The 144,179-nt window shown below is 47.5% G+C and overlaps 1 protein-coding gene across 1 annotated transcript; it reads left to right on the top strand.

Moving 5' to 3' along the window:
• The first annotated feature begins 47,858 nt into the window (after positions 1-47,858).
• Positions 47,859-141,048, top strand: LOC138294054 (uncharacterized). Its single transcript, XM_069233301.1, has 4 exons — positions 47,859-48,259; positions 50,767-52,550; positions 54,635-54,730; positions 138,691-141,048. Exons 1-4 carry the CDS (start codon positions 47,859-47,861, stop codon positions 140,259-140,261), a joined length of 3,852 nt encoding a protein of 1,283 aa, XP_069089402.1. The 3' UTR covers positions 140,262-141,048.
• Positions 141,049-144,179: the final 3,131 nt, after the last annotated feature.

Here is a 144,179-nt window from a genome sequence, read left to right as displayed (position 1 = left end):
TATAAGTAATGTTGCCCATTTAAAAGGATTTGTTTTTGTTTTTGTTTTCTGTTTTTTATTTATTGACTAGTCTCCTCAAAATGTTAATTTTTAGTAAGAATGTACTTATTTCTGTTCCATATCACTTTTTGATGGCTGTATTACTTCCTTTACCAATACGGCGTCCAGCTGTTAATGCTATGCAGCACCCGATTTTGACTTCTGTCCTCTGCTTATTTCTATGCTTTTAACTATAACTGGCTTTGATTTTTTACTCCGACTCTTTCTCTTTCTCTTTAGTCTCTTTCATCCATGTTTGTTCAAGGTGACCTACAATAATAAAACCACAACATATGAAGATCCAGTATTGCTTCAGCGATTTATTGAGTCTTGTGGGGGCGACACAGTGGACACTTCCAAAATATCAGAGGCTTGAATACTGTATTATTTTGTTTCTTTGTTTTACTATTATCCTCTTGTTTAATGGATATGCCCATTTTTGGTTTTTGAAATCTTAAATTGGTTCAATTATCCATGGTTTTCATTGTTTCATATGTTTCTCTCTTTTTAGATTTTCATGCATTTACATACATGTCTTTTGTGGTAGCAACCTATGTGACCGGGCCCCTCTTCCCTTCGTGTCTGCGGTCGTGGAGTGAAGGTTACGTCGTCTTCCATTGTGGTTTCACCACCCTCACATTGTTTTTTTGTCTTATAGGTATGTTTTTATTACTCATTATGGCCCTCATTCTGACCCTGGCGGTCGGTGATAAAGCGGCGGCCAAGCCGCCAACAGGCCGGCGGTCTAAAATATGCAATTCTGACCCTGGCGGGAACCGCCAACACAGCCCGCCAACTTAACACTCCGACCGCCACAGCGGTACAAACAAACAGCGCGGCGGTTCCCGCCAACAGCCCGGCAGCAGACAAAGTACCGCCCACCCTATTACGACCCACCAATCTGCCACCTTTTCCGGGGCGGGAGCACCGCCGATAAGAACACGGCGGAAACAGACTACGAACGGGAAAACGCTCACCTCTACGCACTCCACGCGAGATTCCGGCAGTATGGAGCCAGAGTTGCAGGTCATCCCCGCACTCCTATTCCTGCTCATATACCAGGAGCACGCCCGGCGGCGCGGAAGACATCGGTGAGTACGGCACCTACGACACAGGGGAGGGAAAAGATTACCGGCACACACCCACCCACCCACACCCACTACAACACACACATCAATGCATTCCCACAGATCACTGTCACAACCCACAAACCACCCCCCTCCGAAATAATGCAAAGACCAAAAGAAGAGATCATAAACGGGCAGATATATTGAAATATGTACACCATTAATCCCAATAAATAAATAAACTATGTACAAAATATATACAGCTACTAAATGTAGTCCAACCACTGTCCGTGGATCACAGGGGTCCTGTGCAAAGGGGCAAGGCCCAGTCCCACGACAAGAACTCCACGGAGAGAACACTGCAGGGGCATCAGAAAGAAAATAGGACAGGCACCTCAGGGGGAAGGGAAGGGGGGGCACCTCAGCCACTTGAGTACACGACGCCAGATCCACGAGGGGACTCCATGACCACTGGCCCATCCTGGGGAGAGCAAAGCCACAGTCCAAACAGTCCATACAGTGGGTGGCCTGCCCACTGGGCCATCCTGGGGAGAGCAAAGCCACAGTCCATACAGTCCATACAGTGGGTGGCCTGCCCACTGGGCCATCCTGGGGAGAGCAAAGCCACAGTCCATACAGTCCATACAGTGGGTGGCCTGCCCACTGGGCCATCCTGGGGAGAGCAAAGCCACAGTCCATACAGTCCATACAGTGGGTGGCCTGCCCACTGGGCCATCCTGGGGAGAGCAAAGCCACAGTCCATACAGTCCATAACAGACCCCACTGCCACTGGAGGAGGCAAGTTGGCCAGAGGACATCCTGCAGCCCTGCCCGAGATAGATCCTGCCCTGCCACGTCTGCCAAAGGGCCAGCGGTTCTTGCCCTGAAGGGCCCAGTTCAGCGGTTCTTGAGACGGCGGGGCCCAGTTCAGCGGTTCTTGAGACGGCGGGGCCCAGTTCAGCGGTTCTTGAGACGGCGGGGCCCAGTTCAGCGGTTCTTGCCCTGAAGGGCCCAGTTCAGCGGTTCTTGAGACGGCGGGGCCCAGTTCAGCGGTTCTGGAGACGGCGGGGCCCAGTTCAGCGCTCCTTGCCCTGAAGGGCCCAGTTCAGCGGTTCTTGAGACGGCGGGGCCCAGTTCAGCGGTTCTTGAGACGGCGGGGCCCAGTTCAGCGGTTCTTGAGACGGCGGGGCCCAGTTCAGCGCTCCTTGCCTTGAAGGGCCCAGTTCAGCGGTTCTTGAGACGGCGGGGCCCAGTTCAGCGCTCCTTGCCCTGAAGGGCCCAGTTCAGCGGTTCTTGAGACAGCGGGGCCCAGTTCAGCGGTTCTTGAGACGGCGGGGCCCAGTTCAGCGGTTCTTGAGACGGCGGGGCCCAGTTCAGCGGTTCTTGCCCTGAAGGGCCCAGTTCAGCGGTTCTTGAGACGGCGGGGCCCAGTTCAGCGCTCCTTGCCTTGAAGGGCCCAGTTCAGCGGTTCTTGAGACGGCGGGGCCCAGTTCAGCGCTCCTTGCCTTGAAGGGCCCAGTTCAGCGGTTCTTGAGACGGCGGGGCCCAGTTCAGCGCTCCTTGCCCTGAAGGGCCCAGTTCAGCGGTTCTTGAGACGGCGGGGCCCAGTTCAGCGGTTATTGAGACGGCGGGGCCCAGTTCAGCGGTTCTGGAGACGGCGGGGCCCAGTTCAGCGGTTCTGGAGACGGCGGCTGGTCTATGGCCAACTGCTAATTGCCTGGTGGTGCCCTCCTGGGCAGCGGGGATGGTGCTCCTTCACTGCCCACCTGGGCTGTGGGTGGTGGGGCCCTCCTGGCCAGCTGGGCTGGGTCCTCCCTGGGCAGCGGCTATGGGGGTGGTGGGCTCTCCCGGGGCAGCTGTGCCGGTTCCTCCCGGGGCAGCGGCTATGGGGGTTGTGGGCTCCTCCTGGGCAGCAGGCCTGCTGCCTGACCTCTCCGACTTGCTGCCCTTGCCCTCCTTAGTCGTGGGCCTGTGGCCCTTTCCTCCCTTTGGAGCTGTGGCTGGTGACTGTCTCTGGGTGGTGTCCGGGGGGGATGTAGAAGGCGGGCTCCTGCGGCGACCCTTCCGCCTTCTGCTCCTCTTCCCAGGGGGTGGGCTGGCTGTCCCCTTGCTGCTGGGCGAAGATCCAGACATGCGGGCTGGCGGGCTCCAATACCCCTGCACCCTTGTCAAGGGGGCTGCAGGGCTGGTGGTGGCTGAGGTGCTCTTCTTACCCCGACGAGAAGGAGGGGGGGGCTCAGGGTCAGGAAAGAAGTTAGTAGTGGCGAGGAAGAGCTTCTTGGGACAATGGAGAGTGGTAGGTACAGTGGGAATGGGAGTGGAGGGAGAGGATGTGGTTGTAGGTGAGTCACGTTTGCTGTCTTTGGGTGCAGGTGCAGGAGGGATAGGCTGTCGTGAGGTGGATGGCTGTTGGGTGGGTGGGTGGCTGCGTTTGTGTGGTGTGGAAGAGGGGGTGACAGACACAGTGGGAGAGGACACAGGGGACGTGTAAATGGCAGTGGGGGTGGTGACTGCACGTGTGCGGACTGGAGTGGAGGGTGTGCTGGTGATGGAAACATTGGCTGATGGTGAGGTGAATGGAGGTGTGAGTGTAGACGTCACAGGGAGGGAGGAGGGAGACGAGGAGGTGGGGGTCACAGAGGTGGTAGTGACTGTTGGCATGTCTGCATCGGAATGTTGCGTGTGTGAATGTCTGCGTGATCTGTGGTGCTTATGTTTGGATGAGCTTCTCTTGGGTGTTGAGGTGTGTGCAGGCTGGTCTGATGGTGTGGGTGGGACAGGCAGAGGAACAGGAGACTGGGAGGAGGGAGTTAGTAGAGGCAGGCAGGAGACAGGGACAATGGCTGCCGTCAGTGCTGAGGCCAGAGCCTGGAACGATCGCTGATGGGCAGCCTGACCCGAATGAATGCCCTCCAGGTACGCATTGCTGCGATGAACCTCCCTCTCCACCCCCTGGATGGCATTCAAAAGGGTAGTCTGCCCAACAATGAGCGTTCGGAGGAGGTCAATGACCTCCTCACTGAGGGCAGCGGGGGTAACAGGGGCAGGGCCTGAGGTGCCTGGGGCGAAGGAGATGCCCGGCTTCCTGGCAGAGCGGGCACGGGGCGAACGCTGAGGGGCTGCTGGGAGGGCGGAGATGGTGCGCTGGGTGGCGGCTGTACCTGTAATGGCGGGGGGCACGGATGGTGCCACCCCCGCAAGGGAGCCCCCTTCCGAGGACGTGTCCGTGTCGCTGCAGGGTCCAGTCTTCCCCGTCGTGGAGCTCCCCTCGTCCTCCGTCTCACTGGTCCAGTCTGACTCTGTGGCATGGCCCTCCTGGGCCATGTGAGATGCAGCTCCCTCCTGCCCCGATGCCACTTCTCCTCCGCCTGATGATGCTGATGCACACAAGCACAGAAAGACAAACAAAAAGGGGGGGGGAGAGAGAAATAAAGGGATATTGAGTACATGGATCTCCGGTACAGTTAGCGGACATGACAGACACAGATGCCCCCTGCACTAACTTGCGCACTTGGGGTACGCTACGCATTCCGTGGAACATGCCCTACACGCCTAGAGTTGACAACTGCACCCATGGATGACACGGCCCAGGGATGGCTGTACTGACAAACTACTGAGGGTGGTGGCTGGGGACACAGGGGCTTACGGGGGTGCCCAGCCTACAGATATCGCCCTGGCCTAGGGGGACCCCCAGCCCTCCTCCCCCACCCAGACACCTCCACTGCGCGACAACAGAGTAGATAATGCTTGTACTCACCCCCTTGTGTCTGCTGTGCTGCCCTCACGCGCCCATCCAATTCAGGGTAGGCCACCGCCAGGATCCGGAACATCAGGGGGCTCAGTTGACGGCAGGCACCCCGCCTACGTTGGGAGGCCATCCCCAGCAGAGACTCGGCGGTCTTCTTGGTCCCGCGGCGGATGTCCTCCCACCTCTTGCGGCAGTGGGTGCCCCGTCGATGGTGGACCCCCAGGGCCCGGACTTCCTTGGCGATGGCACGCCAAATCCCGATCTTCTCATGGGCGCGGACCTATGTGACACGTACAGGGAGGGAGAAATACCACGTTCAAGTTTCTCAGCATTTTCCTTTCCAGTGGCCCAACGCCCCCCATCCCCGCCAGGCCCCCCGCCATGCCCCCCGCCATGCCCAACATGCCCCCCATCCCCGCCAGGCCCCCCGCCATGCCCAACATGCCCCCCATCCCCGCCAGGCCCCCCGCCATGCCCAACATGCCCCCCATCCCCGCCAGGCCCCCCGCCATGCCCAACATGCCCCCCATCCCCGCCAGGCCCCCCGCCATGCCCAACATGCCCCCCATCCCCGCCATGCCCCCCGCCATGCCCAACATGCCCCCCATCCCCGCCAGGCCCCCAAGCCAGCCAGTGGCCCCAAATCCATATTGAATTAAACTCACTTGTTGGTCTGGAGGACCGTAGAGTAGCGCATACTGGGGGAGGACCCCATCCACAAGTTTCTCCAACTCCTCTCCAGTGAAGGCAGGGGCCCTTTCCCCAGTCGCAGCAGCCATTGTCCCTTCCAGACCGAGGTCACAGCAACACTTGCAGTATAGGTCCTCTCCTGTGAAAGTTCAAGTCGCAAGTGGATAAGTAGATAGAAAATGGCGGTCACGTCCGCGGCGGTGCGTACCGCGGCGGTGCGTCCCGCCACCGCCGGCGCCCTTCGCCATTGGCTCCTGAAACCCATAGGCTTCAATGTTAACCAATGCGGCTTCGCGCCGCGGTCTTCGCCCGCCGCCCGCCGCGGTGTGCCACGCCAGTGCATTGACCTCACATCCCATTGTCACACTTCACAGGTCAGGCAGCCGCCATTTCCAGGGCCCACATGGCTCAATTTCAACTGCGTCACACAGGCCTAGGCCTTGCATAGCCACTCAGACACGCCATTCACTGCATAGAGAATCGTATACTGTGCTAGCTGTGAGTACGTACCTGTGGGTTGCTTGACTGTGTGCTCCATGTTGTCCTTCCTAGGCACCGTCCGCTGGGTTGGGCGAGGAGACGGATGAATCCTCCCGTGTACCGACCGCTGGTGGACCTGTCGACAATGGAAGAACGCCACATTATCCTGACCTACCGTCTTAACCGTGCCACTATCCATGAACTGTGTGCCCAGCTGGAGCCCGACCTGATGTCCCCCATCCGCCAACCCACAGGAATTCCCCCTCTGGTGCAGGTCATGTCAGTACTACATTTCTTGGCAAGTGGGTCATTTCAGACAACCGTGGGAATTGCTTCCGGGATGTCTCAGCCCATGTTTTCGAAGGTGTTATCCAGAGTGTTGTCTGCCCTGATGAAATCCGTGAGGAACTACATCATTTTCCCTGAGGTGGGCGAATTGGCTACAGTGAAGGGTGATTTCTACGCCCTTGGACATATTCCCAACGTAATTGGTGCCATTGATGGGACCCATGTGGCTTTGGTTCCCCCAAGAGACAGGGAGCAGGTGTACAGGAACAGAAAAAATTACCATTCAATGAACATCCAGGTGGTGTGTTTGGCTGACCAGTACATCTCGCATGTAAATGCCAAATTCCCAGGGTCAGTGCATGACGCCTACATCCTCAGGAATAGCAGCATCCCTTACGTGATGGAACAGCTACAGAGACACCGTGTATGGCTAGTGGGGGACTCTGGGTACCCCAACCTGTCGTGGCTACTGACCCCAGTAAGGAATCCCCGGACCAGGGCAGAGGAACGGTACAATGAGGCCCATGGGCGTACTAGGAGGGTGATCGAACGCACCTTTGGCCTCCTAAAGGCCAGGTTTCGCTGCCTGCGTATGACAGGTGGATCCCTAATGTACTCACCTAAGAAGGTGTGTCACATCATCGTGGCCTGCTGCATGCTTCACAACCTGGCTTTGCGCCGCCAGGTGCCTTTCCTGCAGGAGGATGGTCGAGACGGTGGTGTTGTGGCAGCGGTGGAACCTGAGGAGAGTGACGAGGAGGAAGACGACGGGGCTGAAACAGACAACAGGGACAGAATCATTGAACAGTACTTCCAATAGGACACAGGTAACATTTCAAAGATAATTTAGTAAATGTTAACTACTCTCCAGCATCTCTGCTGCCTGTCTATTTGCCCCAGTGTATGATGACTGAGTTTTGGCTTTTCCCTCCCTATTTCAGATCTGGGGTCCCCACTACGAGTCCTGTGCTTCGTTTCCCCATGGACTACAGCTTTGTGGCAGCTGTTTGTTGACTTCACCATGTACAAGGACATATTTGCACTGTCATGTCAATTACAATCTATTGAAATCACAGCCAGACTCCTGATATTTTGGTGCAAAATAGGTGTTTATTGAAGTGCTCAAAATGGGATGGGTGGTTTCAAGTGGGTGGGGGCTATGGTGAAGGAATGTCCATGGCAGAGTCCAGAGTAACAGTCACACAGGTGCATTGTCCAGAGGCCTGTGGAGAGATGGAGCATGGGCAGTTCAAGGATGGACAGGGTGACAATGTGGGACAGTGGGATGACATCAGGTGGTATCCTTTGCTGGCGGGGGTCTTGACATCCTACTCTGTCTTCTTGCGAGATCTCAGGGCCCTCTTGCGGGGTGGTTCTTCTCCTGCAGGAGGTGGGGGTCTGGTGGGCTGCTGCTGTGCGGGGGCCTCCTGTCCACTAGCGCCGGCGGAGGTGGATGGCTGTTCTTGGTCCAGGCTAGTGGCAGGGGCCCTTGGGTGTTGTTCAGTGTCCGCCCTGCTGTTTACGAGGTCCTGCAGCAGCCCTACCATGGTAACCAGGGTGGTGTTGATGGCTCTGATGTCCTCCCTGTACCCCCGATAGTGTTCCTCCTGCAGCACCTGGATCTCCTGGAACCGGGCCAGTACCGTCGCCATCGTCTCCTGGGAGCGGTTGTATGCTCCCATGATGGTGGTGAGGACCTCGTGGAGAGTGGGTTCCCTGGGCCTCTCCTCCCCCCCCTGTCGCACAGCTGCCCGCCGAGTTGCCCTGTTTCCCTGGGCCTCTGCCCCCTGGCCGGTGTGCCCACTACCACTGCCCCCAGGTCCCTGTTGTTGTTGGGGTGGTGGGTTATCCTGGGTGCCCTGTAGTGGTAGACACACCGCAGATTGACGCGCCCTGGAGACAGAGGCATGGGCCCGCTGGGTGGGAGCTGTGCTGGTGTTCCCAGAGGGGTTTGGGTCTGTAGTGGCCTGGGCCTGTGTGAGGGGAACCGACTGTCCAGAGGTCCCCGATGGTCCGGGCTGGTCATCGGTGTCCAGGTCGACAGAGCTGCTGTCATCGCTGACGGCCTCTTGGGTGGGGGGTGTGGAGAATTCTGGCCCCTCCGCCGCGGTGTGTTGACGGTCGGGTCCTGCAGGGGTATAGAGGTATGGTTATAGTTTCAATGTGTCGCATATGGGTGTATCTGTGGGTTCTCGTGTCCCCAAGTGCTGGCATTCGTGTGTGGGGGCTTTGGTGAGGGTGGCTTGTGGGGGGGATGTGTATATGCATTGGGCATGCTTTGGTGATGGGTGTCCATGCTTAGTGGACGCATGCAGCCCTAGGTTTTGGGATGTGTGGGTTGTGATGGTGAGACATTGGCGGGGAATAGGTGTGCTGGGGGTGGGGGTGAGGATGGTGGTGGGGGTGAGGATGGTGGTGGGGGTGAGGGTGGGGGTGAGGATGGGGGTGGGGGTGAGGGTGGGGTTCGAGGATGGGGGTGAGGGTTGGGGTCTGATTTGGCATGCAGGTGGGGGGGAAGCAGTATTGAAGCTTCAACTTACCAGTATCCATTCCTCCGCCGACTCCTGCGAGGCCGTCAGGATGCAGGATGTTCAAGACTTCCTCCTCCCATGATGTGAATTGTGGGGGTTGAGGTGGGGGTCCTCCGCCAGTCTTCTGCACGGCGATGTTGTGCCTGGATACCATGGAACGCACCTTCCCCCGTAGGTCGTTCCATCGCTTCCTGATGTCTTCCCGATTTCTGGGGTGCTGTCCCACTGCGTTCACCCTGTCGACAATCCTCTGCCATAGCTCCGTCCTCCGGGCAATGCTGGTGTATTGTATCTGTGTGCCGAACAGCTGGGGCTCTACCCGAACGATTTCCTCCACCATGACCCTGAGTTCTTCGTCTGTGAAGCGGGGTTGTCTTTGGGGTGCCATGGGGTGGTGTGTATGATGTGTGGGGTGGAGTATGTGTATTTAAGTGAGTTGAGTGTGGTGGTGTGTGTTGTTTTGTGTGTGGATAGTGTGTGGGTGATGGTGTTGAGTGGCTGTGGCTGTTATTTTTTGGATGCTGGTGTCTCGCTCTTGCCTTCTTTCCGAATTTTTTAGCGTAGGGGTTTGTGGGTGATGTGGGTGTGTGTTTTATATTGTATTGTGTGTGTGGGAGTGGTGTGTGTATGTGTATCAGGTGTGTGGGATTCAAATCGTCCAATGTGGCTGAGTTTTGTTCGTTTGTGTGTATTCTGACCGCGGCGGTGTGTCCCGCCAATGGAATACCGCGTTTGAATGACCGCCGCGTGGATTCGTGGGTCGTAATGGGATGGGCGTATTTCTGTTGGCGTGGCGGTGGAGGTTTGGTCACCTCCACCTTTCCGCCGACCGCTGGTCTGGCGGTCTGTTGTGGCGGTCGGATTTTCGGAGGTTTGCCTTCTGCGGGTCAGAATGACCGTGGCGGGTTTCCGCGACCGCGGCGGGATTATGGAGGATTTCTGACCGGCGGTAGGCGCCTTTTACCGCCGAGGTCAGAATGACCACCTATGTGTTTTTTCTGTAGGTTTCATGTTTTCTTCTTTATTTTGTTCTGTTTGTTCTCTCTCACTTCACCTCTTCTGCTCTTAATTTTTCCTCCTTTTCTGTTCTTCTTTCTATTTTCTCATGCTCATAGTTATACTTTTCTTTTTCTGTATAACAAATGTTTTCTTTTGGTTCAATTTCTTCATATTGATAAGTGGTTTATATGTATTAATTTCATAGTCATATTACATTTTCTATATATTAAATGACAATTAGATTTCCTTCATGGAATGCTAAAGGTTTGGAATCCCCAATAAAGCGTCAGAGAGTTTTGACACATATTTTAAAATTGAAAGCTGATATTGCTCTGTTGCAAGAGACTCACCTAACAGGCGATGAGGTAGCTAAACTTAAAAGACAATGGGTATGTTATGTTTTTGCATCTCCGGGTACCGGGAAAAGAAATGTGGTTACTATACTGTGTCATAAGGCTTTGAACATTACTGATGTTTCTCAAGATTCTGATGAGCAGGGTAGGTGGGTTATAGTTTAAATGAATATTATTAAAGTACCTCTCACTATATTTAATGGTTATGTGCCAACCCAACCTGATAAATCCTTTTGGAATGAAATATTAGTTAAGTAAATGATTCTTTCAGATTAATATTTGATTTTTGGAGGTGATTGTAACATGGTTATGGACCCCTTTCTTGATTGCAAATCCAATTCTCGATTTGTTCCATCCACCATCTTTTTCCAGTTTACCTCCATGATTTAACAAAGAGCATTAACAGATGTTTGGAGATTGTGTAATCCCAAATTACAGGAATTTTCCTTTTTTTCCCCAGTACATTTTTCCCAATCAAGGATTGATTATCTGTTTGTCTCACAACCTCTTGTACTACATGTTTTGGGTTCGGAGATTGGCTCATTATTAATCTCGGATCATGCTCCTATGAGCATGGACCTTGATCTTATCGTACACAGCCAAGTAACAGATGGAGATTTAATAATTCACTACTTCTCAATAATAATTTTACTCAGCTGTTTGAGAAATTTGTCACACAGTTCTTTGTAGATAATGATACCCCTCAGATATCAGTTCAGATTATCTCAGATACATTTAAAGCGGCCTCTAGGGATTTTATAATATTTTATGTTGCCAACAAAAAGAAAACGGCTAATAAAAAAATGCTTAATTTCATGAATCGCATCAAACAATTAGAGAATCTTTATTATTCCTCCAAATTTACAAAGTTGTCTTAATGACTTACTTCAAGCTAAATTCACTTTCAATAAAAATTCGACTGATATCGCTAATTCTTATCTTCTTAAGTCTTGTGCTAAGTATTATGGGGGCCAAAATAAATCAGGAAAACTTTTAGCAAATTATCTTAAAATCAAAAAAGATAGAACAAAGATAGAATCTATTTATAACTCCTCCCATCTTTTATTACATAAGAATGAAGAAATTTTTGATAATTTGTTCATTTCTACACACAATTGTATACTCCTGATTCTGTTGCAGTTTAGGATCTTATCGATCAATACTTGCTTACCATTAACCCATCTGTACTTCACTCTTCTGATTTTTCTGAGCTTAATAATGATATTTCTATTGATGACATTCGTAGTGCACTAAACTTATTAAAAAAGGTAAAGCCCCAGGCCATGATGGCTTTACTATTGAATTCTATTTACGGTTTTCTAAATTATTGGTTCCAAGATTATTTGAGCTTTTTACCCATTTTGTTGTAGCACAATCCTCTGGAAGGTATTTTCTGGAAGCTTTAATAGTTCTTGTACCAAAAGATAATAAAGATCCAAAGCTTTGTAAGAATTATAGACCTAAATCTCTAGTAAATCGGGACTATATCGTTTTTGCTAAAATTATTGCTATGCATTTGGAAATGCTCCTACCTAAGTTAATTGGTAAAGAGCAGTCTGGTTTATTAAAGGACGCCTATTAACGGACAACACATGCCTATTTTTTAATATCTTAAGTAAGTCTGTGGCATATAAAGACTCTAGCTGCAATAGCTCTAGATGCTGAAAAAGCTTTTGATCGGGTTAATTGGTCTTTTATTTTTTCAACACTTTCCTGGTTTGGCTTTGGAGCTAAATTCATAAATTTAATTTTGTTCTTGTATTCCTTTCCTAAAGCAGCTATTTTTCTAAATGGCCTTATTTCTCCATCGTTGTCACTCCATAAAGGAGTTCGTCAGGGTTGTCCCCTGTCACCGCTTTTGTTTGTTCTTGTCTTGGAACTTTTTTTTATTGAAACTTAGAACTAATCCAAATTTGCATGGTTTCTATTATCGGGAAAGACAGATACATTTTTCGGCTTATGCATATGACATCTTACTTTTTATATCAAATCTGAAATCTTCAGTTCCTTCTTTTCTGTCCGAAGTACAGCTTTTTGCTTCTATTTCAGGGTATAAGTTAAACGAAGACAAGTGTGAAATACTCCAGCTAAATAAATGTTGTTTTCCTGAAGATTTTCAATCCTTAAATTTTCATTGGAATAATGATAAAATTAAATATCTAGGTTTGTGGTTCAAACCCTCTTTTAAAGATACAATTTCTTGTAAGTTTTTGCAATTATTTTCTGATCTTGATTTTCTTGTTTCTAAATGTAACCCTTTATTTTTATCCTGGTGGGGTAGATTGGATTCTCACAAAATGATGTTACTCCCTGTTATCCTCTTTTATTTATCAAACATTCCAATAAATATTCCAAATCTTTATTTTAAGAAGTTGAATTCCCTCTTAATGAAATTCTTATGGAATAATAAGAAACCCAGAATGTCTCTTCAAAAGTAAATGAGACCTAAATACAATGGAGGGGTTAATTTTCCGAATCTCTGCTCTTATCATATGGCTTTTTCTCTTAAGCAAGCTTCTTGTTTATTGAAGGATGATGATTCTATTTTTTTACCCTTGTAGGTTGACGTTGAAAAGTCTTTCGTTGTTCCCTTTACATTTCCGGAGATATTGACTCTATCAAATAAACCAGCTTCTATCTCCCTTCCGATTTTGAATAATTCTTGTTGAAGTTTTCAGCCTGTTTTTGCTACACACAATGATGATAAAGCGAGGTTTCTAAATTCGTCAATTTGGTACAATAAGCTCATTAAGTTGAATAATAGAACCATCTATTGGAAATCGTGGTATTTGAAGGGGCTAAGATGGGTATATCAATTATTTGAAAATGATTCCCCGCTTTCTTTTATACAGGCACAATCTTTTTTTCACTTCCATCCTCTTTTAATAAAAAATATGATGCTCTAATACACGTTATAAATACTTTATATCAATCTTTTCCAGTTCAGCAAACACCTTCAGTCCGTCCTCTTTCAATTAAGAATTTGTTATTAAAATCCACATCAGCTTCTTGTCTTTATCAAACTCTTACAGCTCTTCCTGAAGATAGACCTAAGTCGGTAAAAGAAATGCCGTGGGAAACAGATCTGGATATTTCACTTTCACCTTCTTTGTGGAATAGAGTGTAGATTAAAATACGGAAGTCTTCTAGAGCAGCTAATGCAATTCAAACTTTGTTCTTTATATATAATAGGTTATTAATTACACCTTCTTTTTTACATAAAATTAATTCTAACCTCCCGTCCTCCTTCTGGTCATGTAGTACACCGATCTCTGAACTTAAACACATGCTTTTTGAATGTCCCTATACATTTCAATCTTGAGTTAAAGTATGGAGTCAAATGAATACTATTTTTAGAATTCCCGTGAGTTTTGCCAACATATTTCTAGGTAGACTTGCAGCTGACTCGTTTTCCAAAAACTTCTATTGCAATATTGGTTTTATTGCTGGCTGTTGCTTTTCAGCAGATTACGAAAAACTGGAAGGATTCGTCTCAATTATCCTTTCAAGTTTGTTGGTATGTGTGTGCTACAATCATAGGCTGGATAGAGCTTATGTTTCCCCCGTATCCCTCGCTATTAAGAGAGACATGCTATGGTTACCTATTACAAATTACTTAAACTCTTTGACTTATTCTGCATGTAATAATTTTCCTAGAAATGAGGAGGTCTTTAAACCACAATTAATTTTTGTTTTGTTCTCCCTATCTTAATGTACATACTTATATTTAACTATCTCTTATAATATTTTTAATACATGCATATATACTTTGGTTTTAGAGTATTAATCTATTTAAAGTGTTTTCTTCTACTACGTGTTTTCTCAGAAATTGAACTGTTGTATTAATTTCATTTCTATTATCAAATGTATGTGCCTATATATATATATATTTTATTTTTTTTATTTATTTTTTGTATACTGTATGATTTTTCAATAAACTTTCTTCTTAAAACTTTAAAAAAAACTACTGATGCGATGGTTGTTCTATTGTGGAAACCCCACCTACACGTACATTCCTGCCAATATAACTGGCTTCCCATGTGCTTTTACGCGGATGGGAATTATGATGTTTCCATTTTACTCTGTGTCACATGAGCGACTTACAAGAGAAGCTGTTCAATTAAGTGAAGAATGTGACTCTGAAATTCAGTTATTTTCTAAATCGGAGTATGTAAGCTTAAGTATTTCTATAGTAGGAGTTTCAGGATTAGCTGTTTATAATACTTGAGCTATTAACAAGTTAGCATGTTTAATGGCCAAGAGTATCAATTATACTTCCACTGCTTTGACTGAATTATTGTACGAGGCACTAGAAAGGGACCATTGCAAAACAGGGCAGCCATTGACTACTTGCTCTTGAAGCATGATCATGGCTGCCCAGAATTTGAGGATATGTGTTGTTCTAATTTGTCAGACCACTCAACCTCTATTCAGTCCCACATTGACGTTTTACTTGAATTGGTGAAGGGAGTAAAACAAGATATAGATAAAGGGTGGTGGGACTGGCTGTTTAGCTGGTTGCCTGATTTAGGGGAATTACGCACTATTCTAGGTGGAGTGCTTGTAGTGATTTGTATTATAATAATGCTATGTTGCTTTATACAGTGCATAGCTAATATGTCTCCATTTTGTGTTTAGCTTAGCATCAGATGCCGTCACAATGGTGGTGCAGGTATTTTTCTACAAAGCTTGTTTTCTACACTGAACGTGTTTTAGCTTCTTTTCACCAACACTAGGTTGCACCGTGCAGGATCAAAACATGGGGGTTGTGGACGGTACACATGATAAGAGTCCCAGCCTGGGAATAGTTTCAATGTTTTCACTACGGAAAAGTACTTCTCCTCTGCCCCTGTAATGCGCATCGGGGCAGGGCCTGTTCCTTTGCATGTTTTCGGCGCAGACCGACTACAGCCAGCGCTTGAATTTCATAACTTACACGAAAGAGGGGGAGCTTGCCAGAACCTTCCTCTTGGGTTTGTTTAAGGTATATAAGGTGGGGAAGCTTGGCACTGAGGTAGAAGGAACTCATTTTGGGGGTGGATGTACTGCCCAGAACAAAGGTTTCTCCTGTCCCAGCTGTCCAGGGTTCCGCAGCATGAAGTTGACGCAGGATGATGTTAGATTGGATCCCCATGGTGATGCATTTTTATTCTTAATTATCTAGCTTTGCTGTGTACATACATATATATATATGTATATATATATATATGTATGTATATATATATATACATATATATATATATATTCACTGCATACATATTAATTGTTGAATCATTGTACTTTGACGTTTACTGCTGTCAGTATTTTACATTTACACGTGTTTTACTGCATTCAAGTTAAATGCTTATATTCAGTTTTTCATGCGCTGTGTTTTGATATCTGGGAAGTTCCTTAATAAATTCATTACTCAAACTAGGAATGCTGCATTCCTTGGCATCATGTTCTTCTTAGTTTGAAGCAAAGCAGAACAAGCCCCCATTTGTAGCATCTGATATATCTCTATTAGTGCCTCAGGTAGTCCAGCTATCTGCTCTGAAGAGATTAATTGGATACAGAAAAGTCTAGACCATCTTAATCCAGGTGCAGTTGTAATGTGTGAGATTTCTAGTCCGGGGTGGAATGATTAATGTCCTGTTTGGGTAATCGCCTTTTGTATAACTGGAAGATCTCTAGATCTGAATTTGAGAGTTTTTTTTTATTGACAATCAGCTATGTTGTCAGTTGACAAAGTACAGCTGGACCTTCGACAAAGAAATCAAGACCTTCTGGCGCATTTCACCTAATTCAGGTGGCTGGTGGCAGAGACCGTGTGACTAGAAGAAACAAGGGCAGCTGTGCTTTTTTTTTTAATCAGCTCTTAAGGACGAACTGAAAGATGTTCTCTGTCAGATTGACCCATAGCTAACAAAATGCACATATCTTATAAATCTCACTTTATGATTACACCAGAGGCCTCATAACAGAAAAGGAGACTGAAGAAAATTTAAGAGGAATTCAGGGTACATAGAAAGAGATCGCGCTTGTAAAAACATGATTTCAGGTGACAGCAGCTCTGACCCCATTGAAGTGAAGCTTTCAATCTTTTTCTAAGGAAGAAAAAGATGCAAAGCATTGAAATAGACAGTGCCTAGATTGTGTTAGGAAATAATACTTTGTAAAAGAGTGTCAGTAAAACCAAAAGGTGAAATCATTGGAAGTGACAGAAGGTCAGTGGTCATAGACAATCCTGATGTTTTGACAGAAAACTAAGAACCTTGATGCAAGATGAATGGGTTCCCTCAGGGAAGTCCCTTGTCCTTGTCCAGGTAGAGCACAAGACATGAAGACACACTCATTTCTCTCTCAATGCTTCAGTCCCCTGTCCTGATTTGTACTATGATAGATTCGGGGACTACTGGTCATTTCTTTGATTTACAGATGGTGAAGGGTCCGGCCAGACCAGTAGTGACCAAAGAAACTTCTGAACAAGTAACTGCTAATGATGATACGTAATTAATTTCATACATGTCGAAACATTCCACCCCCCCAAAAACAAATTACAGAGCAAATTAAAATTAAACCAGAACATAAAAATAACAGAAATATTATACAAAGGGAGAATATTAAAACACCATCAAATACATCAGAGCAACGGTACTGGACTGTTTTCATATTCTGCCGGATACAAGATGTAATACACAGATAACATTCAATAGTATCGAGATATCTTAACAGATTCAGATTAAATAATGTGTCAACACGTTTCAGTGGTTTTGCTGATGTTCTACCACCTTCCTCTAGATGAAACAAACATACACTCTGCCATATTATCTCACAAAAAAAATCTACATTTCCTGGATCATGTTTCTATACTCACTTCATCACAAAAGGCCTGTAATGAATTACCTTTCTATACACAGAATGTTAACATTTTCCTAATCTCAGTTACACCCCCCAAAGATTCAATTCAATCACAACCCACAATAAGGAACCCCGATCATCTGGTTATTGTGTCTCCCATATTATGCTGGCAACGCTCACATAAAACCCACAGTGTATCTCCATCTTACATGTCACCATACTTTCCACCGTTCTAAATCCTCCATATTTACCAGCCATTCTTCCACCATACCGTCACTCAGTATCACTATCTCTTGACACACTCACCGCTGTAGTCCACTTCAGAGGGATTTCACAAGAACAACCTCTTAGAAATACACATTGCATCCGAGTCACGTATGAAAATCTGAGAAATTGTTAAAAGAAAGAGACCTTATTTTCTCTTTGTCACTGTCAGCAATTCTGAGGGTGATGCCTGATCCACGTCACTTACCTGTCTCGTATCTGTGTACCAATCAGAAAGGGGAATTATATCCTCCTCATTTACCCAGACGTTAGACTGGACCCGCAAGATTTTTTATAAGCAGTACCCCTGCGCGTCGTTGGGTTGCTTTGATTAGTTCCGCCTGGCGGTTTACGTGCCATAGTGACATCACGGTTACCTATATAGGCACCACCTCGGCACGCAGGCATCAGTTCTTTTCTTTCCAAGCCCGTTAGCACAGATTCTAATTGTGTGGCTGGGGATTTGTGTGAATTTGTAGAAGACCAGTCATTTAAATTCCTGCCTTTGATTTCTTCTCCACAAGATCAGGTTAACAGCACTACTATTTGTACTCAACTTGATATAAGGGGAGCTATTCATTGGTCATGCGAAGTAGGGGGACAAGTGGATGACAGAGTTTAAATGTGTTACGAAAACTAAATTCTGTTGAAATAAGTTATACCATGGCTGACAAAGATTCAGTGGCCATCGGACAGGCTTTGTGTGAATGGCGACATTATCTTCTTGACACACACACATGACCAGTTTTACTGATCATCACAATTTGCAGTTCATTCACTCTGCCTGATTAGTTGCTCCATGTCAATTGTGATGGATGTTATTTGTTTCCTAGATTTCATCGTGTTGTCGGGACACAGAACAGAATGGCTGAGTTTTATCAGATGAGGAACAGTCATGTCCCCTACGTCTCTTGAATTTGTCACCTCTTCAGCTGCATCACCCATGAAAAATAGAGTTCTGTACAATTAAAAGACATTTGAGAAAACATGGACTGAAATCAAAAGAAAAGTACAAATTACAAGCAGAGAAGAAACAACAAGCTGGCCTCATACACATGTAGGTTTCATCCTAGATGAATCGGACCGTGCTTGGTGGAGATACAAGTGGACCCAGGAACTTACTAATTAGCCTCCCACCTCAGAGAGCATAGATCCGGTGTTTGACGCATCACTTCTGAAACCCACTCAGTCTTGTCATCAGAATCGACAAGTGCCCATAATAATGCAAGGACAACCAGAGTCTGTAGTAAAATAGATTTTGGACTCCCAGAAAGGATATGAACCTCAGAATGATTAAGGAGAAACGTCCTCAGCTTTGTATTTTCAAGATTGAGAAGAAAGTCCTGTAGTCAACGCCCAAGCAATCCTAGTACAAGAAAGATCTAGAGGCGGGAGCACCGTCATGATGTCCTACCAGATGATTCCTGACTCATGGACCAAAGGGCATCATCACCCAGGGCCTCATCTAGGGCCAGATGTATCAAAGTCCCGGTTTGCATTTCCTAAATAGGGATTTTTAAGAAATGGCTATTTAAGAAATGCAAAATGGGATGCATGAAAATTGCGATTCGGTAATATCGATTTCTTAAAAATCGCAATCACTATTACCAAATCGCAATTAGGGAATGGAACTCCATTCATCCCTATGGGCCTGTAGGCCGATAAGTGCGAATGGGTTTGCATTTCTGAATTTGCAAATTAGGTAATGCAAATCCCAGGGTGTTGGGGGCCTAACTCCCCTTTGATGTACCCCCAAAAAGATATCTGTGGACATGTAAAGCGCACACATGCCATAGGGGAATCTGTGCACTACATGTCATTTTTAAAAATGCATCTTTAATGCATTTTTAAATTTGCACATGGTTACCACCAAATTGGATTTGGTGGTAATTGCATTTTCTAAATGCCCAGTTTGCATTTAGGAAATGCATGATATATGTTCTTTGGTAATTGCAAATATGAATTCCCTATTTGCGATTACCTATTTAGGGAATCACAATTTGCGATTCCCTAAATCGGGACGCAATTTCAGGGAATCGCTATTTTAGTGATTCCTTGAGATTGCACTGTGAATGCCTTTCATACATTCTGAAAGGCATGTTTGCATTCGCAAATGGTGGAATTTTGCGATTCGCACCATTTGCGAATGCTAAAAGCTTTGATACATCTAGGCCCCCAGTACAGTTTGTAATGCAGACATTAAATACTAACCCAGTACGTGCTGCTCCAGTGCAACCACACCCAGTCACAGGCATAAACCCTCCAAATGTACATTCAGTTATGGGTAAGGTATCCATGAAATGAGAAGAAATTCGGGTTTGGTTAGCTCACAAAATAAACGGGCTGGAGGCAGTATTCCCCAGACAGGACCTCAAGATGAACAGAATTCCCACTATGTGCTTGCCATTTGGGATGGTTCCCCCAGTAGATAACTGCACCACTAGGGGCATGGTATCTGCCACGCTCTGTACTACCGCACACAGTACACCAACACTTGCCAATCTTCTGAAAGTGTTAAAACAAATTCAGGATGAATATGGTGATGCCCTTGATTTGGGGATGCAATTAATAGGCAATTTTGCCACAGCGTCTTCACTAATATTAAGCAATCTTGAAGGGAAATCCGTAGCACTAGCAGTGCGCATGCGGCTCCAAGACGTTCCTGTACAGGATGAAGAACGTGAGCTGCCAAAGATTATCGCCAAGACCTACTCTAGTGTTGGTCGGAATAGTCTGGCAGCCAGACCTAGTAAACCACAATTACAGGGTAAATCCAATCCAGATTCTACCACACAAGCAGCCAAGGGTTCTAAAAAACGCTGGGATACCCAAAGGCAAACACCTAAAAAAGAAAGGTGATATTCTCCACTTTCGGAGACCACTTAAAACCCCTATAGTCTTAAAAATAGATATAAGATTTAAAAAAAACCCTGAGAGATATTAATATAATGATACACACTAATATTGTTCCTTTCAGGACTCACCAGATAAACGCAGTAAGAGAGGTGGGCGGTCAGAGAAGCAATCTGAGTATTTGAAACCAAAAATGAAGTCACAATGCTCATCAGAAGTTTCTGTTAGTAAAGAGAAACTTCTCTAACAAAAACCTCAATTCAAAAAGAAAAAAGGGCAGCAATTTCTGTACAAAATGTCATTGAGGACGAGAGCTTTACTGAAGAACAAGTGGGCACTGGCCCTGTTAGACAGAGCAGCAGAGCTCACAATTGACAGAATCTTCAAGAACATCTGGAGGTGAAAGCAACTAGCGACTTTTTACAAGTCAAGACTGTGGACATGTGTGTCGCCACAACCAGTAGGGTGTATAAACTGAAAATACAATTAGAAGGAGAGATTGACAGCACAATTGATGCTATCTTTTGGGATCGCGTAAATACCATTTTTGATATTTTATTGGCCAAAAAAGAATGGCCACCAGAATTTTTCCCTAATCTCCCATATGGGGAAGAGGTAATTGAACCATGTTTCTCGTCACTAGTTCCAGTAAAACTCAGGGAGGCTTGCACTATTGATTAGGCATTGGCGCAGGCACCTGTGCTGTATCACAACCATGCAGGGTGGGATAATGATTCCCCATACCATATAATACCAATTAGGTCCCAACCCCAACCTCAACAGCCCCAGGATTGTTTTCAGCTCGTGTTACTTCAATTTTACATGACATCGACCATCAGGCATTGTCACACGTAGATGATATCTACCTTACAGATGATGATCTCGTGCAACATATAAGATGAGTGAGCTGCATTGTTGTGGAATTTGCTGAATTAGGCTTCAAATTTAATTTTTTTTTAAATAGCCTTCCTTAGTGTCCTATTTTTGAGATACAAATTATCAGAGGAAGGCAAGAGCGTAGCTCCCCACTTTCCAGAAAAGTGCACAGAATTGCAACCACCGAGCACCATAAAAAGCTCCAATCATTGGTGGGCTTTTTAGACTTTGGCAGAATTTACATTCCAGATTATGCACAACGGATTAAACCATTATATGATTTAATACGTTCTGCCTTTTCAAGCAAATATTGGACAGTTGAACACACGCATTTTTAGAGCATTGCAAAAAGACATGCTTGCAGCTAAACACACACAAGGGACAACAAAACACCTTTGGTCATCAGAGTTATTGCTGGTGCCATTGGCTTCAACTATGTAACGTTCAATGAGGGTGATACAGTCCCCATAGCATACAAATCACATCTGTATTCCACAGCTGAACAAAGATTTGATCCCACAGAAAAAATTCTGACTGCTGTTTAGATGACTGTTATTAAAGGGAGACCTGTGGCCCAGGGAAAACGCATTATTGTCGTATGTCCGATCCCAGCCCTTAAGGCTGTCACCAAAACCAGCGTTCCTAACGCCAATGTAGTACATCCACATTGGATTCAATGGGTATCGCCTCTGACAGCCAGTGATGTTGATTACGTTTTCGACCCTAAATTACAAACTCAAGAATTTCTCCAATATGAACTAGCATACCCAGATCCAGCAAACACTTTGCCTATTGAACAATATCATACAATCATTTACACTGATGGTTCAGCCCAGCCAGCAATAGGCACGAAACATCAATACTGTGCAGCCTGTGCGGTTGTGAGTGGCTACATGAAGGATGGTGAATTCCATCCACAACTCACTTAGACGCAGACCTTAGGGGACTGTACTGCACAATTAGCAGAGCTCAAGGCTCTGTTGAGGCACTGAAAAACACCGATCTAGGACTATTAACATTAATAGTCTGTGATTCGTATTATTGGGTCCAGTCCTTCAGTGAATACCTGTATTACTGGCTCCAGAATGGGTTCAGAGATCCAAAAGGCTACACCATCAAACACAGATTACTGTTGGGGAAAGTAACCGATCTGAAAGAAACGCTGCCCAATGTCCATGTAGTTCACACATTGGGACATCAATGTATGGGAATACACATTATTGGCAATACCTTGGCTGATGAAGTGGCCAAATCAGCAATAGCTAAAGCTTCTTTGCTGCAGTAACTCGTTCACAGGTGAGGCTGGATGATGAAACATCGGCTGCTGTGAAAGCTCCGGCTGAGAGCAAGCCCATCCCAAAGGCATATCCTGCCAAATCATGCTACCGCATATCTAGCCTAAATATTGCCCTATTAACAATAGCAGCGCATGAGGGAGTTGCTTCTGCCCATTCTGGTGTGGCAGCTACTATTTCTTTACTACAGTGACGTTTCTGGTGGCCAGGTCTATACAAGCAGAACAAACAGTATGTCTTTTGTTGTGACTTCTGTCAGCAAATAAAAGGGTCCACCGTCAAATGTCCACTGCAGACACCCCTCCTAATTAAAAAAAAAACACCTCTACAATGTGTGTACCTGGACCATTGTGATCCCTTGACACCTGACTGTGCATACAAATAAATATTACTTGCTGTCAACTCATGCTCTAGATTTCTATTGGTGTGGCCACAACGCTCAACTGACACTCAAACTGTTATTACAGATTTGCAAGTCTTCATCGGCACACATGTGGTTGTGGCTTTCCAGTCGGACCAAGGCCCTGCTTTCGGCTCAAGAGCATTCAGGGACACCATGGCTTTGTTAGGGGTCCAATTGTATTATTTGTCTCCATATTATCCAGAGGGAAGTAGTGTTGTGGAGCAAACAAATCGAGACTTATAGCAATCCTTAACAGCAAGAGTATTAGGCACAGGTCGTAGTTGGCTGTATGGAGTCCAGAGGGTACTTAATAATCTGCCCCAGAGGTCCCTGGGAGGGCGTACTCCATATGAAGTCTTGTTTGGAACACAAATGTGTGTTCTAGATCTTGATGGTCTAGGCGTGGAGGCAGCAGATTCACCTTTTGACATAAATGAATGTGTCACTATCTTGCAGGACTTACAACAGTTCTATGATGACAACCCATCCTCTAGTATCGCCTCCTTAGGAATAGGGGATGCACCAGTAACATCTACCGGCTGGATTCCAAAAGTTGGGGAGCCAGTGTGTGAAAAGATTGCTGTGAAAAAGGAGCTTGGTCTTTCTTATTTTGCACCTGTCCCAGTCCTGGGAATACAGGGTACCAGGACTGTTAATCTTCCACCGTTGCCTGGTTCTAAAGAAAAACGCTCTGTCTCCATCGACAATGTCAAGCTACCCCATATGGCCGATTCTGCACAGCAGACCTAGAGGACTTCTGGGTAGTACCCGAGTCCCTCTCACTATAGGCGCGGATGTTCCTCTAGAGGTTTTCAGCAGCAACGCTGATACTTCCCCGAGCTTGGGGAGGGTGGAAGATGATCTTTCACTAGTACCATTAACTTCCTCTGCGACAATATCAGTTGTTCTCAAACGCAACTCGAACAGATGGAATCATTTACTATGAATCACCAAGGGTGACGTCTGCCAGCTCTCCTCTTCCAAACATGGCTCCAGTTTTTGCATACGCTGCTTCTGTGTATTTTGCCGACATCACCAACTCTTTCAATGACTCATCTGCCTCCTCTGCAGCAAGACTGTCAAAAGCGCGTAAACTGGTAAACTGACTCAAAATTAACTATTTCTTTTGTCCATGGAACTATCTGTGGCTCTTATTAACTGTACTTGCCTTCCTTCTTTGGATTGGTTTTGTCATAGTCTTTTTCTTATTGATACATGGTCATTACCTTCCTGAATGCTCTGCAGTTGAACTGGTGGATGATGTCCTAAAACCACATTTTGTCTCCCGTGAGGTCCATCGTGATTTGTCCCTAGTGAACATTTCAGCTATACCAGTTCCTGATGGGATTGTTTTGGATAAAGTATCTTTTGATATATATGGCCCGACGGAGCCATTCCATATGTATTCAGACTTTAAATGAATGATGTAACAACACCTGGAGTTGTTTCTGATGTTTGCAATGTAAAAACTGTTGATTCTATGTTATCTGAACCAGAATATTTTACTGTATTTGAAAGTGAAGATATTTACCAATCAAATGAAAATTATAGCGATATGTTCTGTTCCAATAATAATGGATATCATTTCATTCATAGAGCAAATACCACAAAGACTATTTTTAATTACACACAGTGAGAACATTGTCCAACTAATTGTTCTAAAACATACTCTGAAAAGTTTGCATATTTTTCTGTGCACAGTCTTAAAAATGCTGAGTCATAAGTTTTGAAATTGCCTACAATGGAAATGCACAAGGTATTTTTGACTGATACAAAATTTGTTTATTCTGATTCCTTTGTTTCCCGGCTGGCTATAGCTATTAACAACTGTACAAATTATATTTTTAAATGAAACTGTACAACAGACAGGTTGTTTAGGCTTGGCAAAAATTAAGGAATTGAGTGCTGCCAGTATGCCTGCTCCTGCGAAATTCTATAAATGGCAAAAATACAATAATGCAAATGAGGATCAGCCTGATGAGTGGGTCCAAAATGGAACTTTTAACACATCACTGTCACGTCCTGGTGGGTAGCTATTAAGAGCAGGGGACACAAATGGTCGTCATGCACGTTTCGTAAACTCCACATTGGGTTTTAGCTCAAGTAGAGCAGACCCTCGCTATGTGTCATCAGAACATTCTGGTATAGTAACAACATATATTGTAGAGAAATTATGTCAGAAATGGTTAAAGAGTTCCTCGCTAGATGCTGTTACAGAACACCTCAGTCTCCTGTTAAACAATACAGACGTGCAGGGTTTCCTGCTAGGCCACAGAAGACAACGTAAAAAGCGCTTCTTATATGAAATTTACAATGAAATTTGGAAACTTTCCCAACAAGAAGCCAATGTCCGGTTAAGGCAAATAGATCAGAAATATTTACAGAAAGCATTAGCCTTTGTAGATAATGGGATTAACACTTTGTCCAACCGCATATACACTTTAAAAAATATTGTTAAATCTGCAATAGACGTTGTACACAGTGACATTTCATTTTTACAACATGGACAGAGCCAGCATAGGTTTATTATGCAGCTAGGACGGACACTACAAACATCGAAATCTGGTCACATTCCCTGCAACACATTAGTGCAAGGGACATCTTTTACTTGACGTGACAGCAACAAATAATGGCTAAGAAGGAAGCAACTTATGTTATGCTAAATATCAAAAAGTTAGAAAAGTCTTTTACTATGTCTGAAATGTCAACTGCTAAATGGTTAATACATGGGTTTATCAATCTGCCTATTGCAACATCGCAATTCACATCCTGCTTAAAACACATTCCAGTGGGCAGGTATAAAAAGGCTTGGAGATATCGCCATACAAGAGGTGTTGGAGCTTCACTTTTCGCACAAATGTCTCAGTGGCGTGAAAGAGGTCTTGCAGCAGTGGATAAAAGACTGCAGTGAGCTGCCCTTGCATTGGGCGTGTAATGCTTTGGCGGCAAAGTTAGCTTGCTATCTGAAGGGAGTTCCCGTCCCCTTGATTAGACCTGCGTTCGAGGTGCTCTAGAATGGAAGCTATGTGCTCCTTAACAGTGAGAGCTGTTGCGGAATGCCAGCCTGAATTGCTTATGCAGTTTTGGTCTCCCAAATTGTCACCTATTGTGGTAACCTTCTCTTACCCCCCACGCAACAGACAAAAGTAGCAGATATTTGGACTCACATTGCTACTTCAAATGTGAATTTTGACAAGTTGAGCAGACTAAAAGCTCTACTGTTCCAAAAAATGTGGCGCTGACATCTGCACGCAAGACCTATGCACTCCAAGTGCCGAGGTCATCTGCAGAGATACAGTCCCTTTTAAATACAAACTTTCCGAGACACTTTGGTAAACTCGTGGGACGGATTTTTAACGCATCCAGTACTACAGGGATTGTGCATTTCTTTATGGCTGCTGGTTCTGGTTTCATCAGCCCCTTCTCTTCTATATTTGGCTTCATACCTTCAGCCATATACTTGATATTCTTGAGTATTTTGGGGGGTATTTCCAATTACTTTGACTATAGTAGATGACATCTTTTTTATTTCGCAATGGCTATCTCAGCGCAGCAAGGAGGGCTCATGGCACTTCCATCAGTGCAACTGTGTCGTGAACACGATGCAGTATTTTGAAGCACCACTCCTGGAAGAACTGGAGTGTAACTTGTCTCTGTCATTTAAACCGGTTTTATTTTGGATTGAGTGCAGCCTTTGTTTCGGTGCAGTTGGCGCTTTCTCAAATGTGCGCTGGAACTTTGACTTTGACTTTCTATGTGGTGCTTACATTAATTGGACTCTGTTCTGTTGATGTTCTCGCTGGAAGCTCATTTCCAGATATGTGCATAGAGGGTGCATTTGCTACGGGAAGCCATTTATGAGTTGCCCTTTCTGGGTCATGCTTCTCTTGCTTCAACATCTGGCACACCACAAATGCTGCTGCCTCAGCTGGAGCTTAGGCTTTGGAACATGAGTGCTCTTTGGTTTTCCTTGGCACCGATTTGATCTACTTATCACCTGCCAAAGTAGAATATTTCCTTGATTCAGTTGTCCCGGCTGTGATTGATGATTTTCAAAATCACACTTACTTTTAAAATTCAGCTTTATTGATACCTTTCCTAAAATTTTAAAATTGTCCATTTATTTATTTTTTATTTACCTGCTTGCGTATTTTTTGACTTGTCTCAATTGACCTATGTATATATGTTTTAGAGCAGTGGTTCCCTATTTTTTGACTTCTCTGGACCCACTTTATCATTACTGGAACCCCGGGACCTGCCACTGAGTCATCACTGAAAGCTGGAACCTAATCTGTTAATAATATTTAATTTTCTAAGCAGTCGCGGACCCCTTGAGGAGGCTTTGCTGACCCCCAGGGGTCCCCGGACCACAGGTTGGGAACCACTGTAGAAACGAAGACTTTAGTTGGCATTCGGTTTGCACCCTGTGCAAGTAGGGACCCTCACTCTGGTCAGGATAAGGGAAATACCTGCTCAGATAACCCCTGCTCACCCCCTTGGTAGCTTGGCACAAGCAGTCAGGCTTATCTCAGAAGCGATGTGTAAAACATTTGCACATAGCACACAGTAATAAATGAAAACACTACAAAAGGACACCACACCAGGTTTAGACAAATAGCCAATATTTATCTGTGCAAAACAAGACCAAAACGATAACAGTCTGACATACAGTAATAAAGATATGAATTTTTAAATATTTAACTAAAAAATACAGTTCCTTGAAGTCAATAGCTCCACCTGGGGCTATCACTGCATCATGATCAACAAAACCAACAGTTCAGGCCGGCCATGGCGTCGAGGACCAGCTACGGTGTTGGGAAGACCCAGAAAAAGTACCTTTCGAAAGGCAGGGTGTTGTGATCCTCGTGGTGAGCTCTGGAGAGTGGTGTCGTGGCGCTGCGGTGTCGATTCTGGAGTCAGTGCAGGAGTCATCGGGCCCTTAAAGTCACACACCTCGTGGATTGAACTCTGGGCTGATGAAGTCAGCAGCACTGGTTTGGATGGTGTTGGTGCTGCGGTGCAAAGTGGGACAATGCGACGTGTGGTGCCCACAGGTAACGGTGCAGGCAGCGGCTCGGTGACGGCATCCAGCGGCGTCAGTGAGACCAGGACCTGTTAGCAGGCTTTTTCATTATAAAAGGTGTCCCTGGGCAGTAGCGAGGGAAATTTTCCGAGACTTCAGTCAGGAGCGGACGTCAGCTGCCTGACCTCCAGTACGGGTGGAAAATCTCTTTCTCGCAGTTGAACAGGAGTCATCAGCTTGCAAGCATGAGAAAGATGAAGAGAAGTGATAGGCTTTACAGTGATGAATTTTGACTTTTAGTCTTTGCTTTGAAGTTATGCTATAATATAATCACATATATTTGCTGTGCACATTGCAATTGAGAATCACTTTGATATATTTTCCTTTCATTGCTGTGACTAATTTTAAACGTGTGCCTCCAACCTACTAATCTCTTCTCTCAGGAACCTCGTAGTGAAGTAATAATAAATGTCTTCTTTAAACTAAGAAGTCCATTCCAGAGATTGTTTTCAGCTCGGTCATTAGAAAAGCAAAACAGGTGTTTTTCCTTCTTTTACAGCATAAAACACATATTTCCCAGTGCTGCAGGTTGAGGAAACTGAAGTCTTTGGTGTTCCTGAGACTTCCAGCAGGAAGCAAGCTCTACTCCAAGTCCTTGGAGAACTCTCTCAAGCAGGACACACAGCAAACTTCACCCTTTGCACTCTTTTCAGGCAGAAGCAGCAACAGGCAGACCGGTCCAGCAAAGCAACACAGCAAAGGGACAGTACTCCTCCTTCAGCTCTTCTCCTGGGCAGAGGGTCCTCTTGATTCCAAAAAGGTTCTAAAAGTCTGTGGTTTTGAGTCTTGTTCTTATACCTCTTTCTGCCTTTGAAGTTGGCAAACTTCAAAGCAAAGTCTCACGTGTTTGCCAGATCCTTCCTTGTCCAGGCCAGGCCCCAGACATACACCAGAGGGTTGGAGACTGCATTGTGTGAGATCAGGCATAGTCCTTTCAGGTGTAAGCAACCACTCCTCCCTCCCCTCTAGCTCAGATGACCCAGGATATGCAGGCTACACCCCAGCCCCTTTGTGTCACTGTCTAGAGAGAATTTACAACAGCCCAACTGTCATTCTGACCCAGGCAGAGAATCCACAAACAGGCAGAGTCACAGAACAGTTTAAGCAAGAAAATGCCCACTTTCCAAAAGTAGCATTTTCAATCTCACAATCCAAAAACCAACTTCACTAAAAGATATATTTTTAAATTGTGAGTTCAGAGACCCTAAACTCCATATTTCTATCTGCCCTTAAAGGGAATCTGCACTTTAAAGTTATTTAAAGGCAGTCCCCATGTTAACCCATGACAGAGATAGGCCTTGCAACAGTGAAAATCTAATATGGCAGTATTTCACTGTTAGAACATGTAAGACACACTAGTAAATGTCCTACCATGGGGCTACCTAGGGCCTACCTTAGGGGTGCCTTACGTGTACCAAAAGGGAAGGTTTGGGCTTGGCACGTGGGTACACTTGCCAGGTCGAATTGCCAGTTTAAAACTGCACACAGGCACTGCAGTTCCAGGTCTGAGCCATGGTTACAGTGCTTCTAATGTGGGTGGCACAACCAGTGCTGAGGGCCGACTAGTAGCGTTTGATTTACAGACCCTGGGCACCTCCAGTGCACTTTACTAGGGACTTACCAGTAAATCAAATATGCCAACCATGGAAAAGCCAATTACACATGCAATTTACGCAGGGAGCACTTGCAATTTAGCACTGGCCAGCAGTGGTAAAGTGCCCAGAGACAAACCAGCAAAATCAGAGTCCAGTAAACCATAAAAACTGGAGGTAAGAAGGCAAAAAGACAGGGGAGACATGCCAAAAAGCTGCCAGGTCTAACAACTGTTGTAGAGTCTTGCGTTTTAGCTGCTTTTAACTTAGGGACTAGGCTGCTTTACCACTTCTGAACCGACAAAGGGAGGGCAGAGTGAAACCCTTTTAGTGATATTTGTAGGCACGTTATATTAGTAACTAGGCCTGCTGTCTGTGCCGTTTAGCGTAGTAACGTTGCATTTTATTAAATTTTATTTTTTTAGAAACAATCACATTTGTGGTTTTGTTTTATTTTTCTTTATCTTGGTGTCCTTTCGCTTAGGAGAGCATTTACATTTCTTAGCACAACATTCTTTCACTCTGTACTTTATTCAAGGCTGCAACAAGATAGGGTTGCCGGCACAAAGTGGTACACCGTGTCTCAAACATTTCACAGAAACATACGTATGTTTACATGGGGACACTTTTCTCAGAACACCAGCTCTGCCCCTGCATGTTAGAGGGAGGTTCCAGACGGATGACCGCTATTGCATGCTGTCTAACTTTGCTACAGCTGCTTGCTGAGAACACTAGTTCCCTGGCCTATAAGGGGACGGTGTCTCAGACATGGCTGTATGGTACAGATATTTGTTTTCATCCTCTCACAGGTTTTCTTTCTCTTCTATTAAACTTCCCTACCTTCTGTTCCTTCCCATCACTCCTGCCCGCTCTCCTGAACCTCAGATACTCTGTCTCTGGAACTGGTGGTACCTGGAGGTGGCACTGGCAAGCATCATGCCACCTCAGGGTACAGTGACCATTCATGGCACTTTTGTCCTAATTCGCCCCATAAATCGTTGCACCTCTCTTTCGTCCTGTAGATTATTTGGAAGAAAAACGGTCTTCCTATCCCAGTAAACGTCAAGAGCCATCTGGTATCAGCATGAAATATATAATTAATAGCAGCATTGATCACTGAGGAACGATCTGGCAAGTATCGCACAAAGAGCTCTCCAAACACTGCACATAGCGCTATGATGCCCAGTCTCTCACTGCAAACTGTGTCATTCATCACTGCACATAGTGCTATGATGTCCAGTCTCTCAGTGCAAAATGTGTCATTCATCCCTGCAGGTAGCTCTATGCTGCCCAGTCTCTCACTGCAAACTGTGTCATTCATCTCTGCACATAGCGATATGATGTCCAGTCTCTCACTGCAAACTGTGTCATTCATCTCTGCACATAGTGCTATGATGTCCAGTCTCTCACTACAAACCGTATCATTCATCTCTGCAGATAGCGCTATGATGTCCAGCATTTTTAACATAATATAACCTGGGGGTCCGCGAAGCCTCCTCAGAGGGTCCACGACTGCTTAGAAAATGAATAACATGATCAAACTATTAAAGTGTATAAAAATAAAGGGGCTAAATGTACAATTAAACATTTTGAAACATACTGCAAATGTCAAGAGATTTGAAATTGGAGCTAAAATTTAAATGAGTCTCCTCAGATTGACTCGTGGGAGCAGTGCTGGTGCCTCAAACAGAACATAGTGTGAACCATGTGTGGCTTCAACTGTCCTATTAAAAAAATGTTTTATATTTTTTTATTTATAATTGCAAATTATATAAAATGTGTTTTCACTTGTGTATGTGTTTGATGAATGCTTGTTCTGTATTTGTTGTGTATTGCTTTGTGGTTCAAATCATGGACAGTGTTTAGACCGGGGTCCCGCGGCTTTCAGTAATGATTCAGTGGGGGGTGGGTCCCCCGGCTTCCAGTAATGACTCAGTGAGGGGTTCCCGGGTTCCATTAATGATAAAGTGGAGGTCCACAGAGTCCAAAGGTAGAGAACCACTGCCTTAGTGGATTGAACCCATTAATGACAGACACACTGCCTTTTGCCCTATTAATCTCATAATTCAGTGTAACTCTTATCTTTTGGTCTTTTGACCCCAGGTGTCACTGTAACAATCTTTTAGCTTGTTGGCCCGACACCTGTTTTCACTCCTTTCCGCCCTCTCCCTGGTTCTTTAGAAATACCCCCCTGCTTCTCTGTAAACTGAGCTCTCCCCTGTTGTCCCTTGCTATGTCCCTCCGCGTCTTAACATTCCAGATAATTTATCATTCATTAGACTCAAATATTTATGCCCTGAAAGTGATGCAGCTCAATAAATTCTACCCACTTGGCTCTTAAATAATGATGATTCCACTAATTATCCCCTTCTGTTTTATACCTCTGAATCCTTGTACCCATGGTTATGTTTACCCTTTCGATATAATGCTTCAATACCAACACCGGCTTTGAGGAGCTAAGGTGGCCTCAGCATCACCATCTGCTGCCAGTGGAATAGGAACTTCTATGAAAGCCTTTGATGCGGCTCCCAGGATAGCTGCTGTGATCGAGTTTATTCTCCTTTCTCGAAGAATTGAAAGATAAAACTGGATCTTCAAGACTTGGGAATTACATAGTCAAGAACTAGATTTTGTAGCTGCCGTTAAGTCACCACTTGAACGAATGGGGTCCAGTATTTCCAGACCCATTCGTAGCTGGCAAGGAAGCTGTGACCTGAGGTTTCATTGGCCGTAGGAGGGTAGCGGTGTGATATGGCCAATACACTGGCCCCCGCGTACTTCTGAGACATCATCTGGTTCAGCAGAGCTCCCTGAGTCTGTTGCTGCTGCTACCAAGCTTTTGAAGGAAGGAATGTCCATCCTTATAATAGGACATTTTATTGGTTCCTAGTCAAGGAGCAACATTTGATATTTTTACAAATGCTTCCAATTTTAACACAATCCTTGCTAAAAGCTTAACTTTATCTATAAACAACTGGGGTGAGTGTCCTTGAGTTTGACTGATTTAAGATTCAGAGTGAAGTGGCCACAATAATTCAGCAGTGCTTCTGTCCTGCCAAGCTCACAGGTAACCCTGCTCTCTTGAGGGTAGAGGCATGTCAGGTCATAGTGCCTGAGTCCTGTCCTGTTTGGGGTGGGGGGGGGCACCCCAATAGTTCTCCTTGGCTGGCACTGCCATGCCTGTCAGTCTCAGATAGGTGAAACCACCCTCACACGCAGGATGAAAACTCCCTGCATGTTGGGGCTTGCAGGAAGGCATCCTCTGGGTCAGCCAAGAAGGTGTCAGTGGGGTTTGGAAGCCATCAAAACCTGAAAGGATGAGTTTGATATTTTCATACAGAAAGAGTAAATGTTCGATCTGTCAGCCTTTGGTATGGTTTTTCCCAAAGCGGTTTGCCTTCTCCCCTCCTGTGTGCTGACATTTGTTTTTGTTGGCCTTAGGACTCTGTGCACGTCCCACTTCTGCCAAGTGGTGAAGTGCTTGTGCTCTTTCTAAATGACAAACATTAGCTTACATTCAGTGCAATTTTAAACTGCCTATTCGACCTAGCAAAATAAACCTTTTGCCAGGCCTTAAATTTCCACAACCCCTTGGTTGGGGTACAGTGTGTTTATAAAGTTGGGCAGGTAGTTTTAACTTTTAGATGTTCTGGTAGTGAGAAACATTTAAATTAGTGTTTCACTGCTCCAACGCTTACCTCTCCCGTAGGATAACATAGGGTTACCTGTTAGAAACAGGATCCCTAGCTGGTAGTGGGTTTGCACCCTGTCCAAGTAGGGACCCTCACTCTAGTCAGGATAAGGTAGATACCCGCTCAGTTAACTACTGCTCACCCCATTGGTAGCTTGGTGTGAGCAGCTTATCTCAGAAGCAATGTGTAAGGCATTTATACATAACACACAGTAATACAGTAAAAACACTATAAAAGGACACCACACCAGTTTTAGAAAAATACCCAATATTTATCTGTATAAAACAAGACCAAAATGATAAAAATCCAACATACAGTGCAAAAGGTATGAATTTTGTAAGATTGTTGTTAAAATTACAGTTCCTTGAAGTTGATAGCTCTACCTGGGACTATCACGGCATCGTGATCAAAAAACTAATAGTTCAGGCCAGCCGCAACATTGCGGGCCAGCTACGGTGTTGGGAAGACCCGCAAACAGTACCTTGGATTTGCAGGGCGTCTTGATCCTCGCGGTGTGGGAGTCGTCAGGCCCTTGATGTCACACGCGTTGCGGATCAAACTCCGGGCTGATGAAGTCAGGAGCTCTAATGTGAATGGCGTCGGGTTTGCGGTGCAATGTGCGATGCCCACAGGTCGTGGTGCAGGTAGCGGCTCGGTGACGACGTCCAGCTGCGTTGGTGAGACCAGAGCTGCGGTGTGAAGCAGGGCAGTGCGACGTGCGGTGTCCACAGGTCATGATGCAGGCAGCAGCATCGTCGTTGCTGAAGCGCTGTCATCGGTAGGCCCAAGCCAGCGGTGCAGGACGGGACGGTGCTTCGTGACCCTCATGAGCGGTGTCCACAGGCCATGGTGCAGGCAGGGATGTCTGGTGACAACACTGGAGTCGATGGTGCTGGCGTCGGTGGACCTGGGCTGCGGAGCGGGACGGAAGGATGCTTTGTGTACCTCACGAGCGGTGTCCACAGGCCACGGTGCAGGCAGCGGCGCCGGTGTCAGCAGGAGCGGTGGCGTTGGGAGGCCCAGGCTGCGGTGTGAGCAGGCGACGCCGGAGTGCGGGCGGACAGGTCACGGTGCGAGCAGCGGCTCGGTGAAGTCGTCTGATGACAGCGTCGGTGAGGCCCGGGTCACAGTGCGAAGCGGGGCAATGCGACTCCGTGTACCTTCGGCAGGACACGTGCAGGCCAGTGGCGTCGTTGACAGCGTTAACAGGGGGAAGATTCCTGCGACCCCTTCCACGCTAGTGACTAAATTTACCAATTCTCATTGGCACACTGGTACACCCATATAATTCCCTTATATATGGTACTTAGGTACCCAGGGAATTGGGGTTCCAGGAGATCCCTATGGGCTGCAGCATTTCTTTTGCCACCTATAGGGAGCTCAGACAATTTGTACACAGGCCTGCCACTGCAGCCTGAGTGAAATAGCGTCCACCTTATTTCACAGCCATTTTTCACTGCACATAAGTAACTTATAAGTCACCTATATGTCTAACCCTCACTTGGTGAAGGTTGGGTGCCAAGTTACTTAGGGGGTCATTCCAACCCTGGCGGTCGGTGTTAAAGCGGCGGCCAACCCGCCAACAGGCAGGCAGTCAAAAAAATGGAATTCTGACCCTGGCGGAAACCGCCAACAGAGACCGCCACTTTAACACTCCGACCGCCACGGCTGAACAAACAAACAGCGCGGCGGTCACCGCCAACAGACAGGCGGGAGACAATGTACCGCCCACACTATCACAACTCACCAATCCGCCACCTTTTCCGGGGCAGGAGCCCCGCCGATAAAAACACGGCGGAAACAGACTACGAACGGGAAAACGCTCACCTCTACACACTCCACGAGGAATCTGGACAGCATGGAACCAGAACTACAAATCCTACCAGCTATTGTCTACCTGCTCCTCTACCAGGAGCACGAACGCCGGCGCAGAAGACAACGGTGAGTACTGCACCTACGACACAGGGGAGGGGGGAGGGAAAAAATTACGGGCACACACATACGCGACACACCCACCCTCACCCACAACTACCTACACATCAATGCAGAGCAACAACTCAGAGTGACACCCCCCAAACCCCCCAGAAGAATGCAAAGACAAAATAAAATGATCATGAAATTTAAATATATTGTACGGCTAAGTAAAAAATTATTTCGAACATCTATAACTATAAACACATATGTAAATTGTCCTGTCCAAATTGGGTTTCAGTCATTGTACGTGGGCCAATGGGCCTCAACACATGGGCAAAGCCCACACAGGAGACCCGAATCCATTGGAGAGAACACTGCAGGGGCATCAGATAGCAAAACTACAGGCACCTCAGGGGGAAGGGAAGGGGGGGCACCTCAGCCACATGAGTCCACGACGCCAGATCCACGAGGGGCCTCCATGGCCACTGTCCCATCCTGGGGAGTGCAAAGCCACAGTCTCTCAAGTCTCTACAGTGGGTGGGTTGCCCACTGCCATATCTTAGCCACAGTCTCTCAAGTCTCTACAGTGGGTGGGTTGCCCACTGACATATCCTGGGGAGTGCAAAGCCACAGTCTCTCAAGTCTCTACAGTGGGTGGCTTGCCCACTGCCATATCCAAGCCACAGTCTCTCAAGTCTCTACAGTGGGTGGGTTGCCCACTGACATATCCTGGGGAGTGCAAAGCCACAGTCTCTCAAGTCTCTACAGTGGGTGGCTTGCCCACTGACATATCCTGGGGAGTGCAAAGCCACAGTCTCTCAAGTCTCTACAGTGGGTGGCTTGCCCACTGACATATCCTGGGGAGTGCAAAGTCACAGTCTTTCAAGTGGATTACAGATTCCACTGGTACTGGAGGAGGCATGGTGCCCAGAGTGCATCGTGCAACCCTGCCCGACACAGATCCGGGCCTGCCCCTTCTGCCAATGGGCCAGCGGTGCTTGAGATGAAGGGCCCAGCGGAGCGGTGCTTGAGATGAAGGGCCCAGCGGAGCGGTGCAGAGACGGCGGTGCCCAGCGGAGCGGTGCTTGAGATGAAGGGCCCAGCGGAGCGGTGCTTGAGATGAAGGGCCCAGCGGAGCGGTGCTTGAGATGAAGGGCCCAGCGGAGCGGTGCAGAGACGGCGGTGCCCAGCGGAGCGGTGCTTGAGATGAAGGGCCCAGCGGAGCGGTGCAGAGACGGCGGTGCCCAGCGGAGCGGTGCCCAGCGGAGCGGTGCTTGAGATGAAGGGCCCAGCGGAGCGGTGCTTGAGATGAAGGGCCCAGCGGAGCGGTGCTTGAGATGAAGGGCCCAGCGGAGCGGTGCTTGAGATGAAGGGCCCAGCGGAGCGGTGCAGAGACGGCGGTGCCCAGCGGAGCGGTGCTTGAGATGAAGGGCCCAGCGGAGCGGTGCAGAGACGGCGGTGCCCAGCGGAGCGGTGCTTGAGATGAAGGGCCCAGCGGAGCGGTGCTTGAGATGAAGGGCCCAGCGGAGCGGTGCTTGAGATGAAGGGCCCTGTTCAGCGGTTCTTGAGACGGCGGTGCCATGTTCAGCGGTTCTTGAGACGGCGGTGCCCTGTTCAGCGGTTCTTGACTTGAAGGGCCCTGTTCAGCGGTGCTTGTCTTGAAGGGCCCTGTTCAGCGGTGCTTGTCTTGAAGGGCCCTGTTCAGCGGTTCTTTAGACGGCGGTGCCCTGTTCAGCGGTGCTTGTCTTGAAGGGCCCTGTTCAGCGGTTCTTGACTTGAAGGGCCCTGTTCAGCGGTGCTTGTCTTGAAGGGCCCTGTTCAGCGGTTCTTGAGACGGCGGTGCCCTGTTCAGCGGTGCTTGACTTGAAGGGCCCTGTTCAGCGGTTCTTGAGACGGCGGTGCCCTGTTCAGCGGTTCTTGACTTGAAGGGCCCTGTTCAGCGGTGCTTGACTTGAAGGGCCCTGTTCAGCGGTGCTTGAGACGGTGGTGTCCTGTTCAGCGGTGCTTGTCTTGAAGGGCCCTGTTTAGCGGTGCTTGTCTTGAAGGGCCCTGTTCAGCGGTGCTTGTCTTGAAGGGCCCTGTTCAGCGGTGCTTTTCTTGAAGGGCCCTGTTCAGTGGTGCTTGTCTTGAAGGGCCCTGTTCAGCGGTGCTTGTCTTGAAGGGCCCTGTTCAGTGGTGCTTGTCTTGAAGGGCCCTGTTCAGCGGTGCTTGTCTTGAAGGGCCCTGTTCAGCGGTTCTTGACATGTGTCTCCAGGGCACCAGATCCGGCCAATATATGGAGTTCACTCGCCATCCGACTTGTCGCTTGCGGGGCCCTCCTGTGCTGGAGTCCCGGGCCCGTGGGTGTCCTCCTTCACACCCGGAATGGGGCTGGTGGGGCCCTCCTGGGCAGCTCGCCTGCTGCCGGACTTGTCAGCCGTGCTGCCCTTGCCATCCTTCTGTGATTCTCTGTGGCCCTTGCCTCCCTTTGTCGATGTGCCAGGTGGCACCCCACTTCCTGACGGTGCCAGGGTAGTGCCTTTGGAGGCTGCCGTCTCTGGCCTCTCGCGCCGGGCCTTGCCTTTCTTTGTTTTTTTCCCAGGGGGTGGGCTGGCTGTCCCTTTACTGCTAGCCGATGTAGCTGCCCTTGAAGGTGGTGGATTCCAATATCCTTGTACTATGGTCCTTGTAGGTCCAGGGGTTGTGGTGGCTGAGGTGCTGATTGGACTCTTATGAGATGGAGGGGGTGGGTCAGGTGATGGAAAGAGGTTAATTTTGGACAGGAAAAACTTTTTAGGAGCAGTGGGAAGGGTAGGTGCAGTGGGTATGGGAGTGGAGGAAGAGGATGTGGTTGTAGGAGAGTCAAGTCTGGTGTCTTTGGGTGCAGGTGCTTGTGATGGAGGCTGTCGTGAGGTGGATGGCTGTTGGGTGGGTGGCTGCCTGCGTTTGTGTGGTTTGGAAGAGGGGGTGACAGACACACTGGGAGAGGACACAGGGGACGTGTAAATGGCAGTGGGGGTGGTGACTGCATGTGTGCGGAGTGTTCTGGTGGGTGTGCTGGTGCTGGACGTAGTGGCTGATGATGTTGTGCATGCAAGTGTGAGTGGAGACGTCACAGGGAGGGAGGAGGGAGACGAGGAGGAGGGGGACACAGAGGAGGCAGTGGCTGTTGGCATGTCTGCATGTGGCTGTTGCTTGGGTGAATGCTTGTGTGATGTGTGGTGCTTATATCTGGATGAGCTGCCCTTGGGTGTTGAGGTGTGTGCAGGCTGGTCTGTAGGTGTGTCTGGGATAGGCAGAGGAACAGGGGAGTGAGACTGGGTTGAGGAAGTTGGAGGAGGGAGGCAGGAGACAGGGACCATGGCTGCCGTCAGTGCTGAGGCCAGAGCGTTGAACGATCGCTGATGGGCAGCCTGACCCGAATGAATGCCCTCCAGGTATGCATTGCTCTGGTGCACCTCTCTTTCTACACCCTGGATGGCATTCAAAAGGGTAGACTGCCCAACAATGAGCGTCCTGAGGAGGTCAATGACCTCCTCACTGAGGGCAGCAGGGGTAACTGGGGCAGGGCCTGAGGTGCCTGGGGCGAAGGAGATGCCCGCCTTCGTGTGCGAGCGGGCACGGGGCGAACGCTGAGGGGCTGCTTGGAGGGCGGAGCTGGTGCGCTGGGTGGCGGCTGTACCTGGTGTTGCGGTGGGCACGGATGTTGCCGCCACCACAAGGGAGCTCCCCGTTGTGGAGCTCCCCTCACCCTCCGTCTCACTGGTGAACTCCGAGTCGGTTGCATGGCCCTCCAGGGCCATGTGAGATGCAGCTCCCTCGTGCTCCGATGCCACTTCTCCTCCGCCTGATGATGCTAATGCACACATGAACAGGAAGAGCAGCAAAAAAGGGGGGGGGGAATAAAGACATGTTGAGTGCATGCATTGGCAACACAGTTGCCGGAGAGGACAGACACAGAAGCCCCCTGCACTACGCTGCGCACTTGGGGTACACTACTCAATCATTGGGACTTGGCCTACAAGCCTATGGACGACAACTGCACACATAGGTGACACAGGGACATGGATAGCTGTACTTGGCACCCTACAGAGGTGGGGGGCGGGGGCACAGGGCCATGCCTTACGGAGGGGCCTAGCCTACAGAAATCGCCCTGGCCTAGGGATACCCACAGCCCTCCTCCCCCACCCAGACACCTCCACTGCGCGCTAAGATAGCAGAATGTGCTTGTACTTACCCCCTTGTGTCTGCTGTGATGTCCTCACGCGCCCATCCAAATCTGGGTAGGCCACCACCAGGATCCGGGACATCAGGGGGGTCAATTGACGAGTGGCACCCCTCCTACGTTGGGAGGCCATCCCCAGCAGAGCCTCCGCGGTCTTCCTGCTCCCGTGGCGGATGTCCTCCCACCTCTTGCGGCAGTGGGTGCCCCATCTGTTGTGGACCCCCAGGGTCTGGACGTCCTTGGCGATGGCACGCCAAATGTCGATTTTCTGATGGGCGCTAACCTATGTGACATGTACAGGGGGAGAAAATAAAATATCATCATTTTCTGCATGCTCGATGTGAGTGCCCCCCCTCCCCACCCTTGCCATATGGCACATGCTCTCATCTGTCGTTTGATGCATGCCTCATTCGCTCCCCTCCCCACCATCGTTCATTCACCCCACTCAGCCCAGGCATTGGCCAGAAAGCATGGTCCCAGTGTACTTACCTGTTGGTCTGGAGGACCGTAGAGTAGCGCATACTGGGGGAGGACCCCATCCACGAGTTTCTCCAATTCTTCAGAAGTCAAGGCAGGGGCCCTTTCCCCAGTCGCAGCAGCCATTGTCTCTTCCAGACCGAGGTCACAGCAGCACTTGCAGTATAGGTCCTCTCCTGTGGAAGATCAGGTCTCGAGTGATTAAGTAGATAGAAAATGGCGGTCACGCCCGCGGCGGTGCGTACCACGACCGCCGGCGCACATCGTCATTGGCTCCTCAAACCCATAGGGTTCAATGTTAACCAATGCGGCTTTGCACCGCGGTCTTCGACCGCCTACCACCACGGTGTGCCACGCCAGCGCATTGACCTCACATCCCATTGTCGCACTTCACAGGTCAGGCAGCCGCCATTTCAAGGGCCCACATGGCTTAATTTCTACTGCGTCACAAATGCCTAGGCCTTGCATCGACACTCATACAAGCCATTCACTGCATAGAGAATCGTGTACTGTGCATGCTGTGGGAACGTACCTGTGGGTTGATTGACTCTGTGCTCCATTTTGTCCCTCATAGGCACCGTCCGCTGGGACTTGCGAGGAGATGGAGGAATCTTCCCGTGTACAGACCGCTGGTGGACCTGTCGACAATGGAAGAAAGACATGTCATATTGACATACAGGCTTGACCGAGCCACTATACAGGAACTGTGTGCCCAGCTGGAGCCAGACCTGATGTCACCCATCCGCCAACCCACAGGGATTCCCCCTCTAGTGCAGGTGCTGTCAGTACTGCATTTTTTGGCAAGTGGGTCATTTCAATCAACAGTGGCCATTTCATCAGGGATGTCTCAGCCTATGTTTTCAAAGGTGTTGTCCAGAGTGTTGTCTGCCCTGATGAAATACATGCGGAGCTACATTGTTTTCCCTGAGGTGGGCGATTTGGCTACAGTGAAGGGTGATTTCTATGCCCTTGGACATATTCCCAACATCATTGGTGCCATTGATGGGACACATGTGGCTTTGGTCCCCCTCAGCAGGAGTGAACAGGTGTACAGGAACAGAAAAAGTTATCATTCGATGAATGTCCAGGTGGTCTGTTTGGCTGACCAGTACATCTCCCATGTAAATGCCAAGTTCCCTGGGTCAGTGCATGACACGTACATCATGCGAAATAGCAGCATCCCTTATGTGATGGAACAACTACAGAGACACCGTGTGTGGCTAATTGGTGACTCTGGTTACCCCAACCTGTCCTGGCTACTGACCCCAGTGAGGAATCCCAGGACCAGGGCAGAGGAACGGTACAATGAGGCCCATGGGCGGACTAGCAGGGTGATCGAACGCACCTTCGGCCTCCTGAAGGCCAGGTTTAGGTGCCTGTATATGACAGGTGGATCCCTAATGTACTCACCAAAGAAGGTGTGTCATATCATCGTGGCCTGCTGTATGCTTCACAACCTGGCTTTGCGACGCCAGGTGCCTTTCCTGCAGGAGGATGCTCCAGATGGTGGTGTTGTGGCAGCTGTGGAGCCTGTGGAGAGTGAAGAGGAGGCAGACGAAGAAGACGACACAGACAACAGGGACACAGTAATAGAGCAGTATTTTCAATAACACACAGGTAAGAATCAACACCGGCATTTTACATTTACTTACAGTCTCCTGCCTCTCTACTGTCTGTCCTTTTCACCCAGTGTATGGTAACTGAGTTGTGACTTTCCCTTCCAATTTCAGAGATGTGGGCCCCACTGCGTGACCTCTGCTTTGTTTGCCCATGGACTACAGCTGTGTGACAGTGGTATGTTGTCATCAGAATGTAACTTGACATTTTGCAACGGTTAAGTCTAATACATTTGTTCAAAATCCAGGCAGACTCCAGATTATTTTTGTGCAATATGTGGTTTTATTAAAGTGCTCAATTTAGGGACATGGTTGAAAAATCGGTGATGGGTGATGGTGGATGAATGTCCATGGCAGAGTCCAGGTTTTCAGTCTCACAGGTGCATTGTCCATATGCCTGTGGAAGGTGGAGCAGGGGCAGTTTAAGGTTGGACAGGGTGACAATGTGGGACAGTGGGATGACATCAGGGGGTATCCTTTGCTGGCGGGGGTCTTGGCATCCTACTCTGTCTTCTTCCTAGATCTCAGGCCCCGCTTGCGGGGTGGTTCTCCTTCTGCAGGGGGTGGGGTTCTGGTGGCCTGTTGTTCTTGTGTGGGGGCGCCCTGTCCACTAGCGCTGGCAGAGGTGGTAGCCTGTTCTTGGTCCATGCTAGTGACAGGGGCCCTTTGTGGTGCCACATGGTCCCGCAATGTGGTGACAATCTGGTTGAGAGCCACGACGATGGTGCCCATTGCAGAAGTAATGTTTCTGAGTTTTTCCCTGAACCCCATAAACTGTTCCTCCTGCAGTACCTGGATCTCCTGGAACCTGGCCAGTACCATCGCAATCGTCTCCTGGGAGTGGTGGTATGCTCCCATGATGGAGGAGAGGGCCTCGTGGAGAGTGGGTTCCCTGGGCCTGTCCCCCCCCCCTGTCGCACAGCAGCCCTCCCAGTTCCCGTTTCCCTGGGCCTCTGTCCCCTGGACCGTGTGCCTACTACCACTGCCCCCAGGTCCCTGTTGTTGTTGGGGTGGTGGGTTAACCTGGGTGCCCTGTAGTGGTGGACACACCGCTGATTGACGTGTCCTGGAGACAGAGGCATGGGCCCGCTGGGTGGGAGCTGTGCTGGTGTTCCCAGAGGGGGGTAGGTCTGCTGTGGCCTGTGGCTGTGTGAGGGGAACCGACTGTCCCGAGGTCCCCGATGGGCCGGGCTGGTCATCTGGGTCCAGGGAGACAGAGCTGCTGTCATCACTGGGGGCCTCTTCTGGGGGTGGGATGGACATTTCTGGACCCTCCTGGGCGGTGTGGTGGCGTTCGGGTCCTGCAGGGGTATAAGAGTATGGTTATTGCTTCTGTGTGTGCCATATCGTGCAATGGGTGGGTGCCCGTGTACCCCAGTGCTGGCATTCCCTTGTGGGGGCTGTTGTGACGGTGGTTTGTGGGGGAGATGGGTATGTGCAGTGGGCATGCTTAGGTAATGGGTGTCCATGGTTTGTGGTGGCTTGCAGGGTTTGGTGTTGGGATGGGTGGGTTGTGATGGTGAGACATTAGCAAGGAGGATGTGTGATGGGGGTGGGGGGTGAGGGTGGGGGTATGAGTTGGCATGCTGGTGGGGTGGGTGGGATGAAGTAGTTAATGGTTTGACTTACCAGAGTCCATTCCTCCAGCTACTCCTGCGAGGCCCTCAGGATGCAGGATGTTTAAGACTTGCTCCTCCCATGCTGTAAATTCTGGGGGTTGAGGTGGGGGTCCGCCGCCAGTCTTCTGCACCGCGATGTTGTGTCTGGATACCATGGAACGCACCTTCCCCCGTAGGTCGTTCCACCGCTTCCTGATGTCGTCCCGATTTCGTGGATGCTGTCCCACAGCGTTGACCCTGTCCACTATTCTTTGCCATAGCTCCATCTTCCTGGCAATGCTGGTGTGCTGCACCTGTGTCCCGAAGAGCTGGGGCTCTACCCGAACTATTTCCTCCACCATGACCCTGAGTTCTGCGTCTGAAAACCTGGGGTGTCTTGGGGGTGCCATGGAGTGGTGTGGATGAGGTGTGGGGTGGAGTATGTGTTGATGAGTGTGGTGAGTGTGGTGGTGTGTGGTGTTTTGTGCGTGGATGTTGTGTGGGTGATGGTGTATTGTGCCTCTGTGTGATGGTGTTCTCTATTCTGTGCTGTCTCTCTCTGGGCTTCGTCTCTGATTTGTGGTCGTAGGGGTTTGTGGGTGATGTGGGTGTGTGTTTTATAGTTAATTGGGTGTGTGGGAGTGTTGTGTGTATGTGTATCAGGTGTGTGTATTTCAAATTGTCCAATGTGGTTGTGTTTTGTAAGTGTGTGTGTATTTTGAGCGCAGCGGTGTGTACCGCCAATGGAATACCGTGGTTGAAAGACCGCCGCGTGGATTCGTGGGTCGGAATGGCATGGGCGTTTCTCTGTTGGCGTGGCGGTGGAGGTTTGGTCATCGGCAGTTTTTCGCTGCCCTTTGATGTGGCGGACTTTTGTGGATGTCGGGATTTTGGCGGTTTGCCTGTTGCGGGTCAGAATGACCGTGGCGGTTTACCGCAGCTGTGTTGTGGCAGTCTTCTGACCGGCGGTAAGCGCCTTTTACCGCTGAGGTTGGAATGACCCCCTTATAGTGTGTGGAAACCCTGGTACTAGCCAAAGTGCCCCCACATCGTTCAGGGCAAATTCCCCGAACATTGTGAGTGCGGGGACACCATTACACGTGTGCACTATACATAGGTCACTACCTATGTATAGCGTCACAATGGTAACTCCGAACATGGCCATTTAACATGTCTAAGATCATTCTGGTATTGGGGAGACAATTCCATGATCCCCCGGGTCTCTAGCGCAGAACCCGGGTACTGCCAAACTGCCTTTCCGGGGTTTACACTGCAGCTGCTGCTACTGCCAACCCCTCAGACAGGATTCTGCCCTCCTGGGATCTGGGCAGCCCCAGCCCAAGAAGGCAGAACAAAGGATTTCCTCTGGGAGACTGTGTTACACCCCCTCCCTTTGGAAATAGGTGTGAAGGGTTGGGGAGGAGTAGCCTCCCCCAGCCTCTGGAAATGCTTTGATGGGCACAGATGGTGCCCATCTCTGCATAAGCCAGTCTACACCAGTTCAGGGATCCCCGAGCCCTGCTCTGGCGCGAAACTGGACAAAGGAAAAGGGAGTGACCACTTCCCTGACCTGTACCTCCCGGGGGAGGTACCCAGAGCTCCTCCAGTGTGTCCCAGACCTCTGCCATCTTAGAAACAGAGGTGTTGGGGGCACACTGGACTGCTCTGAGTGGCTCATGCCAGCAGGTGACCCCTCTGATAGGCTCTTACCTCTCTTGGTAGCCAATCCTCCTTTCTTGGTAGCCAAACCTCTTTTTATGGCTATTTAGGGTCTCTATCTCTGGGGTATTCTTCAGATAACGAATGCAAGAGCTCACCAGAGTTCCTCTGCACTTCCCTCTTTGACTTCTGCCAAGGATTGACCGCTGACTGCTCCAGGACGCCTGCAAAACCGCAACAAAGTAGCAAGACGACTACCAGCAACATTGTAGCGCCTAATCCTGCCGACTTTCTCGACTGCTTCCTGGTGGTGCATGCTCTGAGGGCTGTCTGCCTTCACCATGCACCGGAAATCCCGAAGAAATCTCCTGTGGTTTGACAGCGTCTTCCCCCTGCTAACGCAGGCACCAAACTTCTGCATCACCAGTCCTCTGGGTCCCATCTCATCTCGACGAGCGTGGTCTCTGGAACACAGGAGCTATATCCAAGTGACCCCCACAGTCCAGTGATCCTTCAGTCCAAGTTTGATGGAGGTAAGTCCTTGCCTCTCCATGCTAGACTGCAAACCTGTGTACTGCGTGATTTGCAGCTGCTCCGGCTTCTGTGCACTTCTCCAAGGATTCCTTTCTGCAGAACCTAACCTGGGTCCCCAGCACTCCGTCCTGCAGTGCTCAACCCACTGAGTTGGACTCCGACGTCGTGGGGCCCTCCTTTGTGTCTCTGAGTTGACTCCGGTTCACAAATCTGCTCTGGTACTTCTGCGAGTGCTGCCTGCTTCTGTGGGGGCTCTCTTAGTTACTGAGCGCCCCTCTGTCTCCTCCCCCAAGGGGCGACATCCTGGTCCTTTCTAGTCCCCAGCAGCACCCAAAAACCTCTACCACAACCCTTGCAGCCAGCAAGGCTTGTTTGTGGTATTTCTGCGTAGAAACACTTCTGCAACATCCAGCACGCCGTGGGATATCTTCCATCCAAAGGAGAAGTTCCTAGCCCTTTTCGTTGTTGCAGAATCTTTGGCTTCTTCCACCTAGAGGCAGCCTTCTTAGACCTTCATCCGGGGTTGAGTGCCCTGCCCCCCCGGACACTATCGCGACTCTTGGACTTGGTCCCCTTGCCTTGCAGGTCCTCAGGTCCAGGAATCCATCTTCAGTCCATTGCTGGTGTTTGTGGTTCTTGCAGAATCCCCTATCACGACTATTGTGTCCTTTTGGGGCAGTAGGGGAACTTTACTCCTACTTTCAGGGTCTTGGGGTGGAGTATCTTGGACACCCTGACTGTTTTCTTACAGTCCCAGCGACCCTCTACAAGCTCCCATAGGTCTGGGGTCCATTCATGATTCGCATTCCTCTGCGTGGCTAACACTGGCTTCTCCAGGACCTGTGTCATAGTCACTGCTATGTTGTCCAAGTGCTTGGCTATTACAGGGCAGGATCAAACCGTATGGAAAAAGTCTGCTTCTGGGAAAGGCACAGGGGACAATTGGATGAGTTACTCTTGCCAGCCCCCCAAAGCCACCGGGAGTAACATAGGTTATATGTAAATAGTTGAGCTGGATCATTCTTAGATGGGCAGGAATGGCTATGGTACAAGGGACCATACGAGCATCCCTCCAATCTGCCTCATCATGAGGCCCACCCAAGATTCCTATTTCAAGTTTAGGAAGTCAAAGGCCGTGAGGCAGTTAAATACGAGTGTTGTGTAGATCTGAAAGGCTCCTGCCCACTTTCCCCACTGGGCCCTGGAGAAGCTTGGTTTTAAGGGAGTAAAACTCTGGAATGACCTCGGGGTCCCCACGATAGCAAGATGGTGCGTGCCGAGGTGTAAATATTTATGGAATCGGATAAATGAAAGGGAAAACAGGATTACATTTCTTGAAATGATTTCAAGCTTTGATGAATGAGCTCCTTGGAAAGCTCAGATGAATGAGCTCCTTGGAAAGTTTTGATGAATGAGCTCTTGTGAAAGCGCTGATGAATGAGCTCCTGTGAAAGCTCTGATGAATGAACTCCTGTGAAAGCTCTGATGAATGAGCTCCTGTGAAAGCTCTGATGAATGAGCTCCTGTGAAAGCTTTGATGAATGAGCTCCTGTGAAAGCTTTGAAGAATGAGCTCCTGTGAAATCTTTGAAGAATGAGCTCCTGTGAAAGCTTTGATGAATGAGCTGTTAAAACTTTAATGAATGAGCGCCTATGAAAGCTTTGATGAATGAGCTCCTGTAAAAGCTTTGATGAATGAGCTCATGTGAAAGCTTTCATGAATGAGCTCCTTGGAAAGCTCTGATGAATGAGCTCCTTGGAAAGCTTTGATGAATGAGCTCATGTGAAAGCTTTGATGAATGAGCTCCTGGGAAAGCTTTGATGAATGAGCTCCTGGGAAAGCTTTGAAGAATGAGCTCCTGGGAAAGCTTTGAAGAATGAGCTCCTGTGAAAGCTTTGATGGAGTGAGCTCCTGTAAAAGCTTTGATGAATGAGCTTCTGTAAAATCTTTGATGAATGAGCTCCTGTGAAAGCTCTGATGAATGAGCTCCTAGAAAAGCTGTGATGAATGAGCTCCTATAAAAGCTGTGATGAATGAGCTCCTGTGAAAGCTCTGATGAGTGAGCTCCTGTGAAAGCTCTGATGAGTGAGCTCCTGTAAAAGCTTTGATGGGGTGAGCTCCTGTGGAACCTTTGATGAATGAGCTCCTCTGAAAGCTCTGATGAATGAGCTCCTGTGAAAGCTCTGATGAGTGAGCTCCTGTGAAAGCTCTGGTGAATGAGCTCCTGTGAAAGCTTTGATGGAGTGAGCTCCTGTAAAAGGTTGGATGAATGAGCTCCTGTGAAAGCTCTGATGAATGAGCTCCTGTGAAAGCTTTGATGGAGTGAGCTCCTGTGAAAGCTCTGATGAGTGAGCTCCTGTGAAAGCTCTGATGAGTGAGCTCCTGTGAAAGCTCTGATGAGTGAGCTCCTGTGAAAGCTCTGATGAGTGAGCACCTGTGAAAGCTCTGATGAGTGAGCTCCTGTGAAAGCTCTGATGAGTGAACTCCTGTGAAAGCTTTGATGGAGCGAGCTCCTGTGAAAGCTCTGATGAGTGAGCTCCTGAGAAAGCTTTGATGGAGTGAGCTCCTGTGAAAGCTTTGATGGAGTGAGCTCCTGTGAAAGCTCTGATGAGTGAGCTCCCAGAGGGAGGTCCCCTGATCACACCTCCGACTGGAGGGTGCAGGATGGTTGAGGCACGCAGGGGGCGCTGAAACACCCCAATGGAGGCAGCTAAAGCGCTGGTGATCGGACTTGTTGGCGCTATACAAAGTGCAGCCGCGGTTATGAGGCCCGGAGACTCCAGTGAAGCTCGCCCAGCGGCCCAGGAAGGGCCACAAGCAGCCACCGCGAGGGCCCAGACAGGGGGGGACACGGCGCGTGCGCGGGGTCACGCACACTCTGGTAACTGCTTCCGGATCCCGCGTGCGCCGGAAGCTACGCACAGATGCTGTAAGAAGCCGGGCCCGGGAGACCGTTCCGTGGCTGCTGGTGCTGCCTCTGCCGCCGCTGACCCGGAAGTGATCCCACCGCCAGGCCTGAGGGGCGGGTCCGAGGCCTGTGAGGGTCTGAGGAGGAGGCGGGACTGGACAGGACCTGCTGCTGGTGCTGACTCTGCCGCCGCTGACCCGGAAGTGAAACACTGTTATTCGCTTCCTCGCAGAGCAGGAGCTACGACCAGAGAGAGGTGAGTTTGAAGAGATCAGAGGGAGGGGGCAGGACCCGGTGCACTTTAAGGGGGAGGTGAGTCTGAGGAGGGCAGAGGGAGGGGGCAGGACCCGGTGCACTTTAAGGGGAGGAGGTGAGTCTGAGGAGGGCAGAGGGAGGGGGCAGGACCCGGTGCACTTTAAGGGGGGGGGGGGGTGAGTCTGAGGAGGGCAGAGGGAGGGGGTAGGACCCGGTGCACTTTAAGGGAGGTGAGACTGAGGAGGGGAAAGGGAGGGGGCAGGACCCGGTGCACTTTAAGGGGAGGAGGTGAGTCTGAGGAGGGCAGAGGGAGGGGGCAGGACCCGGTGCACTTTAAGGTGAGGAGGTGAGTCTGAGGAGGGAGGGGGCAGGACCCGGTGCACTTTAAGGGGGGGGGTGAGTCTGAGGAGGGCAGAGGGAGGGGGGAGGACCCGGTGCACTTTAAGGGGTGGGTGAGTCTGAGGAGGGCAGAGGGAGGGGGCAGGACCCGGTGCACTTTAAGGGGGGGGTGAGTCTGAGGAGCGCAGAGGGAGGGGGCAGGACCCGGTGCACTTTAAGGGGGGTGGTGAGTCTGAGGAGGGCAGAGGGAGGGGGCAGGACCCGGTGCACTTTAAGGGGAGGAGGTGAGTCTGAGGAGGGCAGAGGGAGGGGGCAGGACCCGGTGCACTTTAAGGGGGGGTGAGTCTGAGGAGGGGAGAGGGAGGGGGCAGGACCCGGTGCACTTTAAGGGGAGGAGGTGAGTCTGAGGAGGGCAGAGGGAGGGGGCAGGACCCGGTGCACTTTAAGGGGGGGGGGGGGGGTGAGTCTGAGGAGGGAGGGGGCAGGACCCGGTGCACTTTAAGGGGGGGGGGATGAGTCTGAGGAGGGCAGAGGGAGGGGGCAGGACCCGGTGCACTTTAAGGGGGGGGTGAGTCTGAGGAGCGCAGAGGGAGGGGGCAGGACCCGGTGCACTTTAAGGGGGGGGGGGTGAGTCTGAGGAGGGCAGAGGGAGGGGCAGGACCAGGTGCACTTTAAGGTGAGGGTGGTGAGTCTGAGGAGGGCAGAGGGAGGGGGCAGGACCCGGTGCACTTTAAGGGGAGGAGGTGAGCCTGAGGAGGGCAGAGGGAGGGGGCAGGACCCGGTGCACTTTAAGGGGAGGAGGTGAGTCTAAGGAGGGCAGAGGGAGGGGGCAGGACCCGGTGCACTTTAAGGGGGGGTGAGTCTGAGGAGGGCAGAGGGAGGGGGCAGGACCCGGTGCACTTTAAGGGGAGGAGGTGAGTCTGAGGAGGGAGGGGGCAGGACCCGGTGCACTTTAAGGGGGGGGGTGAGTCTGAGGAGCGCAGAGGGAGGGGGCAGGACCCGGTGCACTTTAAGGGGGGGGGGTGAGTCTGAGGAGGGCACAGGGAGGGGGCAGGACCTGGTGCACTTTAAGGGAGGTGAGGCTGAGGAGGGCAGAGGGAGGGGGCAGGACCCGGTGCACTTTAAGGGAAGGAGGTGAGTCTGATGAGGGCAGAGGGACGGGGCAGTACCCGGTGCACTTTAAGGGGGGAGGTGAGTCTGAGGAGGGCAGAGGGAGGGGGCAGGACCCGGTGCACTTTAAGGGGAGGAGGTGAGTCTGTGGAGGGAAGAGGGAGGGGGCAGGACCCGGTGCACTTTAATGGGTGGAGGTGAGCCTGAGTAGGGCAGAGGGAGGGGGCAGGACCCGGTGCACTTTAAGGGGAGGAGGTGAGCCTGAGGAGGGCAGAGGAAGGGGGCAGGACCCGGTGCACTTTAAGGGGAGGAGGTGAGTCTGAGGAGGGGAGAGAGAGGGGGCAGGACCCGGTGCACTTTAAGGGGAGGAGGTGAGTCTGAGGAGGGCAGAGGGAGGGGGCAGTACCCGGTGCACTTTAAGGGGGGGGTGAGTCTGATTAGGGCAGAGGGAGGGGGCAGGACCCGGTGCACTTTAAGGGGGGAGGTGAGTCTGAGGAGGGCAGAGGGAGGGGGCAGAACCCGGTGCACTTTAAGGGGGGGGCGTGAGTCTGAGGAGGGCAGAGGGAGGGGGCAGGACCCGGTGCACTTTAAGGGGAGGAGATGAGTCTGAGGAGGGCAGAGGGAGGGGGCAGGACCCGGTGCACTTTAAGGGTGGAGGTGAGTCTGAGGAGGGCAGAGGGAGGGGGCAGGACCTGGTACACTTTAAGGGGGGGTGAGTCTGAGGAGGGCAGAGGAAGGGGGCAGGACCCGGTGCACTTTAAGGGGGGAGGTGAGTCTGATGAGGGCAGAGGGACGGGGCAGGACCCGGTGCACTTTAAGGGGGCAGTGAAGTCACAGAACCCAGACTCCCCCTTTTGTTTATATTTTTAGACCTACAGTGCCTTTCATAATATATCTACTATATACGAGTATTGTGCACTTTTACTGGTTCATATTTTTCTGGTTTATACAAATTAGTGATGTTCTCTGATCACACCGGACTTAGTGAGGCAGGAAGGAGTATTTTGACCTAATTGTCCTCTGATGACGTTCTCTTTTCTCTTTTCTTCCCCTCTGCAGACACTTGAGACTTGAACATCATTATATCGGAATGGGGAGAAGGCAGGCTCCAGGAAAGAAAGTGAAAGTGCAGCAGTCACCTCAGTCCGTAAGAGCCACACTCCCATCTTCTCCTGTCCATGACGTCTCAGCTTCAAGATGCCGAAATAATGCTCAGATGGACCTTAAGCTGGAGTCCCTTTCGGAGAACCTGTCCCACATTATCCTTTTATCCATGCTGGAGCAGTTGGAAGACAAATTGGATAACATCCAGAATACCCTGGAGGACGTACCGTCTAGAGTCGCTGGGCTTATGGAGCAAATCTGGACTGCAAAGAGTCAATATTCCCTTCCAAATGGTGGTATGTCTTTGGAGATGGTTTGTCCAATGAGAATTAGAGACTGTGCTGTTAGCCAGTCTCCTGCGACACCTCAGCTGGACAGGCCAGGTGAAGCAAGCATGTGTCTTCAGCCAGTGTTTGCTGATAGGCATGCACCTAAGCAGGACTGTACGCTCTCCTCTCCAACCGATGTTCAAGTGTGCCCAGATGAGCCAAGACTTTATCTACTGCCAGTGTTGCCAGATCGATGTGACCCACTGCAGGACAGGAGCATGCAACCTGGGTGTCCTGATGTACATGAGTTGCAGCAGGACCAGTGCATGCAACCTGGGTGTCCAGATGTACATGAGTTGCAGCAGGACCAGTACATGCAGCCTGGGTTTCCAGATGGAAAAAAACTAAAACAGGATTGTACTGAATCCAGGTGCCCTCAGACAGATCCTTCAGTGAGATCACTGAAGGGAAAGCTTTGTCTTCATCTGGAATTTGTTGATGGGCAGACACCACAGCAAGACCACAACATACAGCCAGTGTCCCCAGAAGAGAGGGAACCAGATAGACACCTGAAGCCAGAACCATCCCCTGTGTCTGCTAATAGTTGGGACCAGCAACAGAACTTCTGCCCACACCCACTATTTCCTGCTGGAGATGAGCCACCGCAAAACCACTGTAAAAAGCCTGTGTTACCAAATGCACAGGAACCAGATGAACAAGTGGAGGAAGAGTTGATGTGTTTTGATTGCCAAGATCCCCAGGAGAACCAGTGCCTACAACCTGTGTCACCTGATGGAAAGGCACCATGTGAACACTTACAGTCTGGGTTATTGTCTCTTGATGGCTTCGGGTCACAGCAAACCCAGTGCCTACAGTTAGCATTTCAAGATACCCAGAGTCAACAACGCCTGTGCTTGAAACAGGATTTTCCTAATACACAGGATCCAAGTGTGGACTACGAGCTAGAGTCTTTGCATCGAGAGCTAGAATCAATGCATCCTGAAGCACAGGAACTAAATCAGAACTACAAGGTGGAACCACTACACCCTGTGGAGCAGGATTCAAATCAGAATGACAAGCTAGAACCACCCTGTACTAATGCACGAGGTTCATATCAGAACGACAAGCTAGAACCACCCTGTACTGATGCACAAGGTTCATATCAGAACGACAAGCTAGAACCACCCTGTACTGATGCACGAGGTTCATATCAGAACGACAAGCTACAACCACCCTGTAGTGATGCACGAGACTCGGATCGGAACTCCGTACTCGAACCACTGCGTCCTGAATCAAAAGATCAGCATCAGAACTACAAGTTAGAACTGCTCTGTTCTGATGAGCGGGGTCCTTCTGTGCCCCCATCATGCCTAGGACTGGATACAAGTACTGCAGATCAGGATGCCCTCACAGACTCAATGGAGAGAGGAAATACAAAATTGCATTTATTGCTGTTAAAAGCCTTCCCAGGTATGTGTTTCGGTATAAACTGACACTCAAATGCATACTAACTAGCTCCTCAAAATGCATATTGGCAGATTTCAGTAAGTCTCCGAGGAGAGGAATATGGTTTGGGAGAACCCCCTGAGCGATACTGACCCCCCAGAGTACGAGTACACTGGGTTCAGATGTGTCCCTGCGTTCCCCCCTTGTTTCTAAACAGCACTGCAGCCTTCCTGTGCAGAAACAGCCCTGGTAATTGGACTCTGCATGAGACAAGTAGAACAGTAGCTCTCCTCCCTCCTTTTTTATCCCCATTCCAGGCGGAAGAACTGGGAATATCGCTATTCATGGGAGGAATCACTGGCAGAAATCAAACTTCATTGTCAGATGCAAGTGATGTGGTATTCCTTGAGAATAGTCAACATGCACATTCTAGAGAGTGAATTGTGTTTCCTGTTGCACAGTTACAATGGGTAAGACACAGCCCTGTCCAGTTCCTAATACAAAAATCAAAGTATGTACTCAGCCTCAACAACAGAACAGTGATGTTCTTGCCACTGCAGGGTTCTCCAACTCAGATACACTAAGTGCTTTGTTATGTGTCACCTGTGAGTTCACCCATCCGACTTCTAGCTCAGTTCTAACTGTGTTTTCAATTGCTTTATGGGCAGGACAAACATAGCTGTGATCTTGCTTCAACTGCATCCTTCCTTTAGAGAACTCTTTTTACCAATGTAAATGTCATTGCATCATCACTTGTAACATGCTGAGTTAGGGTTTGCACGGCTGTAGTGTGAGTTACAGATTGTGGGTCTAACCATAGCTTGCAAATTTCAGTGGTTTGTCCAGTTTTAAGTCTTAACCATAAATACCATAAATAAATGCACCCTTGTTTTTTAAGTGAATTTCTGAGGTTTATTTTAAAGACACATTAAGGTGTTATAACAAAACCAACTATAACTTCATGTTAACCTTTTTCATTGAAAATATATTAGGGATAAAGTACCCCCTGCCGTTCATTATAAGGATATTGCAAGTCAACGAGGAGTTCCATAACCATATAGAAGAATTTCACGAAGGCAGAGTTCCTTCATGAGGTTTTTGTCAGGCAGTCACCTGATATTCCTGCAAGAGTGAGCTGGAGTGTGAAGCTAGGACCCCACTCTACCACCTGGCACAATCCACCCGACCCAGAAACAGTCAAGGCAACTTTAGCCCCATGGGGAGGAGGAGAATGGGGAAAGAAAATACTGTTCCTGATTCTAAGCTCTCTGGATTCTGTCCAGGAATTTTCGTTCTGCTGCTACGCCCTATGAGACAAGGTACTCTGGTTAGTCATATACGTACAGCTATAGTCCCCCTCCCTAAACCCAGAGTGATGTATGGTACCTTTGTGATCCTTCTTCTCACTTGAACTTGCTTTCTCAGTAAGTGTTCTGATGGGCAGTGCTTATATTGACAGAAACTCTGCAAGTGGCAAACCTTGAGAAAGATAGACAGGAGTGGTTATTTTACAGTGACACAGATATGCGAATATTTGTACCACTTAATTGGGCAAGGAACAGGATACATACCACAGTGCTATTGGACCATGCTGGAAACCTTTGAACCCAGCATTATAAATGGGGTAGACAGTTATCAGTTAAAGTATCCGAATAAGCAATCATAAATCATGTGTTCGAATTCAGGGTACACAAACCTTTTGTTTCAACACAAAGTTTGTCAAATAGGTAGTGAGTTAACCCACTCACAGTACTTGTTATGCCTTAATAACTATATATATATATATATATATATATATATATATTGAACACTACATGAACAATCATAACCGTATGCCAGTAAATAGTAATATATTTCTCAATATTCAGGCTGATTTCTGTTTATAGAAACTGTTAAACGATTTTCACAGTTTCACTGGAATGCCCAGTGAAAGTTATAGGCTTCCAGAAGATTCACAGAGGAAAATATTGGGCTTCAAAAAATAGCTCTATAACTAAATATGAACAAGGACACGATTAGTAAGATACTAAAATTGCCACCATGCGCACATATTACCGCCTTTAAATCTTCTTTTGTTGTGAAAATGTCTAACCTTTTTTTTTCCACAGGAGGAGCGAGGCGCGGGGCAGCGAGGCAGCGAGGAAGACGTGAAACCGATGAAAAGAAAACTCCTACACCGAGGATGCCAGAATGCCCAGAAACAGGTGAGTCGGAAACTGACACAGGATTACCTGCGAGAGGGGTGGGACGTCAAGCACCAGAAAGCGGGCAAACTTAAATAGCTGATCACTTCCACCTCACCTAACACGGGCGTTGCACATCGAAAGACCGCTGCATGCATGTGACATCTCCCAGTCCGTGTTTCCTACCCCGGAGGGTTGCAAAAGATCTTCACTGGACCACAGGTACAGGGTATGGTTGGTAAAAGCCCAACAATACAACCCCCTCCTCCCCCCAATAGTCCCGCCTGCAGGCTTTGGTTTGGAAGGGCATCTGTGATGAAAAAGCCATACAAGTCTAGTAGGTTCCCAAGTATAATCCTCTGGTCCGTATCCTTTCCAGTCAATTAGATAATATAGTTTGTTGCTTTAACTTCAAATTCTGGTCCTTTGTTTGTCAACAGGGCTGGTGGTTTCTGTGGGAGAACGGTTCCAGGGGCAACAGGCATCAATGAATGAATGTGAAATACGGGATGAATGCGCATTGTTCTTGGCAGGTCCAATTTCGTGGCCAGATTGTTTAGCTTTTTTAAGATCTTGAATGTTCTGATGTATCGAAACTGAAATTTTCTTGGACCCGTCAAGCAAATATTTTATGTAGAAAGCCAAACGTCTTGGTCTTCCAGCAGTAGTAGACCTGAGTGACAGTGTTTATTTGCTTGTGCTTTGTACTGTGTCTTGGCAATAGACAGATTGTCTTGTGCCTTGCGATGTATTCTTTTTAATTGGTCTACGAACTCCATCACTATGTGTGTGGTTAAAGTTGGGTTCACATCAATCGGCAACATTTGAGGATGATAGCCGTAACTGCGTTACAAGGGAGTATGACCAGTTGAATTGTTATTGACATTGTTGTAGTCAAACTGAGCCACCCAAAGCGACTAATGACCTTGTGATCTTCCTTTCCTTGTTCTACTGATACCTGTTGTAGGACGTCTTTTCCTGTGATTCAGCTCCTTGAAACCTTTCCCAGGGAATGATGTAAGGGCACTCATTGAGCTAATCTATGTAATCATGTCCTAAACGTGAAAGAGCATCTGCCTTCCCATGACCGCAACCAGGTTGGAACTGTATTACAAAATCATATTCATTAAAAACATTTAGTCCTATGTAACTGTTGTGTAGACCAAGCACCAGCAGATTTTAGGAATTTTAGATTTCTGTGCTGAGTTAGGGTTTGTCTGGCTGTAGTGTGAGTTACGGACTGTGGTTCTAACCATAACTTGCAAATTTCAGTGGTTTGTCGGTGTAGGAGGCTGACCTGGCTTATAGTGGTCACCCGATGGTACTTACACCTTGTACCAGGTCCATTTATCCCTTATTAGTAGAATATAGGTGTTTCCAGGAGCTTAGGCTGATAGAAGGTAGCTATGGCAAAGCAGCTTAGGCTGAACTAGGAGACATGCAAAGCTCCTACTATACTACTTATATCATATAGTTACTATATCATAAGAAACACAATACTCAGAGTTACTAAACATAAAGGTACTTTATTTTAGTGACAATGTGCCAAAAGTATCTCAGAGGATATACTCCCTTAGGAGGTAAGTAAAATACACAAAATATACACACAAACCAAAATCTGTGAAAGTGCACAGGAGCCCTAGCAGCTGCAGATCACGCAGTACACAGGATTACTGTCGTGGGGAGGCAAGGACTTACCTCCACCAAATTTGAACAGAAGGACCACTGGACTGTTGGGGTCACTTGGATCCAGCTCCTGTGTTCCAGGGACCACGCTCGTCAAGATGAGAGGGGACCCAGAGGACCGGTGATGCAGAAGTTTGGTGCCTGCGTTAGCAGGGGGAAGATTCAGTCGACCCACAGGAGATTTCTTCTTGGCTTCCAGTGCAGGGTGAAGGCAGACAGCCCTCAGAGCATGCACCACCAGGAAACAGTCGAGAAAGCCGGCAGGATTAGGTGCTACAATGTTGCTGGTAGTCGTCTTGCTACTTTGTTGCGGTTTTGCAGGCGTCCTGGAGCAGTCAGCGGTCGATCCTTGGCAGAAGTTGAAGAGAGAGATGCAGAGGAACTCTGGTGAGCTCTTGCATTCATCATCTGAAGAGAAGCCCACAGTAGAGACCCTAAATAGCCCTCAGAGGAGGGTTGGCCCCCTTACCAGGTAAGCACCTACCAGGAGGGGTCTCTGACGTCACCTGCTGGCACTGGCCACTCAGAGGCCTCCACTGTGCCCTTACACCTCTGCATTCAAGATGGCAGAGGTCTGGGACACACTGGAGGAGATCTGTGCACCACCCCTGGGGTGGTGATGGACAGGGGAGTGGTCACTCCCCTTTTCTTTAAGTTTCGCGCCAGAGCAGGGGCTGGGGGATCCCTGAACCAGTGCAGACTGGCTTATGCAAAGGGGGCACCCTCTGTGCCCTTCAAAGCATTTCCAGAGGCTGGGGGAGGCTACTCCTCCCCAGCCCTTCACACATATTTCCAAAGGGAGAGGGTGTAACACCCTCTCTCAGAGGAAATCCTTTGTTCTGCCTTCCTGGGACTGGGCTGTCCAGACCCCAGGAGTGCAGAAGCCTGTCTGTGGGTTGGCAGCAGCGGTAGCTGCAGTGAAAACCCCAGAGAGCTAGTTTGGCAGTACCCGGGGTCCATGCTGGAGCCCCGGGGATGCATGGGATTGGCATCCAAATACCAGATTTGGCATGGGGGGGACAATTCCATGATCTTAGACATGTTACATGGCCATATTCAGAGTTACCGTTGTGAAGCTACATATAGGTATTGACCTATATGTACTGCACGCGTGTAATCGTGTCCCCGCACTCACAAAGTCCGGGGAAATTGTTCAGGGCAATGTGGGGGCACCTTGGCTGGTGCTAGGGTGCCCTCACAGTTAGTAACTTTGCACCTAACCTTCACTAAGTGAGGGTTAGACATATAGGTGACTTATAAGTTACTTAAGTGCAGTGTAAAATCTGGGGGTGGAGGGAGGGTATGTCAGCTGGGAGGAGGGTGGTGGCAAACCAATGGCAGGGCGGGGAGGTGGGCCAGTGGAGGAGCAAGGGCGGGAAAGGCAGAAACACGAGGAGGGAGGAGGGAGGGGGGCGGGGACGCGGGGATGATGCGGCTACGGTGAAGGGGAAACCAAGGAAAAAGAAAAGCAGAGAGCCCAATAGGAATGCAGGCGGCTAGCAGCAGCGAGGAGCGAGGCTGCAATATATGTCAATAAATTCTTATTGCTTTTCTTTAGATCCAAGAGTTCCGCACCCACGGACCGCACAGATGCATGTCTGTCAAACAGCTTCTTCATTCCAACTTTATAGGAATAGTTGTGCAATATAGTATTGTTAGACCTGGCGTCCTTAGGGTGCTCTTACCCAGACTTTTGGCCTTTACCTCCTGTCTTCCTGTTGTATCTTTTTGTTGGTCTTTGGACTCTGAGCACTGTGCCCCTCTGGCCAGTGCTAAAGTGTATGTGCTTCTTGCCCTAAACTTGGTAACATTGGTGTACCCACAATTGGCATATTTAATTTACCTGTAAGTCCCATGTAGAGTGGTATATGATATTCCGAGGGCCTTTACATTGAACGCTACGAGTCAGCCTGCAGCACGGATTGTGCCACCCGCTTAAGTAGTCCTGTAAACATGTCTCAGGCCTGCCACTGCAGAGCCTGTGTGTGCAGTTTCATGGCATTTAAACCTCTTGCCAAGCCTTAAACTCCCCTTTTCTTTCATATGAATAACCCCTAAAGTAGGTCCGAGGGAGCCCATAGGGCAGGGTGCCAAGTAAGTAAAGAAAGCATGACATATGCTTTACAGTTTCCGTTGAAAAACCTCTCAGATATTTTTTCTTGACTGTGAGGTCTACCCCTCTCATAGGCCAGCACTGGAAAATCCTTCTAATACCTTTTAAGTTGTGATTCCTGATCTGAGAGAAGTAGCTAGGTCATGTTTAGTAACTTTAGAATGGTAATAATAAATCCTCATTACTGGTAAGGTCGGATTTATCATTACTATTTTACAAATGCCACTTTTAGAAAGTGGGCATTTCTCTGCCCTTACTGCCCTGCGTGCCTACATCCTATCTCTAATACATGCCTGGCTTGGGTCAGGTGACGGCTACCCTTGTGCTTTCCCTTCAGACTCCCACAGCTCAGGATACTCAGCCACTGCTGCATTCATCTGCATACTGATGGTGCTTCCTGGGGAGGAGGTTGGGAAGGGCTCACACTTACACCCCAGCGGGGTAGGGGCTTGAGTCCACACAAAGGTGCTGATTACGTCCCATTGGCTGCCTGGAACTGAGACCGACCTCAAAGGGGGACCTGTGCACTTCACAAGATTCTTTTGTAGTCATCTCCCACATCAAAGGCACTTTTCTGTAGAAGTACTGGGTCCCTTGATCCACTAAAACAGTACACGCCTGGATACGAGGGGCTCTGTGTGTCAGGATTGCCTCTTTGCCAGATTTGACTGTTCCCATTAACCACTGCTCTGCCCTTTTGTGCGGCCATGTTGCCTGCTGATCTCTACCCTGTGCTCCAAGGATCATCCCCTCGGGACACAGAGTATTCCCAACAACCTATTCAATAGGCCTTCCTGTTGGGGCACTTCAAGGGCCCATGAACCCTGCACGCCTCGACCCTGCTGCTGTATTTTGTGCACTTGACTTAACAAGCCTTCTTTGCTGTGTGCTGCTAGAGCCCCGACTATATCAAAGCCCTTCAGTGACTGCTGCTTTGGGCCGCCGGGTGGTACCTGCGGCAGAAATCACGAAGGCACTGTAGGTGATCTAGAGCAACCCGGAGCTTGACCCCCAGCGTCCCTGCATCCTCCTGGAAGAGAGTGAGGTGCTCCCGACTACCCTAGGACTCAGTCTGGACCTCCCACCTCAGAACGATTGCTCCCACACGATCCGGAGAGCCGCAGCCAGAGAACTGCCTGGGGGTTGGGCTGTAATCCTGCTAAAGGAGCGCCTCCAGAATTCAGCAAACAGCAGCACCCCCTTGTGCACGAGGATAGTGAGAGGCCTGTCAGGAACACTTCTTTGTCCACAAGTTCCTCAATATATTTAATAACTAAGAGCCTAAGAACTTCCCAGCAAACTCTCTAACCCTAAATTGCTTTATTTAATCAATGTCATTTTTGGTCGTATTGAAAGCTGATAAAATCTCCCTCTTTTTACTGCACCACAGTGTGGAGTTTTTTTCTGTGGTATTGTCACTGTAATTAATCTGAGTGTTGTACAAATACTTTACAGATTGCCTCAAGTTAAAACTGACTCCTCTGCACCATGCTTCCAGGGGGTGACCACAGCTTAATTGAGAGTGTATCTGACTTACCCTGACTAGAGTGGTGGGTTCTGCTTGGCTGAGGTGCATACCCTAGCGAACCGGAAGCCCCATTTCTAACAAGGATCATTGTGTTCAGCTAAAGGAATCCACCAGGAGGCTGCGATTCCACCCAGATGTGGTAAAAAGCCACTTTTGATTGCTCATTAGGAAAGTATGTAGGTTTACACCTAGCGTACCTGACATTGATTGAACGCTGCGGATTTAGCAGGCTCTCATATCTTTCAGGAAGTTCTAAAGGTGTAGCTGGGGGTGTAGTAACATGTACAGCTGAAGGTCCAGAACTGCTGGGCCCTCCCGAGGAGAGGGTTCAGAGAATGCAGAACTGGTTGCAACGAAGTATCGACCATTACCCTTGAAGGAATCTCTGTAATTCCTTGTTCTTGCAATGCATCTGCTCTCTGTACTAAAGCTTGTGCTTCTTTCTGAAGGTTTCCAAGGGCATCGGAGCACTTTCCAAAACAACAAAGACAACATTACAGATTATATGTATCATAAAATAAATGATAAGCAACAAAGAAAAGAGACTAATCCCACAGATCACATCAGTGGAGAAAGTTCAAGCAGTTGGATAAATTGGAAAACTGGATGCAGAAAAGTGATCATAGCTTTATCCAAACTCTCCCAAATAGGAGGATTTTGAGCTCCTTTTTATTGTGGCAAGGCTTGCGGTTGTACGAGGAGTTTGTGTGCGGGAGCTCCAGATAGCTGTAGCACTGGCTGAAAATGCCTGTTTCATGAAGCAGCCTTGCCTGAATGTCGCTTGTTCCAGCAGGAGCGCTTTTTAAATCTTTGTTGAGCACCAGAAATTTTGAGTTTTTCAACCAAATAGGAGGGTGTAGGGCTGTGGAGGGCTTTGTGGGTGATGCAGTCAGTCTTAATTTAGCCAGTTACTTTAATGGGAAGCCATTATAGGATGCTAAGCATAGAAGAAATCTGACTAAAAATGTTTGTGACCTGTCACAAAGAGGATAATTGGAGGAAACATTTCTCTGTGACGCTAATTGGCACGGGGAGATCAGAAGGGAAAAAGTTCCTATAGTCCAGTCTGGAAAATACCAGTGCATGGAGTGCAATTTTAAGGTTCTTCTCAGGAATGAACTGGCTGGTGTTGTAGATTGGTGTCATCGGTGGCAAGCACCGTGTGCATTGATGCGGATAAAACACAGCGAGTTAGCATTTTCTATAACAGCCAGTTTACTATCCAGGCAAGATAAAGAATCAAGCCGCTCCTGGACATGGAGATTGGACTTTTGTTCCTGTGAAGTTAGAAGACATTTGTTTTTCGGATTGGTTTAGGTGGTGCTTGTAGATTTGCTTTAGAGGATGTCACTCGGAAAAGTTACTTCCTAGTAGATCTGGGTGTCATCTGGATACTAATACTAAAGAATTCCAAAGTTACTCAGAACTGCTCCGAGTGCTTTGAGATGTAGATTAAACAAGCTTGGGGATCAGATTGAAGCCTGTGGAACCCTTTGCCTTAGGTCAGTTTTTTTCTAGAATGAGCACTATTGGCTAGACAAATATAAATCCGATCCGTTTCGGACTGTACCATCAGTTCCCATCCCTGCTTTCAGGATGTTAATCAGGGCACAATGGTTGATTGTATCACAAGCAGCCGGGTGGTCCAGAAGCAGAAGTAGGCTGGAGGTGGTTGAGCCTGGGAAGCAGATAGGTTCCCTCACAATTTGCAGAGTGGCTTTTTCTGTGCTGTAACGTGTCTGAGCCAGAAATAAAGGCATCAAGAAGATTGTTTGTCTGTATGCGGAGGTATGGTTTTAAAGCTAATGAGCTTACTAATTTCTTCCCTAAGTGTTGAGATTGGGTGGAAGGTCATTGGTTATTCGTTAAGATGGGGGAGACTTTGCTAATTTTCAAACCATGTGATCAGTATAGGGAAAGGTGCGGAAGACATTGTGACGCGAAGGGTTAATTAGCTTGAGCAGTGTAGATGAGCGTGATGCCTGCTGAAATCACCGAACAACGTGGAAAAGTTCATGATATTATTTTCAAGCTTGTTTGTGTAGAAGACTCCGTCTCAACCTTGAGAACGAGAGTGCAGGGAGAAGATGGAATGAAAACAAAGGCTGGGGAAGGGCAGAGCAGCCAAGTGCTGATAACTTAGCTAGGAAATGCAAGAAAGAGATAGAATCCAAGCTTCGAGTTATTTAAGCACTGAAGTGCGGGTTAGGGATTTGAAGCTTGCAGATGGAGTTGTGAAAGCTGCCATGGCCCAGCGCTGCCTCCCTGTTTTGCTGTTCAGAGACCGTGATGCTTGAGGGGGAGAGAGGTCCAAGCAGGCGGTAGAGGGTTTCCCAGCATTTCGCGGATTAAGTTAAGTTCCACACAGGGATGAAAGGCCTTTGTTTCTCTGCTCTATTATTATGATTGATTATTATGCTTGCACTGTGTTTATAATCTGAAGTATTCAGCTCGTTTATATTTTGCTTACTGAACATCGTAGTGTGAGCCTGTTGCAGTAATTGAAACATGCATTTTGGTGTGCAGTAAATCAAAGCTTATCTGAAGTATTCAACTCGTTTATATTTTACTTCCTGAACATCGTAGTGTAACACATTTTGGTATACAGTTATTCCAAGCTTATATCTGTCAATTAACTCTTTGCTCATATGTATACATAAATGCTCTTTGTAGTGTACTTATATATAAATAGATGCTTTTCATTGCTATTCTTATTCCACTATTGTTAATGTGCTAAATGCCAACATTTACCTGAAATTCTAGTAAAGCTAAATTGTATTCATAATTGGCGTGTGGTCCTTCATTGAGCATCCTTATTGACTTATACCGAACGGGTGTCAACCAGTCACCTGGATAAGACACCATGGTTGGGCATTTCTTTGCCCAAGGTGTCTGCAGATGCATGAGAGGTGTTTGGAAGGTTTGACCTTAGTTAAGATTTCAAGTAGCTCTGCCTTGGAGACAGTGACAAAATGCAACCATGTCCATTGGGCTTTTCACCAATTAATCAATCAGAGGCATTTGTAACTCTCCCCTCTACTTCATCCGAAGCGTCCTGGTGCGCAAAAGCTAAGAAGACTGATACCAGACATAAGCTACCCTGAGAGTTATTCAGAGTAAAACAAAAGTGTTTTTAAGTCTCTCTTAAAGATGGAAACTGACGGGGCCCTGCGGAGATTAAGCGGGAGAGCATTCTATAGTTTGGCCGTTATCACTTAGCTTCCTCTGCGCTGAGTTTTAGAGAATTTGGGGACCTGCATCAGGTGTAGGTTACTAGGCCCGAGTGATCTGTTTTGCTAGGACAGACACAGCCTGTCTCTCATATAGGAAGGGCCTTCCCCTGCTAGGGCTCTAAACACCAGCCTAAGAGTGTTGAATTTAATAAACTTCACAACCGGAAAGCAGTGTAGCAGCTTTCGATGAGGGGAGATGCTGTCAGAAAGGAACCTTGTTAAGTAAGTCTGACTGCAGCAGTTTGTATGATCTGAAGTCTGGGAGTCAGAAAACGTAGGAAGGACCAGATCGAGGCTGTTAGTGTAGTCCAGGCGGGAGGTTACCTTTGTATACGAAAATTGAAATTGAATTGAAATTGAAAAACACATCAATAACCACTTGACAGGCTTTCTCGAAAGCCATAAACTTCTCCATACCACGCAAATGGGCTTCAGACCACAACACAGTACTGAAACTGCTCTTTTAATCGTTACAGAAGACACTCGACAACGATTAGATTCAGGTGCATAAGCAGCCATCATCTTACTAGACCTGAGCGCTGCATTTGATACTGTGGACTATAATATATTACTTAAATATCACTGGTAGGGATTGAAAGGACCACTTTCAATTGGTTCTCTTCCTTCCTGAGGGATAGGACCTTCCAAGTTCTTGACCGTTTTTTTTTTTCTAACACGTTTTCCCTTACCTGTGGGGAACCACAGGGCTCTTTGAGTCCCACTCTTTTTAACATTTAGATGTCCCCTCTAGCCAACTTTGTGGAATCGTGCAGTCTTTCCCTAGTATCCTTTGCTGACGACATTCAGTTGGTCTTCTCTCTCTCCACCATTGTCAACCCGGAACATGCTAATTTATCCTCTTGTCTTTCGGATGTGGCCAGATGGATGGCCAACTCCAAACTCAGACTCAATGATGAGTCATCAGAAGTAATGTTAGTTGGGAAATTCTCTCTCCTCAAGTCCCCAGCCCCGGCTTTGGAAGGATTAAAAGATCTCCCTCCGCCTAAAGAGAACAGAAAGAGCTTAGGTTTCTGGTTAGACCCCCGTCTTTTGGCCAAAAATGGAAGAACTTTGAAAATGTTCCTGATAGTTCTTAGCAGACTAAAACAGGTTGCGGCCAACCTTTTGGAGTGGCAATCCATGGTCTTTTGGTGCCTGCGGTTGCATGGGGAAGATTCCGTCGACCCACGGGAGATTTCTTCAGAGCTCCTGGTGCAGAGAGGAGGCAGGCTACCCCCAGAGCATGCACCACCTGGAAACAGTCGAGAAAGCCGGCAGGATGAAGCGATACAAGGTTGCTAGTAGTCGTCTTGCTACTTTGTTGGGGTTTTTGCAGGCGTCCTGAGCAGTCAGCAGTCGATCCTTTGGCAGAAGGTGAAGAGGGAGATGCAGAGGAACTCTGGTGAGCTCTTGCATGTGTTATCTGAAGAATTCCCCAAAGCAGAGACCCTAAATAGCCAGAAACAGAGGTTTGGCTACCTAGGAAGGAGGATTGGCTACCAAGAGAGGTAAGAGCCTATCAGAAGGAGCCTCTGACGTCACCTGCTGACACTGGCCACTCAGAGCAGTCCAGTGTGCCACAAACACCTCTGTTTCCAAGATGGCAGAGGTCTGGGACACACTGGAGGAGCTCTGGGCACCTCCCCTGGGAGGTGCAGGTCAGGGGAGTGGTCACTCCCCTTTCCTTTGTCCGGTTTCGCGCCAGAGCAAGGCTGGGGGATCCCTGAACAGGTGTAGACTGGCTTATGCAGAGATGGGCACCATCTGTGCCCATCAAAGCATTTCCAGAGGCTGGGGCAGCTGCAGTGGAGACTTCGGAAAGGCAGTTTGGCAGTACCCGGGTTCTGTGCTAGAGACCCGGGGGATCATGGAATTGTCCCCCCAATGCCAGCATGGCATTGGGGGGACAATTCCATGATCTTAGACATGTAACATGGCCATGTTCGAAGTTACCAGTGTCACGCTGTACATAGGTAGTGACCTATGTACAGTGCACACGTGTAATGGTGTCCCCACACTCACATTGTCCTGGCAATTTGCCCTGAACGATGTGGGGGCACCTTGGCTAATGCCAGGGTGCCCACACACTAAGTAACTTTGCACCCAACGTTCACCACCTGAAGGTTAGACATATAGGTGACTTATAAGTTACTTAAGTGCAGTGGTAAATGGCTGTGAAATAACGTGGCCCTTATTTCACGCAGGCTGCAGTGGCAGGCCTGTGTAAGAATTGTCAGAGCTCCCTATGGGTGGCAAAATAAATGCTGCAGCCCATAGGGATCTCCTGGAACCCCAATACCCTGGGTACCTTAGTACCATATACTAGGGAATTATAAGGGTGTACCAGTGTGCCAATGTGAATTGGTAAATTTAGTCACTAGCCTGTTAGTGACAAATTTGGAAAGCAGAGAGAGCATAACCACTGAGGTTCTGGTTAGCAGAGCCTCAGTGAGACAGTTAGGCATCACACAGGGAACACATACAGGGCACATACTATGAGCACTGGGGCCCTGCCTGGCAGGGTCCCAGTGACACATAGACTAAAACAACATATATACAGTGAAATATGGGGGTAACATGCCAGGCAAGATGGTACTTTCCTACACAAACCCCCCCCCAAACGAAGGACAATAAGACTAGCCATGGCCTGATGAGTCTTCATTGTCTAAGTGGAAATATCTGGAGAGTCCATCTGCATTGGAGTGGGTACTCCCAGGTCTATGTTCCACTGTATAGTCCATTCCCTGTAGATTTATGGACCACCTCACCAATTTAGGATTTTCACCTTTCATTTGTTTTAGCCAAAGTAGAGGTTTGTGGTCTATCTGAACAATAAAGTGAGTGCCAAACAGGTATGGCCTCAACCTTTTCAGTGCCCAGACCACAGCAAAGGCCTCCCTCTCAATCGCAGACCAACGCTTTTCTCTAGGGGTCACCCTTCTGCTGATAAAAGCAACTGGTTGATCCTGGCCCTCAGAATTCAGTTGTGATAAGACTGCCCCTACCCCTAATTCATTTGCATCAGTTTGAACAATGAATTTCTTGGAGAAACATGGGCTTTTTAGGAGAGGTGCAGAGCACATCGCCTGTTTGAGCTCCTCAAAAGCTTTCTGACAGCTAGCTGTCACAATACCTTTTTAGGCATCTTCTTACTTGTGAGATAATTAAGTGGGGCTGCTATGGAGCCATAGTTTTTAATGAATCTCCTGTAATACCCAGTGAGGCCTAAGAAGGCTCTCACCTGGGTCTGCGTTGTAGGGTGAACTCAATCCATGATTGTCTGGATTTTCCCCTGCAGTGGTGCAATCTGTTCTCCACCTACCAGGTGTCCCAGATAAAGCACCTTTCCCTGCCCTATCTGGCACTTTGAGGCCTTGATAGTGAGGCCTGCCTTTTGCAGGGCCTCCAAACCTTTCCAAAGGTGGACCAGGTGCTCATCCCAGGTGGAGCTAAAGACAGCTATACCATCTAGATATGCTGCAGTAAAAGCCTCCAACCCTTGCAGGACTGTGTTCACCAACCTATGAAAAGTGGCAGGTGCATTCTTCAAACCAAAGGGTATCACTGTAAATTGGTAGTGCCCTCCTATAGTTGAAAATGCAGTTTTAGGTTTAGCATCCTCAGACAATTTGATCTGCCAATACCATGCAGTCAAATCAAAGGTGCTTAGATACTTGGCAGATGCCAGTGTATCTATGAGCTCATCTGCCCTGGGTATAGGGTGAGTGTGAGAAAGTAGCCTCTTTCTAGCCTTGTTACCCCCACTTTTGGCCTGTTTGTGAGTGTATGTCAGGGTGTTTTCACTGTCTCACTGGGATCCTGCTAGCCAGGTCCCAGTGCTCATAGTGAAAACCCTATGTTTTCAGTATGTTTGTTATGTGTCACTGGGACCCTGCTAGTCAGGACCCCAGTGCTCATATGTTTGTGGCCTATATGTATGTGTTCCCTGTGTGGTGCCTAACTGTCTCACTGAGGCTTTGCTAACCAGAACCTCAGTGGTTATGCTCTCTCTGTACAAATTGTCACTAACAGGCTAGTGACCAATTTCACCAATTTACATTGACATACTGGAACACCCTTATAATCCCCTAGTATATGATACTGAGGTACCCAGGGTATTGGGGTTCCAGGAGATCCCTATGGGCTGCAGCATTTCTTTTGCCACCCATAGGGAGCTCTGACAATTCTTACACAGGCCTGCCACTGCAGCCTGAGTGAAATAACGTCCACGTTATTTCACAGCCATTTACCACTGCACGTAAGTAACTTATAAGTCACCTATATGTCTAACCTTTACCTGGTAAAGGTTAGGTGCAAAGTTACTTAGTGTGAGGGCACCCTGGCACTAGCCAAGGTGCCCCCACATTGTTCAGGGCAAATTCCCCGGACTTTGTGAGTGCGGGGACACCATTACACGAGTGCACTACACATAGGTCACTACCTATGTGTAGCTTCACAATGGTAACTCCGAATATGGCCATGTAACATGTCTATGATCATGGAATTGCCCCCTCTATGCCATCCTGGCATAGTTGGCACAATCCCATGAGCCCAGTGGTCTGTAGCACAGACCCTGGTACTGCCAAACTGCCTTTTTCAGGGGTTTCACTGCTGCTGCTGCTGCCAACCCCTCAGACAGGTTTCTGCCCTCCTTGGGTCCAGCCAGGCTTGTCCCAGGATGGCAGAACAAAGGACTTCCTCTGAGAGAGGGTGTTACACCCTCTCCCTTTGGAAAATGGTGTGAAGGCAGGGGAGGAGTAGTCTCCCCCAGCCTCTGGAAATGCTTTCATGGGCACAAATGGTGCCCATTTCTGCATAAGCCAGTCTACACCGGTTCAGGGACCCCTCAGCCCTGCTCTGGCACGAAACTGGACAAAGGAAAGGGGAGTGACCACTCCCCTGACCTGCACCTCCCCTGGGAGGTGCCCAGAGCTCCTCCAGTGTGCTCCAGACCTCTGCCATCTTGGAAACAGAGGTGCTGCTGGCACACTGGACTGCTCTGAGTGGCCAGGGCCAGCAGGTGACGTCAGAGACTCCTCCTGATAGGCTCCTTCAGGTGTTGCTAGCCTATCCTCTCTCCTAAGTAGCCAAACCCTCTTTTCTGGCTATTTAGGGTCTCTGCTTTGGGGATTTCTTTAGATAACGAATGCAAGAGCTCATCAGAGTTCCTTTGCATCTCTCTCTTCACCTTCTGTCAAGGAATTGACTGCTGACCGCGCTGGAAGCCTGCAAAGGTGCAACAAATTAGCAAAGACGACTACTGCAACTCTGTAACGCTGATCCTGCCACCTTCTCGACTGTTTTCCTGGTGGTGCATGCTGTGGGGGTAGTCTGCCTCCTCTCTGCACTAGAAGCTCCGAAGAAATCTCCCGTGGGTCGACGGAATCTTCCCCCTGCTACCGCAGGCACCAAAGAACTGCATCATCGGTCCCCTGGGTCTCCTCTCAGCACGACGAGCGAGGTCCCTTGAATCCAGCAACTGTGTCCAAGTGACTCCCACAGTCCAGTGACTCTTCAGTCCAAGTTTGGTGGAGGTAAGTCATTGCCTCCCCACGCCAGACTGCATTGCTGGGAACCGCGACTTTTGCAGCTACTCCAGCCTCTGTGCACTTCCGGCGGAAATCCTTTGTGCACAGCCAAGCCTGGGTCCACGGCACTCTAACCTGCATTGCACGACTTTCTAAGTTGGTCTCCGGCGACGTGGGACTCCTTTGTGCAACTTCGGGTGAGCACCGTTTCACTCTTCTTCGTAGTGCCTGTTCCGGCACTTCTGCGGGTGCTGCCTGCTTCTCAGAGGGCTCCTTGTCTTGCTCGACGCCCCCTCTGTCACCAGACGCAATTGGCGACATCCTGGTCCCTCCTGGGCCACAGCAGCATCCAAAAACCGTAACCGCACGATTTGCAGCTAGCAAGGCTTGTTGGCAGTCTTTCGGCGGGAAAACACGTCTGCATGACTCTCCACGGCGTGTGGGATCCATCCTCCAAAGGGGAAGTCTCTAGCCCTTGTCGTTCCTGCAGAATCCTCAGCTTCTACTGTCCAGTAGCAGCCTCTTTGCACCCACAGCTGGCATTTCCTGGGCATCTGCCCATCTCCGACTTGCTTGTGACTTTTGGACTTGGTCCCCTTGTTCCACAGGTACCCTCGACTGGAAATCCATCGTTGTTGCATTGCTGGTTTGTGTCTTTCCTGCAGAATTCCCCTATCACGACTTCTTTGTCCTTTGGGGAACTTTAATGCACTTTGCACTCACTTTTCAGGGTCTTGGGGTGGGCTATTTTTCTAACCCTTACTATTTTCTAATAGTCCCAGCGACCCTCTACAAGGTCACATAGGTTTGGGGTCCATTCGTGGTTCGCATTCCACCTTTGGAGTATATGGTTTGTGTTGCCCCTATCCCTATGTGTCCCCATTGCATCCTATTGTAACTATACATTGTTTGCACTGTTTTCTAATACTATTACTGCATATTTTGGTATTGTGTACATATATCTTGTGTATATTTGCTATCCTCATACTGAGGGTACACTCTGAGATACTTTGGCATATTGTCATAAAAATAAAGTACCTTTATTTTTAGTATATCTATGTATTGTGTTTTCTTATGATATTGTGCAAGTGACACTTGTGGTACTGTAGGAGCTTCACTCGTCTCCTAGTTCAGCCTAAGCTGCTCTGATAAGCTACCATTATCTATCAGCCTATGCTGCTAGACACCCTATACACTAATAAGGGATAACTGGGCCTGGTGCAAGGTGCAAGTACCCCTTGGTACTCACTACAAGCCAGTCCAGCCTCCTACAGTGAGCATCAGTTTTTGTTACCTGATTGAGACCTCTGTAGTCTACACAAAACCTCATCTCCCCTTTTCCACCTTTTGAGTGAGGCTTTAGTACAAGCACCACAGGACTCACCCATGGGCTTTCAGAAGGTTCAACCACTCCTAGATCAAGCATTTTCTGAACTTCTTGTTTTATGCAGTCCCTGACATGGTCAGGCTGCCTATAGATTTTACTTTTGACAGGCAAGCTGTCTCCAGTATCAATTGTGTGTTCACACCAAGATGTGGTGCCTGGCACAGTTGAAAAGAGTTCAGAAAATTGTCCAAGGAGATTTATGCAGTTGTCTTTCTGTTCTGCAGTCAGACAATCTGCCAAAACTACTCCCTCCTCTAAAGCATCATTTTCAGTGGTGGAAAAGAGATCAGGGACAGGGTCACTTTCTTCTTCCTGTCCCTCATCTGTTGCCATGAGCAGGGTGAGATCAGCCCTGTCATAGTAGGGTTTTAGGCGGTTGACATGAATCACCCTAAGGGAACTCCCGGCAGTGCCCAGGTCTACCAGATAGGTAACCTCACCCTTTTTCTCAACAATTAGATGGGGTCCACTCCATTTTGTCCTGGAGTGCTCTTGGGGCCACAAGCTCCAATACCCACACCTTCTGTCCTGGTTGGTACTGGATCAGAACAGCCTTCTGGTCATGCCATTGCTTCTGGAGCTCTTAGCTGGCCTGAAGGTTTTTACTGGCCTTTTTCATGTACTCGGCCATTCTGGATCTTAGGCCAAGTACATAGTCCACTATATCCTGTTTGGGAGCTTTTAAAGGTTGTTCCCAACCCTCCTTCACAAGTGTTAGTGGACCTCCTACAGGGTGTCCAAAGAGGAGTTCAAAGGGGCTGAAGCCCACTCCTTTCTGGGGTACCTCCCTGTAAGCAAAAAGGAGGCAAGGTGACAGGACATCCCCTCTACTCCTGAGTTTTTCAGGGAGTCCCATTATCATACCTTTGAGAGTTTTATTAAACCTCTCTACCAGTCCATTAATCTGTGGATGATAAGGAGTGGTGAATTTATAGGTTACACCACATTCCTTCCACATAGCTTTCAAGTAGGCAAACATAAAGTTGCTACCCCTGTCTGATACCACCTCTTTTGGGAAACCCACCCTGGAAAAGATTCCCAGGAGGGCCTTTGCCACTGCAGGAGCTGTAGTGGTCCTTAGAGGAATTGCTTCAGTATATCTTGTGGCATGGTCCACAACCACCAAGATAAACCTATTGTCTGAAGCAGTAGGAGGGTCAAGGGGACCAACTATGTCAACCCCTACCCTTTCAAAGGGGACCCCAACCACAGGTAGTAGGATAAGTGGAGCCTTTGGTGTGCCACCAGTCTTGCCACTGGCTTGGCAGGTCACACAAGACTTGCAAAAATCTTTAGTGTCCTCTGACATCCTAGGCCAGTGAAACAGGGGGACAAGCCTTTCCCATGTTTTGATCTGGCCCAAATGCCCAGCTAAAGGAATGTCATGTACCAGAGTTAGGAGGAACTCTCTGTACTGCAGAGGGATGACCAATCTCTTGCTGCTCCAGGTTTTGGGTCCCTTGCCTCGGTGTACAAGAGGTTGTCCTCCCAGTAAACTCTATGTGAGTCACTGACATCCCCATTTTGCTGCTTGACAGCTTGCTGTCTGAGACCCTCTAATGTGGGACAGGATTGCTGTGCCACACTCAGCTCTTCCCTGGCAGGCCCCCCTCCACCCAAAAGCTCAGCAGTGTATGCTGCCAGCTCATCTGGTGAAGGTTCCGCACAGGGAGGAAATTCTTCTTCCTCAGAAGTTGAATCATCTGTAGAGGGAGGGATAGTGGGTAGGGATTTACCCTTGCTAGCCCTAGCTTTAGGGAGCCCTTGGTCCATTGTTCCAGGATCCAAGTTACCCTGTCCTTTTTGCTTTTTGGCCTGAGCCCTTGTCAAACAAAAATATGCCCTGGAATGCCCAGCATTGCTGCATGAGCCTCCAACTCCACTTCTGCCTAAGCTGATGTCTCTAAATCGTTCCCTAGTAGACAGTCTACAGGTAAATCTGAGGCAACCACAACTTTCTTTCGACCAGTAACCCCCCCCCAGTTGAGATTCACAACAGCCATGGGGTGGCTAAGAGTGTTGTTATGAGCGTCTGTCACTTGGTACTGCTGACCAAGTAGGTGTTCAGGGTGCATCAGTTTCTCTATTACCATGGTAACACTGGCACCTGTGTCCCTGTAGGCCCGGACCTCAACACTATTTATATGGGGAAGTTGCTTGTACTTATCCATATTAAGGGGACAAGCAACCAAGGTGGCCAAATCAATGGCATCTTCAGAGACTAACACATCCTCTGTGGTCTCCCTAACAAGACCAACCCCAACTAAATTACCAAAAGTGAGCCCAGCTACTCCCTTTGATTGGCTATTAGTAGGTTTGCTCCCACCACCACTGCTATTACTAGGGGCACTAGAATTTGCAGTAGGGATTGTGGTAGTGGGAGGTTTGGTGTTTTTCCTTGGACAACTGGAATCAGGTGTCCAATGGCCTTTGACTTTACACAAATAACACCAAGGCTTTTTAGGTTGATTATTGGAAGAGGATTTGGACCCACCACCCCCACCAGAGGATTTTTGTGGGCCTGATGAAGACTCAGTTTTACTTTTGTCCCCACCCTTGTCAGAAGACTTACCATCCTTTTTCTTTCCATCCTTGTCACCGCCTGTATGAACTTTTCTGTTCACTCTTGTTCTGGCCCATTTGTCTGCCTTCTTTCCCAATTCTTGGGGAGAGGTCAGATCTGAGTCCACTAGATATTGGTGTAACAAGTCAGACACACAGTTATTCAGAATATGCTCTCTCAGAATAAGATTATACAGGCTTTCATAGTCAGAAATGTTACTGCCATGTAACCACCCCTCCAAGGCCTTCACTGAACAGTCAACAAAGTCTATCCAGTCTTGTGAGGACTCTTTTCTGGTGTCTCTGAACTTAATCCTGTATTGTTCAGTGGTTAAGCCAAATCCATCCAAGAGTGCATCCTTCAAAACTGCAAAATTGTTAGCATCACTTTCTTTAACAGTAAGGAGCCTATCCCTACCCTTTCCATTGAAAGATAGCCACAATATAGCAGCCCACTGCTTTTGAGGGACCCCCTGTACCACACAGGCCCACTCAAGTGCAGCAAACCACTTGTTGATGTCATCCCCCTCCTTGTAAGGGGGGACTATCTTGTGCAGATTCCTGGAATCATGCTCTCTAACAGGATTACTATCAGGAATACTGCTGCTGCCACCATGGGGTCCTAACCCCAATCTCTGTCTCTTCTTCTCCAGGTCTAGGGATTCCCTATCTAAGGCCAGCTACTGCTGTTTAAGCTTCAGTCTGGTCTCTTCAACCCTCAACTTTTTTAGTTCCCTTTCTAACATGATGTCATCAGGGTGGGTGGGTTGGGAATGCTTGGACACAGAAGATAAATTGGAAACAACAGAGGGGGATCTGTCCCTAACTGACTGAACCCTAACAACTTGGCCTCCAGGAATAAAGACTCCCCTACTATGATGGGAACCTCCATTACTACCAACATTACTAGGTGTCCTGCTAGGGGGCAGATCTGGTTCAGAATCCTCCCCGCCTCCCTCAAGGAGATCCCCTGAGTCAGAATGGGAACCTTCTATTAACCTCTGATTTGAAGTGCCTGCTTGGGACTCATCATTCACAATAAGCATGTTATATAGAAACTCTTTTGTAGGGTTCTTTCCTATCACTAAACCTCTATCTAAGCAGAGACTTCTTAGGCTCTTATAATTCAAATTGTCATAAGTAGTATTGACCATTTTAAGAGTAGAGTCTTCTACAGACATGATAGTAAAAGGTTTTAGAGATAGTGAGAAGGAAGAAAAAGTTTCAGAACGTTTTGAAGAACAGAGAAAAACTTTTTCTAACTTTTAGGAAACTTTTTAGAAGTTTTAGAATACTTTTCAGCACTTAGTAGAAAGTGTAAGAGGAGAAAAGCAAAATCTTTTGGTTAGGTGTACATACACTGAACATGTTTTGTATATTATTCTCTTATGAAAAGTACACAATGACAAAGTGGTAAGTAGTTGCAAAGTACTTATCCCACCGCTGCACAACCAATGTAGGAGGCTGGCCGGGCTTGTAGTGGGTACCAGAAGTACTTACACCTTGTGCCAGGTCCAGTTATCCCTTATTAGTGTAGAAGAGGTGTTTTCTGGCAGCTTAGACTGATAGAAGGTAGCTATGGCAAAGAAGCTTAGGCTGAACTAGGAGACATGTAAAGCTCCTACTATACCACTGGTGTCACATGCACAATCTCATAAGAAAACACAATACACAGAAGTCCTAAAAATACAGGTACTTTATTTTTATGACAGTATGCCAAAAGTAACTCAGTGAGTACCCTCAGTATGAGGATAAGTTATATACACAAGATATATGTACACAAACCAAAATTATGGAGGTAATAGCAAGAAAAGTAATGCAAGCAGTGTAAAATTAAAGTAGATTGCAATAGGAGCACATAGGTATAGGGGCAAAACAAACCATATACTCCAAAAGTGGAATGCGAACCATGAATGGACTCCAAACCTATGTGAGCTTGTAGAGGGTCGCTGAGACTGTAAGAAAACAGTGAGGGTTAGAAAAATAGCCCACCCCAAGACCCTGAAAGGTAGGTGTAAAGTTCACCTACTACCCCCAGAGAGCACAGAATTCGTGATAGGGGGATTCTGCAGGAAGAACAAACACCAGCAATGGAACAACATTGGATTTCCGGACCCGAGTACCTGTAAGACAAGGGGACCAAGTCCAATAGTCGCGACAGTGTCGAGAGTGGGCAGGAGCCCAGGAAATGCCAGCGGAGGGTGCAAGAAAGCTGCCACAGGTTGGAAGAAGCTTGGAGTTCTCCTTTGGAAGACGGATGTTGTAGGAAAGTACCATCTTGCCTGGCATGTTACCCCCATATTTCACTGTATATATGTTGTTTTAGTGTACGTGTCACTGGGACCCTGCCAGGCAGGGCCCCAGTGCTCATAAGTGTGCCCTGTATGTGTTACCTGTGTTATGACTAACTGTCTCACTTAGGCGCTGCTAACCGGAACCTCAGTGGTTATGCTCTCTCTGCTTTCCAAATTGTCACTAACAGGATTGTGACCAATTTAACCAATTCACATTGGCATACTGGAACACCCTTATAATTCCCTAGTATATGGTACTGAGGTACCCAGGGTATTGGGGTTCCAGGAGATCCCTATGGGCTGCAGCATTTCTTTTACAACCCATAGGGAGAGCTGACTATTCTTACACAGGCCTGCCAGTGCAGCCTGAGTGAAATAACGTCCACGTTAATTCACAGCCATTTACCACTGCACTTAAGTAACTTATAAGTCACCTATATGTCTAACCCTCACCTGGTGAAGGTTAGGTGCAAAGTTACTTAGTGTGTGGGCACCCTGGCACTAGCCAAGGTGCCCCCACATCTTTCAGGGCAAATTCCCCAGACTTTGTGAGTGCGGGGACACCATTTCACGCGTGCACTATACATAGGTCGCTACCTATGTATACCGTCACAATGGTAACTCCGAACATGGCCATTTAACATGTCTAAGATCATGGAATTGTCACCCCAATGCCATTCTGGCATTAGGGAGACAATTCCATGAGCCCCCGGGTCTCTAGCACAGAACCCGGGTACTGCCAAACTGCCTTTCCGGGGTCTCCACTGCAGCTGCTGCTGCTGCCAACCCATCAGACAGGTTTCTGCCCTCCTGGGGTCCAGGCAGCCCTGGCCCAGGAAGGCAGAACAAAGGTCTTCCTCTGAGAGAGGGTATGACACCCTCTCCCTTTGGGAATATGTGTGAAGGCTGGGGAGGAGTAGCCTCCCCCAGGCTCTGGAAATGCTTTGATGGGCACAGATGCTTCCCATCTCTGCATAAGCCAGTCTACACCGGTTTAGGGATCCCCCAGCCCTGCTCTGGCACGAAACTGGACAAAGGAAAGGGGAGTGACCACTCCCCTGACCTGCACCTCCCAGGGGAGGTACCCAGAGCTCCTCCAGTGTGCCCCAGACCTCTGCCATCTTGGAAACAGAGGTGTTGCTGGCACACTGGACAGCTCTGAGTGGCCAGAGCCATCAGGTGACGTCAGAGACTCCTTCTGATAGGCTCTTACCTCTCTTAGTAGCCAATCCTCCTTCCTAGGTAGCCAAACCTCCTTTTCTGGCTATTTAGGGTTTCTGCTTTGGGGAATTCTTCAGATACGGAATGCAAGAGCTCACCAGAGTTCCTCTGTATCTCCCTCTTCACCTTCTGCCAAAGGATCGACCGCTGACTGCTCAGGACGCCTGCAAAACCGCAACAAAGTAGCAAAGACGACTACTGCAACCTTGTATTGCTTCATCCCGCCGGCTTTCTCGCCTGTTTCCTGGTGGTGCATGCTCTGGGGGTAGCCTGCCTCCTTCTTTCACCAGGAGCTCTGAAGAAATGTCCCGTGGGTCGACGGAATCTTCCCCCTGCAACCGCAGGCAACAAAAGACTGCATCACCGGTCCTCTGGGTCCCCTCTCAGCATGACGAGCGTGGTCCCTGGAACTCAGCAACTCTGTCCAAGTGACTCCCACAGTCCAGTGACTCTTCAGTCCAAGTTTGGTGGAGGTAAGTCCTTGCCTCCCCCACGCTAGACTGCATTGCTGGGTACCGCATGATTTGCAGCTGCTCCGGCTCCTGTGCACTCTTCCAGGATTTCCTTTGTGCACAGCCCAACACTCTAACCTGTAGTGCACAACCTTCTGAGTTGTCCTCTGGCGTCATGGGACTCCCTTTTGTGACTTCTGGTGGACTCTGGTTCACTTTTCATTTAAGTGCCTGTTCCGGTGCTTCTGCGGGTGCTGCCTGCTTCTGTGAGGGCTCCCTGACTTGCTGGGCGCCCCCTCTGTCTCCTCATCCAAGTGGCGACATCCTGGTCCCTCCTGGGCCACAGCAGCATCCAAAAACCCTAACCGCGACCCTTGCAGCTAGCAAGGCTTGTTTGCGGTCTTTCTGCGTGGGAACACCTCTGCAAGCTTCTTCACGACGTGGGACATCCATCCTCCAAAGGGGAAGTTCCTAGTCCTCTTCGTTCTTGCAAAACACAAAGCTTCTTCCATCCGGTGGCAGCTTCCTTGCAACCTCAGCTGGCATTTCCTGGGCTCCTGCCCACTCTCGACACTGTCGCGACTCTTGGACTTGGTCCTCTTGTCTTACAGGTACTCAGGTCTGGAAATCCAATGTTGTTGCATTGCTGGTGTTGGTTTTCCTTGCAGAATCCCCCTATCACGACTTCTGTGCTCTCTGGGGTTTGTAGGTGCACTTTACACCTACCTTACAGGGTCCTGGGGTGGGCTATTTTTCTAACCCTCACTGTTTTCTTACCGTCCTAGCGACCCTCTACAAGCTCACATAGGTTTGGGGTCCATTCGTGGTTCGCATTCCGCTTTTGGAGTTTATGGTTTGTGTTGCCCCTATACCTATGTGCTCCTATTGCAATCTATTGTAACTTTACACTGCTTGCATTACTTCCTTTTGCTATTACTGCATATTTGTGGTATTGTGTACATATATCTTGTGTATATTTGGCATCCTCATACTGAGGGTACTCACTGAGATACTATTGGCATATTGTCATAAAAATAAAGTACCTTTATTTTTAGTATATCTGTGTATTGTGTTTTCTTATGATATTGTGCATATGACACCAGTGGTATAGTAGGAGCTTTGCATGTCTCCTAGTTCAGCCTAAGCTGCTAGAAACACCTCTTCTACACTAATAAGGGATAACTGGACCTGGTACAGAGTGTAAGTACCCATTGGTACCCACTACTAGCCAAGCCAGCCTCCTACATTGGTTGTGCAGCGGTGGGATAAGTACTTGTAACTACTTACCACTTTGTCATTTTGTACTTTTCATAAGAGAAAAATATACAAAACAAGTTCAGTGTATTTACACCTGTAGGAAAGTACCATCTTGCCTGGCATGTTACCCCCATTTTTCACTGTATATATGTTGTTTTAGTTGTATGTGTCACTGGGACCCTGCCAGCCAGGGCCCCAGTGCTCATAAGTGTGCCTGAATGTGTTACCTGTGTAGTGACTAACTGTCTCACTGAGGCTCTGCTATCCAGAACCTCAGTGGTTATGCTCTCTCATTTCTTTCAAATTGTCACTAACAGGCTAGTGACCAATTTTACCAATTTACATTGGCTTACTGGAACACCCTTATAATTCCCTAGTATATGGTACTGGGGTACCCAGGGTATTGGGGTTCCAGGAGATCCCTATGGGCTGCAGCATTTCTTTTGCCACCCATAGGGAGCTCTGACAATTCTTACACAGGCCTGCCACTGCAGCCTGAGTGAAATAACGTCCACGTTATTTCACAGCCATTTTACACTGCACTTAAGTAACTTTTAAGTCACCTATATGTCTAACCTTTACCTGGTAAAGGTTAGGTGCAAAGTTACTTAGTGTGAGGGCACCCTGGCACTAGCCAAGGTGCCCCCACATTGTTCAGGGCCAATTCCCTGGACTTTGTGAGTGCGGGGACACCATTACACGCGTGCACTACATATAGGTCACTACCTATGTGTAGCTTCACAATGGTAACTCCGAATATGGCCATGTAACATGTCTATGATCATGGAATTGCCCCCTCTATGCCATCCTGGCATAGTTGGCACACTCCCATGATCCCAGTGGTCTGTAGCACAGACCCTGGTACTGCCAAACTGCCTTTTCAGGGGTTTCACTGCAGCTGCTGCTGCTGCCAACCCCTCAGACAGGTTTCTGCCCTCCTGGGGTCCAGCCAGGCCTGGCCCAGGATGGCAGAACAAAGGACTTCCTCTGAGAGAGGGTGTTACACCCTCTCCCCTTGGAAAATGGTGTGAAGGCAGGGGAGGAGTAGCCTCCCCCAGCCTCTGGAAATGCTTTCATGGGCACATTTGGTGCCCATTCTTGCATAAGCCAGTCTACACCGGTTCAGGGACCCCTTAGCCCTGCTCTGGCGCGAAACTGGACAAAGGAAAAGGGAGTGACCACTCCCCTGACCTGCACCTCCCATGGGAGGTGCCCAGAGCTCCTCCAGTGTGCTCCAGACCTCTGCCATCTTGGAAACAGAGGTGCTGCTGGCACACTGGACTGCTCTGAGTGGCCAGTGCCACCAGGTGACGTCAGAGACTCCTTCTGATAGGCTCCTTCAGGTGTTGCTAGCCTATCCTCCCTCCTAAGTAGCCAAACCCTCTTTTCTGGCTATTTAGGGTCTCTGTCTTTGGGGAATTTTTAGATAACGAATGCAAGAGCTCATCAGAGTTCCTCTGCATCTCTCTCTTCACCTTCTGCCAAGGAATCGACTGCTGACCGCGCTGGAAGCCTGCAAAACTGCAACAAAGTAGCAAAGATGACTACTGCAACTCTGTAACGCTGATCCTGCCGCCTTCTCGACTGTTTTCCTGGTGGTGCATGCTGTGGGGGTAGTCTGCCTCCTCTCTGCACTAGAAGCTCCGAAGAAATCTCCCGTGGGTCGACGGAATCTTCCCCCTGCAACCGCAGGCACCAAAGAACTGCATCACTGGTCCCCTGGGTCTCCTCTCAGCACGACGAGCGAGGTCCCTTGAATCCAGCAACTGTGTCCAAGTGACTCCCACAGTCCAGTGACTCTTCAGTCCAAGTTTGGTGGAGGTAAGTCCTTGCCTCCCCACGCCAGACTGCATTGCTGGGAACCGCGACTTTTGCAGCTACTCCGGCCTCTGTGCACTTCCGGCGGAAATCCTTTGTGCACAGCCAAGCCTGGGTCCACGGCACTCTAACCTGCATTGCACGACTTTCTAAGTTGGTCTCCGGCGACGTGGGACTCCTTTGTGCAACTTCGGGTGAGCACCGTTTCACTCTTCTTCGTAGTGCCTGTTCCGGCACTTCTGCGGGTGCTGCCTGCTTCTGAGAGGGCTCCTTGTCTTGCTCGACACCCCCTCTGTCCCCAGATGCAATTGGCGACATCCTGGTCCCTCCTGGGCCACAGCAGCATCCAAAAACGCTAACTGCACGACTTGCAGCTAGCAAGGCTTGTTGGCGGTCTTTCGGCGGGAAAACACTTCTGCACGACTCTCTACGGCGTGGGGGATCCATCCTCCAAAGGGGAAGTCTCTAGCCCTTGTCGTTCCTGCAGAATCCTCAGCTTCTATTGTCCAGTAGCAGCTTCTTTGCACCCACAGCTGGCATTTCCTGGGCATCTGCCTATCTCCGACTTGCTTGTGACTTTTGGACTTGGTCCCCTTGTTCCACAGGTACCCTCGACTGGAAATCCATTGTTGTTGCATTGCTGGTTTGTGTCTTTCCTGCAGAATTCGCCTATCACGACTTCTATGTCCTTTGGGGAACTTTAGTGCACTTTGCACTCACTTTTCAGGGTCTTGGGGTGGGCTATTTTTCTAACCCTCACTATTTTCTAATAGTCCCAGCGACCCTCTACAAGGTCACATAGGTTTGGGGTCCATTCGTGGTTCGCATTCCACTTTTGGAGTATATGGTTTGTGTTGCCCCTATCCCTATGTGTCCCCATTGCATCCTATTGTAACTATACATTGTTTGCACTGTTTTCTAAGTCTATACTGCATATTTTTGGTATTGTGTACATATATCTTGTGTATATTTGCTATCCTCATACTGAGGGTACACTCTGAGATACTTTGGCATATTGTCATAAAAATAAAGTACCTTTATTTTTAGTATATCTGTGTATTGTGTTTTCTTATGATATTGTGCAAGTGACACTAGTGGTACTGTAGGAGCTTCACTCGTCTCCTAGTTCAGCCTAAGCTGCTCTGCTAAGCTACCATTATCTATCAGCCTATGCTGCTAGACACCCTATACACTAATAAGGGATAACTGGGCCTGGTGCAAGGTGCAAGTACCCCTTGGCACTCACTACAAGCCAGTCCAGCCTCCTACAACACCTAACCAAAAAGTTTTGCTTTTCTTCTCTTACACTTTCTGCTAAGTGCTGAAAAGTACTCCTAAACTTTCTAAAACGTTTCAAAAAGTTTGAAAACGTTTTTTTCCTGTTCTTTAAAAAGTTCTGAAACTTTTTCTCTCTTCTCACTGTCCCTAAACCTTCTTCTATCATGTCTGATGTAGGAACCTCTCTTAAAATGGTCAATACAACATATGACATTCTTATCTTTAAGAGCCTAAGGAGTCTGCATTGGTAGAGGTTTAGTGGTAGGAAATAACCCTTCTAGAGAATTTCTGTTTAACATGCTCATTGAGAATGATAAGTCCCTAGCTGGCACTTCAACTGAGAAGTTAGTAGATAGCTCACACTCTGACTCAGGGGAACCCCTTGAGGGAGGTGTACAGGGTTCTCGTCCAAATCTGCCCCTTAGCAGACCACACAGCAATGCTGGTAGTAATAGAAGCTCCCATCATAGTAGGGATGTTTTTGTTCCTGAAGGCCAGGTTTTTAGAGTGCAAGCTGTTAGGGACAGGTCTCCCTCTGTTAATTCCAATATATCTTCTGAGTCCAAGCATTCCCAACCCACCCACCCTGAAGACAACATGTTAGAAAGGGAACTCAAAAGGATGAGAGTGGAAGAGACCAGGCTGAAGCTTAAACAGCAACAGCTGGCTCTAGACAGGGAATCCCTAGACCTGGAGAAGGAGAGACAGAGATTGGGGTTTGGACCCCATGGTGGCAGCAGCAGTATTCCTGATAGCAATCCTGTGAGAGAGCATGATTCCAGGAATCTGCACAAGATAGTTCCCCCTTACAAGGAGGGGGATGACATTAACAAGTGGTTTGCTGCACTTGAGAGGGCCTGTATGGTACAGAGGGTCCCTCAAAGGCTGTGGGCTGCTATCCTATGGCTATCTTTCAATGGAAAGGGTAGGGATAGGCTCCTTACTGTTAGAGAAAGTGATGCTAACAATTTTGCAGTTTTGAAGGATGCACTCTTGGATGGATTTGGCTTAACCACTGAACAATACAGGATTAAGTTCAGAGACACCAGAAAAGAGTCCTCACAAGACTTGATAGACTTTGTTGACTGTTCAGTGAAGGCCTTGGAGGGGTGGTTACATGGCTGTAAAGTTTCTGACTATGAAAGCCTGTATAATCTTATTCTGAGAGAGCATATTCTGAATAACTGTGTGTCTGACTTGTTACACCAATATCTAGTGGACTCAGATCTGACCTCTCCCCAAGAATTGGGAAAGAAGGCAGACAAATGGGTCAGAAAAAGAGTGAACAGAAAAGTTTATACAGGGGGTGACAAGGATGGCAAGAAGAAGGATGGTAAGTCTTCTGACAAGGGTGAGGACACATCTAAAAATGAGTCTTCATCAGGCCCACAAAAACAGTCTGGTGGGGGTGGTGGGTCCAAATTCTCTTCTAATCAAGTAAAAAAGCCTTGGGGTTATTTATGTAAAGTAAAAGGCCATTGGACAACTGATGCCAGTTGTCCAAAGAAAAACACCAAACCTCCCACTACCACAACCCCTACTGCAACCTCTAGTGCCCCTAGAAATAGCAGTGGTGGTGGGAGCAAACCTACTAATAGCCAATCCAAGGGAGTAGCTGGGCTCACTTTTGGTAATTTAGTTGGGGTTGGTCTTGTTAGGGAGACCACAGAGGCTCTGCTAGTCTCTGAAGGTGCCATTGATTTGGCCACCTTGGTTGCTTGTCCCCTTAATAGGGATAAGTACAAGCAACTTCCCCTAATCAATGGTTTTGAGGTTCAGGCCTACAGGGACACAGGTGCCAGTATTACCATGGTGATAGGGAAGCTGGTACACCCTGTACAACACCTACTTGGTCACCAGTACCAAGTGACAGACGCTCATAACAACACTCTTAGCCACCCCATGGCTGTTGTGAATCTCAACTGGGAGAGTGGGGGGGGTTTTACTGGTCCAAAGAAAGTTGTGGTTGTTTCAGATTTACCTGTAGACTGTCTACTAGGAAATGATTTAGAGACATCAGCTTGGGCAGAAGTGGAGTTGGAGGCTCATGCAGCAATGCTGGGCATTTCTGGGCATATTTTTGCTTTGACAAGGGCTCAGGCCAAAAAGCAAAAAGGACAGGGTGACTTGGATCCTGGAACAATGGACCAAGTGCTCCCTAAAGCTAGGGGTAGCAAGGGTAAATCCCTACCTACTATCCCTCCCTCTACAGATGATTCAACTTCTGAGGAAGAAGAATTTCCTCCCTGTGCAGAACCTTCACCAGATGAACTGGCAGCAGACACTGCTAAGCTTTTGGGTGAAGGGGGGCCAGCCAGGGAAGAGCTGATTGTGGCACAGCAATCCTGTCCCACATTAGAGGGTCTCAGACAGCAAGCTGTCAAGCAGCAAAATGGGGGTGTCAGTGACTCACATAGAGTTTACTGGGAGGACAACCTCTTGTACACAGAGGCAAGGGACCCAAAACCTGGAGCAGCCAGGAGATTGGTCATTCCCCTGACGTACAGAGAGTTCCTCCTTACTCTGGCACATGACATTCCCTTGGCTAGGCATTTAGGCCAGATCAAAACATGGGAAAGGCTTGTCCCCCTGTTTCACTGGCCTAGGATGTCAGAGGACACAAAAGATTTTTGTAAGTCTTGCGTGACCTGCCAAGCCAGTGGCAAGACTGGTGGCACTCCAAAGGCTCCCCTTATTCCACTACCTGTGGTTGGGGTGCACTTTGAAAGGGTAGGGGTTGACATAGTTGGCCCCCTTGACCCTCCTACTGCTTCAGGCAATAGGTTTATTTTGGTGGTAGTGGACCATGCCACAAGATATCCTGAAGCTATTCCTCTAAGGACCACTACAGCACCTGCAGTGGCAAAAGCCCTCCTTGAGAATCTTTTCCAGGGTGGGTTTTCCAAACGAGGTTGTATCAGACAGGGGTAGCAACTTTATGTCTGCATACTTGAAGGCCATGTGGATAGAATGTGTTGTAACATACAAATTCATCACACCTTATCATCCACAGGCAAATGGACTGGTAGAGAGGTTTAATAAAACTCTCAAAGGTATGATAATGGGACTCCCTGAAAAACTCAGGAGGAGATGGGATGTCCTGTTACCTTGCCTCCTTTTTGCTTACAGGGAGGTACCCCAGAAAGGAGTGGGCTTCAGCCCCTTTGAACTCCTATTTGGGCACCCTGTAAGAGGTCCTCTAACACTTGTGAAGGAGGGTTGGGAACAACCTTTAAAAGCTCCTAAGCAGGATATAGTGGACTATGTACTTGGCCTAAGATCCAGAATGGCGGAGTACATGAAAAAGGCCAGTAAAAACCTTCAGGCCAGCCAAGAACTCCAAAAGCAATGGCATGACCAGAAGGCTGTTATGATTCAGTACCAACCAGGACAGAAGGTGTGGGTATTGGAGCCTGTGGCCCCAAGAGCACTCTAAGACAAATGGAGTGGACCCCCATCTCATTGTTGAAAAGAAGGGCCAGGTCACCTACTTAGTTGACCTAGGCATTGCCAGGAGTCTCCTTAGGGTGATTCATGTCAACCGCCTAAAACCCTACTATGACAGGGCTGATCTCACCCTGCTCATGGCAACAGATGAGGGACAGGAAGAAGAGAGTGACCCTCTCCCTGATCTCTTTTCCTCCACAGAAGAGGATGCTCTAGTGGAAGGAGTAGTTTTGGCAGATTGTCTTACTGCAGAGCAGAAAGACAACTGCATAAATCTTCTAGGTCAGTTTTCTGAACTCTTTTCAACTGTGCCAGACACCACATCTTGGTGTGAACACACAATTGATACTGGAGACAGCGTGCCTGTCAAAAGTAAAATCTATAGGCAGCCTGACCATGTCAGGGACTGCATAAAGCAAGAAGGACAGAAAATGCTTGACTTAGGAGTGGTTGAACATTCTGAAAGCCCATGGGCCTCTCATGTGATGCATGTACCAAAACGTCACTCAAAAGATGGAAAAAGGGAGATGAGGTTTTGTGTAGATTACAGAGGTCTCAACCAGGTAACAAAAACTGATGCTCACCCTATACCCAGAGCAGATGAGCTCATAGATACACTGGCATCTGGCAAGTGTCCAAGCACCTTTGATTTAACTGCAGGGTATTGGCAGGTTAAATTATCAGAGGATGCTAAAGCAAAAACTGAATTTTCTACTATTGGAGCGCACTACCAATTCACAGTAATGCCCTTTGGTTTGAAAAATGCACCTGCTACTTTTCAGAGGTTGGTGAATACAGTCCTGCAAGGGTTGGAGGCTTTTAGTGCAGCATATCTAGACGATATAGCTGTCTTTAGCTCCACCTGGGACGATCACCTGGTCCACCTGTGGAAAGTTTTGGAGGCCCTGCAAAAGGCAGGCCTCCCTATCAAGGCTTCAAAGTGCCAGATAGGGCAGGGGAAAGTGGTTTATCTGGGACACCTGGTAGGTGGAAAATAGATTGCACCACTTCAGGGGAAAATCCAGACAATTATGGATTGGGTTCCCCCTACAACTCAGACCCAAGTGCGAGCCTTCTTAGGCCTCAGTGGGTATTACAGGAGATTCATTAAAAACTATGGCTCCATTGCAGCCCCACTTAATGATCTCACTAGCAAGAAGATGCCTAAAAAGGTATTGTGGACAGCTAGCTGTCAGAAAGCTTTTGAGGAGCTCAAACAGGCCATGTGCACTGCACCTGTCCTAAAAAGCCCATGTTACTCCAAGAAATTAATTGTTCAAACTGATGCAGCTGAGTTAGGGGTAGGCGCAGTCTTATCACAACTCAATTCTGAGGGCCAGGATCAACCTGTTGATTTTATCAGCAGGAGGTTGACCCCTAGAGAAAAGTGTTGGTCTGCCATAGAGAGGGAGGCCTTTGCTGTGGTCTGGGCACTGAAGAAGTTGAGGCCATACCTGTTTGGCACTCACTTCATTGTTCAGACAGACCACAAACCTCTACTTTGGCTAAAACAAATGAAAGGTGAAAACCCTAAATTGTTGAGGTGGTCTATATCTCTACAGGGAATGGACTATACAGTGGAACCTAGACCTGGGAGTACCCACTCCAATGCAGATGGACTCTCCAGATATTTTCACTTAGACAATGAAGACTCATCAGGCAATGGCTAGTCTTATTGTCCTTCGTTTGGGGGGGGGGGGGGGTTGTGTAGAAAAGTACCATCTTGCCTGGCATATTACCCCCATATTTCACTGTATATATGTTGTTTTAGTGTATGTGTCACTGGGACACTGCCAGGCAGGGCCCCAGTGATCATAAGTGTGCCCTGTATGTGTTCCCTGTGTGATGACTAACTGTCTCACTGAGGCGCTGCTAACCGGAACCTCAGTGCTTATGCTCTCTCTGCTTTCCAAATTGTCACTAACAGGCTAGTGACCATTTTCACCAATTCACATTGGCATACTGGAACACCCTTATAATTCCCTAGTATATGGTACTGAGGTACCCAGGGTATTGGGGTTCCAGGAGATCCCTATGGGCTGCAGCATTTCTTTTGCCACCCATAGGGAGCTCTGACAATTCTTACACAGGCCTGCCAGTGCAGCCTGAGTGAAATAACGCCCACGTTATTTCACAGCCATTTACCACTGCACTTAAGTAACTTATAAGTCACCTATTTGTCTAACCTTCACCTGGTGAAGGTTAGGTGCAAAGTTACTTAGTGTGTGGGCACCCTGGCACTAGCCAAGGTGCCCCCACATCGTTGAGGGCAAATTCCCCGGACTTTGTGAGTGCGGGGAAACCATTTCACATGTGCACTATACATAGGTCACTACCTATGTATAGCGTCACAATGGTAACTCCGAACATGGCCATGTAACATGTCTAAGATCATAGAATTGTCACCCCAATGCCATTCTGACATTGGGGAGACAATTCCATGATCCCCCGGGTCTCTAGCACAGAACCCGGGTACTGCCAAACTGCCTTTCCGGGGTCTCCACTGCAGCTGCTGCTGCTGCCAACCCCTCAGACAGGTTTCTGCCCTCCTGGGGTCCAGGCAGCCCTGGCCCAGGAAGGCAGAACAAAGGACTTCCTATGTGAGAGGGTGTGACACCCTCTCCCTTTGGAAATAGGTGTGATGGCTTGGGAGGAGTAGCCTCCCCCAGCCTCTGGAAATGCTTTGATGGGCACAGATGCTGCCCATCTCTGCATAAGCCAGTCTACACCGGTTTAGGGATCCCCCAGCCCTGCTCTGGTGCGAAACTGGACAAAGGAAAGGGGAGTGACCACTCCCCTGACCTGCACCTCCCAGGGGAGGTGCCCAGAGCTCCTCCAGTGTGTCCCAGACCTCTGCCATCTTGGAAACAGAGGTGTTGCTGGCTCACTGGACTGCTCTGAGTGGCCAGTGCCAGGAGGTAATGTCAGAGACTCCTTCTGATAGACTCTTACCTCTCTTAGTAGCCAATCCTCCTTCATAGGTAGCCAAACCTCCTTTTCTGGCTATTTAGGGTCTCTGCTTTGGGGATCTCACCAGATAATTAATGCAAGAGCTCACCAAAGTTCCTCTGCATCTCCCTCTTCACCTTCTGCCAAAGGATCGACCGCTGACTGCTCAGGACGCCTGCAAAACCGCAACAAAGTAGCAAAGACGATTACTGCAACCTTGTATCACTTCATCCTGCCGGCTTTCTCGCCTGTTTCCTGGTGGTGCATACTCTGGGGGTAGCCTGCCTCCTTTTTGCACCAGGAGCTCTGAAGAAATCTCCTGTGGGTCGACGGAATCTTCCCCCTGCAACCACAGGCAACAAAAGACTGCATCACCGGTCCTCTGGGTCCCCTCTCAGCACGACGAGCGGGGTCCCTGGAACTCAGCAACTCTGTCCAAGTGACTCCCACAGTCCAGTGACTCTTCAGTCCAAGTTTGGTGGAGGTAAGTCCTTGCCTCCCCACGCTAGACTGCATTGCTGGGTACCGCGTGATTTGCAGCTGCTCCGGCTACTCTGCACTCTTCCAGGATTTCCTTTGTGCACAGCCAAACCTGGGTCCCTGACACTAACCTGCAGTGCACAACCTCCTGAGTTGTCTTCCGGCATCGTGGGACTCCCTTTTGTGACATGCGTGGACTCAGTTTCACTCCTCTTCTAAGTGCCTGTTCCGGTACTTCTGCGGGTGCTGCCTGCTTCTGTGAGGGCTCCCTGACTTGCTGGGCGCCCCCTCTGTCTCCTCATCCAAGTGGCGACATCCTGGTCCCTCCTGGGCCACAGAAGCATCCAAAAACCCTAACCGCGACCCTTGCAGCTAGCAAGGCTTGTTTGTGGTCTTTCTGCGTGGGACCTCAGTACCATATACTAGGGAATTATATGGGTGTACCAGTGTGCCAATGTGAATTGTTAAATTTAGTCACTAGCCTGTTAGTGACAAATTTGGAAAGCAGAGAGAGCATAACCACTGAGGTTCTGGTTAGCAGAGCCTCAGTGAGACATTTAGGCATCACACAGGGAACACATACAGGGCACATACTTATGAGCACTGGGGCCCTGCCTTGCAGGGTCCCAGTGACACATAGACTAAAACAGCATAGATACAGTGAAATATGGGGGTAACATGCTAGGCAAGATGGTACTTTCCTACATGCATGTCTCCTAGTTCAGCCTAAGCTGCTTTGCCATAGCTACCATCTATCAGCCTAAGCTGCTAGAAACACCTCTATTCTACTAATAAGGGATAACTGGACCTGGCACAGGGTGTACCACAAGGTACCCACTATAAGCCAGGCCAGCCTCCTACAGAGGGTGGCTGGACAAACTGCCTAGCCTGACTTTATAATTGGCTAACCTGACTTGCAAGTGCCGCCGTCTCAAGTCAAGTAGCTGCAAGCTCTTTTTGTACTGCAGTTAATATTTTTTTTCAAATATCCTCTAAGGGTGAGATCGTGCAGATACTGCTCAGGAGGAATAAAATATCTTTGGGCTCGTGATTCTGTCAGGGGCACTTTCCTCAGGAGCAGTACCCTCCAATACTACTATATTAGTTATCCGAGGTTTAGAGTGGCCGGATGAGGGGAAGGGATGTTGGGAAGGGTACTGCAGGGAGGGAGACCTGTCACAATAATAAAGACTATGAAATCATATGTCATATATTAAATGGCTTGACATACTTTCAACAGATATGATTGTATGAACCCACTCTCACCTGTTGGATTTATGATGGATGAAACAGATCTGTATTTTGTTTGATTACTTTCCAATACCAGGTATTTTAGGATTGTTGAGGGAATTTGGTTTCTATTCTTATCTTCCCAGGAATATACAGTCTTATATTCAAGTAACTTAAAAGTTCAGAAACTGTATTAACCTTTAAACAAATTCACCTAAAATTAAAGTACTGGTTGCTTTCAGGCTTGTCCACACTTTGTAATTTCCCTTGTGTTCTCTTTCTCCAAATTACATGAATGTTCTGTGATTCCCTGATTAAAGTCTTTTACAACGCTGTTTTATCACATCTCAAAAATAGTCTGTTTCTGTAAATTAACTTTGACTTGGCATTCTTTAAAAAATGCTCATTTATCACATCTCAGAAATATACTGTTTCTATAAATTAACTTCAGCTTGATGTTATTTCAAAAAGGCTCTTTTATCACATCTCAGAAATAGTCTATTTCTATTAATTAACTTCAACTTGATCTTCTTAAAAAGAAAATACTTTTATGACCTCTCAGAAATATTCAGTTTCTGTAAATTAACTTCCACTTAACATACTTTCAAAAAGCTCTGTTATCACATCTCAGGATCAATCTGTTCTATAAATTAACTTCGACTTGACATTTCTACTAGTTTTCACAAAATAAGTTGAGTAAATTGTTCCTTCCATTTTCACAAAACAATCTCTGTCTATAAGTAAGTACAGAATGACAAAGCTTTCTTTGACAATTCCCAAAGGAGGCTTACTGTGATCCAGGAGCTTATCAGTCATCACCAGCTGCCAGGAGAGAAGCTGAATCACGAGCACAAGTCAGGCAGTTATGCTGGTATTTATAGATGGGCCTCACCTCATTACCTAATCACCACATGTATTCTAATTAAGTCAGCACATGGCACTTCTGCCGAAGAGAGGAAATACAGTCAATTACTTGCAGGTCAATGTGTGTACTTCGCAGGATGTAAATAAAGGATATTTTTAAATGACTCCGTCATTTCTGGAATACTTACTCTCTCATTTTTTGTATTGCAACATTTATAAGTTACCAAACCCAGATTCTCCAGTTACCACCACAGGCTGGGCTGATAATCATGACAGGAGGTGAGGCTTATCCTTCTCTTTCTTTTCTATAATTCTTACAGCAGTCAATCAGATTAACTTGAACGAAAAAACTACAACCCTCATGAACCCAAGTTTGCATATCTCATGGTCCAATCACCAATAACACAGCCCCTCAAGAGCCACTGCCACCATCTTGGCTTCCTCTTCCTTTGTAATGGCTGAAGTATGACGTCTAACTCAATGAAACACAATACAAAGGAAAAACACAAACAGTCTCCACTGGTCACTAAACAGGAACCCGGAGCTCCACAAAAAACCCTCTGAACTCAGTGTCCCATGATGTCATCCGATAGAAGACCTTTGTAACTGCCAAACCCTTAGGGGACAACGCGACGCTTCAAGGTTGCTTTTGCACGTTACCTAAAGAAAGGAACCAGAGCTGGAAAAACTGCACTCATAGCATCTTTAACCGTAGCCAAAACGGGTGGGAATGAGCAGTTCATACATTGTAAGTATCGAGAAACAATATACTTATACCTTACACAGTAAAGCAGTAACTTCAGGGTGGGATAATCCTCACCTCCGTGTCCTTAATAGAATTAAAAATTCTTATTGCGACAGCTAGAAAATGTTTTATTCTATTTCAGGACCAAAGGCTCCGATTATGCTTGTTCAAAGCTGTGCCACCACCACTGACGCCATATCCACAACCGGCCTGTAATAGAATGACTTAAAAGTGCTTTCCAAGGACCAGTATGCTGCTTTCATGATGTCCTCTAAACGACATCCTAAAGCGAAGGACTTTGACGCCATATCGTCCCTCGCAATATGAGCCCTAAACACGGAGACATCAATGCCTGATTCTGAGAGAAGCCATCGCATCCATCTAGCCAAGGTGGCTGATGATACTGTCCCGAAAGGTTTTCGCAGAGCGATGCGTAACTTCCAGCAGGATCTACACAAAACTCACTAGTAGCCGCTTCATAGGCCTTGATACACTGCACCACACAGAGTTTTTTGTCATTAGGGAAAGACGGATAAGAAATTAGCTAAATGTTGGTTTTTGTTGTGCAAGATATGGAAAAACTTACCCCCTCCAGGGAAAGGTTTGTACCCCTGATATCCAGGGCTCGCACGTCTGAGACCCTCTTGCCACAGATCAGGAATAACAGCATAGTCAACTTGGCCAATAATTGTTTATGTGATAAGTATTTATTACCAGGCCATGAATTAAAAAACTGGAGCACTGTGTTCACGTCCCACAAGCCGAATATCTAGCCTGGGGAGGTTTACAAAAAAGGATACCTCCAATCAGTTTACACATCATAGGATCCTCACCAACAGGTTTACCATTAACCTGGGCATGACCTCCCAAAATGGCAGATCTGTAATTGTTTACAGACCTGTAAGCCAACCCTGATTCCGCCAAGCAGGACAGAAAATTGATTATAAGGCAGACATCCGCCCAAGAGGGATCTACACCCCTTTCGTTACACCAAGATACCCATCTTTGCCAAGCAGAAGCGTATCGTTTGTGGGTACTAGATGGCCAGGCCGGGTCGATATAGGCTGAAGCCTGTGGATAAATGGCTGGCAATTTCCATCTTTTCCTGAAACCCTCCAGGTTACTAACCTCAATTGATAACAACATGATCAAAGGATGTGGAAGGTCCGCTGGGTCCAGCAATAGATTCTGTCTCGACTGTAACAGAAAATGAATGTCGCAAGAAATCTCCAAAGCCATGGGGAACCAAGGCTGTGCCCTCCAGGGTGGCGTTACCAGGATAAGCTCGGCTCTCAGGCGACGCGCCTGAGCAAGCACTCTGGGAATCATGCTGAATGGGGGAAATGCATAACTCAGATGAGTGGACCAGTCCTGCAAAAACGCGCCCATCACCAAGGCGTCTGGGTCCGGATGCCAACTGAAAAACAGGAGAAGATGGTGATTGAGCCGAGAGGCAAAGAGGTCCACTGAGCAGGGGCCCCAATTGAGGTGGGATCAGAGGTGACGAAAGTACCAATCCACCACAGAATTCTTCGACCCCTGAAGATCCTCTGCTATGATCGAAATTTGATGTTATAGGCAAAAATACCAAAAGTCCTTGGCAATTTCCGCAAACTTCTGGGACTTTGTACCCCCCCAATCTGTTGACATGCTGAACTGCTGAGATGTTGTCCATCTGCAGCAAAATGCAACAGTCTGTCTTGGACGGTGATAAGCTCTTAACAGCAAAGGAACCCCCACCAGACATTCCAAGTAATTGATGTGGAGCTGGAGTGCCGGCTCTGACCAATGGCCCCCTGTGGAAAGAGACCCACATCTGGGTCCCCAGCCCCACCTGCTGGCATCTGATTCCAGGATTATGTCTGTGGCACTGCCAAAGATTGCCCTGCCGTTCCAGGCATCCATGTGGGACACCCACCTGTTCATCTCTAACCTGGCTTCCGCCGAAAGCCGAATCTGTTCCAAATACTTCAATCCCTTCTGAAGGTGTTGTATCTTGAGATGTTGATGGGCCTGTAATGAAGCAGGCCCAGAAATATGGCCTGGATGGAGGAGGCCAGTAGGCCCACAATCTGAGCTATTGACCTCAACGATATTGTCTGGCTTTGCAGTGCAGACCTCAATTCCTTCTTGAATTCTCCATGACAAATGCCGGGATACTGTCTGAGGATCCTGGGCCATGATGATAATATCAATGAGGTAAAAGATCAACCTGAGGCTTTTGGTGCAAAGAGCCTCTACAACTGGCCTCATCAGCTTGGTGAAGCACCATGGGGCTGAAAAGAGGCCGAAGGGAAGGACCTTGTACTTGTAACATTGACCAAGACAAAAGAATGGAAGAAAGCGTCTGTTTGGAATCAAGAGATATACAACTTTTAGGTCCAGCCAGACCATCCAGTCGCCTTCTTGCAGCAGATCTTGAAGGAGGTGAATACTCTACATCTTGAAATGCCTGTATATGATCCAAGATTTGAACTGCTTTAGATTGAGCACCAGAAGTGCCCCACCTCCTCTTTTGCTGACCAAGAATATGGTGCTGATGTAGCCCCCGAGATGTGGGGCAGAAAGGCATCGTTTTTAAGTAGAGAGGAGATCTCCTTTGAAATAATTTTCCGATCTTGAAGGGAAAAATACAGCTCTTGAGGCGTGAATGTCTGCACTTGGGAGCTGTAGAGCTCCATTTTGTACACACAACAAAATCGAGGACCCAAAAATCCTGATTTAGGGACTTCCAGTTGTGAATGAATAATAGAATACTGCCCCCAAAACCACTGCTGACAATTGTAAAATTCTCACCTGAATAGCCTGCCTCTGGGTTGCCTCTCTGTTGACCCCTGCCGCAGCCTCTGCGGAAGCATTGACGACCCCCACAAGCTTAGGTGGGGTAGAAGGTCTGATCCGCAGACTGGTCTTGCCAACCTCTGCGGGAATGATTAAAGCTGTCTCACTGAGAGCCCTGCTACACACCTCGGCCTGATGAAAGGGCCCTGTATCTCCGGCCCTTCCAAAAAGGTTGTTTCGAAAAACCTTCTGACGTGAGAGGTGTGCCTTATACAAGGTATTGTAGGTTGCAGCAAACTTTGATAGATTTTTTACAAAGGGCCCTCCAAAGAGTATACCCTGCGCCACCGGACCTGCCTCCGACGAAGCAAGGTCATTAAGCTTAGGGTCGATACGCATCAAAATAGAGCGCTGCCTTTCAATAGAAATTGCCACATTGGCGTTACCCAACTGGCAGACGTCATGCTGCACCCATCCAATCAGTATGTCTGGATCTACTGCCACTCTGGATTCCTTGGATTGGAACCCCAGCTCCAGTATCTTTGTGATGGGGCCTGAAAGATCCAGCAATATTTCTTGACAGGACCACCAAGACCTGCCCAGTCCTTTTTTTAGGGTCTGTGGACCATTTTCTTCTTAAAGTTCATGATGGTGGGATCCACCTAAGATGTATCAGATACCTTGTCCTCCAGGTCTGGTCTGGGACACTCAGACCTGTGCCTTACCGTGACTTCCTTATCAAAACCCTGTCTGAGGTGGGATTGGACATAACTAGCCATCTCAGGGAGGGGGGGTCCAATTGGTGGACCGAGGGTGCACAATTTCAGTTGGGTTGAATGTCAAGACCTTAAGTGGAATCGGGCTGGGATCCGGTCTGTGTTCTGGATGCCTTCTCTTGCTGGGTCCAGGCATCTCTTCCTGGTCAGTATCTGGGGGATCCTGATAGGAATCGGAACCTGCAACTTCGGAATATTGGAGAGAGTCGTCCGAGGAAAGTGCTTGAGAGCGGGGATTGCTATACCCATGCTCCTCCAGGACCACCACTAATAACTGCTTAAAAGTCTCAGAATGGGCCCATTTCCTTGCCTTTGCTTTTCCTTTGGAAGACTTAGGCAGCTGGACGAAGGCCCTACAGAGGGAGGGATAGGTGGGAACCAACCTTGCTGGCGCGCCAAACCCTTGAAATGGGAAGTCAGGGGGCCCAGGCCTTTGGCCAAAGCCTTAATAACTGAGAGCTGAACATTATTATCTAACACCTCCATGAGATTAATTTCAAAGGAGGAGGATAGCTTCTGAAATTCACCAGACTCCTCTTCATAGGGGTCGTACTGAGCCATGATAACAATGGGGAGTGCAGATACACACTTACAATGAATAAACAGTCAGGTAACTGTACTGAAGGGGGAGTGCGACCCCAGCAGGCACAAACAGTCTTTTAGAGAGTGGAGGGAGACGCCTGCAAAGCACTCTAGGCAGAGCCTATGCAAGATTATTATAACCCTGGGCACACTCTGATGCGTCAGGGCGTCAGGAGCCAAAATAGCACACACTGGAGATTCAATTATTGAATAATAATGCCCATAAGCGGTGAAGCGTGCCGCTTAACGCTAATAAAACTCCTTCACCACATTTAAAAAACGTGTGGCGGGAAGTGCGCATGTGCACGTGTGCTGTTAGTCCCAAAGGACTAGAAAGGGGATCGCGGCCTACCCAAGATGGCGGCCGACGCAAGATGGCATCCGCTCCCTACTCCCGCGCCACAACTGAGGAGGTCCGTGGCTGAGCAATTGCGGTCTTCGGAGGCCAAAGCGCTCCCCTGCAAAGAAGAACATTGTCAGAATTAAGCAAAATAGAAGTGGGATAGGAGCTCCAGGGGTGCGCGCGTCCCGACATATATGAGCTTACAGACTGCGCATGGAAGCAGCGCCTGTCTTCTACAGTGAAACAGACTAGAAAAACAGTGATTCTCAAACATTAGACACAATGTTTATGAGAGAAATAAGATTGTAACTTAACTGGCTGCCAAGCAGCAAAGAAAGAGGGAGCCAAGATGGTGGCAGTGGCTCTTGAGGGGCTGTGTTTTTGGTGATTGGACCATGTTATATGCAAACTTAGGTTCATGGGGGTTGTAGTTTTTTCGTTCATGTTAATCTGATTGGCTGCTGTAAAAATTATAGTAAATAAAGAGAAGCATAATCAGAGTCTCCGGGCCTGACATAGAATGTCAGACTTCACTCACATATGGTTCAGAAAGTTAGTGTAAATGAAAATGTTCCTAACTATCGTAACGGAAATGTTCATTTCTATAAAGGACTCGGAGGCGAGGATATGCCTTCTTTTTCCACTTTATTAAACAGCAGCAGAACATTAAAACCAGAACTACTATTCCCATGAAAGCTTGGGAATCAGAGTACAATAAAGAACCAATCAAAAGCAAAACCGGTCAGTCCATAATATAGTCTATTGTCTGTTTCCAGAATTTCTGTTTCGTCACGTGATCCAGGCCGTCATCCATGGTGAAGCATCTTGTTTCGCTGTTTAATTCCTACGAAGAAAGGATAGTCTTAAAAACAAGGTATTTGGAGTCTTAAAGAAAAAGACTCATAGGAAGAGATACCAAGATAAATTTTAACAATTAATACAAAATTTCAAATTCTAGATGCAAAAAATCCAAATGGATAATTAGGAAGTACTTACTACATACAGGGAGGGCTCCTTTAAGTTTGAAAGGTTTACTGAAAAAATAAATTATGATCGGGAGGGATAATCCTCGCCTCCAAGTGAGCACCGAAGAGGGAAAGACTGATAGCAACCTCCTGCCTCACCCAATCAATCAATCAATGTATTTGTAGAGTGCAGCTATTCACCCGTTAGGGTCTCAAGAAGTGGGTGGGAGTGCAGGGGGAGCAGCAGGTGAAGTCACGGATCAGGTGAAGAGCCAAGTTTTGAGGTCCTTTCTGCATAGTGATAGAGTGGGGGATCTTCTACGATGGATACGAAGGGAGTTCCAGGTCTTGGCGGCATGGTGGGAGAAGGACCTTCCTTCAGCTGTGGCCTTCCAGATGCGTGGGATGGCGCCGAGGGCAAGGTAGGTGGCGCAGAGTTGCCTGGTGGGATTGTAGAAGTGCAGTCCTTGGTTGAGGTATTCTGGTCCGGCATTGTGAAGGGCTTTGTATGTGTGCATGAGAAGTTTGAATGTGATTCTCTTGTCTTTTGGGAGCCAGTGCAGGTCTCTCAGTAGGGCAGAGGTGTGGCTGTGTTTGGGGGCGTTCTTGATGAGACAGGCGGATGGGTTCAGGATTCGTTGTAGTATTTTCTGTACCTTGGTGGTGGTTCTGGCTTAGAGTGCGTTGCCGTAGTCCAAGCGGCTGCTGACGAGGGCCTGGGTGACTGCTCTTTTGGATTCCGTTGGGATCCATTTGAAGATCTTCCGGAGCATGCGCATGGTGTTGAAACAGGCGGAGGAGACTATGCTGACTTGACAGTTCATCAAGAGTGCTGAGTCCAGGATGAATCCGAGGTTGATCTTGGTGGCCTCTGAGTAGAAGAGGGGGAGACGTGTCCGTAGAGTGTGATGGGAGATGGTGTTGAAAGCGGTGGACAGGACAAGGAGGATGAGAACTGCGGTCTCACCCCTGTCAAGTAGGATGCGAATGTCGTCTGTGGCGGCGAGGAGGGCGGTCTCCGTGCTGTGGTTGCTCCATAAGCTAGACTGAGAGCGGTCAAGGATGTTGTCGAGTTCAGTGTGTTTGGTGAGTTGTCTGTTGACAGCCTTTCCGATGACCTTGACTGGGAAGGGGAGTAGAGGGATGAGCTGGAATCGCTTGATTTCGGCGTGATTCCAGATTTCTGGGAAGGGGGCGGTTGATGAAGTTCCGGAGCTTGGGTGCGATGGTGTTACTTGCTTTGTTGAAGATGTGATGGGGGCAGGGATCGGAGGGAGAGCCGGAGTGGATGGAGTTCATGATGTTGAGGGTTTCCTCATTGGAGATGTAGGCCCAGCAGAGTAGGTGGTGGGGGTTTGGAGGAGCTTCAGTGGAGGCTATGACGGTGTTGGGCATGGGATGGGCCTGGGTCAGAAAACTGTCGTAGATGTCTGCAATCTTGCAGTGGAAGTAGGTGGAGAGGTTGTTGTAGAGGTCTTGTGAGGGGAGGATGTCTGCAGAGTTCGCTCTGGGGTTGGTCAGTTCGCTGATGATCATGAAGAGTTCTTTGCTGTTGTATGCGTTGTTGTTGATGCGTTCCTAGAAGGCGTTTCTCTTGGTGGTCCTGATGAGTTGTTGGTGTGTGTGTAAGGCTTTTTTTTAAGGCTTTGTGGTTGGTGGGGATCTTGTTGGTGTGCCATTTCCTTTTGAGGCGTCTGCAGTTTTGTTTGGACTCCTTGAGGGCTGGGGTGAACCAGTTGGCTCTGATGAGCGTCTGTTGGAGGGTTTATTGATGGGGGCTAAGGTGTTGGCACAGTGTGTGATCCAGTTGATGATGTCCCGGGCAGCTGTGTTAGTGTCGAGGTCGTCTGGGGTGGGTGAATTGTTGAGGCTGGTGAATAGCTGGTCCTGGGTGATCGCGTTCCATCTCCTGCGGGGTGGTAGGTGAGCGAGGTGTCGATCGGGGGATTTGCCAAAGGTAAAGTGGATACATAGATGGTCGGTCCATTGGAGGTCGGCAATGTTGCTAATGGAGATGAGGTTGCTGTCTGTGAAGATGGGATCGAGAGTGTGTCCGGCGGAGTGGGTGGACGAGGTGATGAGTTGCTTGAGTCCGAGGTTGGCTAGGTTTTCGCGCAACGTTGTGGAGTTGTCATTGGCTTTCTCCAGGTGGAAGTTGAGGTCCCCGAGGAGTATGTAGTCCTTGGAAGCGAGCGCGTGGGTGGTGGCGATGTCAGCGAGGGTTTTGCAGAATGGGGGTTTGGGGGTGCCAGCGGCCTGTAGATGAGACTGTCTCACCGAGTGGTGTTAGGGTTCCAATCTGGAAGTGGAGGAGTTCCATGTTGGTTGTGTAGTCTTCAGTGCTCTTGGAGAGGCATAGGGAGTCTTTGTGGACGATGGTGATGCCTCCCCTGGGCTCATGCGGTCTTTTGCGAATGATCTTGTAGCCATCTGAGATGGCGATGGCAATGTCTGGAGCCTAAGAGGGGTTAAGCCAGGTTTCTGTGAGGAAGGGATGTGGTGTCGATGAGGTTCCAGAGTTCGATGGCGTGCCGGTGGATGGAGCGAGCGTTGATCAGGATACATCTGAGGTTGTGTTCTGTTTTGTGGGTCGTTGGGGGTGGGCTTGAGTGACGGAGGCTGGTGAATTTGCAGTGGCGACAGGTGAAGGGTCCCTTGGTGTTGCCTGCTTACAGTTGTTGTCGTGCCCTGGATTGAGTGAGTAGAGTGCTGCTGACGAGTAGCGGTGGTGGGCGAGAGGTCCAGGGGTCCTGGTGCTGGTTGCGGTCGGGTCGTGGACAGGCGCAGACAGGCTTCCCTTTGGCGTGCCTTTGCAGTGGCCGCGCTCAGCCGCCATTAAGTAGGGAGAGTGGGGAGGGCAGGACAGCTGGGAAGCGGGAGCGGGAAACGGTGCGAAAAAGTGGAGCGGGCTGCAGGGGCAGCAGCGGTGGGGAGAGAGAATGAGAGAGAAGAGGGGGCGGGGTCGTGGAGGCAGCGGGGAGAGAGAATGAGAGAGAAGAGGGGGCGGGGCTGTAGTGGCAGCAGCGGCAAGGAGAGAGAATGAGAGGAGAGAGAGAAAAGCGAGTGACAAGAGAAACGAGGAAAAGATAGATGGAAGCAGAAAGGCACACAAGTAAAATAGTACACAAGCAAAAACGAGGAAAAAAGAGGCAGAGGGCAGCCCAGCAGAAGAGCAGAGCTCTCCCACTAGACACCAGGGATGAGGCACAGGCAGAAGCCTGCAGGTGGAGGAGGGCCTCGAACTACTGACAGAGGTCAGAGTTCAGAGACAGAAGGGCTCCACTTAACAGTGGAACTATGCAGTGGCAGAGCAGTTCACTGACCAGGTCAGAGAGGTTGCTCTCCCCAACGAACCCACCGAGCAATAATAGGTGAGAAAACTGCTTTATGTGGTTTACACAGTGCAATAAGAAGTTGTCACTCTCCGGGATGGTGAATATCTGAAGTCATCTCCTCATACGTTTTGAGGCAACGAATGATGCACAATTTGTGCAACATCTGGGAAAGCAGGGTAAGAGCTTACTCTGGTATTACTTTTTGTTCGTCTACTTACCGTGAAGGAGACTCCAGAAGGGGAGAAGGTTATATTAGAAACATCTAAGGCACGGACATCAGAAACTCTTCCATAGGATATAAGACAAAGAAGCATGGATAATTTGGCAGAAAGTTCCTGGAAAGATACTGATTAGATTGCCCAGGTAAAAACGGATTCAGTACTTGATTCACATCCTACAGGGATTAACAACGGGGCTCAGGAGGTAAGGAAAGCCTGATGCCTTGAACGAGACGGCTCACTAATTTATGTTCCCCTAACAGAACACTGTAGGAGGCTGGCCTGGCTTATAGTTGATACCAAAGGTACTTAGACCTTGTGCCAGGTCCCGATATCCCTTATTAGTAGATTAGTAGTGTTCTAGCAGCGTAGGCTGATAGAGGTAGCTATAGCAGAGCAGCTTAGGCTGAATTAGGAGTGATGCTAAGCTCCTACTATACCACTCATATCATATAGGTACTATATCATAAGAAAGACAATACTCAGAACTACTAAAAATAAAGGTACTTTATTTTAGTGACAATCTTCCAAAAATATCTCAGAGGATATACTCCCTTAGGAGGTAAGTAAAATACACAAAATATGCACAGAAAAGCAAATCAGGTAAGTAACACAGTTAGAAAGTAGCGCAAACACTGTAGAATACAATAGGATGCAATAGGCCAAGGGGGCAAAACAAACCATATACTAAGAAAGTGGAATGCGAACCACGAATGGACCCTTAGGCTATTGTAGTGTGTAGAGGGTCGCTGGGCGTGTAAGAAAACACTAAGGGTGTCCAAGATACCCAACGCCAAGACCCTGGAAAGTAGGAATAAAGTACTACTATTACCCCAGAAACACACTAAGGTCGTGATAAGGGATTTTGCAAAGACCACAACAGATTGCAAAGCACTGAAGACAGATTCCTGGTCCTGAGGACCTGCAAAGGAAGGGGACCAAGTCCAAGAGTCGCAAAAGTGTCCAGGGGGGCAGGAGCCCACTAAACCCCGGATGAAGGTGCACAATGGCTGCCTCCAGATAGAAGAAGCTGAAGATTCTGAAACGACGAAAGGTGTCTTCATGGATGTGAGGTCATTACGAGGGGCAGCTATAGTGCCATAATTCTTTAAGAACCTCCTGTAGTACCCTGTGAGGCCTAGGAAGGCTCTCACTTGGGTTTGAGTTGTAGGGGGAACCCAATCCACGATTGTCTGGATTTTCCCCTGCAGTGGTGCAATCTGTTCCCCCCCCTGTAGGTGGCCCAGATAAACCACTTTCCCCTGCCCTATCTGGCACTTTGAGGCCTTGATAGTGAGGCCTGCCTTTTGCAGGGCCTCTAAAACTTTCCACAGGTGATCATCCCAGGTGGAGTTAAAGACAGCTATATCATCTAGATATGCTGCACTAAAGGCTTCCAATCCTTGGAGGACTGTATTCACCAGCCTCTGAAAAGTGGCGGGTGCATTTTTCAATCCAAAGGGCATAACAGTGAACTGATAGTGCCCTCCAATGGTTGAAAATGCTGTTTTAGGTTTAGCATCTTCTGACAACTTAATCTGTCAATACCCTGCAGTTAAGTCAAAAGTGCTTAGATACTTGGCAGAAGCCAGTGTATCTATCAGCTCATCTGCCCTCGGTATAGGGTGATCATCTTTTTTTTTTTTACTTGATTGAGACCCCTATAGTCCACACAAAACCTAATTTCCTTTTTTCCATCTTTACTATGAGGTTTGGGAACAAGCACCACTGGGCGGGCCCATGGGCTTTCAGAAGGTCCAATCACTCCTAGATCCAACATTTTCTATACTTCTTGTTTAATACATTCTCTGACATAGTCAGGCTGTCTATAAATTTTACTTTTGACAGGTAAGCTGTCTCCAGTATCAATTGTTTGCTCACATCAGGTAGTTGTAACTGGAACAAGTGAGAAGAGGTCAGAAAACTGATCAAGGAGATTTATGCAGTTGTCCTTCTGCTCAGCAGTAAGGCAATCTGCAAGCACAACTCCCTCCACTAAGCCATCAGCTTCAGTGGTGGAGAAAAGGTCAGGGAGAGGGTCAATCTCTTCCTCCTGTCCCTCATCAGTGGCCATGAGCAGGGTTAAGTCAGCCCTGTCATAATTAGGTTTCAGGCGATTGACATGAAGCACCCTAAGGGGGCTTCTGGCAGTGCCCAGGTCTACCAAATAGTTTACCTCACCTTTTTTCTCCACAGTGAGATGGGGTCCACTCCATTTGTTGTGGTGTGCTCTTGGGGCCACAGGCTCCAATACCCACACCTTCTGTCCTGGGTTGTACTGAGTAAGGACCGCCTTCTGGTCATGCCATTGCTTTTAGAGCTCTTGGATGGCCTGGAGGTTTTTGCTGGCCTTTTTCATGTACTCAGCCATCCTTGATCTGAGGCCAAGTACACAGTCCACAATGTCTTGCTTGGGAGCTTTTATAGGTTGTTCCCAACCCTCCTTCACAAGAGCAAGGGGACCTCTTACAGGGTGTGCAAAGAGGAGTTCAAATGGGCTGAAACCCACTCCTTTTTGGGGTACCTCCCTATTAGCAAAAAGGAGGCATGGCAACATGACATCCCATCTCCTCCTGAGTTTTTCAGGGAGTCCCATGATCATGCCTTTGAGAGTTTTATTAAACCTCTCAACCAGTCCATTTATTTGTGGATGATAAGGAGTAGTGAACTTGTAAGTTACACCACACTCCTTCCACATAGCTTTAAGATATGCAGACATGAAGTTACTACCTCTGTCTGATACCACCTCCTTAGGGAAACCCACCCTGGAAAATATTCCCAGGAGGGCTTTTACCACTGCAGGAGCTGTAGGGGTAATAAGGGTATAGCTTCAGGATACCTAGTGGCATGGTCCACTACCACAAGTATACATCTATTTCCTAAAACTGTTGGAGGGTCAAGGGGCCAACAATGTCCACACCTACCCTTTCAAAGGGCATCCCAACCACTGGAAGTGGAATTAAGGGGGCCTTAGGTGTGCCACCAGTCTTGCCACTGGCTTGGCAGATCACACAGGAGCGACAAAACTCCTTTGTGTCCTCTGACATATGAGGCCAGTGAAACAATGGAACAAGTCTGTCCCAAGTCTTACTTTGGCCCAAATGCCCAGTGTAGGAGGCTGGCCTGGCTTATAGTGGGTACCAGTGGTACTTACACCTAGTGTCAGGTCCAGTTATCCCTTATTAGTAGATTAGTAGTGTTCTACCAGCTTAGGCTGATAGAGGTAGCTATAGCAGAACAGCTTAGGCTAAACTAGGAGACATGCAAAGCTCCTACTATACCACTTATATCATATAGGTACTATATAATAAGAAAGACAATACTCAGAGTTACTAAAAATAAAGGTACTTTATTTTAGTGACAGTGTGCCAAAAATATCTCAGAGGATATACTCCCTTAGGAGCTAAGTAAAATACACAAAATATACTCACAAACCAAAATCTTGTAAGTAAAACAGTCAAAAAGTAGTGCAAACACTGTAGAATTCAAGTGGAATGCGAACCACGAGTGGACCCCTAGGCTAGTGTAGTGTGTAGAGGGTCGCTGAGAGTGTAAGAAAACACTAAGGGTGTCCAAGATACCTGTGAGAAGGTAGCCTCTTTCTAGCCTTGTTACCCCCACTTTTGGCCTGTTTGTGAGTGTATGTCAGGGTGTTTGTCACTGTTTTCACTGTCTCACTGGGATCCTGATAGCCAGGCCTCAGTGCTCATAGTGAAAACTTGCTGCGCCGCCATGGAGGATTCCCATGGGCAGCGGGAGACCGCTGGTTTCCCGTTTCTGACCGCGGCGTTACCGCCGCGGTCAGAATGCCCATGAATGCACCGCCAGCCTGTTGGCGGTGCATTCGCTGCCCTCGGCCCTGGCGGATTCAATCCGCCAGGGTCAGAATGAGGGCCTATGTTTTCAGTATGTTTGGTATGTGTCACTGGGATCCTGCTGGTCAGGACCCCAGTGCTCATAAGTTTGTGGCCTATATGTATGTGTCACTGGGACCCTGTCACACAGGGCCCCAGTGCTCATAGGTGTGCATGTATATGTTCCCTGTGTGGTGCCTAACTGTCTCACTGAGGCTCTGCTAACCAGAACCTCAGTGGTTATGCTCTCTCATTACTTCCAAATTGTCACTGACAGGCTAGTGACCATTTTTACCAATTTACATTGGCTTACTGGAACACCCTTATAATTCCCAAGTATATGGTACTGAGGTACCCAGGTTATTGGGGTTCCAGGAGATCCCTATAGGCTGCAGCATTTCTTTTGCCACCCATAGGGAGCTCTGACAATTCTTACACAGGCCTGCCACTGCAGCCTGAGTGAAATAACATCCACGTTATTTCACAGCCATTTTACACTGCACTTAAGTAACTTATAAGTCACCTATATGTCTAACCTTTACCTGGTAAAGGTTAGGTGCAAAGTTACTTAGTGTGAGGACACCCTGGCACTAGCCAAGGTGCCCCCACATTGTTCAGAGCCAATTCACTGAACTTTGTGAGTGCGGGGACACCATTACACGCGTGCACTACATATAGGTCACTACCTATATGTAGCTTCACCATGGTAACTCCGAATATGGCCATGTAACATGTCTATGATCATGGAATTGCCCCCTCTATGCCATCCTGGCATTGTTGGTACAATTCCATGATCCCAGTGGTCTGTAGCACAGACCCTGGTACTGCCAGACTGCCCTTCCTGGGGTTTCACTGCAGCTGCTGCTGCTGCCAACCCCTCAGACAGGCAGCTGCCCTCCTGGGGTCCAGCCAGGCCTGGCCCAGGATGGCAGAACAAAGAACTTCCTCTGAGAGAGGGTGTGACACCCTCTCCCTTTGGAAAATGGTGTGAAGGCAGGGGAGGAGTAGCCTCCCCCAGCCTCTGGAAATGCTTTGTTGGGCACAGATGTGCCCAATTCTGCATAAGCCAGTCTACACCGGTTCAGGGACCCCTTAGCCCCTGCTCTGGCGCGAAACTTGGCAAAGGAAAGGGGAGTGACCACTCCCCTGACCTGCACCTCCCCTGGGAGGTGTCCAGAGCTCCTCCAGTGTGCTCCAGACCTCTGCCATCTTGGAAACAGAGGTGCTGCTGGCACACTGGACTGCTCTGAGTGGCCAGTGCCACCAGGTGACGTCAGAGACTCCTGCTGATAGGCTCCTTCAGGTGTTAGTAGCCTTTCCTCTCTCCTAGGTAGCCAAACCCTCTTTTCTGGCTATTTAGGGTCTCTGTCTCTGGGGAACCTTTAGATAACGAATGCATGAGCTCAGCCGAGTTCCTCTGCATCTCTCTCTTCACCTTCTGATAAGGAATCGACCGCTGACCGCGCTGGAAGCCTGCAAACCTGCAACATAGTAGCAAAGACGACTACTGCAACTCTGTAACGCTGATCCTGCCGCCTTCTCGACTGTTTTCCTGCTTGTGCATGCTGTGGGGGTAGTCTGCCTCCTCTCTGCACCAGAAGCTCCGAAGAAATCTCCCGTGGGTCGACGGAATCTTCCCCCTGCAACCGCAGGCACCAAAAAGCTGCATTACCGGTCCCTTGGGTCTCCTCTCAGCACGACGAGCGAGGTCCCTCGAATCCAGCGACGCTGTCCAAGTGACCCCCACAGTCCAGTGACTCTTCAGCCCAAGTTTGGTGGAGGTAAGTCCTTGCCTCACCTCGCTGGGCTGCATTGCTGGGAACCGCGACTTTGCAGCTGCTCCGGCCCCTGTGCACTTCCGGCGGAAATCCTTCGTGCACAGCCAAGCCTGGGTCCACGGCACTCTAACCTGCATTGCAGGACTTTCTAAGTTGGTCTCCGGCGACGTGGGACTCCTTTGTGCAACTTCGGCGAGCACCGTTTCACGCATCCTCGTAGTGCCTGTTTCTGGCACTTCTCCGGGTGCTACCTGCTTCAGTGAGGGCTCTTTGTCTTGCTCGACGTCCCCTCTCTCTGCAGGTCCAATTTGCGACCTCCTGGTCCCTCCTGGGCCCCAGCTGCGTCCAAAAACGCCAAACGCACGACTTGCGTGTAGCAAGGCTTGTTGGCGTCCTTCCGGCGGGAAAACACTTCTGCACGACTCTCCAAGGCGAGAGGGATCCGTCCACCAAAGGGGAAGTCTCTAGCCCTTTTCGTTCCTGCAGAAACCGCAGCTTCTTCTGTCCAGTCGAAGCTTCTTTGCACCCGCAGCTGGCATTTCCTGGGTATCTGCCCATCTCCGACTTGCTTGTGACTTTTGGACTTGGTCCCCTTGTTCCACAGGTACCCTAGATTGGAAATCCACAGTTGTTGCATTGCTGGTTTGTGTCTTTCCTGCATTATTCCTCTAACACGACTCTTTTGTCCTTAGGGGAACTTTGGTGCACTTTGCACTCACTTTTCAGGGTCTTGGGGAGGGTTATTTTTCTAACTCTCACTATTTTCTAATAGTCCCAGCGACCCTCTACAAGGTCACATAGGTTTGGGGTCCATTCGTGGTTCACATTCCACTTTTGGAGTATATGGTTTGTGTTGCCCCTATCCCTATGTTTCCCCATTGCATCCTATTGTAACTATACATTGTTTGCACTGTTTTCTAAGACTATACTGCATATTTTTGCTATTGTGTATATATATCTTGTGTATATTTCCTATCCTCTCACTGAGGGTACACTCTAAGATACTTTGGCATATTGTCATAAAAATAAAGTACCTTTATTTTTAGTATAACTGTGTATTGTGTTTTCTTATGATATTGTGCATATGACACTAAGTGGTACTGTAGTAGCTTCACACGTCTCTTAGTTCAGCCTAAGCTGCTCTGCTAAGCTACCATTATCTATCAGCCTAAGCTGCTAGACACCCTATACACTAATAAGGGATAACTGGGCCTGGTGCAAGGTGCAAGTACCCCTTGGTACTCACTACAAGCCAGTCCAGCCTCCTACATTGGTTGTGCAGTGGTGGGATAAGTGCTTGAGACTACTTACCACTCTTGTCATTGTACTTTTCATAAGAGAAAAACATACAAAACAAGGTCAGTGTATATACACATAGCCAAAAAGTTTTGCATTTCCTCTTTTCACTCTTTTCTAAGTGCTGAAAAGTACTTCTAAACTTTCAAAAAGTTCTTAAAAGTTTAAAAAGTTTTTTCTGTCTTTCCAAAAAGTTCTGAAAACTTTTTTTCTCTTTTTCTATCACTTTAACTCTCTCTAAAAAATGTCTGGCACAGGAAAAAATGTTGAACTGTCCAAACTTGCATATGATCACCTTAGCTGGAAAGGAGCAAGGAGTCTCTGCATAGAGAGAGGTTTGAGTGTAGGGAAGAATCCTTCCTTAGAACTGTTAATTAATATGCTTAGAGTACAGGATAAGGCCATAAGTGCCCAATCTGTAGAAAAAGTAGCTAATGGTTCTCAATCTGATCCAGGGACTCCCCCAGGAAAAGGTTCAGGAAAGAAACTTCTCAGCCTGCCCATTACTAGACAGTCTAGCATAGTTGGTACAGAGGTTGAATCACACCATACTGATGGTGTGCTCTCACATTATACTGGTAGCCAAGCTGTTAGGGTGCCCTCTGTAAGGGACAGGTCTCCTTCTGTTCATTCCCATCATACCTCTGTATCTAGAAATGTCCCTCCCACCCACCCTGATGACAGATTGTTAGAAAGGGAGCTCAATAGATTGAGAGTGGAACAAACCAGACTGAAGCTCAAGAAGCAACAGCTGGATTTGGATAGACAGTCTTTAGAATTAGAGAAGGAAAGACAGAAGTTGGGTTTAGATACCCATGGTGGCAGCAGCAGTATTCCCCATAGTCATCCTGCAAAAGAGCATGATTCCAGGAATCTGCACAAGATAGTTCCCCCTTATAAGGAGGGGGATGACATTAACAAGTGGTTTGCTGCACTTGAGAGGGCCTGTGCTGTACAGGATGTCCCTCAAAAGCAGTGGGCTGCTATCCTATGGCTATCATTTAGTGGAAAAGGTAGGGATAGGCTCCTTACTGTGAAAGAAAATGATGCCAATAATTTTACAGTTCTTAAGAATGCACTCCTGGATGGTTATGGCTTAACCACTGAACAGTACAGGATAAAGTTCAGAGAGACCAAAAAGGAGTCTTCACAAGACTGGGTTGATTTCATTGACCAGGCAGTGAAGGCCTTGGAGGGGTGGTTACATGGCAGTAAAGTTACTGATTATGAAAGCCTGTATAACACAATCCTGAGAGAGCATATACTTAATAATTGTGTGTCTGATTTGTTGCACCAGTACCTGGTAGACTCTGATCTGACCTCTCCCCAAGAATTGGGAAAGAAGGCAGACAAATGGGTCAGAACAAGGGTGAACAGAAAAGTTCATACAGGGGGTGACAAAGATGGCAATAAGAAGAAAGATGGTGAAAAATCTCAAGATAAGCATGGGGATAAGGGTAAAACCAAAGATCCCACTTCAAATCTTAAACACTCTTCAGAGGGTGGGGATAAAACAAATTCTTCCTCTTCTTCCCAACCTGCACACATTAAAAAGCCTTGGTGCTTTGTGTGTAAAAACAAAGGCCATAGGCCAGGGGATAAGTCCTGTCCAGGTAAACCCCCTGAGCCTACCACCACTAATACATCAAGCTCTAGTGCCCCTAGCAGTAGTGGTACTAGTGGTGGGACTGCTGGCAACAGTCAAGCAAAGGGTGTAGTTGGGTTCACTTATGGGTCCATAGTGGAAACTGATGTAATCAGTCCCAAGACAGTTTCTGTCACACCTAGTGGCATTGGCCTTGCCACACTGGCTGCTTGTCCCCTTACAATGGATAAGTACAGGCAGACAGTTTCAATAAATGGTGTTGAGGCCTTGGCCTACAGGGACACAGGTGCCAGTTTCACTTTGGTGACTGAAAACCTAGTGCCTCCTGAACAACACATCATTGGACAACAGTATAAGATTATTGATGTCCATAACTCCACTAAGTTTCTTCCCTTAGCTATAATTCAGTTTAGTTGGGGTGGAGTTACTGGCCCTAAGCAGGTGGTGGTATCACCTAGCTTACCTGTAGACTGTCTCTTAGGTAATGACCTAGAGGCCTCAGGTTGGGCTGATGTAGAGTTTTATGCCCATGCAGCCATGCTGGGCATCCCTGAGGAATTGTTCCTTCTCATTTCAAGTGAAATGAAAAAGCAAAGGAGAGAAGGCCTGAAAACTCAGGATCCCTCTCCATCAACAGGTAAAAAGGGTATCACAGTATCCCCTAACCACCCTACCATTCAGGATACTATTCCTGTGGTGGGAGAAACCTCTCCTGGGGTGGCACCTGTTCCAAGGGAATCATCAGCTGGCAAAGCTGGACTCCCTGAGGTGGAAGTACCTCTCTGTGGGATAACTAACATTGGTGAGAAAAAGAGCACCATTTTAGTTAACATGGAGCATCCCTCCAACCCTCCCAGAGAAACTTTAGTGCAGAAACCCTGCACTACCTCACAACACTTAGGACAGCATCCCTGCCCTAGTGTGGAGCTCATAGGACAGCATCCCTGCCCTGCTCCAACTCAAGAGAAACAGCATCCCTGTTCTCTCTTCCAGCCAGATGGACAAAGTTTTTGCCCAGCTATGGCTTTTCTGAGACAGCATCCCTGTCTGGCATTTCCATCACTACAAATAGGTTCAGTGGACAATTCCCACTGCTCTAAACTAAAACTTACTGATAGAAACTCTGAAAATACATCTTCACATTGTTGCTTAGCTAAAAAACTTCAAACAGGGTGGTTTACATCCCCACAGGGAAGTAACCATATAGTGGATGATAAAGGGAGTAACCAGTCTATTGCAGAGCTACTCTCTACTTATCACCACTTAGACAATAAAGTCTCAACTGGCCAAGGTTAGCCTTATTGTCCTTCGTTTGGGGGGGGGTTGTGTGAGAAGGTAGCCTCTTTCTAGCCTTGTTACCCCCACTTTTGGCCTGTTTGTGAGTGTATGTCAGGGTGTTTGTCACTGTTTTCACTGTCTCACTGGGATCCTGATAGCCAGGCCTCAGTGCTCATAGTGAAAACACTATGTTTTCAGTATGTTTGGTATGTGTCACTGGGATCCTGCTGGTCAGGACCCCAGTGCTCATAAGTTTGTGGCCTATATGTATGTGTCACTGGGACCCTGTCACACAGGGCCCCAGTGCTCATAGGTGTGCATGTATATGTTCCCTGTGTGGTGCCTAACTGTCTCACTGAGGCTCTGCTAACCAGAACCTCAGTGGTTATGCTCTCTCATTACTTCCAAATTGTCACTGACAGGCTAGTGACCATTTTTACCAATTTACATTGGCTTACTGGAACACCCTTATAATTCCCAAGTATATGGTACTGAGGTACCCAGGGTATTGGGGTTCCTGGAGATCCCTATGGGCTGCAGCATTTCTTTTGCCACCCATAGGGAGCTCTGACAATTCTTACACAGGCCTGCCACTGCAGCCTGAGTGAAATAACGTCCACGTTATTTCACAGCCATTTTACACTGCACTTAAGTAACTTATAAGTCACCTATATGTCTAACCTTTACCTGGTAAAGGTTAGGTGCAAAGTTACTTAGTGTGAGGACACCCTGGCACTAGCCAAGGTGCCCCCACATTGTTCAGAGCCAATTCACTGAACTTTGTGAGTGCGGGGACACCATTACACGCGTGCACTACATATAGGTCACTACCTATATGTAGCTTCACCATGGTAACTCCGAATATGGCCATGTAACATGTCTATGATCATGGAATTGCCCCCTCTATGCCATCCTGGCATTGTTGGTACAATTCCATGATCCCAGTGGTCTGTAGCACAGACCCTGGTACTGCCAGACTGCCCTTCCTGGGGTTTCACTGCAGCTGCTGCTGCTGCCAACCCCTCAGACAGGCAGCTGCCCTCCTGGGGTCCAGCCAGGCCTGGCCCAGGATGGCAGAACAAAGAACTTCCTCTGAGAGAGGGTGTGACACCCTCTCCCTTTGGAAAATGGTGTGAAGGCAGGGGAGGAGTAGCCTCCCCCAGTCTCTGGAAATGCTTTGTTGGACACAGATGTGCCCAATTCTGCATAAGCCAGTCTACACCGGTTCAGGGACCCCTTAGCCCCTGCTCTGGCGCGAAACTGGACAAAGGAAAGGGGAGTGACCACTCCCCTGACCTGCACCTCCCCTGGGAGGTGTCCAGAGCTCCTCCAGTGTGCTCCAGACCTCTGCCATCTTGGAAACAGAGGTGCTGCTGGCACACTGGACTGCTCTGAGTGGCCAGTGCCACCAGGTGACGTCAGAGACTCCTGCTGATAGGCTCCTTCAGGTGTTAGTAGCCTTTCCTCTCTCCTAGGTAGCCAAACCCTCTTTTCTGGCTATTTAGGGTCTCTGTCTCTGGGGAACCTTTAGATAACGAATGCATGAGCTCAGCCGAGTTCCTCTGCATCTCTCTCTTCACCTTCTGATAAGGAATCGACCGCTGACCGCGCTGGAAGCCTGCAAACCTGCAACATAGTAGCAAAGACGACTACTGCAACTCTGTAACGCTGATCCTGCCGCCTTCTCAACTGTTTTCCTGCTTGTGCATGCTGTGGGGGTAGTCTGCCTCCTCTCTGCACCAGAAGCTCCGAAGAAATCTCCCGTGGGTCGACGGAATCTTCCCCCTGCAACCGCAGGCACCAAAAAGCTGCATTACCGGTCCCTTGGGTCTCCTCTCAGCACGACGAGCGAGGTCCCTCGAATCCAGCGACGCTGTCCAAGTGACCCCCACAGTCCAGTGACTCTTCAGCCCAAGTTTGGTGGAGGTAAGTCCTTGCCTCACCTCGCTGGGCTGCATTGCTGGGAACCGCGACTTTGCAGCTGCTCCGGCCCCTGTGCACTTCCGGCGGAAATCCTTCGTGCACAGCCAAGCCTGGGTCCACGGCACTCTAACCTGCATTGCACGACTTTCTAAGTTGGTCTCCGGCGACGTGGGACTCCTTTGTGCAACTTCGGCGAGCACCGTTTCATGCATCCTCGTAGTGCCTGTTTCTGGCACTTCTCCGGGTGCTACCTGCTTCAGTGAGGGCTCTTTGTCTTGCTCGACGTCCCCTCTCTCTGCAGGTCCAATTTGCGACCTCCTGGTCCCTCCTGGGCCCCAGCAGCGTCCAAAAACGCCAAACGCACGACTTGCGTGTAGCAAGGCTTGTTGGCGTCCTTCCGGCGGGAAAACACTTCTGCACGACTCTCCAAGGCGAGAGGGATCCGTCCACCAAAGGGGAAGTCTCTAGCCCTTTTCGTTCCTGCAGAAACCGCAGCTTCTTCTGTCCAGTCGAAGCTTCTTTGCACCCGCAGCTGGCATTTCCTGGGCATCTGCCCATCTCCGACTTGCTTGTGACTTTTGGACTTGGTCCCCTTGTTCCACAGGTACCCTAGATTGGAAATCCACAGTTGTTGCATTGCTGGTTTGCGTCTTTCCTGCATTATTCCTCTAACACGACTCTTTTGTCCTTAGGGGAACTTTGGTGCACTTTGCACTCACTTTTCAGGGTCTTGGGGAGGGTTATTTTTCTAACTCTCACTATTTTCTAATAGTCCCAGCGACCCTCTACAAGGTCACATAGGTTTGGGGTCCATTCGTGGTTCACATTCCACTTTTGGAGTATATGGTTTGTGTTGCCCCTATCCCTATGTTTCCCCATTGCATCCTATTGTAACTATACATTGTTTGCACTGTTTTCTAAGACTATACTGCATATTTTTGCTATTGTGTATATATATCTTGTGTATATTTCCTATCCTCTCACTGAGGGTACACTCTAAGATACTTTGGCATATTGTCATAAAAATAAAGTACCTTTATTTTTAGTATAACTGTGTATTGTGTTTTCTTATGATATTGTGCATATGACACTAAGTGGTACTGTAGTAGCTTCACACGTCTCCTAGTTCAGCCTAAGCTGCTCTGCTAAGCTACCATTATCTATCAGCCTAAGCTGCTAGACACCCTATACACTAATAAGGGATAACTGGGCCTGGTGCAAGGTGCAAGTACCCCTTGGTACTCACTACAAGCCAGTCGAGCCTCCTACAATACCCAACCCCAAGACACTGGAAAGTAGGAGTAAAGTACTACTATTTCCTCAGAAACACACTAAAGTCATGATAGAGGATTTTGCAAAGACCACAACAGACTGCAAAACACTGAAGATGGATTCCTGGACCTGAGGACCTGAAAAGGAAGGGGACCAAGTCCAAGAGTCGCAAAAGTGTCTAGGGGGGCCAGGAGCCTACTAAACCCAGATGAAGGTGCAAAAATCGCTGCCTCCGGATGGAAGAAGTTGAAGATTCTACAACAACGAAAGGTGCTAGGGACTTCTCCTTCATGCTGAAGATGTCCCATAGAGTGCTGGAGGATGCAGAGTTGTTTCCTTGGCAAAATACAGCAAACAAGCCTTGCTAGCTGCAAGAGTCACGGTTGAAGAAAAAGGGTGCTGCCCGGGCCCAGGAACTACTAGGATATCGCCACTTGGGATAAGAGACTGAAGGGGCCCTCAGCAACGTAGAGAGCCTACGCACAATAAGGTAGCACCCGCAGAAGTCCTTGAACACAGGTTCAAGAAGTCTGAACATGGCGGTCATCTCAACACTGCAAAAGAGAGTCCCACAACACCGGAGATCAACTCAGGGAGCTGAGCATCGCAGGACAGAGTGCTGGGGACCTAGGCTTGGCTGTGCATGCAGGATTTCATGGAAATGTGCACAGATGCCCTTGTAGCTGCATTTCATGCAGTGCACAGGATTACTGTCTGGAGAGGAGAGGCAAGGAGTTACCCCCTCCAAATTTGGAAAGTTGGACCACTGGACAGTCTGGGTCACTTGGGTCCTCCACATGTGTTCCAGGGGCCACTCTCATCAGGATGAGAGGGGTCCCAGAGTACCAGTGACGCTGACGTTTGGTGCCTGCTGAAGCAGGGGGAAGATTCCGTCGACCCACGGGAGATTTCTTCGTGGCTTCCAGTGCAGGATGAAGGCAGGCAGCCCCCAAAGCATGCACCACCAGGAAACAGTCGAGAAAGCCATCAGGATTAGGTGCTACAATGTCGCTGGTAGTCTTCTTGCTACTTTGTTGCAGTTTTGCAGGTGTCCTGGAGCAGTCAGTGGTCGATCCTTGGCAGACGTCGAAGAGAGGGGTGCAGAGGAACTCTGGTGAATTCTTTCAAGTCATTATCTGAGGAAAAGCCCACTGGAGAGACCCTAAATAGCCCTCAGAGGAGGATTTGCCACCTAGTCAGATAAGCACCTATCAGGAGGGGTCTCTGACGTCATCTGTTGGCACTGGCCACTCAGAGGCCTCCATTGTGCCCTCACACCTCTGGATCCAAGATGGCAGAGGTCTGGGACACACTGGAGGAGCTCTGGGCACTACGCCTGGGGTGGTGATGGACAGGGGAGTGGTCACTCCCCTTTCCTTTGTCCAGGTTTGCGCCAGAGCAGGGACTGGGGGTTCCCTAAACCAGTGTAGACTGGCCTATGCATGAGCACACCATCTTTGCCCTTCAAAGCATTTCCAAAGGCTGGGGGAGGCTACCCCTCCCCAGCCTTCAACACCTATTTCCAAAGGGAGAGGGTGTAACACCCTCTCTCAGAGGACAATCTTGGTTCTGCCTTCCTGGGACTGGGCTGCCCAGAACCCAGGAGGGCAGAACCCTGGCTGTGGGGTGGCAGCAGCAGTAGCTACAGAGAAAACCCCAGAGAGCTGGTTTGGCAGTATCCCGGGTCCATAGTGGAGCCCCAGGGGTGCATGGAATTGGCTCCCCAATACCAAATTTGGAATGGGGGGACAATTTCATGATCTTAGACATGTTACATGGCCATATTCGGAGTTACCATTGTGGAGCTACGTATAGGTATTGACCTATATGTAGTTCATGCGTGTAATGGTGTCCCCGCACTCAAAAAGTCAGGGAAAATGACCCTGAACTATGTGGGGGCACCTTTGCTAGTGCAAGGGGGGTGCCCTTACACTTAGTAACTTTGCACCTAACCTTCAGCAAGTGGAGGTTAGACATATAGGTGACTTATAAGTTGCTAAAGTGCAGTGAAAATGGCTGTGAAATAACGTGCATTATTTCACGCAGGCTGCAGTTGCAGTCCTGTGTAAAGGTTTGTCTGAGCTCCCTATGGGTGGCAAAAGAAATGCTGCAGCCCGTAGGCATCTCCTGAAACCCCAAAACCGTTGGTACCTAGGTACCATACACTAGGGAATTATAAGGGTGTTCCAGTGTGCCAATTGAAATTGGTAAAAGTGGTCACTAGCCTATAGTGACAATTTTAAAGGCAGAGAGAGCATAGGCACTGAGGTTCTGATTAGCAGAGCCTCAGTGACACATTTAGGCACTACACAGGTATACACATTCAGGCCACAAACTATGAGCCCCGGGGTTCCTGGCTAGCAGGATTCCAGTGAGACAGGCAAAACACACTGACAAATAGGGTTTTCACTATGAGCACTGAGGCCCTGGCTAGCAGGATCCCAATGAGACAGGCAAAAACAAACTGACATACATGGAAAAATGGGGGTAACATGCCAGGCAAGATGGTACTTTCCTACAAACACCATCAACCATACAGTATGCAGCTGAAATAGCTGATCTGATAGTATTAATGGATCGATATGCCAATCCTTTAGAACCAAGGTAGGTCAGAAAGTTAAGAACATGGACTACATTACCTTCCACTGGATTGTAACTCCTTTGCAAACACCAACGGGCCCATCGACCCCAAGCTGACCTGTAACGCTTAGACATGCTGGGAGCCCATTCTTTTGATAATAGGCCCTCAGCTTGTCGCGAAAGACCTGGGACCAACCTTCGTCCCCGGACATTCTCCACTCCATCAATGATAGAGAGCCTTCCAGACCCATCTGATGAGGCATATTGTCCAGATTGAGAAGCAGCAAGGGAAACGTGGGGGTGGGTTTGGGAGGGGGTAGACTTGGACCAGAAGAACTGAAAACCAAATTGGTGTAACCAATACTATGCCTGTTTGTTGGCGATGTACATGAGCGGACGTTCGAATAATCATTCCAAAGGGAGGGAAGGCATAACTTTTCTCCTGACTCCAATCCTGAAGGAAAGCATCTGTGGCGGTCGCCAAACGGTCTGGTTTTCAACTGAAAAGTCTGGGAGCTGGTGAGCCAACCTGGATGCAAAAAGATCAACTGTAAACGGACCTCATAAATCCTAGTGATGAGAAAACACCTCCGGCTGGTGTCTGACTCGATTATGAGATCCGGAGCACAGACGAAGATTGCTCTTCCGTTCCAAGCCTCCATGTGTGATAGCCACCAACGTATTTCTTCTATTGATTCTTACGAGAGTAGAACTTTCTGAGAATAAGTTAAACCTTTGCAGAGCTGGGACGCCTTTAGACGTTGAAGAGCCTGATAATGGAGAGGACCGGGAAAAATTGCTTGTAGAGAAGAGGAGTCCCACTTGGCGGGCAATCTGCTGAAGTGAAACCAATTGTTTGGTCAGAGTAAGTCGCAATTTGTGACAAATCTTTGCCATCTTTCCAGATTGAAGACTTAAGGTGGCGGTTGTCGAGTCTATGGTGAAACCTAGGAAGACTGCTGTTTGTGAAGGAATTAATAAAAATTTGGACTCGTTTATAACAATCCCTAGGTCTTGTTATAAGTTGACAGTTATCTGAAGTTGGACATAGAGTTTCCTGAGACATTGAGCCAGGAGTAACATGTCCTCGAGATAAACAATTAATCGTATCCTCTGCTCCCTGAGATGTTCCACAACGGGCCTGAGGACGTTTGTGAAGCACCAAGGTGCTGAAGAGAGACTGAATGGAAGGGTATGAACTCAAAAGTTTGATTTTGCCAGATGAACCGAAGAAAACACCTGTGTCGAAGTAAGCCTCAGCAAGGCCTACTAGTGCAAGGGGTTCGCCCTTCTCTGCACAAAGTCCTCAGACCATATAGGAAGCAGTTGGCACAGAAACTGAAATAAAAGACAAAGTTTATTAAACCTCATGAGGTGGTACCACAGTTCAAACAGCACCCTTCGGTAATGTTTGAAGTAGCACACTGAACTAAGAGAGCATGGTCCTTTTATACCCACGCAGGGGCTAAAAGAAGGTGGTACAATTATAGAAGCAAGACTTACATTCATATAAGGTCATATGGAAATGCACAGTCGACAGGTAGGAGGGGCTAACAGTTTTCAAGGACTAGTTGACACATTACTGTCTGTTACTGATTACTAACAGCTGCAGATCTTACTGGGCATGTGCAAAAGTGGGAGATGCTAAATATAACTTGTCACTAGACAGATTTTCAAGAGTAGTTAACAGAAAGGTAGGACAGAGCACATGACAGAGAAAATGCCTGCCATGAATACAAAATGGATTCCGCAAAATGTTCACAATAGTTGCTAAATACAAGATGTCTTCTGCTAACGCTTAATCTAATTGCTATTAAATTACAACAGACGACCCTTTCAGCATTAGCTGAAGACATTCGTCTTTCTGGGATAATCTAAATATTCATCTTGTATATTTATGCTCATCATTTTAGCTATTTCCTTATCTAACATGTGTTGTGCTTTCATTTCTGTAATATTTCTTTTGGTAGGCATACAAGCAGTAATACACAAGGAGCAGAACATTGGACCACACTGAATACAGATACAGCATGTGAAAAATATTGCAATCATTACACACAGGATAGTCAGTAGTTTCCAGCCCCAAGCGGAAACAAGAGCACAAAACCATCCAGAAAAAGTCCAAGTACCAGTCTCTGTGTGGATTTCTGCAGCAATTTTATGCAATTTAGATATTGCATCATATACTGAAGGTGAGTGATCTGGAATAAAAATGCAGCAACTACTACCGATGATGCGACATGCACCACCTCGATCAGCTAATATCACATCTAGTACCATACGATTTTGGAGCGCTACAATCCTCGCAATTTGGAGCTCCTCGGTAATATTCCCAAGTGCCAGAGCTGCCTGATTGGTAACCGCTTCCACAACCCTAGTCAATCGTCTCACTTTCCTACTGTTTATTGCAGCACCCACAAAGGAGAACAACCCTAAATTCAAATCAACATATTGTTGCAGGCTAGTGTCCGTTTGGTCTACCTCATTTGTACTTATTGTCCTTTTATATCTATTTTTAATGATGTAATTGAACAGTTTAAAATCTCGGTGATATGATGCAGGGGCCAAAAACACAGCGGGTAATAGAAAAGATACATAACACACACCTGACCACCCAACAGGTAGTTGGTAATATCCATACTTACCACAAACAAAATATGTATTATGTGAAGCTGTAAAACTACTATTATTTACACCCTCAATAGTTAAAATCAAGGTACAATCGCTTATCCCTTCTGGAATTCGCCCAATGCTACGTATACATAAATCTGCTTTCATTTTTGTAACAGAAATCACAAATTGTTCTTTGTTGTCAGAGTCTCTTACATTTGTGAAGACATATGGTATTGAAACATTGTCCAGTTGATACTCTTCCCATTCCCATTTAGTTCCTTTGGCTTGGGGATACCCATCTTTGTCTTGGTAGCATACTTTATTAAGGCGAAAAAGAAGTCCGCCCTATGTACGTTTTCCAGATGCAAACGAAAGCGTATACCAAGCTTGACAATAACCATTGTGTGAAAAAGGAAGAGGAATGAAAGGTGTTCCTCCTTTCTTTTGATGCGCAGGTATCATTCCACATACCCAACAGTTAGTAGTATTTGCTTCATTATGAGTATGATGCAACATCTGAATGAAAGTATTATTGAAGTACGATTGACGGTGCTTCTGCTCCTGATAGGGAAGCGTAAAGTAATAGTGATCCTCTGGTACTGGAGTAGTGGCAACAAAAAACTCACGAACAGGAGCCTTCTTTTCAACAAACCAGGTGATTATTGCTATAACCACCAAAACAACAACAAACCCCATAGTACTAATGATCAGTTTGTTATTCATTTTAGCAACAGTGATAATCGACCCTTTTAGAAATTAATTAAAAACAATTGTTGGAGCTCTTATCCCTGGGCAGCCGCTGATTTCTTCACCACGGGCCAAGACGGGTGTCACTACTCTAATGCATGTCTCATCCCCCCCCCTTGCCACATTGGCTCTCTGTTTCACTAACCCAGGGCGGTAGCTCAACCAGTTTTCTCCAGCTCTGCGGGGTCTTTCCTCGGTCTCAAATTATATTGCGACACTCCAGAAATCGTATGGTCCGGGAAGAACTCCGCAGATTCGTCAGGTGATATAGCACGGCCTTTCTCCGTAGTCAAAATCTCTCGATGATCGGTCAGCACAGCAGGTTCCACCAAGGTAGGGAGCACTCTCTTGCAGTGAGTACTATGGACCCAATTCATTCGGTTCGTCACTCGAACTGCTGTCCTTGTTGCAAGGAGCACCTGCTCTGGGCCTCGCCACCTTGGTTCCAAGCTGCTTGATCTTTCAAAGGACTTAATCATCACCTGGTCACCAGATCGGAGTTCATGGCCTTCACCTGTAGATCTGTCAGGAAGTGCTTCTCGAACCTGTTGATGAATAGAAAACAAATTGTCGGTTAACTGTGCCAAATAATCATTCATCAGGACACAAGGTACATCATATACAGAATTTGGCTTAGGAACTCCCCAAATGTTCATTGGCCTTCCAAATACTATTTCGCAGGGAATAAGGCCTATTCGAGAGTGTGGTACTGACCTAATAGGCAATAATGCCAACGGTAATGCATCCGGCCAAGTTAAGGATGTGGAAGCCTGTATCTTCGCTAACTTCAGCTTCAAAGTAGCATTATACCTTTCCACCAACCCTGCTGATTGTGGGTTGAAAACCGCATGGAACTTCTGTTTGATCCCTATTCCTTTCAGGACATACTTAATAACTTCCCCAACAAAATTAGGTCCGTTATCATTCCATAAAAGTCTGCAAACACCAAACCTAGGGAAAATTTATTTCAAAAGCACCTTCGCTGTGGTAATGGCAGTATTTCCTTTATGGGGTATGCCTCTATCCATTTACTGAAGGCACATACCACCACCAAGACATACTTTAAATTGTTGCAGCGTTCAAGCTGAATATAATCCATTTGTAGAACTTCGAAAGGTGCAGTTGGTGTAGCAAACCCTCCCGCAGGAGTTTGTGTCCCTTTTCCAGGATTGTATTGTAAACAGATCAAACAAGACTGTACTGCTCTCTTAGCAGTACTGGAAATTTCTGGATGCTCCCAAACTTGCGTAAGCAACTTCGTTATTGTTGAAGCTCCAACATGTGCCATCCCATGTGCCATCTGAACCATATGTTGTACAAAAGCTATAGGCAATTTCCATTTATCCATCTGCCTATTCCGCCAACAGCCCTCATCATCCAATTCTCCTTCTTCAGACCATTGCTCACGTTCTTTCACAGAAGCAGATTTCTGTTTATCTAATACATCTTGTCTAGCATTATGCCAACGTTCAGCTGGTGACTTTACTACATACATAGAAGTAGTACTTCGCTGCATCGCAGTCTCACGTGGTCCGCAAGGGCATTACCTTGCCCTATCTTATCGGTCACTTTCTTGTTTGCACTACATTTCACAATAGCTAATTTCTTTGGATATGTCAATGCAGTCAAGAGGTTATGCACTAATTCTCCGTGCATTATTTGCATCCCGTGGGATGTGAGAAAGCCTCTCTCCTTCCAAAGCAAACCAAAATCATGAGCCACTCCAAAAGCATAGCGGCTGTCTGTATAAATGTTCACACATAAGTCAGTACTAAGCTCACATGCTCGTGTCAAAGCTATTAGTTCATCTGCTTGAGCTGACTTCTGTGGTATACGAGCTGTCTCCACTACTGTGTGTATTGTGGTGATTGCATATGCAGCTGAGGTCATACCGTCTGGCAACTTCAAACAAGACCCATCATCCCACAATTCCCCGTCTACATCTGGAAGAGGTGTATCTTGTAAATCAATACGACCCATTGTCTGTTCTTCGGTAAGGAATATACAATCATGTGTTTCTTGTGACTGAGGCTGAGTCACCGGATATGGCAACAAAGTGGCTGGATTTAGTGTTGCACATCTCTTCAGTGTAATGTGAGGAGCCAGCAATGTCAATTCATATCCTGTCAGGCGAGCGCTAGTTAAATGTTGTGTCTTTGTTTGATTGAAAAGAGCATCAATCCCATGGGGTACTAACACCAACAGCTTATGTGACAAAACTATCCCTTCAGTCTGAAGTATTGACACAGCTGTTGCGGCAACTGAACGAAAACACCCAGGCAACGCTCGAGCAACAGGATCAAGTACTGCTGAAAAATATGCACAGGGACACTGCTTATCGCCATGTGTCTGAAATAAAACTGACAATGCACATCCATCTTTCTCATGTACGTAAAGTGCAAAAGGCTTTGTGTAATCTGGAGTACCTAACACTGGTGCTGAACAAAGGGCTTGTCGTAGCTGCCGGAAAGCAGTCTCACATTCATCTGTCCATGTGAGGGGCATTGGAGTATCTTTAGTCAAAAGTGCTAGCAAAGGTTTGACAATGTGTGAAAACCCTAATATCCATTGCCTACAAAAAGAAGTAAGACCAAGGAATGCACGAACATCTTTCTGAGTAGAGGGTACTGGTGTGTCTAAAATTTCTTGAATACAATCTGATGTAAGTGCACGGCCCTCCTTAGACAAAAGGTGACCTAAATACGTTACCTTTGGTCTACAATATTGCAATTTCTTTCGTGACACTTTATGATGGTGTGAAGCAAGAAAAGAAAGTAAGGACAAAGTGCACTTTTCACATTGCTCAGGGGTATCAGCTGCCAACTAAATATCATCAACATATTGTATGAGAGCCACACCTTCAGGCAATACAAGTTGTCGTTTTAACGCTTGACTATAAATACTAGGACTCTCAGTCTTATTGACTTCTCGTAAATCAATAATGAATCGGTAAATCTTAGTATCAGTATCCTTTTTCAGAATAGGAAGAATCGGACTGTTACAAATATTATATGGAACTTCCTCAACAACTCCAACTGCAATGAGATCATGCACAATTCATGTGAGTGCTTCTTCGCTCTCCTGTGAAATTTTGTATTGAGGCAAACGTGGCAATACAGCTCCCTCCTTAACACTAATATGTACCAGTGGAATAATCATTTGTCCCACATCAGTATCTGAAGTAGCCCACAAAGTACTAGGGAGTGAAGCTAATGCAATATCCTCTTTAACAAGACAAACTCTTTCCATCACAGGATGATTATCATTCAAAATAAATCGCACCCCTTCAGGAGAGCATCGTATTGTAGCCCTGAAATACTTGAGCATATCAAGACCCACAATATTGTCTGGTGTATTTGGAGAAAGCAAAAATGGACATGGAGTACATTTATCAACATGGAATTCAAGTGGTTGTGACAATGGGCTAGGGGAACGTGTTCCACCGAAACCTATCGATGTAATGGTTAAGCCAGACAGGGGAGCCCTTGGAATCAATTGTTTAGACAAGGAGCTACGAGTAGCTCCTGTATCAATCAGAAACTGATCAGTAGAACCCAAAACGTGCTGTAACATAGGACCCCTCTGATCTACTGGAACTTCAACTGATTCCTTACCCCATCCTAGGCAATCTATGCATAAGCAGAATCTTGGAAATCAGGCTGCACATAGACATCTGGTATTGGTTCCGTCTATCAAAAGTGTTAAACCCATCCTGCCCTCGTACATTAGCATCAACCCTACCATGATCATTCGTGCTTCTTCTAGGCCCTGAATATCCTGAGCGATTTCTCATTTGTCCCCGACCACGTGAACACTGCTGAACACGTAGTTCCAATGCCCAAATTTCTTACAATACGCACACTGATCAACAGACAAATTTGAACGAGTTTAAGAACCATAAGATCCACGTCCACCTCTATCACTACCTCTAAAAGGAGGACCATAAGCTTCAGCCAACATAACCTTCGTCTTTAATTATTTAATCTTTTTATCCTCGCTACCTTTTGCTTCTAATTCCTGACGTTCATAATACTGAGCCATAGTCAAAAGAGAAACCAAAGTAGAGGTAGTCCATGAACTTTCACTAGCTTTTAGATGACTAGCTATTCCTGGTAACAGATTTGCGACATATTTATCGACAAACAAATGTCTGCCCATATCATCTGACAATAACTGGCCGCTAAAATCATGAAATGCTTCTTCAAAGCGTGTAAAGAAATCAGAGACCGATTCATCTGCCTTTTGCTTACAAGACGCTAAAACAGTCCAATCTATCTTTTTAGGCGGAATAATCGTTTTTAACTTAACTAGTATGGCTGCGGGAAGAATTAGAATCAACTGATATGTCTTTTTCGCAGGTTCCTTATCCCCGTCCATCTGTTCTAATTCTTTCCATGACGCCCCAAAAACTACACGATCATCAACTTTACAAACAGTTCTCCACATATCTGGCGGTAATATCAATCCGAAAAATAAATCAATGTCAGCCAAAGTCATAGTACAAGAACTAATTGCTCCCTCAACTTCCTCATAAAAGGCGGCTGGATTTTTCAGCGGGTCAGGTAATGCTGTTTTAAGTGCCATTACATCTGCCCTATTCCAAGGAGTATACACCCAATTATAAATAAAATAACCCTTAGCATCAACAGAAGTTTTATCATCACTTGTACCCAATCCTTTAGGAGGAACATACAAAGGCGCGGCCTCCCGCATTGGTTTCGCGTGAACGATCATAGTCTTATCTGTTCCGAAGATTGAAGCTTGCACCCCGCCGGTCTGAGATGTCCGTGCAACTATGTCCACGGCCCTTTTCTCCTCTTGCAAACGGACTGCCAAAACACATAATTTCACCGAACTCCTGATTGCATCAGCCACCTGGGAGAAAACAAAAAGACCATCATGCATTTGCCTATGATCAGCTGCTACATCATCGGGCTCTAACTCATCAGAATATTTCCGAAATAGTTCAATAACTTCTGTGCCAAATGCCTCAGTAAAATATAGCTGCTCCTTTTCCGTCCACCCTTTCATGTTGTCTAAAAGTTCAGAAGCAGAAACAACGCTACAAATTGTTTTACAAGCAATAGATCTAAGCTCAGACGCACGGTCAGCAGGCAGCATAGAGCGACTGTCTCGTATCTTCTGTTGCTCCGAACCGGAGACCTCAGCTAACTCATGAGGGGCAGAAGAAACGACATACGGAGGTGGAAGGCGATCTAGTAACAAAAAAATCACTGTGTGGTTTATTAAGGATAGGATAGAGAGGTTGCCTAACAGTGTATTGGCCAGTTACCTGTAATTTACGTTCTTTCTCTTCTAGCTCCTTTAAGTCATTTATTTATTTATTTCTCATTTCCAATGCTTTCACATATACATTCTTCCGCTGCTCTTTCTCAAGCAAGGCTTGCTCACGCTTCACTCGTCCACGCACTTCTTTCTCCCACATTCATACACTGTCAAACATATCTTGTCTAGACCTTCGCTTACACATACATTGTTCCACATACTCAATCTTTCGCAAATCAAATGACCCATGCATAGGCCAGCGTAACTCAGGATCCGCACAAGTGTATTTATTCCATAATGTGCTGTACATTATAGAAGAAAGACCATCTTTAACATACATATCTCTATTGGGCGTCCACTCTGGGGGTGCATGTTGCGGTTCTTCCAGTCTCAAATTGGTACCATTACAAAAGCAACACATCCTACGAAGTGCGCTAAAAACAGGCATGCCAAAAATAGTGCAGAATATGCAATATTATAATCACAGTAGCACTTAAGGTGCCGTTCAAATCAAAATTAAATTGGAGAAAATTCTCCTCATTACCTGCCTATATAAATTGCAATTTATATATCAATTCAAATTGACTAGTGACCCAAAACACAAGAGCCACAGTGGTGCTAAACTTCATTACCAAACAAAGGCATCCAAACCCACAGCAAGTGCCATAAAACGTCTCTTACCAATCACAGGGCGTCCAGGTTCCAACTGCCAAGTTCTAAAATCGACCAAATGGTCACTGCATGACGAATGAACAAAAAGGATCTCAGTCGAGGACCGGCGCCATCTGGATGGTCAAATCAGAAAGAAGGGAAAAACGCCGTGGTTGCCAAGACTCGGGTCTCCTCAGGCATTGATCATCCACAGCGAGATCCCAATCCTTCGTCGCGACCAATCCGTCGGGCGTCCGAGTCGCCGATGAGTCCCTGTTCGGGCGCCAATTTGTAGAAGTAAGCCTTAGCAAGGCCTACTAGTGCAAGGGGTTCGCCCTTCTCTGCACAAAGTCCTCAGACCATATAGAAAGAAGATGGCACAGAAACTGAAATAAAAGACAAAGTTTATTAAACCTCATGAGGTGGTACCACAGTTCAAACAGCACCCTTCTGTAATGTTTGAAGTAGCACACTGAACTAAGATAGCATGGTCCTTTTAGACCCACGCAGGGGCTAAAAGAAGGTGGTACTATTATAGAAGCAAGACTTACATACATATAAGGTCATATGGAAATGCACAGTTGACAGGTAGGAGGGGCTAACCGTTTACAAGGACTAGTTGACACATTACTGTCTGTTACTGATTACTAACAGTTGCAGATCTTACTGGGCATGTGCGAAAGTGGGAGATGCTAAATATAACTTGTCACTAGACAGATTTTCAAGTGTAGTTAACAGAAAGGTAGGACAGAGCACCTGGCGAGCACATGGCAGAGAAAATGGCTGCCATGAATACAAAATGGATTCCGCAAAATGTTCACAATAGTTGCTAAATGCAAGATGTCTTCTGCTAATGCCTAATCTAATCGCTATTAAATTACAACACCTGTGCGGCGTAAGATGGGTATGTCCGATAAGCGTCTTTTTGATCTAGACGAGCTAACCAATCCAGAGGGTGCAAGACATTGCGAAGAAGGTGAATCCCTTACATTTTGAAATGGCGATAAATCAACCATTCGTTGAATTGTCTTCAATTGACTGGTCGTCGACCTCCATTGGCTTTGTCTACTAGGAATAGATTGCTGATGAACCCCTGAGGGTGCGGCACCATCGGAGAAATAGCTCCTTTGTCCGACAGTGGCGTAACCTCAGCGTCCACCAGAATGGTATCTTGACATGAAAAAACAAAGGGACTTGGACGTGAAACCTGTTTGGGAGTGCCAACAAATTCTATCTGAAAACCTTTTCTTGTCCGCAAGACCCATGCATCCTTTGTTATTGACTTCCATGCCTTGGTAAAATCCGCAAAGCGGCCACCTACTTTTAGAAGGGAAGAAGGAATAGGAACTGGATGTTGAAGCTCCTATGTCACCTCGATACCTGAAGCGTCTGCCTCTTGTGGGGTAGATGTTGGCAAATCTGGAATGATTTTGGAACTGGCTTTGCTTGGAGCCTTGTCCTCTGTATGGCGTATGTGCCTGAGCATAGCGGGCCGAGCGGCCCCTGCGTCGACCAGCTCCGTGGGAAAAATGGGTGGGAAAAACCCTCTCCATAGACGATTGCGCCTTATCCATGGAAGTGACAGTGTTTACAAACTTTCCCAGTTCTTTTATGAAGGGTTCCCCAAATAATCCACCTGGAGCCACAGCGCCCGCTTCTCATTCAGCTATATCTCACAATTTGAGATCCACTTTAATGTGGAGAGAGCGAAGACGCTCAGTAGAGAGAGTGCACAATTTGCATTGCCCCAAAAAATTATAGCACATTGAGCCCAACCTGAGATGATGTCAGGAGAGACAAGCACACCCGAGGTCTTAGCGTCCTCCGCCATGTCTAATATTTTTGTTAAGGGGCCTAAAACATCCAAGAGCTTATCTTGACATGCCCGCCATGACCTATCTATTCCCTTTTTTGGGTCCTTTATGAATTTTTGCAAAAATTTAGACATTTTCGAGTCAATTTCAGGAGTTATGGCTACTTTGTTAGCTAGGGAAGGGCAGGGTCACTCAGCCCTAAGGCAATTACGGGATTCCTTCTCATAATTCGTGACCTTGTCAGACGGGACCCATTCGGAAGACCTAGGATGGATAATTTCATCTGGATCTAACATGTCAGAAATATCCAGTGTGGAATCGTGAGGAGTAGGTTGAGAGGTGAAGGGAAGCCACGGTCCGGAAGGACCGGCATCATCATCATCATCCTGATCCCTAGAGGGGTCAGTATATCGAAGGGACAGAGAGTGGGATTAAATGGTCAGGGAACTTGTAGGGTGTAAAGAAAGAGAGGGATCAGGAAGGGATAAAAGGGAATTTTTAACACAATTGAAAACATAGAGATCAACTCCTTCACGACGACGCTTTGCTGGAGTCGCAGCACTGGTAACGGATTGGGAATCAAGGGGTAGAGGTGGCCTTGAGGGGCCTAGGTTAGAGGCTGTAAATGTTGCACACTCACGTGCAATTTCTTGAGAAAGTCTGTCCTCAAGAGGACCAATTGCCTCAGAAACTGCTCTATAAATAGAGGCATCAACAGCATCAAAAAACTCATCGCCATCAGTTAATTCCATATTAAAATATATGAGGGGATTCAAATGATAATTATTTGTGTGCATCTATATATATATATATACATGTATACATGACAATTAGTAATACAAGCTGGGTGTCAGTTGAGGGTAAAAAGTGTGAATTTACACTGACGGAAAAGGGCTTCAGCCCGGAACACCTCTCCCCAGTGCAAAGATGTTTTAAAAGGGGAATCAAATATATAATTATTAAATATATAATTATATATATAAATATTTGCCTCAGAGTGTGTCCCTAAAGGGCAGAAATGCTCAAATACCGACCCTGCAGGGCGTATAAAAAAGTAAAAATAGTACAGACCCCTGTGAATATGGGGCGTTCAAATAGCCCAAGTTACAGACCCTTTAGAAAGGGCGTCACCCAACAGGCTGATAGCTGAGAGCGACACACACAGCTGGAAGGGGGCACGCAGCTTCGTTCCCGTTATCTGACAGGAATCGAAGCCACGTGTTCACCTCTGCACGTCTCCTCAACGCGAGTGTTTGAATGGGTGCCACCTGGTGACCTTCAAACACCTCATGCAGTGCACAACTTGAAAAACAATCGCGAAGGAGCGATAACATTCCCGCAATGTTAAACATTAACAAAATAAAAAGGTCAATGAAATTAGCATAGTGAACATGAAAAAAAAATCTTGAAAACACTGACCAATTAATCAAACAACGAAACAGAGTAAAGGAAGTAAACTTATCTCGGCTGCGAGCAGCGAAGAAAGAGGAATGCTGGAAACAGACAATGCACTGTATTATGGACTGCCTGTTCCTGGTTGGTTTTCCTTATAAATTTTGATTGGTTCTTTATTGTACTCCCATTCCCAAGCTTTCATGGGAATAGTAGTTCTTGTTTTAATGTTCGGCTGCTACTTAATAAAGCGGAGAAAGAAGGCATAATCCTCACCTCCGGTTCTGACCCAGAATGTGTAAGAAATATGCTGTCACGACTCACGTGCTGCTTGCGCCTGGAATTTGCAGATCTGGTGGCGTGAATCTTCAATGTTCGGCTTTGGCCCAAAAAGGGGCGACTCTTTCTGGTAGCCACGGTGCTGTAGGCAATGGAGACACCAAGAACAGACCGTGCCCTTCAGAAAGTAGCGCCAGAGGGAAAAACCCCTTCCAAGGGGAAAAACCTCCAAACAGGAAAAGTCCTGGAGAAAAACAAGAACAACAAACAGGAATCCAAAAGGAGCAAAAATCAGAAAATACAGAATGCTGAGTCCAAAACCAAAAGGCAAGGAAATCAGGAGCGAAGACACCAACTGAGCAGAAAGTGTTGCAGCGCAAGGAAAGAGAAAAAACACAGCCCTTATATACCAACAAACAGGAAGTGACCCACAGGAAGTAAAAGGACACCATCTTAGATAGGGAAACAATATATAGAACAGAATAGTAGAGGAACCATAGAGAATAGGGAACAAGGAATGCTGGGAAAGCACAGGAATCTGGGAAGGAGGAAAAGACATAAAGAAAGGCACACAACAGACTGCAAACAGAAGAAAGGACAAAGAAACGAAGAAAAACAGGTAAGAGGGTTCAGAGACCCCTGGGACAGTGAAAGGCAGAAGGAAGAACGAGGCCCCAAGCAAATCTGGGGCCTCGAAACGCGCAGGAGAGGCTGGGGGCGCGCCGCGTCTTAATAACGCGGTGTGCGGCCCGAGCCGAACGCCCGGTCGAAGTCGAGCTCTCGGCTCGCGCCGCACCGCGCGGCGCGACAGTAGGTCCCCCTCCCGAAGGCCCAGGTTTAAGAGGGAATAAACAGTGAAAGCGTTGAGTCAGGAGAGGAGCGTGAACGGAAGAGGCATCTTCCCATGAACATTCACTGAGAGGATAACCCTTCCAATGAATCAGATACTGAAGTCGTTTATGAAAAAGACGAGAGTCACAGATTTCCTGCACTTCATATTCAGGAGCATCATTCACAAGGACAGGAGGTGGACAAGGAAACTGACGTGAGTAAGGATCAGGCACATAAGGTTTAAGCTGAGAAACATGAAAAACCGGATGGATCTTCCATGTATGGGGTAAGTGAAGACGGACAGTGACAGGATTGACCAACTGGAGAATACGGAAAGGCCCATAGTAACGAGGTGTGAACTTGTTTTGAGAGAGACGTGAGGGCAAGAATTTGGAGGAGAGCCAGACTTTATCTTGCAGATGATAATTTGGATTGGTTGTACGTCTCTTGTCTGCAGCCTTCTTCATATACCTCTTGGTATGTAACAAATTAGATCGAATTAGTTTATGGAGTTGGAGAAGGCGTTTGGAGAAATAGTTAATAGCAGGTAGAGGAGAGTTGGATTGTGGAGAAGTAGGGAAAGAGGTAGGATGAAAACCATAGGAACAGAAAAAGGGAGTGACCTTGGAGGCACTATGGACTGAGTTATTGTAGGAAAATTCAGCTAAAGAGAGGTAAGTGCTCCAGTTACTTTGGGTAGAATTGCAAAAGCATCGAAGATATTGCTCTAGTCCTTGGTTCAGACGCTCAGTCTGTCCGTTGGTCTGAGGATGGAACCCTGAAGACAGGGCTCTATTCATATTCAGTGTTTTACAAAAATGCTTCCAAAATCGGGAGATGTACTGAGGTCCTCTATCAGAGATTATGGTATGTGGAAGTCCATGGAGACGGAAGACATGATCTATGAATATTTGACCTAGTTCTTGGGAAGTAGGCAGCTTTTTTAGGCCAGTGAAATGAGCCATCTTTGTGAAAGAATCCACGGTGACCATGATAACCCGGTTTCCTGCTGATGGTGGGAGCGAACACATAAAATCAGTAGAGATAGTATGCCATGGGGCCGATGGAACAGGCAAAGGTTGTAGTAATCCTGCCGGTCTGGTGTGAGGTATTTTGACTTGGGCACATATGGGACAGGCCTGAACGTATCTTTCCACATCCAGTTTCCAGGTAGGCCACCAAAAAAATCGTGAAAGTAATTCTTGTGTGGCTTTGATGCCTCTGTGACCAGCTACAGGGGAATCATGGCACATTTGTAATGCTTTCTTTTGCACCTTGTTTGTAGGGAGGAATATCAGGTCTTGGTAATAAAAATATCCTTGTTTCTTGTACAATAATGGTCTTAGTTCTTCTATGTCATGGTCCGATTGGTTGGCGTATTCTTGTTGTACTTCTTCCAAGAAAGACTGAGCCACTCCAATGATCTTACTGGGTTCTAGAAGATACTGGGATGAGGAAGGAGAACACTCTGGATATCGGCGAGACAGAGCATCAGCCAGAATGTTTTGGGATCCTGGAATATATGTAATATAAAAATCGTACTGACTGAAGAAAAAGGCCCAGCGGGCCTGACGACTATTCTGGCATACAAAATTTCTTAAACATTGTAAATTACGGTGGTCTGTCCTCACCTCAAATGGTTCCTTGGAACCCATCAGAAACTGCCTCCACTCAAGGCAGGCTGTTTTCAGAGCCAATAATTCCCTTTCAAGTACGGAATAATGTTGTTCAGCTGTGGAAAGGATATGAGACAAATAGAAAACAGGATGTTCAAGGCCATCATCCTCTTGTCGTTGGAGTAAGACAGCTCCGATGGCTCTCTCAGAAGCATCAGTTACTACTATAAATTGCTTGGTGGTATCTGGATGTCTTAAGATGGGGGCTTGGGTGAAGGCTCTCTTTAAGCTTTGAAAGGCTGCTTCAGCAGCCTCAGTCCAGACAAATCCCTTCTTTAAATTGTCCTTCTTTAAGGTGTGAGTTATGTGGCTAGTCTGACTGGCAAAGTCTAGAATGAATTGTCGATAGAAGTTTGCTAAACCTAGGAAACATTGTGTTTCTTTTATGGTAGAAGGAGAAGGCCACTCTAGGATAGCTTGTACCTTTTCTTGGTCCATAGCTATGCCGGTGGGACTTAAATGATAGCCCAGATATTTGACTTCCGTTATGTCGAACTCACATTTCTCTGGTTTGCAAAATAGTTGATGATCACGAAGTCTTTGAAGAACTTGTTTCACATGGGAAGTATGGAGTTCAGGATTTCTAGAATAAATAAGAATGTCATCTAGGTAGATCACGACTGTCTGATTAAGTAGGTCTGAAAACACTGAGTCCATAAATCTCTGGAAGATTGCCGGGGCGTTAGTAAGACCAAACGGCATAACCCTATATTCAAAATGGCCAAATGGGGTCCTGAATGCTGTCTTCCATTCGTCGCCTTCTCTTATGCGTAAAAGGTGGTAGGCTCCTCGTAAATCCAATTTAGTAAAACGTTGGGCCCCTCTGATTGCTTCCAGTATGTCCCTGATGAGAGGCAAAGGATAACGATCTTTAATGGTGATTTTATTCAGACCTCGAAAATCCAGGCACGGACGAAGATCCTTAGTCTTCTTGGGCACAAAAAAGAGAGGGGCCCCAGCCGGAGACGACGATGGAACAATAAGACCACTCTGTATATTTTCGTCCAGATACTCCTTTAGAACTTCCCTTTCGGGTTCCGTGAGGGAGTACATCCTCCCAAAAGGAACAATTGTGCCGGGTTCTAATGGAATTGCACAATCATATTCTCGATGTGGAGGTAGCACAGGTTTTGACGGTTTTTGGAAAATATCCTGAAACTCCAAATAGTGGTCTGGGACCCCTTGGACCGTATTAATGGACATACCAGTGGCACCTTCAGTAGCTAAGGATCTTTTCGGAGACCAATACTTGTCGGAAGTAAAACAGTTCTCGTGACAAAATTGCGAAGACAAAGAGACTGTCCGGGTAACCCAATTTATATATGGGTTATGTCTAATGAGCCACGGAATTCCAAGAATGATGGTATGGTTAGGGGACGTAATAAGATCGAAGGAGATGTGTTCTTGATGGTTTCCCACCTGTAGACTTAACATCAGGGTAGTGGTGTCTACAGGACCAGAGGATATCAAAGATCCATCCACAGTGTGTACCTGTTCGGGTACTTCTTTTGCTTGAGTAGGAACTAGGTTAGCAGCAGCCCATGTCTTGTCCATGTATATACCACTAGCACCACAGTCTAGTAATGCCATAGTCTTTTCTTGACGACCGTCAGGAAGTTGTAACAGGACAGGAAAGATGAACAAGGCAGTTGTATTGTCATTAAAGGAGCTGATGGAAGGTATAGCTGTAGATCCCGTCCCCTCCCTTCTTACAGAGGACGGGAGGTGGCGTTTCCCGAAGGTCTGGACGGACGTACTGGACAGGTACGGAGTATGTGACCAGCAGAACCACAATACAGGCACAACCCTCTCTTGCGTCTGTCTTCTCGTTCACTAGCAGAGAGCGGACCTCGGGTAGTATCCACCTGCATGGGTTCCCCTTCGATGTCTCTAGCAGGAGTGCGAGGTTCCTCGGAACGCTGTAGGTATGCACGGGAGCTACTTGGTTGGGTAAACCCTCTACTCCTTTTCTTTTCCGATCTCCGTTCCTGAAGACGATATTCGATGGACAGTGCTTGATCCATCAGGCCACGAAGATCTTCCGCTCTGGTAGAATGCACTAGTTCATCCTTTATTTCTTCTTTGAGTCCTCTACGAAATAATGTTACCAGAGTACGTTCCACCCAAGTGGTCTCTGCCGCCAGCTGACGAAAACGGGTTATATATTGCAGGACGTCTTGGAAGCCTTGTTGGATGTCGCACAAGGCTTCTTCAGCGGAGGCTTCCAATCCAGGACGGCTAAACATTTGTTTGAAGCGACTCACAAAGGCGGAATAGTCTGACAATACAGGGTCATCGGAGGACACCATCGGGGTTGCCCAGGCCAAGGCTGGGCCGGATAAGGCACTGATAAGATAACCCACCTTGGTCCTGTCGTGGGAGAATTGAGTAGGTCGGAAGGCGAAATACACCGTTAAAGCATCCAAGAACTCGCGAAGCTTGGTTGGTTCACCAGAGAAACAAGGGGTAGAAGCGGAGATTGTCGGAACATCACTGGTGCGGAGGGCCAAAGCCTGTCGTAACGCAGCATTTTCATTACGTAGTTGTTGCAACTCCTGGGCTTGTTGCTGAATCGTGGTTAACAGAGATTGCTCCGGATCTGCAGCAGCCGCCACTGTATTATCCATGGTGTTTGAGGACGTCGGAATGGTTGGGCGCTGCAATCTGTCACGACTCACGTGCTGCTTGCGCCTGGAATTTGCAGATCTGGTGGCGTGAATCTTCAATGTTCGGCTTTGGCCCAAAAAGGGGCGACTCTTTCTGGTAGCCACGGTGCTGTAGGCAATGGAGACACCAAGAACAGACCGTGCCCTTCAGAAAGTAGCGCCAGAGGGAAAAACCCCTTCCAAGGGGAAAAACCTCCAAACAGGAAAAGGCCTGGAGAAAAACAAGAACAACAAACAGGAATCCAAAAGGAGCAAAAATCAGAAAATACAGAATGCTGAGTCCAAAACCAAAAGGCAAGGAAATCAGGAGCGAAGACACCAACTGAGCAGAAAGTGTTGCAGCGCAAGGAAAGAGAAAAAACACAGCCCTTATATACCAACAAACAGGAAGTGACCCACAGGAAGTAAAAGGACACCATCTTAGATAGGGAAACAATATATAGAACAGAATAGTAGAGGAACCATAGAGAATAGGGAACAAGGAATGCTGGGAAAGCACAGGAATCTGGGAAGGAGGAAAAGACATAAAGAAAGGCACACAACAGACTGCAAACAGAAGAAAGGACAAAGAAACGAAGAAAAACAGGTAAGAGGGTTCAGAGACCCCTGGGACAGTGAAAGGCAGAAGGAAGAACGAGGCCCCAAGCAAATCTGGGGCCTCGAAACGCGCAGGAGAGGCTGGGGGCGCGGCGCGTCTTAATAACGCGGTGTGCGGCCCGAGCCGAACGCCCGGTCGAAGTCGAGCTCTCGGCTCGCGCCGCACCGCGCGGCGCGACATATGCTCTCATTTTAGCTTTTGGGGCACCTTCGATAACCTCTCTGGGAAAATCATGAGAAAACTGTTTTCTCTCAAACATGATTCATTAAATCCCAGGAGGGTAAAATCACCTTAGAACACACCACAATTCCTAAAATTAGAATAGTAGCTTTAACAAATGACTTATATTGTAACTAAAATCTGTTAACACCTTTTATATGTTCTCCTTTTTGTGATCCTTAAGACATGCCATTCAATACAATGTATTTCATCGGGGCTATCATGCATATTGGTCCCAAGATGGCTCATCACTTTCTGGTTGAAGTGCTGACAGCCAATCAGATCTCACAGTGAGATCTGTGCTTAGGCTCCGCCCAGATATATAATTCGGGATTTCTTTTAATATCTCAGACTACTGAACAGATTTACACCAAATAAGAATGGGCATTGGCAAAGCCAATAGGGCTCGCCTTTGTGAGGGGTAGTTGTTTTTTAGTGTAGGTATTTATTTGTGAGTCAGTTTTGTAATTTTTAATTTTTTATTGCATATACAAATGTTCACTGGAAAGTTATGCGTGACCAGTATTTTAATATTGCTTGCATTATCCTGATAATGAGTGTTCTCGTAATATGCCATTTATAGGAATTGTAAATAACCAGTGTTACTAATGCCAAATTTAGCAGCACTCTATTTATCGAATTCAGCAGGCTAAACCCTTGTGTTTACCTTGCTGACAGCACTATTGTCAATATGAGCCCTTAACTCACTGAGCCGAGATTGCTGTACGGCTGCTGTCATAGAGCGAGGGATTGCTAAACTGGAGATCTGCGCCTGATGGCCTTACAGTCTTATGACAAAGCCCACACATTCTTTACTCCAGATGTTTCCTGTTGGCAGAGTGCGAGGAGGGTGGAAGCTGGAGTGTACAAACAGCTAGCTGCTTCAATTACACTTGCTTTGAATGAACAGCCACGCAGGCACTGTTCTCCTCAATATATAGGTTGATAGAAATGGGGTTTTTGGTTGGCAGTCAGGTTACCCTCTGTCCAAGCAAGAACCCTCACTCTAGTCAGGGTAAGTCACACACAATCCAAAATTAGCCTGTGCCCACCCTCTGGTAGCTTGGCACGAGCAGTCAGGCTTAACTTAGAAGGCAATGTGTAAAGTATTTGTGCAATAAATCATACAATACCATAATATAGCACCACAAAAATACACCAAACAGTGTTTAGAAAATTATATAATATTTATCTGGGTATTTGCAGGTCAAAACGATCAAAGATGCAAGATGAATTTGTAAAGATATCACTGAAAAGTGATATAAAGTGTCTTAAGTCTTTAAAAAGCAAACAAAGGGCCTGATTCTAACTCTGGAGGACGGTGTTAAACCGTCCCAAAAGTGGCGGATATACCACCTACCGTATTACGAGTTCCATAGGATATAATGGACTCGTAATACGGTAGGTGGTATATCCGCCACTTTTGGGACGGTTTAATACCATCCTCCAAAGTTAGAATCAGGCCCAAAGTCTCTTTCAAGCACAAAGTACCTGGTTTGGAGTGGAAAATCTCTGCAAAGGGCCGCAGAAGAAGAGATATGTGGAAAAATAGTGTGTGCGTCGATTTCTCCTCTGCACACACGGACTTGCATCGTTATTTTTCACGCGGGGAAGTCGTGCGCCGTTTTCCGGTGCGCGGACAGTCTCTTTCTGTGGGTTGCGGGATTACCAGATGTCCCGGGGACTGTGCGTGGATTCTTCAGCTTGTTTTCCGGCTGCGCGTCATTCCGCGAGGCTGTGCGTCAAAGTTTCGATCTCACGTCAGGTGTCTCATCGATTTCCCCTCTTGAAGTCGGGCGGCGTTGTCCTTGCGAGGCCGTGCGTCGAAGTTCCGGTCGCCCCGAAGGCGTCGCGTCGATCAGCGTCGGGGTGCGGCGTTTTTCTCACTGCGAAGCAAGCTGTGCGTCGAAATTTTCGGCGCACGAAGAGTCCAAATAAAAAAGAGACGATTTTTTGGTCCTGAGACTTCAGGGAACAGGAGGCAATCTCTAACCAAGCCCTTGGAGAGCACTTTTACAGCCCGAAAAGAGTTCAGCACGGCAGCAGGGCAACAGCAAGGCAGCAGTCCTTTGTAGAAAGCAGTCAGGTGAGTCCTTTAGGCAGCCAGGCAGTTCTTCTTGGCAGGATGCAGGTTCTGGTTCAGGTTTCTTCTCCAGCAAGTGTCTGATGAGGTAGGGCAAAGGTCCTGTTTTCTACTAAATTGTGCCTTTGAAGTGGGGGTGACTTCAAAGAGTGGCTAAGAAATGCACAATCCTGTCTGCCAGGGTCCCAGTAGGGGGTGTGGCAGTCCTTTATTTGAGGGCAGGCCCTCCACCCTCCCAGCCCAGGAAGACCCATTCAAAATGCAGATGTATGCAAGTGAGTCTGAGTACCCTGTGTTTGGGGTGTGTCTGAGTGAATGCACAAGGAGCTGTCACCTAAACCTAGCCAGACGTGGATTGAAAGGCACAGAAAGATTTAAGTGCAAAGAAATTCTCACTTTCTAAAAGTGGCATTTCTAGAATAGTAATATTAAATCCGACTTCACCAGTCAGCAGGATTTTGTATTACCATTCTGGCCATACTAAATATGACCTTCCTGCTCCTTTCAGATCAGCAGCTCCCACTTCAACAATGTATGAGGGCAGCCCCAATGTTAGCCTATGAAGGGAGCAGGCCTCACAGTAGTGTAAAAACGAATTGAAGAGTTTTACACTACCAGGACATATAACTACACAGGCACATGTCCTGCCTTTTACCCACACAGCACCCTGCTCTAGGGGTTACCTAGGGCACACATTAGGGTTATATGTAAAAAAAGGGGAGTTCTAGGTTTGGCAAGTACTTTTAAATGCCAAGTCGAAGTGGCAGTGACCTGCACACACAGGCCTTGCAATGGCAGGCCTGAGACAAGGTTAAGGGGCTACTGAAGTGGGTGGCACAAGCTGTGCTGCAGGCCCACTAGTAGCATTTAATCTACAGGCCCTAAGCACATATAGTGCACTCTACTAGGGACTTATAAGTACATTAAATAGCCAATCATAGATAAACCAATCAATAGTACAATTTACACAGAGAGCATATACACTTTAGCACTGGTTAGCAGTGGTAAAGTGCCCTGAGGTCAAAAGCCAACAACAGGTCAGAAAAAATAGGAAGAAGGAGGCAATAAGTTTGGGAATGACCCTGTCAAAAAGCCAGGTCCAACATAGGTTCATTGGTGCTCTTGCTTCTGTTTGCGCTTTACGAGTGCTGATGCAGTTCAGTCACCATTCCATTTTGGGCCTCGTGTCTCCAGCACACCGCTGGCTACTCATCGTCTGCACGTACAAGCTCACAAACTACAGGACAGGCACCTGGTGTGCTGAGGAATGGAATGCCACATTGTGCAGTTTTCTAAACCTTGACTCGTATGAGAAGAGAATGCAACAAAGATCTGATGTCGTTTGCAGGAATGCATTGGACACTTCACCAAACTGCGCAAGCGAACAGTATTAAAAAATAAGTAATAAAAAAACAGAGTAAAGCTGGGCTGCTTGACCGCGACTGTATGTCCCTGCGAAGACGGCACTCTCCAACTGAGGACACTTTAAGGAACAGAGCAACAATGTGAATTTTAATCAAAGTATAATGTCGGGCGAGAGAGCAACGCTCTGTAGAGGAGCACACAAGGGACTCACCTGGAGAACACATGCACTTGTTGAGTGCTTTAAACAATGAACAGCTTAGCTGCGGGAGGGGCAGTAACATTCTTCATGAGTGACATCCAAGGTTTGTCATCGGTAAGGCTGTTGATGTTTGTGTGAAGCTTAAAAACCCAATGTTGTTGCAGCAGTAGACTGATGCATGGTGAGTCCATCCTGTAACTTCTATAAACAGTGCACTTCATGTCATTTGGAGTTTGCTGCTTAGAAGTGTTATGACTGGTAAGTTTTGTTGATTTTCTTTGCACCTAATTGTGCTGTGATGCTCATTAATTCTTATCTTTCCCGACCTTGTGGTCATGGCTGCATAGAACATTTGACATGGACAGTGAATTAAGTATACACGGTTGTTCGTACTGTAATTTGTATGGTCCCGTATTTCCCACGTATGGAGTAGGCCTAAGTCAAGCTCCTTGGTCGCTTCTGTCAGCCGGTAAATGTTGCAGTCGCCACAGGGGCAATGTCCCCTTATCTTGGGAAAGCCCCTTAATAGCGCACATCACTGAGTCGGGGTAGACTTCAGTCTCCATTTAGAATGATTCAGTTCTTATCAATGATCCTTTTATGTCATTGGGTCTTGGGGTGAAGTTTCCCTATAAGTACACAGACTAGAGCTAGCGTATCCCAGGTCCCTGCTGTGGTTCAATCTCTGCAGTGATTGGTTCTTGTGAAGCACTTGACTCACTACGTCACTGCACTTCCTGTGAGCGGTCTAGCCACCATTTGTGTCTCAAAGTGAACTGTGACTGTCCTTGTGAGAACATACGTTTTTACTGAACTGTAATTTCCACCTTTCTGTATTATAACTGCATGTTTTTCAAGAAATATTTTCCATGTGTAATTTTCTGTGTTCTTTTCTTTCTGCAGCTCAACAATCACACTTAGAAAGTATGGATGGGGAAGAGAGCCATAAAAGTTCCAGAAGCAAGATGGATTTTACTCAAAATATCCACTTAAGAAAATACCACAGAATGCACATGAGGGAAAGACACTTTGCTTGCAATGTGTGTGAAAAAGGATTTATCACTAAAACACTTCTTGTGAGGCACAAAAAAGTACACACCAGCCTCAGGCCATACCCCTGCACCAAGTGTAAGAAGTGTTTTACTCAAAAGGCAACTTTTTTACAGCATCAAAGAACACACACAGGAGAGAGGGCTTATAACTGCACTGTGTGTGAGAAGAGCTTCAATCAAAAGTCAGATCTTCTACAGCACCAAAGAATACACACAGGAGAGAGGGCTTATACCTGCACTGTGTGTGAGAAGAGCTTCAATCAAAAGTCAGATCTTCTACAGCACCAAAGAATACACACAGGAGAGAGGGCTTATACCTGCACTGTGTGTGAGAAGAGCTTCAATCAAAAGTCAGATCTTCTACAGCACCAAAGAATACACACAGGAGAGAGGGCTTATACCTGCACTGTGTGTGAGAAGAGCTTTACTTTTAAGCAAAGCCTTTATCGGCATCAACGCATACACACAGGAGAAAAGCCTTATAGCTGCACTGTGTGTGAGAAGAGCTTCAATCGAAAGTCAAATCTTCTACAGCACCAAAGAACACACACAGGAGAGAGGCCTTATAACTGCACTGTATGTGAGAAGCACTTTACTCATAAGGGAACCCTTGTACGGCATCAAAGAACACACACAGATGAGAGACCTCACCACTGCACTGTGTGTGAGAAGAGCTTCAATGAAAAGACACATCTTCTACAGCACCAAATTATACACACTGGAGAGAGACCCTATCACTGCGCTGTGTGTGCCAAGAGCTTCAGTCGAAAGAAAATTCTTCATCAACATCAATGCATGCACACAGGAGAAAAGCCTTATGGCTGCACTGTGTGTGAGAAGAGCTTCAATCGAAAGGCAAATCTTCTGCGGCACCAAAGAACACACACAGGAGAGAGGCCTTATCACTGCACTGTGTGTGAGAAGAGCTTCAATGAAAAGACACATCTTCTACAGCACCAAAGAACACACACAGGAGAGAGGGCTTATCACTGCACTGTGTGTGAGAAGAGCTTTACATTTAAGCACAGCCTTTATCGGCATCAACACATACACACAGGAGAAAAGCCTTATAGCTGCGTTGTGTGTGAGAAAAGCTTCAATCGAAAGTCAAATCTTCAACAGCATGAAAGAACACACACAGGCGAAAAGCCTTATCACTGCACAGTGTGTGCCAAGAGCTTCAATCGAAAGAAAATTCTTCATCAGCATCAATGCATGCACACAGGAGAAAAGCCTTATAGCTGCACTGTGTGTGAGAAGAGCTTCAATCGAAAGTCAAATCTTCAACAGCACCAAAGAACACACACAGACGAGACCTTATCACTGCACTGTGTGTCAGAAGAGCTTCAATCGAAAGGCACATCTTCTACAACACTAAAGAATACACACAGGAGAGAGGCCTTATCACTGCACTGTGTGTGAGAAGCACTTTGCTCAGAAGGGAACCCTTGTACAGCATCAAAGAATACACACAGGAGAGAGGCCTTATCACTGCACTGCGTGCTCCGAGTATTTTAATCATAAGGGAACCTTTGGACTTCATCAAAATGTGCACACGGGAGAGAGGCCTTTTCACTGCACTGTGTGTTCCAAGAGCTTCGCTCGAAAGAACATTTTTCATCAGCATCAACGCATACACACAGGAGAAAAGCCTTATAGCTGCACTGTTTGTGAGAAGAGCTTTAAATGTAAGCAAAATCTTTATCAGCATGAACTCATACACACAGGAGAAAAGCCATATGGCTGCACTGTGTGTGAGAAGCGTTTCAGTTGAAAGGCACATCTTCTACAGCATCAATGAATACACACAGGAGAGAGGCCTCATCGCTGCACTGTGTGTTCCAAGCACTTTACTCAGAAGAGAAACCTTGTACGGCATCAAAGCTTACACACAGGAGAGAGGCCTTAACACTGTGCCAAGTGTAAGAAGAGCTTTGCTCAAAAGGCAAATCTTCTACTGCATCAATGTTAACACACCGGAGAGAGGACTTATAGCTGCACTGGGTGTGAGAAGAGCTTTACTCGAAAGGCACATCTTCTGCGGCACCGAACAATGCACACCGAGTACCTTATAATTGCACAGTATATGCCACAAGCTTTACTCTATAGGACATTTTCTGCCACATCGAGTGGTACAAACAAGATAGATCCCTTTTTCGCTGTAACACGTTTTTGTCAGGTTTACCCCATAAATCACTGCAGCTCTGTATTTTGTCCTTTTGTCCTGATAATTCACTGTAACTCTATCTTTTCACCTACTATTTGGTATTTGGGTTCCAGGAGATCCCTACCTACGGCCTGCAGCATTTCTTTTGCCACCCATAGGGAGATCTGACAATTCTTACACAGGCCTGCCAGTGCAGCCTGAGTGAAATAACGTCCACGTTATTTCACAGCCATTTACCACTACACTTAAGTAACTTATAAGTCACCTATATGTCTAACTTTCATCTGGTGAAGGTTGGGTGCAAAGTTACTTAGTGTGTGGGCACCCTGGCACTAGCCAAGGTGCCCCCACATCGTTCAGGGCAAATTCCCCAGACTTTGCGTGTAATGGTGTCCCCGCACTCTGGTACCCACTACAAGCCAGGCCAGCCTCCTACATTGGTTGTGCAGCGGTGGGATAAGTACTTGTAACTACTTACCACTTTGTCATTGTGTACTTTTCATAAGAGAATAATATACAAAACAAGTTCAGTGTATGTACAATTAACCAAAAAGTTTTGCTTTTCTCCTCTAAGTGCTGAAAAGTACTCCAAAACTTCTAAAAAGTTTCTAAAAGTTTTTTTTTCTGTTCTTTAAAAACTTCTGAAACTTTTTCTTTCTTATCACTGTCTCTAAACCTTCTTTTATCGTGTCTGCTGCAGAGTCTGCTCTTAAAATGGTCAATACTACCTATGACAATTTAAATTTCAAGAGCCTAAGGAGTCTCTGCTTATATAGAGGTTTAGTGATAGGAAAGAACCCTACAAGAGAGTTTCTGTATAACATGCTTAATGTGAATGATGAGTCCCTAGCTGGCCCTTCAAGTGAGAAGTTAGTAGATAGCTTCCATTCTGACTCAGGGGAACCCCTTGAGGGAAGAGGGGAGGGTTCTATTCCAAATCTGCCCCTCAGCAGACCACAAAGCAATGCTGGTAGTAATAGGAGCTCCCATCATAGTAGGGATGTTTTTATTCCTGGAGGCCAGATTGTTAGAGTCCAAGCTGTTAGGGACAGATCTCCCTCTGTTGTTTCCAATTTGTCCTCAGTGTCCAAGCATTCCCAACCCACCCACCCTGAAGACAACATGTTAGAAAGGGAACTCAAAAAGTTGAGAGTGGAAGAGACCAGCCTGAAGCTTAAACAGCAACAGCTGGCTCTAGACAGGGAATCCCTAGACCTGGAGAAGGAGAGACAGGGATTGGGGTTAGGACCCTATGGTGGCAGCCGCAGTATTCCTGATAGTAATCCTGTTAAAGAGCATGATTCCAGGAATCTGCGCAAGATAGTTCCCCCTTACAAAGAGGGGGATGACATCAACAAGTGGTTTGCTGCACTTGAGAGGGCCTCTATGGTACAGGGGGTCCCTCAAAGGCAGTGGGCTGCTATATTGTGGCTATCTTTCACTGGAAAGGGTAGGGATAGGCTCTTTACTGTTAGAGAAAGTGATGCTAACAATTTTGAGTTTTGAAGGATGCACTCTTGGATGGATTTGGCTTAACCACTGAACAATACAGGATTAAGTTCAGAGACACCAGAAAAGAGTCCTCACAAGACTGGATAGACTTTGTTGACTGTTCGGAGAAGGCCTTGGAGGGGTGGTTACATGGCAGTAAAGTTTCTGACTATGAAAGCCTGTATAATCTTATTCTGAGAGAGCATATTCTGAATAACTGTGTGTCTGACTTGTTACACCAATATCTAGTGGACTCAGATCTGACCTCTCCCCAAGAATTGGGAAAGAAGGCAGACAAATGGGTCAGAACAAGAGTGAACAGAAAAGTTCATACGGGGGTGACAAGGATGACAAGAAGAAAGAAGGTAAGAAATCTCAAGATGAGCATGGGGATAAGGGTAAAACCAAAGATCCTTCTTAAAACCCTTAACACTCTTCAGGGGTTGAGGATAAATCAAATTCTTCCTCTTCTTCACAACATACACACATTAAAAAGCCTTGGTGCTATGTGTGTAAAAATAAAGGCCATTGGCAAGGGGATAAGTCCTGTCCAGGTAAACCCCCTGAGCCAACCACCACTAATGCATCAAACTCTAGTGCCCCTAGCAGTAGTGGTACTAGTGGTGGGACTGCTGGCAACAGTCAAACTAAGGTAGGTGGGTTCACTTATGGGTCTATCATAGAAACTGGGCTAGTCAGTCCCAAGACAGTTTCTGTCACACCTAGTGGCATTGGTCTTGCCACACTGGCTGCTTGTCCCCTTACAATGGATAAGTGCAGGCAGACAGTTTCAATAACTGGTGTTGAGGCCCAGGCCTACAGGGACACAGGTGCTAGTATCACTCTGGTGCCTGAAAACCTAGTGCCCCCTAAACAACACATCATTGGACAACAGTACAAGATTATTGATGTCCATAACTCCACTAAGTTTCTTCCCTTAGCTATAGTTCAGCTTAGTTGGGGTGGATTTACTGGCCCTAAGCAGGTGGTATTGTCACCTAGCTTACCTGTAGACTGTCTCTTAGGTAATGACCTAGAGACCTCAGGTTGGGCTGAGGTAGAGTTTTATACCCATGCAGCCATGCTGGGTATCACTGAGGAATTGCTTCCTCTCATTTCAGCTGAATTGAAAAAGCAAAGGAGAGAAAAAGGCCTGAAAACTCAGGATCCTTCTCCAACAGCAGGTAAAAAGGGCATCACAGTATCCCCTAACCACCCTGCCATTCAGGATACCATTCCTGTGGTGGGAGAAACCTCTCCTGGGGTGGCACCTGTACCAAGGGAATCATCAGCTGGCACAGCTGTACTCCCTGAGGTGAAAGTACCTCTCTGTGGGATAACTAATATTGGTGAAAAAAAGTCCATAATTGTAGTTAACATGGAGCATCCCTCCAACCCTCCCAGAGACATTTTAGTGCAGCAACCCTGCACTGCCTCAAAACACTTAGGACAGCAGCCCTGCCCTAATGTGGAGCTCATAGGACAGCATCCCTGTTCTCTCTTACAGCCATATGGACAAAGTTTTTGCCCAGCTATGGATTTATTGAGACAGCATCCATGTCTGGCATTCTCATCACTAGAAATAGGTCCAGTGGACAATTTCCACTGTTCTAAATTAAAACTTACTGATAGGAACTCTGAGAATATATCTTCACATTGTTGGTTAGCTAAAACGCGTTACA

The sequence above is a fragment of the Pleurodeles waltl genome, chromosome 4_2, assembly GCF_031143425.1.
Source record: "Pleurodeles waltl isolate 20211129_DDA chromosome 4_2, aPleWal1.hap1.20221129, whole genome shotgun sequence".
In the NCBI taxonomy this organism is placed as follows: domain Eukaryota; kingdom Metazoa; phylum Chordata; class Amphibia; order Caudata; family Salamandridae; genus Pleurodeles; species Pleurodeles waltl.
Note: the sequence above shows the minus strand (reverse complement) of the source record. Positions and strands in the feature narration are given on the sequence as shown.

Bases quoted from the DNA above. Each gene is read 5' to 3' on its own strand.
- LOC138294054 (XM_069233301.1), top strand. From the start codon at position 47,859: ATGAGGCCCGGAGACTCCAGTGAAGCTCGCCCAGCGGCCCAGGAAGGG. The intron at 48,260-50,766 runs GTGAGTTTGAAG...TCCCCTCTGCAG, and splicing joins GGAGCTACGACCAGAGAGAG to ACACTTGAGACTTGAACATC. The intron at 54,731-138,690 runs GTGAGTCGGAAA...TTCTTTCTGCAG, and splicing joins GCCAGAATGCCCAGAAACAG to CTCAACAATCACACTTAGAA.